General features: G+C 43.6%; 2 protein-coding genes and 1 long non-coding RNA gene across 6 annotated transcripts; 1 reads left to right on the top strand and 2 right to left on the bottom strand.

Moving 5' to 3' along the window:
* Nucleotides 1–46,061: 46,061 nt before the first annotated feature.
* Nucleotides 46,062–47,717, bottom strand: LOC130356358 (piggyBac transposable element-derived protein 4-like). Its single transcript, XM_056557797.1, has one exon. The coding sequence runs from the start codon at nucleotides 47,715–47,717 to the stop codon at nucleotides 46,062–46,064; it is 1,656 nt and encodes a 551-aa protein (XP_056413772.1).
* A 2,383-nt stretch (nucleotides 47,718–50,100) lies between these two features.
* On the bottom strand, nucleotides 50,101–125,630 carry LOC130362853 (cytochrome c oxidase assembly protein COX18, mitochondrial). 4 transcript variants are annotated; one of them, XR_008891601.1, is made up of 8 exons: nucleotides 125,433–125,630; nucleotides 118,945–119,434; nucleotides 113,606–113,706; nucleotides 106,719–106,885; nucleotides 105,008–105,129; nucleotides 101,999–102,106; nucleotides 83,434–83,562; nucleotides 50,101–50,425 (listed from the first exon to the last, which is right to left on the bottom strand). XR_008891601.1 is itself a non-coding variant. In XM_056567933.1 (7 exons), exons 2-7 carry the CDS (start codon nucleotides 119,422–119,424, stop codon nucleotides 101,393–101,395), a joined length of 1,152 nt encoding a protein of 383 aa, XP_056423908.1. In that variant the 5' UTR covers nucleotides 119,425–119,434; nucleotides 125,433–125,630; the 3' UTR covers nucleotides 101,145–101,392. The 4 variants fall into 4 exon arrangements, 3 of the variants coding, with proteins under 3 accessions (XP_056423930.1, XP_056423920.1, XP_056423908.1); XM_056567933.1 differs by lacking the exons at nucleotides 50,101–50,425; nucleotides 83,434–83,562 and adding an exon at nucleotides 101,145–101,566; XM_056567955.1 differs by lacking the exons at nucleotides 50,101–50,425; nucleotides 83,434–83,562; nucleotides 118,945–119,434 and adding an exon at nucleotides 101,142–101,566 and having other exon boundaries at nucleotides 113,606–113,710; nucleotides 125,433–125,629.
* Nucleotides 53,268–66,381, top strand: LOC130362866 (uncharacterized). The gene is made up of 4 exons (XR_008891603.1): nucleotides 53,268–53,570; nucleotides 57,557–57,649; nucleotides 64,561–64,689; nucleotides 65,186–66,381. It is a non-coding gene; the product is annotated as an uncharacterized LOC130362866 (long non-coding RNA).
* Nucleotides 125,631–144,179: the final 18,549 nt, after the last annotated feature.

The raw sequence follows: 144,179 nt of genomic DNA, 5'->3' as shown, positions 1-144,179 counted from the left end.
TTGCCTACAGTAGTGCATTTTTCTGCCGTCATAAGTGCATACCACATACCTACATCTAAGTAGTGTACTATTTTGTATCTGTCAAGAGCCTAGATACTGTGAAAGGACAGCCAATAGTACACACCTGCTGCTGTTCTAGACAAATACTGTTTTAAGTGTAGTGAATCGTATTGTACTCCCCTCATATGCGCAATAAGTATCTCAGGCAGAGTAGTGCCAGGACTTGAAGTGTGGTGGGTAACTGAGCGCTCCGGGCCCCATGCTGGCCTCGGAGCGCTCACAGCGTGTGTCCCCAGGCAGCGCTCCGGCGTCTCGGCGTGTGCGTCCCCGCTCTCTAGGGCGCGTGCGCGCCGGGACTCTTAGATTTAAAGAGCCAGTGCACCAGTGATTGGTGCCTGGCCCAAAGTGGTTATTAAGGGTTAAGGTTTGTGAGAGGCAGTGCTGTTTTGACTTAATTAGGCATTCACCTGTGCACTGCCTATAAATACCTTCTCCTCCCACAGCCTCCTGCCGGATCTTTGTGCCTTGTGCCTAGAGAAAGCGTACCCTTTTGTTCCAGTGTTACCCTGCCTGTTGCCGACCCGTTACCCGTGACTACCGCCTTAGAAGCTGTGCTGCCTGCCCTGACCATTGCTACGTCTGACTACGCTTCTGCCTATCCCTCCTGTACCGCGTCTATCTCAGCAACCAGAGGAGTTGAGTCGCTACAGGGTGGAACGACCTGGGGATTGCCGCCGCAGCAAGACCATCCCGCTTTGCGGCGGGCTCTACTAAAATAAAAAAATTTAAGCGTACAGTAGCGCATTTTTCTGCCCTCATAAGTGCATACCTACATCTAAGTAGTGTACTATTTTGTATCTGTCAAGAGCCTAGATACTGTGAAAGGACAGCCAATAGTACACACCTGCTGCTGTTCTAGACAAACACTGTTTTAAGTGTAGCGAATCGTATTGTACTCCCCTCATATGCGCAATAAGTATGTCAGGCAGAGTAGTGCCAGGACTTGCACAGTGGAGTGGCAGAGGCCTAAATTCATCAGTCGCAGGCAGAGGTCACAGCAGAGTAGGGGTGTGTGGCAGCTGGAGTCGCAGCGAGAGGTCTGAGCTCCCGGTGTCAGCTAGCAGTCGTATCTCGACTAGCAACCCAGCAGCTGTGATTGATCCGTGCACTCGGTCATCCCAAGTGACATCCGACACCCCCAGTCAACAGTCAGTGGGTTCCTCAGACTCAACCCTCAGTTGGCATGGCCCTCCTTTTGCTGCTGCCACCTCAAGGCTCTCTCATTGTGCTGCCATGTGACATGTGACTCCTTGTTAAATTTGGTCCTGTGTACCCACACGCCGGGGCCCGGGGCACTAAAACTTGGGAGTTAAATTTTCAATTTCAAAAATACTGAATTTAACCCCTTAAGAACTTAGCCCTTTTTCACCTTAAGGACTCAGACGTTTTTTGCAATTCTGACCACTGTCACTTTAAACATTAATAACTCTGGAATGCTTTTAGTTATCATTCTGATTCCGAGATAGTTTTTCGTGACATATTCTACTTTAACATAGTGGTAACATTTTGTGGTAACTTGCATCTTTTCTTGCTGAAAAATCCCAAAATGTTATGAACAATTTGAAAATTTAGCATTTTTCTAACTTTGAAGCTCTCTGCTTGTAAGGAAAATGGATATTCCAAATAATTTTTTTTCATTCACATATGCAATATGTCCACTTTATGTTTTCATCATAAAGTTGACAAGTTTTTACTTTTGGAAGACATCAGAGGGCTTCAAAGTTCAGAAGCAATTTTCCAATTTTTCACAAAATTTCCAAACTCACTATTTTTCAGGGACCAGTTCAGGTTTGAAGTGGATTTGAAGTACTTAGAAATACCCCATAAAAGACCCCATTATAGTAACTACACCCCCAAAGTATTCAAAATGACATTCATTCAGCGTTTTTACCCTTTAGGTGTTTCACAGGAATAGCAGCAAAGTGAAGGAGAAAATTCACAATCTTCATTTTTTACACTCGCATGTTCTTGTAGACCCAATTTTTGAATTTTTACAAGGGGTAAAAGGAGAAATTTATACTTATATTTGTAGCCCAAATTCTCTTGAGTAAGGACATACCTCATATGTCTATGTAAATTGTTCGGTAGAGGGCTCAGAAGCGAAGGAGCGACAAGGGGATTTTGGAGAGTACGTTTTTCTGAAATGGTTTTTGGGGGGCATGTTGCATTTAGGAAGCCCCTATGGTGCCATAACAGAAAAAAAAAACACATGGCATACCATTTGGGAAATTAGACCCCTTGAGGAACGTAACAAGGAATAAAGTGAGCCTTAATACCCCACAGGTGTTTCACGACTTTTGCATATGTAAAAAAATAAATAAAAACATTTCACAAAAATGTGTATTTCCCCCAATATTTCACATTTTTGCAAGGGTTAATAGCAGAAAATACCCCCCAAAATTTGTAACCCCATCTCTTCTGAGTATGGAGGTACCCCATAAATTGACCTGAAGTGCAGTACGGGCGAACTACAATGCTCAGAAGAGAAGGAGTCATATTTGGCTTTTTGAGACCAAATTTTGCTCGGGGGGCATGTCGCATTTAGGAAGCCCCTATGGTGCCAGGACAGCAAAAAAAAACAAAAACACATGTCATACTTTTTTGGAAACTAGACCCCTCGGTGAATGTAACAAGGGGTTAAGTGAACCTTTATACCCCACAGGTGTTTCACAACTTTTGCATATGTAAAAAAAAAAAATGTATTTTACCTAAAATGCTTGTTTTCCCAAAAATGATACATTTTTAAAAAGGGTAAAAGCAGAAAATACCCCCAAAATTTGTAACACAATTTCTCCCGAGTACAGCGATACCCCATTTGTGACCCTAAACTGTTGCCTTGAAATACTACAGGGCTCCAAAGTGAGCTTGCCATGCCCATTTGAGGCCTAAATTAGGGACTTGCATAGGGGTGGACATAGGGGTATTCTACGCCAGTGATTCCCAAACAGGGTGCCTCCAGCTGTTGTAAAACTCCCAGCATGCCTGGACAGTCAGTGGCTGTCTGGTAATACTGGGAGTAGTTGTTTTGCAACAGCTGGAGGCTCCGTTTTGGAAACAGTGGCGTACCAGACGTTTTTCATTTTTATTGGGGAGGGGAGGGGGGCTGTGTAGGGGTATGTGTATATATAGTGTTTACTTTTATTTTATTTTGTGTTAGTGTAGTGTAGTGTAGTGTTTTTAGGGTACAGTGGCACGGGCGGGGGTTCACAGTAGTTTCTTGCTAGCAGTTTGAGCTGCGGCAGAAAATTTGCCGCAGCTCAAACTTGCAGCCGGATACTTACTGTAAACCTCCCCCCATGTGAGTGTACCCTGTACGTTCACATTGGGGAGGGGGGGGGGGGAACATCCAGCTGTTGCAAAACTACAACTCCCAGCATCCGCTGACAGACTGTACATGCTGAGAGTTTTAGTTTTGCAACAGCTGTAGGCACACTGGTTATGTATCACTGAGTTTGTGACCTAACTCAGTGTTTCACAACCAGTGTGCCTCCACAGCTGTTGCAAAACTACAACTCTCAGCATATACGGTGCATGCTGGGAGTTGTAGTTTGCAACAGCTGGAGGCACACCGGTTGTGAAACACTGAGTTAGGTAAAAAAAAACTCTGAGTTTCACAACCAGTGTGCCTTCAACTGTTGCAAAACTACAACTCTCAGCAGTCACCGACAGCCAACTGGCATGCTGGGAGTTGTAGTTATGCAACCAGCAGATGCACCACTACAACTCCCAGCATGCACTTTAGCTGTTTGTGAAAGCTGGGGGTTGTAGTTATACAACAGCTGAAGGTACACTTTTCCATAGAAAAAATGTGCCTCCAGCTGTTGCAAATACTATAAGTCCCAGCATGCCCATAAGGGAATGCTGGGAGTTGTGGTGGTCTGCCTCCTGCTGTTGCATAACTACAGCTCCCAGCATGCCCTTTTTGCATGCTGGGAGCTGTTGCTAAGCAACAGCAGGAGGCTGTCACTCACTTCCTACTGCTGCTCCTGGACACAGGTCAGTCCCTCCCCGCCGTCGCTCTTGGGGCCCGATCCCAACAGGGACGCCGGGGATCGGGGTCCCCAGCTGCCGGGGTCCACGTCCCGCACCCGCTCATGTGCTCCGGAAGAGGGAGGCGGAGCGGGTTGCAGGAGTGACACCTGCAGCATTGGTCGGCTGGTAAACCAGACGACGAATCAGGGCGATCGTGAGGTGGCACCTAACCCCTGCTGGCTATGGCTGTTCGGGGCCGTCAGAGACGGCCCCGATCAGCCAGTAATTCCGGGTCACCAGGTCTCTGGAGACCCGATTGACCCGGAATCGCCAGAGATCGCTGGACTGAATTGTCCAGCGATCTGCGGCCATCGCCGACATGGGGGAGCATAATGACCCCCCTGGGCGATATGCCGCGATGCCTGCTGAACGATTTCAGCAGGCATCCGGCTCTGGTGCCCAACCGGCTAGCGGTGGGGACCGGAATTCTCACGGGCGTATGGATACGCCCTACGTCCTTAAGGACTCGGAATGCAGGGCGTATCCATACGCCCTCTGTCCTGAAGAGGTTAAATTTAAAAATCTTAAATTTAAAAATCTTAAATTTCAATGGTCTCCTCATGCTTCAGCCAACTCCAGGCTGTGTCATTTAGCCAATATATGGTTTACTGATGCTGCTGGACCAGGGCCTAAAAAATTTTATGGTAGCACTAGCTACCAAAAATCTTCAATTTAAATTTCAAAATGTATCTTTTAATCTTAGGGATTGTGAAGCCATAGTGTCTACTCATGCTTCTGCCAGCTCCAGGCTGTATCATTCAGCCACTATATGGTCTCCTCATGCTGCCAACACCTCCACGCTGTGTCATTCAGCCACTATATGGTCTCTTCATGCTGCCAACACCTCCACGCTATGTAATTCAGCCACTATATGGTCTCTTCAGGCTTCAGCCACATTCAAGCTTTGTCATTCAGCCACTATATGGTCTCCTCATGCTGCCAACACCTTCACACTGTGTCATTCAGCCACTATATGGTCTCCTCATGCTGCCAACACCTCCACGCTGTGTCATTTAGCCACTATATGGTCTCCTCACACTGATGCCACCTCCAGGCTCTGTCATTGTGCCACTCTGCGGCAGTGATTCTAAAAGCGATGCCTGTAATATGCATGTCATACTGAATATATGTGTTAGAACAAAGCAAAGTGTTCTACACCCATATTGAGGCTCTTTGTAGTCCAGAATTAGCTGTTTTAATATAGATTTGCCACAAATAAATTTGGATCAAACCAAATTTTTTCGAAAAATTCTACAAATCGGCCGAATCAAAATTTTCAAAGGTTCGCTCATCTCTAGTATAATTGTAGTCTGAGTCTGAGGATGCTGCTTAGCTTTGTTTATCATTTCTGCTGTTGTTTCTTTTATACTATCTAACAAATGTATATTGTCTTATTATTCTTTAATCGGAAGCTCCATTTGTGGAATATCCGGAATTCTTAAAGGCTAAACAAAATAATGCAACATGAGATACCTAAATGACAAAAACACTGTCTGAAGTTGCAAATGTTATAGCTTAAATTACACATGGTAAAATAATCTTCTGCTTGCAGAAGTTCTTTTCTAAGCACAACTAATGAGGCTAACTGGCGAATAAACCTACAAGTATCCACAAAGCCTACATATTGGCTAACAGATCTTATTTACTGGCAAATTAAACTGCTATGCCAAAATGTACAAGGCACACTAAAGCTTTGTATTTACTTAGCATCAACTGCTTTTCCTTTTCTAAGTTATTGTCCTAATGACAAAATATGTAGTACAAAGAGTGATACCCAATGGCAATATTAAAGGGGAACGCCTGTGGAAAACAAGTGGATTTTATTTTTTTTTTCAAAACAACTTGTGTCAAAAAGTTTGACAGATTTGTAAATTACTTCTATTTAAAAATCTTTAACCTTTCAGTATGTATCAGCTGCTGTATACTACAGAGGAAGTTGTGTAGTTCTTTCTAGTCTGACCTCAGCGCTCTCTGCTGACACCTCTGTCCATGTCAGGTACTTTCCGGTGCAGGAACTCAACTGGAGTTCCCCTTTTACTCAGCACTACATTTCTAGTCTTTTCTTCAAGTTATTGAAGTCATACCAATTCGGCAAGCATGGAGCAAAGTGCCAAAAAGTCACAATTTGTTTTAGCAAAATGAGAGGTTAGTGCACAAATTTGAAACTTTTTGACACCTGAAGCCAGGCGCAAAGTTTTTAAATTTTGTACCTCTAAGTGAACAAAATATACAAATTTACAATATGCTCTAAGGCTCTGTACAAATATTTTCTACTTGTCATTCTGGGTGGTTTAAATTATTATTTTTTTTAAATAATCAGAATCATGATTTTCAGTGTATTAACACGTAATTTCTATATTTTGCACAAGCCTGTTGGTGAAACGCATCAGAGGTATGGTGGGTAACTGAGCGCTCAGGGCCCCCTGCTGGCCTCGGAGCGCTCACAGCGCTCCGGCATCTCGGTGTGTGCGTCCCCGCTCTCTAGGGCGCGCGCGCCAGGACTCTTAGATTTAAAGGGCCAGTGCACCAGTGATTGGTACCTGGCCCAAAGTGGTTATTAAGGGTTAAGGTTTGTGAGAGACAGTGCTGTTTTGACTTAATTAAGCATTCACCTGTGCACTGCCTATAAATACCTTCTCCTCCCACAGCCTCCAGCCGGATCTTTGTGCCTTGTGCCTAGAGAAAGCATACCCTATTGTTCCAGTGTTACCCTGCCTAATGCCGACCCGTTGCCCGTGACTACCGCCTTAGAACCTGTGCTGCCTGCCCTGACCATTGCTACGTCTTACTACGCTTCTGCCTATCCCTCCTGTACCGCGTCTTTCTCAGCAACCAGAGGAGTTGAGTCGCTACAGGGTGGAACGACCTGGGGATTACCGTCGCAGCAAGACCATCCCGCTTTGCGGCGGGCTCTGGTGAAAACCAGTAATCCCATAGGCTCCGTTCCCCTGGTACGGCCCACGCCATCTCTCCTCTGGTCCAGTGGATCCACCTCATGCCATCTGACCGGACCGTGACAGTAAGATCCGGCCATGGATTCCGCTGAGGTACCTGATCCTAAGGATCTGCCTATGGTCATTGCAATGCAGGCCCGCCAGCTCCAGCAGATGTCCGCCATGTTGCAGTAGATCATCTCTACCCAGCAGCAGCCTACTCCACCGCCTGTTCTTGCTCCTCTGCCAGCAACTGTTTCCAGAGTACTCCTGTCCCTGCTTGAGAAGTATGCTGGAGATCCGAAACAGTGCCGTGGTTTCCTTACCCAGTGTTCTCTGCACCTCGAGATGTTGGCGACCTATTTCCTTCTGAGCGAGCTAAGGTGGCATTCATACTCTGTCTGCTCACCGGGAAAGCCCTGGCCTGGGCTACACCATTGTGGGACCGCTCTGATCCTGCCACAACCTCCGTCCAGCAATTCTATCAGGAGTTTCGGAGTGTATTCGAGGAACCCGCCCGGGTATTCTCTGCAGAGACAGCTTTGCTAAATTTGACCCAAGGAGGCGCTTCTGTGAGTGATTACGCCGTCCAATTCCGTACTCTCGCCTCAGAGTTGAATTGGAACAATGAAGCCCTATGTGCTACATTCAAGAAGGGACTAAGCAGTGAGATTAAGGACGTTTTAGCTGCACGTGAGATACCTGCTAACCTTGGTGACCTCATTCTCCTGGCCACAAGGATTGACAAGCGTTTCTCAGAGAGACAAGAGGAACTGCTCCAAGAAAGAGAGAAGGCTCGTACAGGACACTATACTCACTTGTCTCCGTTTTTTCAGCGTCCACTGCACCTCTTCTCTGGGCCTCCCGCTGTGGAAGCCATCCATGTGGACCGGACTCGCCTGACCTCACAAGAACGGAGTTGTCGCAGACACGGAAATTTGTTTCTGTACAGCGCTAGTACCGAGCATTTCCTCAGAGACTGTCCTTTCCGTCCTCCGCATTCTGGGAAATGCACGCACCAAGTAAACGCAGGAGAGACGTTGCTAGGTGTGGATTCTTCTTCTCCACGCCTGACGGTACCTGTGCAGCTTTCCGTGCCAGCCAAGTCTTCCTTTACTGCCACAGCCTTCTTGGATTCAGGATCTGCTGTAAATTTCATCCATGCCTCCTTGATAGACAAGCATCAAATTCCTGTGGTCCGTTTGTCCAAGCCTTTCTTCATCTCTACAGTCAATGAAGAGAGACTTACTACTACTGATCAGTACCGCACTCCACCTCTACAGATGGACATTGGCTTTCTGCATACTGAAAGTTTGGAGTTCTTTGTCCTACCCTTTTGCTCCTCTGAACTCCTCCTGGGTTTGCCCTGGCTTCAGCGCCATTGTCCCGTCCTGGATTGGACCACCGGAGAAATCCAGAGTTGGGGGGTTCTCTGGCTTCGGCCGCTGCCTCAAGACTCTACCCATCAAGCAAGACCCTGTTACTTCTCCGCCACCAGGCCTTCCAGAACCCTACCACAGTTTTGCCGATGTCTTTTGTAAGAAGCAAGCTGAAGTTCTTCCACCTCATAGACCCTATGATTGTCCGATCGATCTGATGCCAGGGACTACTCCTCCTCAGGGTCGTATCTATCCACTCTCTCCACAAGAGACTCTTGCCATGTCGGAATACATCCGAGAAAACCTGCAGAGGGGTTTCATAAGGAAGTCCTCTTCTCCAGCTGGAGCCATTTTTTTCTTTGTTACTAAAAAGGACGGCTCCCTCCGCCCTTGCATTGATTACAGAGGACTTAACAAGATCACAGTTAGGAACCGATACCCTCTCCCCTTGATCTCTGAGCTCTTTGACCGTCTGCGTGGGGCCAGAATCTTTACCAAGCTGTATCTCCATGGAGTTTACAACTTGATCTGAATTAGAGAGGGTGACGAGTGGAAGACCGCCTTTAACCCCTTAACGACGCAGGATGTATATTTACGTCCTGCGCCGGCTCCCGCGATATGAAGCGCAGCGCGACCCCGCATCACATCGCATTGGTCCCGGCGCTCATCAACCGCCGGGAACCGCGGCTAATACCACACATCGCCGATCGCGGCAATGTGCGGTATTAACCCGTTAGAAGCGGCGGTCAAAGCTGACCGCCACTTCTAAAGCGAAAGTGAGGGTATCCCGGCTAGTCAGTCGGGCTGTTCGGGACCGCCGTGATTTCACCGAACAGTAAACAGGACACCGGGAGGGCCCTTACCTGCCTCCTCAGTGTCTGATCGATGAATGACTGCTCCGTGTCTGAGATCCAGGCAGGAGCAGTCAAGCGCCGATAACACTGATCACTGGCGTGTTAATACACGCCAGTGATCAGCATAGGAGATCAGTGTGTGCAGTGTTATAGGTCCCTATGGGACTGTTACGCCGAGCGCTCCGGGTCCCCACTCCTCCCCGGAGCGCTCGCAGCATCCTCTCATTCGCAGCGCCCCGGTCAGACCTGCTGACCGGGTGCGCTGCAATATCACTCCCAGCCAGGATGCGATTCGCGACGCAGGAGGCGCCCGCTCGCGATGCGCATCCCGGCTCCCGTACCTGACCCGTTCCCCGTCTGTCTTGTCCCGGCGCGCGCGGCCCCGCTCCTTAGGGCGCGCGCGCGCCGGGTCTCTGCAATTTAAAGGGCCACTGCGCCACTGATTGGCACAGCAGGCCTAATCAGTATGTTCACCTGTGCACTCCCTACTTATACCTCACTTCCCCTGCACTCCCTCGCCGGATCTTGTTGCCATTGTGCCAGTGAAAGCGTTCCCTTGTGTGTTTCTAGCCTGTGTTCCAGACCTCCTGCCGTTGCCCCTGACTACGATCCTTGCTGCCTGCCCTGACCTTCTGCTACGTCCGACCTTGCTCTTGTCTACTCCCTTGTACCGCGCCTATCTTCAGCAGTCAGAGAGGTTGAGCCGTTGCTGGTGGATATTACCTGGTTGCTACCGCCGCTGCAAGACCATCCCGCTTTGCGGCGGGCTCTGGTGAATACCAGTAGCAACTTAGAACCGGTCCACCAACACGGTCCACGCCAATCCCTCTCTGGCACAGAGGATCCACCTCCAGCCAGCCAAATCGTGACAGGGACCTATAACACTGCAAAAAAAAGTATAAAAAAAAGTGTTAATAAAGGTCATTTAACCCCTTCCCTATTAAAAGTTTGAATCACCCCCCTTTTCCCATAAAAAAAAAATAAAACAGTGTAAATTAAAAAAAATAAACATGTGGTATTGCCGCGTGCGTAAATGTCCGGACTAAATATATCATTAATTAAACCGCATGGTCAATGGCGTACGTGCAAAAAAATTCCAAAGTCCAAAAAAGCGTATTTTGGTCACTTTTTATACCATTAAAAAATGAATAAAAAGTGATCAAAAAGTTCGATCAAAACAAAAATCATAGCTTTTAAAACTTCAGATCACGGCACAAAAAATGAGCCCTCATACCGCCCTTTACGTGGAAAAATAAAAAAGTTATAGGGGTCAGAAGATGACATTTTTAAACGTATACATTTTCCTGCATGTAGTTATGATTTTTTCCAGTAGTACTACAAAATCAAACCTATATAAGTAGGGTATCATTTTAACCGTATGGACCTACAGAATAATGATAAGGTGTAATTTTTACCAAAATATGCACTGCGAAGTAACGGAAGCCCCCAAAAGTTACAAAATGGCGTTTTTTCTTCGATTTTGTCGCACAATGATTTTTTTTTACGTTTCGCCGTGAATTTTTGACTAAAATGACTGTCACTGGAAAGTAGAATTGGTGATGCAAAAAATAAGCCATAAAATGGATTTTTAGGTGGAAAATTGAAAGGGTTATGATTTTTAGAAGGTAAGGAGGAAAAAATCGAAAGTGCAAAAACGGAAAAACCCTGAGTCCTTAAGGGGTTAACACACGGGATGGCCATTTTGAATACCTGGTGATGCCCTTCGGCTCTGCAACGCGCCTGCAGTGTTTCAAGAATTTGTCAATTACATTTTCAGAGATCTGCTTTACACCTGCGTGGTCGTATACCTTGACAACATTCTCATTTTCTCCTCAAGCCTTGAGCAACACCGGGAACATGTACGCCAAGTCCTTTAACACCTTCGAAGAAACCGCCTCTACGCAAAAATCGAGAAGTGCCTGTTCGAGCGGTCCAGTCTGCCCTTCCTGGGGTACATACTTTCCGCCCAAGGTTTACAGATGGACCCGGCTAAGCTCTCCGCAGTTCTGGACTGGCCATGCCCCTCTGGACTTCGTGCCATCCAAAGGTTTTTGGGTTTCGCCAACTATTATAGGCAATTCATCCCTCATTTCTCCACCCTGGTCTCTCCCATAGTGGCCTTGACCAAGAAAGGTGCTAATCCCAAATCGTGGCCTCCTCAAGCAGAAGAAGCCTTCCAGTCCTTGAAAGCCGCTTTTGCCACTGCACCTGTACTTTCCAGACCGGACCCCACTAAGCCTTTTTCTCTGGAAGTGGATGCCTCCTCCGTGGGTGCCGGAGCCGTGCTCACCCAGAAGTCACCTAGAGGAAGGACCCTAACTTGCGGCTTTTTCTCCAAGACCTTCACCCCAGCCAAGGGACACTACTCGATTGGTAACAGGGAGTTGCTGGCCATCAAATTGTCTCTTGAGGAGTGGAGACATCTTCTCGAGGGATCCATCCATCCGGTGTCCATTTACACAGACCACAAAAATCTTGCCTATCTTCAGTCCACACAGAGGCTCAATCTTCAGATGTGGCGGGTGAAGAGACTACTCCCCAGCATATTATTCCGCCCGAGCGCCTGATTGCCGTTGCTCCTGTGGACCTGCGCTCTCTTCCTCCTGGCAAGTCTTATGTGCCTCCTCATCAGCGCCTTCAAATCCTCAAGTAGGGTCACGCTTCCTTGTTTGCAGGTCACCCAGGAGTCCTGAAGACACTCCAGCTAATCACCCAAAGATATTGGTGGCCTTAGAGAGTGATGTCTCGGACTACGTCCAGGCTTGTATGGTCTGCGCACGGGACAAGTCGCCTCGCCAGAAGCCAGCTGGATTGCTCTTACCTCTTCCTGTTCCTGAGTCCCACATCGCCATGGATTTTGTGACCGACCTTCCTCCTTCCCATGGCATGACTGTCATTTGGGTGGTAGTGGACCGTGTTTCCAAGATGGCGCACTTTGTACCATTACCTGGGCTGCCCTCTGCTCCACTACTGGCTTAGCAATTCTTCAAGCACATTTTCCGTCTGCATGGTTTACCCACGCATATTGTTTCTGATCGAGGTGTGCAGTTTGTATCCAAATTCTGGAGGGCTCTTTGCGGTCAGCTCAAAGTGAAATTAGATTTCTCTTCTTCTCACCACCCCCAAACAAATGGTCAAGTGGAACGAGTGAATCAAGTCCTGGGAGATTATCTTCGACACTTTGTTACTTCTCGCCAAGACAACTGGGCAGATCTCCTCCTGTGGGCGGAGTTCTCTTACAATTACAAGAATTCCTCCACTTCCAATAAATTTCCATTCTTTGTGGTCTACGGACGTCATCCACTACCTCTTCTGCCCTTGTCTACCTCCTCAGCAGTTCCCGCAGTTGATGAGCTCATTCAGGACTTCTACACCATTTGGCGTGAGACTCGTACTGCCCTTCTACAAGCCTCTGCCCGCATGAAGTCCCAAGCGGATAAAAAAAAAAACGCAGAGCTCCTCTGTTTTTTTCCCCTGGAGACAGAGTGTGGCTCTCAGCCAATTAAGTTCGTTTTAGGGTCCCAAGCTACAAACTGGGTCCTCGCTACTTGGGACCCTACAAGATTAAGAAGAGGATAAATCCTGTGGCTTATCAGCTCCATCTCCCTTCCTCCCTTAGGATCCCTAATTCATTCCACGTCTCCCTCCTTAAGCCTGCCATCTTTAACCGCTTCTCCCCTAAAATCACCACTCCCACTCCTGTGGCTGGCACATCTAATGTCTTCTCCGTCAAGGAGATTTTGGCATCCAAAGTGGTTAGAGGAAGAAAATTCTTTCTGGTCAACTGGGAGGGCTAAGGTCCTGAAGAGAGATCTTGGGAGCCGGAGGAGAACATCCTGGACCGCAGCCTCATCCTCAAGTTCTTCGGTACCAAAAAGAGGGGGAGACCAAAGGGGGGGGGTACTGTTACGCTGAGCGCTCCGGGCCCCATGCTGGCCTCGGAGCGTTCGCAGCGTGTGTCCCCAGGCAGTGCTCCGGCGTCTCGGCATGTGCGTCCCCGCTCTCTAGGGCGTGCACGCGCCGGGACTCTTAGATTTAAAGGGCCAGTGCACCAGTGATTGGTGCCTGGCCCAAAGTGGTTATTAAGGGTTAAGGTTTGTGAGAGGCAGTGCTGTTTTGACCTAATTAGGCATTCACCTGTGCACTGCCTATAAATACCTTCTCCTCCCACAGCTTTCTGCCAGATCTTTGTGCCTTGTGCCTAGAGAAAGCGTACCCTATTGTTCCAGTGTTACCCTGCCTGTTGCCGACCCGTTGCCCGTGACTACCGCCGTAGAACCTGTGCTGCCTGCCCTGACCACTACTACGTCTGACTATGCTTCTGCCTATCCCTCCTGTACCACGTCTATCTCAGCAACCAGAGGAGTTGAGTCGCTACCGGGTGGAACGACCTGGGGATTACCGCCGCAGCAAGACCATCCCGCTTTGCAGCGGGCTCTGGTGAAAACCAGTAATCCCTTAGACTCCGTTCCCCTGGTACGGCCCACACCATCTCTCCTCTGGTCCAGTGGATCCACCTCCTGCCATCTGACCAGAGCGTGACATCCATATTTTGTGTGGCCATTTTCCAACACTGCTCCAAACCTCTTGGGCATGGAATTCTCCATAGCTTAACAGGTTGCCACTGGAGTCCTTTTCCACTCCTCCATGATGACATCACAGAGCAGGTGGTGATGTTGGAGACCTTGGGTTTTCCCACTTTCTGTTTGAGGATGCCCACATATGCTCACTAGATTTGAGGTCTGGAGGCAAGCTTGGCCAGTTGAAAGGTTGCAAAGTTGCACATTTTCTTTTCTTTTTTTATTTCCCTTTATAAATAATATTATTTTTTGACTGTGCTGTGAATTTTATGGTGAAATGAAAGGTGTCATTACAGGACAATTTGTCATGCATAAAAACCCTCATATGAGTCTGTGGATGAAAATATAAAAGAGTTATGGCTCTTAGAAGGTGGAAAAAATGAAAATGCAACCCCTTAAGGGGTTTAAAAATGTTTTTAACCCCTTAAGGACCGGGGGTTTTCCGTTTTTGCATTTTCGTTTTTTGCTCCTTGCCTTTAAAAAATCATAACTCTTTCAATTTTGCACCTAAAAATCCATATTATGGCTTATTTTTTGCGACACCAATTTTACTTTGTAATGATGTCAGTCATTGTGCCCAAAAATCTACGGTGAAATGGAAAAAAAATCATTGTGAGACCAAATTGGAAAAAAAACGCCATTTTGTAACTTTTGGGGGCTTCCGTTTCTACGTAGTAAATTTTTCGGTAAAAATTACACCTGGTATTTATTCTGTAGGTTCATACGGTTAAAATGATACCCTACTTGTATAGGTTTGATTTTGTCGTACTTCTGGAAAAAATCATAACTTCATGCAGGAAAATTAATACGTTTAAAATTGTAATTTCTGACCCCTATAACTTTTTTATTTTTCCGTGTATGGGGCATTATGATGGCTCATTTTTTGCACCGTGATCTGAAGTTTTTAACGGTACCATTTTTGCATTGATAGGATTTACTGATCGCTTTTTATTCATTTTTTCATGATATAAAAAGTGACCAAAAATGCACTATTTTGGACTTTGGAGTTTTTTTGCGCACACGCCATTGACCGTGCGATTTAATTAACGATATTTTTTTCTAATTCGGACATTTCCGCACGCGGCGATACCATATATGTTTATTTTTATTTACACTGTGTTTTTTTTTATGGAAAAGGGGGGTGATTCAAACTTTTAATAGGGAAAGTGTTAAATGATGTTTATTCACTTTTTTTTCACTTTTTTTTTGCAGTGTTATAGCTCCCATAGGGACCTATAACACTGCACACACTGATCTTTATCATTGTTCACTGGTTTCTCATAGGAAACCAGTGATCGATGATTCTGCCGCTTGACTGCTCATGCCTGGATCTCAGGCACTGAGCAGTCATTCGGCGATCGGACAGCGAGGAGGCAGGTAGGGGCCCTCCCGCTGTCCTGTAAGCTGTTCGGGATGCCGCGATTTCGCCGCGGCTATCCTGAACAGCCCACTGAGCTAACCGGCATGCTTTCAGTTTCACTTTAGACGCGGCGTTCAACTTTGAACGCCGCGTCTGAAGGGTTAATAGCGCACGGCACAGCGATCAATGCCGCGCGCTATTAGCCACGGGTCCCGTATAGAGAGCTGTATCAGGGTTTACTTCTTGCGGCATGACCAATAGTTTTTATTAGTAAAACATTTATGTATATGGGACTTTTTGTTCCCTTTTTATTTTATTTTTTCTCAATGTGATATGCCTTCCAAAGACTGTAACAGTCACATGGGTAAGCTGTGCTAGTGCAGGCTTACCTCAGAATTTTTCTTGGGGCCACTGGAGGAGGATGCATGTTTTTGTTTATTTCAATTTTTTATTTTATATTTACGGATTGTCGTGTTCATGTTATGCATTATGCACTAGAACTCCAAGACACCTGTTACAGTCATTGGATGTGTTTTGATGTTTAGCTTGGCAACACAGGTTTAATTTCATATCTATCCAAGTAATTTGCTTTATCAGAATGGCCTTACGAATGCTAATACAGTCTCTTTATGGATGCATAAAACCTGCAATTTCACCCTCCACATATTGTTAGAGCCATATCTCCTAGCAACAAAATAATAATGAGAATTAATGTCCTGGGCTAGGAAATCACTTTTTGCAGCTCACTTTGTAAAATCCTTAGTACGATCGTCTGCCAAGTGTATACATCTGTAAAGTGCATAAAAATGGCACGCAGCAAATAGTAAAACGTATGAGAACGTTAACAATCCAGTAGAAGAAAACTGTTCAATATGGGTAAGAATCTGCCAAACAGGACATACATTCCATACGTTCTCATGAAAAATATTCACCAACACATTATTATGCATTGAAATTATGGCCTGATTTGCCCAGATAGATCTTGCTCTTTACTGTTCCAGTCATTTCTGACAGATAGAAGTTGTGGTTTTTCAAGATTACTGTTTAAAAAAAAAAAAAAGTTGGGCTCTGTTTGACTCCTGAACAGAGGTAAGAATGTAAATGGAGCATGTAAATCCACAGAAGTGTGCAGGACAATTCATAGTAGTAAATTTTGCATCAAATCATGGGGATTTTGGTGTGGCCTTTGTGGCTGTGTCACATGTTTCCCTTACGTCCTAACCATCAGCACAAGTGGGATGTTCTGCCCCTGTGAAGCTGGCAGGACAGTGGAATTTTTAATTCCGCCCAAGTAATTAAACATTTAATTAGTCCCCCATATAAGGCCTCCTCCCCTAAGCCACATTGCTTTTTTTCTGTCCTGTGCGGACAGCAGGACGGTGCAGGCTCTGGATTCTTTTATCAGAGCCTGCATGGAGTTTTTTCCCCCATTTTTTCTATCTTTGGGGAATTTTTATCTTTAAAATTATGCCGCAGCGTTTTTGCTGCTTGCTGAAGTCCCTACCCTGGGCAGCGTGTCTGAGCTGCCGAGGGCTGGGGACTCTATCTCCGGCGTTTTGTTTATGAGATATGTGAGCGCACGTCGGCTGCTGCCACTGCTCTGCTTTTTTGGCTGGAGGACATAGTCAGTGGCGCTCTGCGCCGTTTGTTTCTTAGGAGAGGGTGCTTTTGCTCCCCTCTTTCATATGTTCACAGGCGAGATTAACCTTACCGTTCTCCGTGGTATCCTGTAGCTCCGGACCTCGCTTGCGTTGCGGGGCCGCGGACCGGAAGTGCGTCATCTGATGACTTCCGGTCCGGCCTCGGCATCTTTCAGCACTGATTGCACTGGGTTTGTTTAGTTTTTAAGTTAAATATTTCAGATATCTGCCCCTTCCAGGATAAGGAAGGGGCTCAGGTTAGAAGATTTAGCTTTTGATACAAATGATAGAATTCAAGTTTTTCACAGGTACTCTGAATTTCTGGGGGTGGGGCTTATTTCAAAATTGGCGCCCTCTCCCCTATTTAAGGCAGCACTGGCCTTCATTTGGCCTCTTGCTGCCTACCTGGTCAGAGTGTGATATACCTTCTTGTGTTTGGTTGTTAAGAGTGCTTCTATTTCCAATAGGTATTTGGCGCTTAGGTTGCATTGCAACTAACTGCGCTATATTCTTACTAACCTGTTATGTTTTTTTCAATTACCAGAATTATGTTTTCTGGAGGTCACAAGTCCGCCTCTAAGAAGCGCCATTTGACCTGTGCCGATTGCGATATCCCGCTACCGGAAGCCTATGAATACAATAGATGTCCCGGATGTCGTCCACCCACTAACCCTGCTGAGCCCACAGTCCACAAGATGTTTGTTTGGATGAAGAAGTTCATGGGAAACTCTATCTCTGAAATAAGGAATTCCCTGTATGCCAAGAAGCCCAGAACCTTGTCCAGTTCTCCTTCGGTTGTGGAAGACTCCGCCATGTCCGTGGGAGATCTCTCAGCCTCTTTTTCCTGTGGAAAAGACTCAGATTGCTTAGATCCATCCGGTCGGGGGACCAGAATGTTGATCAGGGGGAAGCCTCAACATCCACCGTTAGAGGACCTTGGGTTTTCAAGGTGGATGATACACTCAAGAAGTTGATGAAGGCTGAATGGAAACATCCGGACAAGCCTGCAGTCCTCACCCGGAGGTTCAAGCTGATGTACCCGCTGCCGGAGGCTGAATCAGAATCCTGGGTTCCACCGCCAAAGGTGGATATGGTGGTTAATAAGCTATCTAAAAGGGTCCTAGTCCCAGCTGACGATGGTAGCAACCTTCAAGATTGTCTTGACAGGAAGGTGGACTCCTTGTTGAGGCGTAATTACTTTACTCTACTGCTACGGTAGCTGTCGCATCTAGCGAGGTTACAGAATTTGTTAAGGAGAGGGTTCTTCGAATCCAGTCCAAGATTGAGAGTAATGTCGCCAGGGAGGATATCCTGGACAACTTTAAGACCCTGCTTCTAGGAGTGGACTTTCTCTGCGAGTCAGCCCAACTGCATCTCAAGCTTGTGGCTAAGTCTATGGGGCTTTCCTCTGCTAGTAGGCACCCCTTAGGGTTACGCCCCTGGGTGGCGGATAATACCTCCAAATTTAATTTGTGTGGTACGCCCTTTGAGCCCAATTAGCTTTTTGGGTCTGAATTAGATTGCATCATGGAAGTATTTTCTGACAAGAAAGGCAAATCTTTACCTGTTTTTTGAGGCAAGGGTAGAGCCGGGGGGGGGGGGGGGGAGTGAAATACCAGGGCCTTTCAGGATTCCAAAGACGTCAGTCCAACCAGAAGCGTGGGGGAGGTCGTGACCGTGGGAAGGATCACAAAGCCGAGCTATGACTCTCCTCTAGAATTCACCATCGTTTTCCCTCTCCCTTTCCTTCTAAGTTGTCAGGTGGAGAAGTCATCTACCGATCCCCCTCCCGTAGAAAGTCATTTAAGTTTATTTCTGCCAACTTTGATGAAAGAAATCCAAGATCCTTGGGTATTATACGTTATCCAGTCAGGATACAAGATAGAGTTCGGGTCCCCTCCTCCAAGAAAATTTGTGTTGACAAAATTACATCCTCATCTAAAGCAGGCTATTCTAGAGGACTATGTCCTCCAGTACATATGAAAGCACGCTTTAGAGGACGTTCCCCCAGATCAAAGGGGGACGTTCCCCCCGATCAAGGGTATATTCCCCGATCTTTTTGGTGCCGAAACCATCGGGCGACTGGCGTATGATCATAGATCTTCGCTATCTAAACCACTTCATAAGAAAAAGACGGTTCAGGATGGAAACCATCTGTCATCAGCATTCTGGACCCTCAAGATCTTATGGTCACTATCGACCTGGAGGATGCTTACCTTCATGTTCCTATATTTCCTGCCCACAGGAAATTCTTGATGGTTGCTGTCTCCATAAAAGGTATGGTAAGGCATCTCCAGTTTGCCGTTCTGCCCTTTCGGCATCACTTCCGCTCCCCACACCTTCACGAAGGTGGTGGCTCCGGTAGTTTCTGCCCTCAGACTAAGAGGTCTAGAGATCATTCCTTACCTAGACAACTGGCTTCTAAAAGCCACTACTCTAGACATGCTAAAGTCTCATCTTCATCTGGCTCTAGATTTTCTCCAGAGTTTGGGCTGGATTATAAATTGGGAAAAGTCCGAAATCGTCCCTTCCACCTCCAGAAAGTTTCTGGGCTTTGTTCTCAATTCTTCTCAGATGACTTTGTCCCTAACTACAGAAAGAATGGAACGAGTCATAAGAGCCACGCGTTTGTGATGGTCCCTCGCAAGATATCCAGAACTTGGGTCTAGGTCACATGTCAGCGTCTGCAGAGGCAGTTCCCTGGGCCCTATGGCATCTCCGACCACTTCAAGATCAGGTCTTGACTGTCTGGAACCGCAACCCCAAGGGGTTGGACAGAAAGTGCACCCTTTCTCCCGAAGTCCGGGCATCCCTCAAATGGTGGAGGGATCTGACAGATGGGAAGTCCTTGATTCAACCTCGTTGGATCACTTTAACCACAGATGCCTCCCTTCTGGGCTGGGGAGCCCATCTGGATGAGAATCCTGTACAGGGTACTTGGACCCCCTCAAGATAGACTTCTCTCCTCCAACATGAGAGAGCTGAGAGCAGTTCGTCTAGCTCTCCTCCACTTCGCACCCTTTTTCTAGGGAAAGCGATAAGAGTTCGGTCAGACATTACCACTGTGGTGGCTTACATCAACAGACAGGGTGGCACAAAGTCCCAAGTACTCCTCAAGGAGACCGGACTAATTCTCTCTTGGGCAGAGCTCAATCTAACCCACCTTTCTGCAGTCCACATCAAGGGGGATCTCAACATAGTGGCAGATCGTCTAAGTCGCAGCCTTCCAGTCCAGGGGGAATGGTCCCTGAACGAAGATAACACTTAGGTGAGGTATGCCAGAGATAGATCTCATGGCAACTCGTCTGAAAGCCAAGGTGAACAAGTTTTGCTGTCTTTACAAAGAGGACAATACAGTGGCGATAGACGCTCTGTCCTTTTCACGGAGGTTCAGGCTGGCCTACATATTCCCTCCACTTTCCATGATACCGAAGGTATTGATGAAAGTCAGGCAAGACCAGACCTCAGGGATTGCCATCATTCCATTCTGGCCCAAGAGGTCCTGGTTCTCCAAACTCATGAGGATGAGTCAGGGGTGTTATTGGAGGCTTCCCCCCGTGCAGAACCTTGTGTCTCACAACACAGGCTCCTGCCTAGATCTGAGGAGACTCAATCTGACAGCCTGGTGATTGACAGGACCCTACTAAGTAGTGGGCTTCCTGCGGAGGTTTTGAGAACCATTACACACTCTAGAGCAGAGTCTACAAACAAGGTCTATTCCAGAATATTTTCCTTCGATGGTGTGCTACGAAAGAGGTAGTAACTTCAGATCCTCCTCTTTCTACAATACTACATTTTCTTCAGGAGGGCATTGACAAGGGTCTTAGCCCATCCATTTTAAAAGTTCAAGTTTCGGCACTCTCTGCCTTCTTAGGCAGATCCTTGTCACAGGAACCCCTAATTAGAAGATTCCTCAGGGGAGCTGAAAGACTTAAACCTAGAGTTCTCAGACCTATTCCCAAATGGGATTTGTCTACTGTGCTTAAGGGGTTAGGCTCTCCCCCTTTTGAACCTCTGGAAGAAGTCGACTTGAGGTATTTATCCCTTAAAGTCACCTTCTTATTGGCCATAACCTCAGCCAAGAGGATTGGTGAGCTTCAGGCTTTTTCCGGCATTTGAGCCTTATACACTTTGTCTCCAGGAAAGAGTCCTGTTGAGATATTTGCCCACCTTTGTTCCTAAGGTCCCAACTTTCTCCAACATCGATCAAGTCATATCCCTTCCAGTTCTGTGTCCTAATCCATCCTCTCGCGAGGAAGTTGCAGATCGTTCTCTTTGGACATTTCAAGAATCCTTAGAATCTACATCTCAAGAACTGGAGAATTCAGAAGATCCGAACACCTTCTTGTTTCTTTTTCGGGGAGGAACAAAGGTCTGAAAGCCTCTAAACCCTCTCTGAGTAGATGGATTAAAGAGGCAATGCGGGAGGCTTTTTTAGCCCAGGAGTTGACTCCTCCTGCCTTTGTCACTGCCCATTCTACCCGGGCAGTGTCTACATCCTTTGCTGAGAGAAATTATATTCCCTTAGAGCAAATCTGTGCTGCTGCCTCCTGGGGCACCCATAATACTTTTGTTAGTCATTACATGCTTAATGCCAAATGTTCGGAGGAGTTAGCCTTTGGGTAAGCCATCCTAAGTGCTACTCTTCCGCAGTCCCTCCCTATTTGTGTTGTTACTTGCTAATTACCCACTTGTGCTGCTGGTTAGGACGTAAGGGAAGCGTTAATTTTTAACGTAAATTTGTTTTCCCTTAGTCCTAACAGAAGCACACAAATTCCCCCCTGTAATTTGTGTTTATTTTACTAGTTATTAAGCAATGTGGCCTAGGGGAGGAGGCCTTATATGGGGGACTAATTAAATGTTTAATTACTTGGGTGGAATTAAAAATTCCACCACCCTGACAGCTTCACAGGGGCAGAACACCCCACTTGTGCTGCTGTTAGGACTAAGGGTAAACAAATTTACGTTAAAAATTTACGCTTTTCCATGATTTTATCGATCCATAATTCCGAGTAGAATTTAGAGCTAAATGGTTAATTAAAGATCTTGACTTAAAGGGCTACTCTGGGGGGAAAAATGTAAATCAACCGCTTGGAGAAAATTAAACACATTTGTAAATTACTTCTATTTAAAAATCTTAAAGGAGAACTCCAGAATATAATAATTGTCCTCCATACTGCTGGCAGAAAAAAAATAAAGATGTACATACCTTCCTTTGCTCCCCGGGGGCCTCCGGTAACCGTCTCCGGTCTCCGCCGTGATCCTCTTCCTGGTTGCTGGTGGTCGGCGAGTCATACTGCATGGAGCCAATTACCGGCTGCAGTGAAGTCCCGACTCGGCCGGCGATAGGCTGAGGGACAGTGTGAGAATGCTTCAAGACACAAAATTCTTCACTACACCGGCACCTGCTGCCGGGGCCGAAAATGTCACACTGCTGCTCAGCCTATCGCCGGCCGAGTCAGGACTTCGCTGTGGCCGGTGATTGGCTGAGCATAGTAGGGCTCGCCGACCACCGGCAACCAGGAAGAGGAACGCGGCGGAGACCGGAGCCAGTTACCGGAGGCTCCGGGGGAGAGAAGGAAGGTATGTACATCTTTATTTTTTTACTGCCGGCAGAATGGGGGCCAATTTTTATATTCTGGAGTTCTCCTTTAAGCCTTCTAATACTGATCAACTGCTGTATACTACAGAGAAAGTTGTGTAGTTCTTTCTAGTCTGACCCCAGTGCTCTCTACTGACACCTCTGTCCATGGCAGGAACTGTCCACAGCAGGAAACATTCTCTATGGGGTTCTGTACAATTTTATGGCACCAGTTGATTTGAAAACATTTTTTTTTTCCTCAAGAAAGGAGTACTCCGGTGGAAACCTTTTTTTTTTTTTTTCTAAATCAACTGCTGCCAGAAAGTTAAACAGATTTGCAAATTAAACATACAAAATATATATAGTGTGTGCTGAGAGGGACTTATGGCTGTGAGTAGAGGTAATGTACTGACAGTATATCTATGTTAAGTGTACCTGTATTGCATCAGCATTCTTACACTGTAAGACTGGGATAGAAAAAGAACTATTAGCTTTTCTCTGTGCTGTCATGCAGTATGTAAGGATCAAATAGATGATGCTGCAAAAGGAGGAACAGTGGCAATAACTGGTTACTATACAAGTGTGAAAGTGCAATGAACTTGGTTATAGTGATATACAAATGTCAGCAGTGTACCTCTAAGTATAGACAGATGTAGCTGATAATGATGATGATTCTGACAGCATGTAGCGCAGTATCGCGGCTGAATGTCAGCCCGGTAAATTAACTGTAAGAGGGAATCAATCCTGTGTTATAGAGGGCCGTAGTACGTTTCACACCGCAGATAGCCTGTATTCAATGTTCAGAATATCCAAGATGGTACCTGTTTCTGTTAAGATTGTTACAGCTGGGAGATCCAGAGGTCCTGGAGTTAGTCTCGTAGCGTGTGTGCAGTGTGAGTTTCGCCCCGCCCGGTGGCGTCTCTACCACGCTGCTATCGGCTTCTGGGTTGCTCGATGTTCCTAGCAATAGTGACGTCACTATGGTGGCTGTAGAAGTCCAAAAATGCTCTCAACGCGTTTCGGAAAACTGACGGTTTCCTTCCTCTGGAGTAAGCATTATGGGTACACTGATCTTTTTTATAGCCTGCACACATCATGGGTTAGAGATAGAAAAGAATACATCTCTTGTATTTCTTATTCTTGCAGGAATCCAAACAGTTCAATGTCAACATTTAATCCGTGGGGGATAAGTGAATTGAAATAAAAGATCCATTTTGATTCATTTTTTGATAGTTGTACAGAGTAGTTACCTCCCCTCCAGTGGAGGGTAACTTTTTCTAGTCCAAAAAATGTGGATCCTTTGGTGGACATGTTATGTGTATTTTTATAGTGAGTTGACACGAGGGTGTCAATCATAGCCTCTCACTTGTAGGAAAAAAAACAATATAAAATTAGGGAACATATTTACTGTAAAATTAAAGGGGTCATCTACGCCATATGTTGTCCCTGCAGAAAAATGTATATTGGCCACACAAAACGACAACTGTGTGTGAGAATAAAAGAACACATCTACAACATCAGGAGAGGCTATGATGGACACCCTCTGTCAACTCGCTATAAAAATACACATAACATGTTCACCAAAGGATCCACATTTTTTGGACTAGAAAAAGGTACCCCCCACAGGAGGGGAGGTAACTACTCTGTACAACTATCAAAAATTTAATCAAAATGGATCTTTTATTTCAATTCACTCATCCCGCACGGATTAAATGTTGACTTTGAACTGTTTGGATTCGTGCAAGAATAAGAAATACAAGAGATGTATTCTTTTCTGTCTCTGGGAGGCAGGAAAAAATCTCTTTTTCATGCATCCATATATGAAAGAGTTAACCCGTGATGTGTGCAGGCTATAAAAAAGACCAGTGTACCCATAATGCTTACTCCCGAGGAATTAAACCGTCAGTTTTCCGAAATGCGTTGAGAGCATTTTTGGACTTCCACAGCCACCATAGTTATGTCACTATTGCTAGGAACATCGAGCAACCCGGAAGCCTATAGCAGCGTAGTAGAGACGCCTCCGGGCGGGGTGAAACTCCCACTGCACACACGCTAAGAGACTAACTCAAGGACCTCTGGATCGCCCAGCTGAAACAATCTTAACAGAAACAGGTACCATCTCGAATAATCTGAACATTGAATACAGGCTATCTGCGGTGTGAAACGTACTACTGCCCTCTATAACACAGGATCGATTCCCTCTTACAGTTAATTTACCGGGCTGACATTCAGCCGCGATACTGCGCTACACGCTGTCAGAATCATCATCATTATCAGCTACATCTGTCTATACTTAGAGGTACACTGCTGACATTTGTATATCACTATAACCAAGTTCATTGCACTTTCACACTTGTATAGTAACCAGTTATTGCCACTGTTCCTCCTTTTGCAGCATCATCTCTTTGATCCTTACATACTGCATGACAGCACAGAGAAAAGCTACCAGTTCTTTTTCTATCCCAGTCTTACAGTGTAAGAATGCTGATGCAATACAGGTACACTTAACATAGATATACTGTCAGTACATTACCTCTACTCACAGCCATAAGTCCCTCTCAGCGCACACTACATATATTTTGTATGTTTGATGGTATCTCCATTTTTAATTCACCCTTTGTCTTAGCACATTGTACTCTACTAAACAACCAGGTTATATGTGGGCATCTGAAGGGGGGAGGGGTGGAGTCAGGACATAGTCCAAAAAATTAACCCACTCCATTCCTCCAAAAGATTAACCCTAACAAAAAACACATAATATGAAAACCCAGTACATAATAGTAAGGCATCATAATTTACACAAGTACAAAAACTTAGTATTATGAAAAAGACATTTTTTTTTCCTATGTTAAAAACATGAAAAACGAAAAAAATAAAGCAAATATTTTAAAAGGAAAAAACCACAAGAGAAACCGCACCATGTGGACACTAGAATGATCATAGTGAGATGTCATTAATAGTGCAAAATTAGATCGTTTCTTAAATTCAAACCACCAGGATGAATGGTCTGAAGATTATGTATCCAAAAAACGTCCCTATTTCGTAGGGATCTGACCCGATCACCTCCTCTTACATGTTTACAAACACATTCGATTCCGCAAAAATCATATTAGAAACATCACCAAGGTGAACGTCCCGAAAATGTCTAGAGACAGTGGAGGCATTCACATGATGCGGATTAACTGCGGCTCGAATGTGCTCCTGAATGCGTTTTTTCGAAGGTCGTTTAGTACTACCAACATACATAAGCTGACAACTTGTACAACAAATTAAGTAAACTGTAAAGGTAGTTTGACAGTTAATAAAGGATTGGATAGGAAAAAATTGGTTAGTATTGTAGTTAAACTCCTTAGTAACATGTGCATGTTTACACACCACGCAGCGAGAGAGACCACACCGGCAAAAACCTTTTACCTGCAACCAGTTGGGGCGAGTCCCACTGCTGGTGGAAAACATGCTGGGAGACAAGATGTTTCCCAAAGTAGGGGCACGTCTGGAAGAAAACCTGCAACCGCCTCGTGTGAATTTAGCCAAAATCTGATCCTGCGATAAAATAGGTAAATATTTTTTCACAATTCTAGTTATCTCGTGATATTCTGGACTGAAAGTGGTGACAAAGGTAACCTTGTCTTCTCCATACCATTTATGTCCCGTGCTGTTTTTCTGATTTTTGTTTTTATTGGATGCGGTCAAAAGATCCTTTCTGTCTTTATCTTGAACCCTAAACCCGAGGAATAACCCCTATTTGAAAGTCGTTCCCTAACCACTACAGATTCATTGCAGAAAACTTCCTGAGAGGAACAATTGTGTTTTGCAAGGGTAAATTCACCCACAGGCACAGCAGAAATTGTGTGTCTTGGGTGACAAGATTCCGCTCTTAAAAGAGAATTGCCCGCACAGGCTTTGCAGTAGGTTGATGTACGTACATAGGGGTTTTCAGCAGTTAGTAACACATCTAGAAAGGGAATCTGAGTTTTATTCCAAGAAAAAGTAAACCATAAATTAAATGGGTTATTGTTAACATAATCTATGAACTGTTGTACTCTGCATTGATCTAAAGTCCAGATTATAACCACGTCATCCACAAACCTACCAAAGTAGGCTATGTCTTTTACAAATGGGTTGTCTTCACAAAAAATATATTGCAACTCCCACCAAAAAACAAAAATGTTTGCGATGGAAGGTGAGGCTTTAGCACCCATAGATGCACCCGTTTTTTGAATAAAAAAATCACCATCAAATGAAAAAAAATTGTGTGATAACAAATAACGTAAAGCCTCAGTGACAAACTCCTGTAACTCAAGACTATAGGTGGAGAATGTGGACATAATGTGATTAATGGCCAAAATAGATAAATGGTGAGGTAAAGAAGAGTATAAGGATTCAATATCCATAGTGAGCCAGGAAAAGGAGGAATCCCATTTTATCTGGTCCACTATGGATAATAAATATTGCGAATCCTTAACATAACTAGGACAGAGGGGAACCAAAGGTTTTAAAACTGAATACACCCACTGACTAAGGAGTTCATTCAAAGAACCGATCCCCGCCACTATAGGTCTCATAGGAGGGGGGAATCGGTTCTTATGTACCTTAGGCAGTGAGTGGAAGATGCGGGTAGTAGGATTAGGGACCAGTATGTAATCATATTGTTTCTGAGAAATAACACCTAACCCCAAACCAAAATTTAGGACTGTCCTCAGATCCTCCCTAAAATGGGATGTCAGATCAGAGGGCAATATGCCATAAGTATTCTGGTCCTCAAGGATTTTTCTGTTTAATAAACTGTACAAACCTGCGTCCAGACACACTACCATACCCCCCTTATCAGCTGCCCTCACAACCAACTGTTTGTTGTCTCTAATTTGTCTTATGGCCAGATTTTCCTGCTCTGACAAGTTTTCATGACCCTTGGGTGTACAAGAATTTTTAAGTTCCACTAGATCGTGCATAATTAGGTCCTGGAAGCTATCCATAGCAGGAGATCTGGAATGAATTGGATAAAAATCCGGGTTACTCATAAAAAAAATCACCAACAGAATCAGTCACATGGGATGCTTTCATAGATTCTATTTCCAAAGACCTAAGGTTACACAGAGACATTTGTTCCTGAAAAGATACACAATTAATTTCTGAAATGAAACTGCATGTTAGACAAGCGTTCTAAGGCATCATGGTTAGAAGAACCTGCAATATCACTAGAGGTTATAGTCACTGGTAAATCAGTCCCATCTTGTAAGGGTTCAGGAGGCATAAGAGCAAAATGTCTTTTAAGAGTCAAGGATCTAACGAAACGATTGACATCCAAAATGGTATCAAAAATGTCAAAGTGGTATGTAGGTGAAAAGCCCAGACCTTTAGACAAAACTCTGATCTGGGGTAGGGACAAAATGGTAGCAGACAGATTTAGCACCTCACCAGTTCCAGTTATTGATTCCTCGGCTTGCTTTCCCGAGGAGAGCGTCTGGTGCCGGTGTTTCCTGCCCGCTCTCCTACCCCGTTTTTTGGCTTTTTGCCACGGGGATTGCGATTAGAAGGTGGATTCCGAGTTAATGGAACAACACTGGATTCGGAAGCATCCGAAAAATCCGACATGGAATCCGATGTTTCAGATTCTGGTGAGGAAAACGTAACTCTCTGTGCAGATTTGGCGTTTTTCTTTTTTCGTAGGATGGACTTAGCGGGAATAATTTTGTCCCACTCTCCCCAGGCCGTTCACCTTGGTGATGTTTCTAATATGATTTTTTGCGGCATTGAATGTGTTCGTAAACATGTAAGAGGAGGTGATCGGGTCAGATCCCTACAAAATAGGGACGTTTTTTTGGATACATAATCTTCAGACCATTCATCCTGATGGTTTGAATTTAAGAAACAATCTAATTTTGCACTATTAATGACATCTCACTATGTTCATTCTAGTGTCCACATGGTGCGATTTCTCTTGTGGTTTTTTCCTTTTTAAATATTTGCTTTATTTTTTATTTTTTCATGTTTTTAACATAGGGGGAAAAAATTCAAAGTTTTTGTACTTGTGTAAATTATGATGCCTTACTATTATGTACTGGGTTTTCATGTTATGTGTTTTTTGTTAGGGTTAATCTTTTGGAGGAATGGAGTGGGTTAATTTTTTGGACTATGTCCTGACTCCACCCCTCCCCCCTTCAGATGTCCGCATATAACCTGGTTGTTTAGTAGAGTACAACGTGCTAAGACAAAGGGTGCATACCCAAAACGCGTCCATGCTTACTTATGGTTGTTGTTTGCTGGCTGAATCCCGCTTGCACGCGGTTTTATGGGATCCAAATTAATAGAATGTCATCGATACCACTGGCTACTTCCCTTTCTTGTCTTGCTGCTTATGCTGGAGCAATATAGCAGTGTTGGGAATCCTGAGAGCTGACCATTCCTGTCCTCCATTTTTAATACCTACTTACATGGAAAGGTATTTATAGTGGTGCAGCAGAGCGGGCATCCCATAGGTTCTGGTGCAGCGCAAGTGTTTATTATTTAGATTTGTAAATTACTTTTGTTAAAAAAAAATCCTTCCAGTATTTATTAGCTGCTGAATACTACAGAGGAAATTATTTTCTTTTTGGAACCCAGAGTTCTCTGCTGACATCACGAGCACAGTGCTCTCTGCTGACATCTCTGTCCATTTTAAGAACTGTCCAGAGTAGGAGAAAATCCCCATAGCAAACATATGCTGCTCTGGACAGTTCCTAAAATGGACAGAGATGTCAGCAGAGAGCACAGTGTTCCAAAAAGAAAAGAATTTCCTCTGTAGTATTCTTCAGCTAATAAGTACTGGAAGGATTAAGATTTTTTAATAGAAGTAATTTACAAATCTGATTAACTTTCCGGCACCAGTTAATTTACCACTTAGCTACCAAGGAAGGAATTCTGCTCCCCGCCACTCACCGGGCAGGGAGTGGACCGGGATGCCTGCGGAAATCATTCAGCAGGCCCCCCGTGCAAACCCCTGGGGGGGGGGGGTTCAGAGACCCTTCCCATGTCGGCAATCGCTGCGAATCTGTGGCGATTCCGGGTCATATGGGTCTCCAGTGACCCGGAAAATAAGGGGGATCGGGGTTGTCCAAGACACCCATGATCCCCCTGAAGGGATAGGAATGAGGTGGCAGGGCAACCAACCAACCAGCAAAATTTGCCGCAGCTCACACTGGTAGAAGGAAACCCACTGTAAACCCGCCCGTGTGAATGTACCCTGTACATTCACATGCTGGGGGGGGGAGAGGGGCAATCCTTCAGCTGTTGCAAAACTACAAATCCAAGAATGCACTGACAGACCAAACACGCTGGGAGTTGTAGTTTTGCAACAGCTGTAGGCACACTGGTGGGGAACCACTGAGTTAGGAAACAGACTCTAGCTCAGTGATGCCTCCAACTGTCCAACCTGCGTGCCTCCAGCTGTTGCAAAACTACAACTCCCAGCATGTACAGTCTGTCAGTGCATTCTGGGAGTTGTGGTTATGCAATAGCTGGAGGCACATGGGTTGGAATCACTGAGTTAGGAAACAGACTCTAGTTCAGTGTTTCCCAACCAGTGTGCCTACTGCTGTTGCCAAACTACAACTCTCAGCATGCACTGACAGCCGAAGGCATGCTAGGAGTTGTAATTATGCAACAACTGGGGAAGAACAGTTTGGAGACCGCTAAGTGGTCTCCAAACTGTGGTCCTCCAGATGTTGCAAAACTACAACTTTCAGCATGCACTGACTGCCTGGGCATGCTGGGAATTGTAGTTTTGCAACATCTGGAGGGCTACAGTTTGGAGACCACTGTATAGTCGACCACGGTTTTAGGTCCGGTTGGAAAAGCGCATAAGGGGCAAAAAATTAGCTGGCTCATTGAAATGAATAAAGCATACGGGTGCATACGGCCGGGATACAGGAGTGTGCGGTTTTAGCTCCCCCCAGCCGTATGCACTCCCGTATGGGTAAAAACGTGGTGGGAACCCACCCATAGCGAAGGGGTGGGATACTTTCCTATTGGTTGCTGGGTATGTTGCTAATCTCCGGCAACTGTATTTGCATCATTCTCATTGGCCCACAAGCTAAAAGAGAGGAGGGATCAATATTCGTGCATATTTGCATATGCGAATATTTGCGCGCCAGTCTCACACAGTAGTATTAGAGCCTTCTTTACACCACACAAGTTGGAAGTAGAGAGGGATGACCACTGTGATGTGTTCTTTTAAAATTAAATTAAAATTAAAGTAATTGCGAATATATAGTGCTATATTCGCAAATATTCGCGAATTCGCGAATAAAATTCGCATTGCAAATATTCGCCAGCAACACTACTTGCAGATACTTGGGATGCATGATGGGGGTTTTGAATCCCTCTTCTTCCTCGGTGTTGCTAGGCAGCCTCATCTGCCAGATACCATGTGGATCTGCCTCCCAGTCCTCCCCTGGAAAATAGGTGAAAGGAAGTTGGGTAGGGTTCCTGGGCCTCGTGACTGCTGTAGCCCATTCACCCCGCAGACTCTGAACAGGGGTATATTTGACAATCTCCCCTCGCTCCAGGGAGTGATACCTCTTAGGCAGATAGTCTCTTTGCACAGCCCTCTGTTCACTAGGATGGTTCCCCCATGCTTGCAATCCAGGAGGGCACCCAAACCTTTGGTCTTATCAAACTTCAGCACAGTGGCACGTCGGTGCTCTAGAGGTGTTTCACCCTCTCGGAGGTAGTCCAACTTCCTTATATATAGGGCCTCCAACTTTTTAGTTTCGCGTTACTGTTCTTCCCTCACTTCATAGGGGAGATACTATGGCCCATAATGCTCCCTGTGCTCCGCTCTCAACTTTTCCATAATTTTGTTAATTTCAGCCTCCCTGCGGGCCCTTTCTCTCTGAGCTGAGGGGACTGGTGGCTGGGACTTCCCTAGCAGGGGAAGAAAATGGTCCCACATGTACTCGATTAGCTCAGGCTCATCGCCAAATACCCACTTCGGGAGAGGGAGTGAGCGCGGGCGTGCACTCGTCAGGGTTACTCGGGACAAGGGGATCTCTGGCTTTGGGCTGGATGAAGAGGAAAACGCGGCTCCTCCCGGGGTACTCACATCTGATTCCTCCGTTGGGATCTCGGCCCAGGACCCCCATGTCCGATGGTGAGGGGACAGTCTCACTGGTGATGCAACTGGCGATGTCCCAGGTGATCCCCCTTTCGGGGTAGCCGGCCACTCGTCGTCCTCAGGCAGCGGTGGTAAGTCGCAGGTGCCTTCGGTGCTGATGGACAACTGCTGCAAGCGATCGGCCAAGTTCGTGCGGAACACAGCATGGCTTCGCTGCGGATTTTGCACATTTTGGTAGCAAAACAATCTTCGCCTACCCCCTTACTTTTTCGTTTGCCCCAGTTAAGCAATACCTCAACAGCAAAGTCCCGTACACTTTTGGGCTTCGTTTTAGTCGCTACATGCGACAATTCATGTAGCACATTTCTCGATAGGGGGAGAACTATTGCTTGCAATAATGGTGGCTGAATAGTTGTAGGTACACACCCGAATCCTGTTCGTAAGACGCCAAAAGAGCATGTGGTGACTAGGTGGCGCAGGTAATAGTGTAGGGTATTCTGGTATTAACCCTATGTTGTCGTGACGCCAGGATGAGGTTTCCTTAGAGTAATGGTCCTACCGCCAACCGTCCCAGAAACGGTAGGGAGAAATAATTGAATGTCCACAGCAGATATTTGATGAAAACCGGAATAAACTTTATTGCATATTTTATGCAACTGCAGGTAACAGAACAGTCTTTGTAAAGAAGACCATAGTTCAGGTTCCTCACAGGTTTGCTGGGACTTCTAAGAACAATGAGCTTTGATTTGCTAGCCACTGTGCTACTGATTTGAAGATAATTGAGTTGCAGTATTCACACAGGATTTTAGTAGTTTTGAGCTGAATAACTCACGGTTTAATGGATGCGGAAGATAAGGCTTCAGGCCTAGATTGAATTGATGAAGAGATATAGATTGATGTTCTTGCTTTGAAGTGCAGGGACCAAGAGAGAGAATTTAGTGGCAGCAGCCCCTTATATATTGACAAAGCTCATTGGTCAGCAGAAACTGTCAGTCCTGACCTCTGGAACTCTGGGTATATCAATTTGATGAAAAAATGTAAAATTTTGCATTTTTTTTTACTTTGAAGCACTCTGCTTATAAGGAAAATGAATATTCCAAATAAATTATATATAGATTCACATATACAACATGTCTACTTTATGATGCAATCATAAAGTTGAAATGTTTTTACTTTTGGAATACATCAGAGGGCTTCAAAGTATAGCAGCAATTTTCCAATTTTTCACAAAATTATAAAAATCAAAATTTTTCAGGGACCAGTTCAGTTTTGAAGTGGATTTGAAGGGCCTTCTTATTAGAAATACCCCATAAATTACCCCATTACAGAAACTGCACCCCTCAAAGTATTCAAAATGACATTCAAAAGGTTTGTTATCCTTTAGGGGTTTCACAGGAATAGCAGCAAATTGAAGGAGAAAATTCAAAATCTTAATTTTTTACACTGACATGTTCGTGTAGACCCAGTTTTTGAATTTTTACAAGGGGTAAAAGGAGAGAAATCTTCCTAAAATGTGTAACCCAATTTCTCTCCAGTAAGGAAATACCTCATATGTGTATGTCAAGTGTTCTGTGGTTGCACTAGAGCGCTCAGAAGGAAGGAGCGACAGTGGGATTTTGGAGAGTGAGTTTTTCTGAAATGGTTTTTGGGGGGCATGTCACATTTAGGAAGCCCCTATGGTACCAGAACAGCAAAAAAAAAAAATAAAAAAAAAAAAAAAAAACACATGGCATACTATTTTGGAAACTACACCCCTCAAGGAATGTAACAAGGGGTCCAGTGAGCCTTAACACCCCATTTCGTTAAATTTGGATGTGTAAATTATTTTTTTTTTCACTAAAATGCTAGTTTTCCCCCAAATTTTAAATTTTTACAAGGGGTAATAGGAGAAAATGCCCCCCAAAATTTGTAACCCCATCTCTTCCGAGTATGGAAATACCCATGTGTGGACGACAAGTGCTCTGCTGGTGCACCACAATGATCAGAACAGAAGGAGTCACATTTGGGTTTTGGAAAGCAAATTTTGCTGAAATGGTTTTGGGGGGGCATGTCGCATTTAGGAAGCCCCTATGGTGCCAGAACAGAAAAAAAAAACACATGGCATGCTATTTTGGAAAGTACACCCCTCAAGGAATGTAACCTCACAGGTGTTTGGCGACTTTTTGTTAAAGTTTGATGTGTAAATGAAAAAAAAAATTTCACTAAAATGCTGGTTTCCTCCAAATTTTTCATTTTTTACAAGGGGTAATAGGAGAAAATGGGCCCCAAAATGTGTAACCCCATTTCTTCTGAGTATGGAAATACCCCATGTGTTGACCTCTGCGGGCAAACTACAATGCTCAGTAGAGGAGGAGCGCCATTGAGCTTTTGGAAAGAGAATTTGTGCGTTTACAAAGCCCCCTGTGGTGCCAGAACACTGGACCCCGCCACATGTGATCCCATTTTGGAAACTACACCCCTCACAGAATTTTATAAGGGGTGCCGTGAGTATTTACACCCCACTGGCATTTCACAGATCTTTGGAACAGTGGGCTGTGCAAATGAAAACTTGCATTTTTCATTTTCACAGACCACTGTTCCAAAAATCTGTCAGACACCTGTGGGGTGTAAATGCTCACTTTACCTCTTATTACAGTATGTGAGGGGTGTAGTTTCCAAAATGGGGTCACATGTGAGGGGTCCATTGTTCTGGCACTATGGGTGCTTTGCAAACAGATGTGGCCTTCAATTCCGGACAAATTTTCTCTTCAAATGCCCAATGGCGCTCCTTCTCTTCTGAGCATTGTAGTTCGCCCGCAAAAATGGAGTTACAAATTTTTGGGGGCTATTTTCCCTCATGAACATCAAAAATTTAGGGTAACACCAGCATTTTAGTGAAAACATTTTTTTTTCATTTTCCCATCCAACTTTAACGAAAAATTGTTAAACACCTGTGGGGTGTTAAGGCTCACTATACACCTTGTTACGTTCCATGAGGGGTGTAGTTTCCAAAATGGGGTCACATGTGGGTATTTATTTTTTTGCTTTTATGTCAGAACCGCTATAAAAACAGCCACCTCTGTGCAAATCACCAATTTAGGCCTCAAATGTACATAGTGCACTCTCTTTCCTGAGCCTTGTTGTGCATCCGCAGAGCATTTTATGCCAACATATGGGGTATTTCCGTACTCAGGAGAAATTGCGGTTACAAATTTTGGGGGTCTTTTTTTCCTTTTACTGCTTGTGAAAATAAAAAGTATGAGGCAACACCAGCATGTTAGTGTATATTTTTTTTAATTTTTAACAGGCTGGTGTAGCCCCCAACTTTTCCTTTTCATAAGGGGTAAAAGGAAAAAAAGCCTCTCCAAATTTGTAGTGCAATTTCTCCTGAGTACAGAAATACCCCATATGTGGCCCTAAACTGTTTCCTTGAAATACGACAGGGTTCCGAAGTGAGAGAGCGCTGTCTGGAAATGCTGGGAGTTGTTGTTTTGCAACAGCTGAAGGCTCACCGTTTTGGAAACACTGCCGTACAATTTTCATTTTTTCATTTTTATTGGGGGGGGGGGGGGCAGTGTAAGGGAGTGTATATGTAGTGTTTTACCCTTTATTATGTGTTAGTGTAGTGTAGTATTTTTAGAGTACATTCGCACTGGTGGGTTTACGTTGAGTTTCCCGCTAGGAGTTTGCGCTGTGGCAAAAAATTAGCCGCAGCTCAAACTTCAAGCAGGAAACTTACTGTAAACCCGCCCGTGTAAATGTACCCTGTACATTCACATGGGGGGGCGGGGGGGCAAACCTCCAGCTGTTTCAAAACTACAACTCCCAGCATGTACTGACTGTATGCTGGGAGTTGTACTTTTGCAACAGCTGGAGGCACACTAGTTGGAAGACTTTCAGTTAGGTTCTGTTACCTAACTCAGTATTTTCCAACCAGTGTGCCTCCAGCTGTTGAAAAACTACAACTCCCAGCATGTACTGATCGCCGAAGGGCATGTTGGGAGATGTAGTTATGCAACAGTTGGAGGTATGCCACTACAACTCCCAGAATGCCGAGACAGCTGTTTGGGCATGCTGGGATTTGCAGTTTTGCAACATCTGGAGAGCTACAGTTTAGAGACCACTGCACAGTGATCTCCAAACTGTGGCCCTCCAAATGTTGCAAAACTACAAATTCCAGCATGCACAGACAGCAAACTACTGTTTGGGCATGCTAGGAGTTGTAGTTTTGCAATATCTAGAGGGCCACAGTTTGGAGACCACTGCACAGTGATCTCCAAACTGCAGCCCTCCAGCTGTTGCAAAATTGCAAATCCCAGCATGCCCACACAGCAAACAGCTGTCTGGGCATGCTGGGTGTTGTAGTTTTGCAACATCAGGAGGGCTACAGTTTAGAGACCACTGTATAGTGGTGTCAAACTGTAGCCCTCCAGATGTTGCTAGGCAACTCACCGGCTTCCGCAGGATCCAGGAAGCCAGCCACACGTCATCACTGCCTGCCGATCACCGCTGACGCTTCGGTTTCCCTGTTCTGCCCCACCTATTGTGGGAGGGCGGAACGGGGAAAACGAAAGTTATCCCCCCCCCCCCGCCCCCGATCTGCTAGATGACCAATAGCAGGGATAGGAGGGATGGCACCCCTGCCACCTCACTCCTGTCCCTTCAGGGGGATCGTGGGTGTCTTAGACAACCCCGATCCCCCTTATTTTCCAGATCACTGTAGACCCGTATGACCCGGAATAGCCGCAAATCACCGACACGACCCCCCTGGGCATTTGCTGATTGATATCAGCAGTCACCCCGGTCCGCTCCCCGCCCGGCAGGGACCGAAATTCCCACAGGCATACAGGTACATCCTGGGTCCTTAACCTGTTAAGGATCCAGGGCGTAAACTTACGCCCTGAGTCCCGGTCCTGCGATATAACGCGGAGTCACACGGTGACCCCGCATCATATCGCGGCGGGCCCGGCATCATAGTGAAGCCGGGACCCACCGCTAATAGCGCGCGGGACTGATCGAGGTGCCGCACGTTATTAACCCTTTAGCCGCATGTTCAAAGCTGAGACGCGTGGCTAAAAACGAAAGTAAAAGTGCCCGGCTAGCTAAGGGAGCTGTTCAGGATCGCCGCAGTATAATCGCGGCATCCCGAACAGCTGTAGCCCAGGAGGAAGGTCTCTTACCTTCCTTCCTGCAGTCCGATCGCCGAATGAATGCTTCAAGCCTGAGATCCAGGCTTGAGCATTCAATCGCGGAAAACACTGATTGATCCATTCCTATGGGGATGCATCAATCAGTGTTAAAGATCAGTTAATGCAATGTTATAGCCCCCTATAGGAGCTATAATATTGCATAAGAAAAGTGTTTAAAAAAATCATTAACCCTTTCAATTATCCCTCCCCCTAATAAAAGTTTGAATCACCCGGAATTTCCTAGAATAAAAAAAACAGTGTAAATAAAAATAAACATATGTGGTATCGCCGCGTGCGGAAATGTCCGAATTATAAAAATATACCGCTTTTTAAACTGCACGTTCAATGGCAAAAAAATTCCAAAGTCCAAAATAGTGCATTTTTTATCACTTTTTATACCACAAAAAAGTGAATAAAAAGTGATCAAAGTCTGATCAGAACAAAAATGGTACCGCTAAAAACTTCAGATCACGGCGCAAAAAATGAGCCCTCATAGCGCCCTGAACACAGAAAAATAAAAAAGTTATAGGGCTCAGAAAATGACAATTTTAAACGTTTAAATTTTCCTGCATGTATTCATGATTTTTTTCTGAAGTGATACAAAATCAAACCTATACAAGTAGGGTATCATTTTTACCGTATGGACCTACAGAATAAAGATAAGGTGTCATTTTTGCCGAAAAATGTACTGCATAAAAATGGAAGCCCCCAAAACCTATAAAATAGTGTTTTTTCATAAATTTTTTCGCACATTGCTTTTTTCCCGTTTCACCGTAGATTTTTGGGTAAAATGACTAATGTCATTACAAAGTAGAATTAGTGACGCAAAAAATAAGCCATCATATAGAATTTTAGGTGAAAATTTTAAAGAGTTATGATTTTTTAAAGTTAAGGAGGAAAAATTGAAAATGAAAAAACGGAAAAAGCCCGGTCCTTTAAGGGTTAAGTACCAGGGTGTCAGGGTGTACCCATACACCCTGGGTCCTTAACAGGTTAAAGGCCTCAAGAGGTCCAGCAAAGTCTGGACCGGACTGCTGAATCGGCCTTCTTGACAACCCTGGAAGTTTACTAGTTGAAACAGCAACCTACTTGGCACATATCTACCTTCCACCACTACCTGCTGGCCGCTTAAACAGATTTGTAAATTACTTCTATTAAAAAAAATCTTAATCCTTCCAGAACCTATTAGCTGCTGAATACTACAGAGAAAATTATTTTCTTTTTGGAACACAGTGCTCTCTGCTGACATCACAAGCACAGTGCTCTCTGCTGACATCTCTGTCCATTTTAGGAACTGTCCAGAGCAGCATATCGCCCAGAAAATAAGAGTGATCAGAGCTGTCAGAGACAGCTCCGACCTTTCTAAAGGATAGGAGCGAGGTGGCATGGGTGCCACCTCCTCCTATCCCCTGCCATTGGTGGCATGGAAGTGGTGGCGGCAGCATGGGAGCGGTGGCGGCAGCAGGAGGAGGCATGCCGGTAGGTGCGGCGGTGGAGGAGGCTGCAGTGTAGATCGCTGGTAAGTGATCTTCACTGTGGCCTTCTAAAAGTTGCAAAACTACAACTCCCAGCATGCCCAGAAAGCCAAAGGCTGTCTGCACATGCTGGGAGTTGTAGTTTTGCAACATCTGGAGGGCCACAGTTTGGAGACCACTGTGTAGTGGTCTCCAAACTGTGGTCCTCCAGATGTTGCAAAACTACAACTTTCAGCATGCACTGACTGTCTCGGCATGCTGGGAGTTATAGTTTTGCAACATCTTAAGTGGCACAGTTTGGAGACCACTATATGGTGGTCTCCAAATTGTAGCCCTCCAGATGTTGCAAAACTACAATTTCCAGCATACCCAGACAGTCAGTGCATGCTCAAAGTTGTAGTTTTGCAACATTTGGAAGGGCACTATTTGGAGACCTCTATGCATGTGTCCAGGTGTCCAAACTGTAGCGCTCCAGATGTCAATTCAAAGCATGCCGAGACTGTCCAGGCATGCTGGGAGTTGTAGTTTGGCAACATCCGGCCCTTCGAATGTTGCCGAACTACAACTCCCAGCATGTCAGGGCATGCTTGGAGTTGAAGTTTTGCAACATCTGGAGGACCACAGTTTGTAGACCACTACTTAGCGTTCTCCAAACTGTTCTTCACCATTTGTTGCATAAGCACAACTCCTAGCATGCCTTTGGGATACACACACTTGTTGGGATACACTGAGCATGAGTCAGTTTCCTAACTCGGTGATTCCAACCCGTGTGCCTCCAGCTGTTGAAAAACTACAACTCCCAGAATGCACTGACAGACCCTACATGCTGGGAGTCATAGTTTTACAACAGCTGGAGGTACATGGGTTGGAATTACTGAGCTAGAGTCTGTTTCCTAACTCAGTGGTTCCCCACCAATGTGCCTACAGCTGTTGCAAAACTACAACTCCCAGCATGTGCGGTCTGTCAGTGCGTGCTTGGAGTTGTAGTTTTGCAACAGCTGAAGGTTTGGGGCGCCCTCCCCCCATGTGAATGTACAGGGTACATTCACACGGGCAGGGGTTTACAGTGGGTTTCCTTCTACAAGTTTGAGCTGCGGCAAATGTTCCGCCACAGCTCAAACTCCCAGCTTCAGTATTCAGGAGAAATTGTGTTACAAATTTTGGGGGGCTTTTCTTCTTTTACCCTTTATGAAAAGAAAAAGTTAGGGGCTACACCAGCATGTTAGTGTAAAAAAATTAAAAAAAATTACACTAACATGCTGGTGTTGCCTCATACTTTTCATTTTCACAAGAGGTAAAAGGAGAAAAAGACCCCCAAAATTTGTAACACATTTTCTCCTGAGTATGGAAATAGCCCATATGTGGATGTAAAATGCTCTGTCGACGCACAACATGGCTCATGAGTGAGAGAGCGCCATGTACATTTGAGGTCTAAATTGGTGATTTGCACAGGGGTGGCTGATAGTTACAGCAGTTCTGACATGAACGCAAAAAAAAAAAATCACCCACATGTGACTCCATTTTGGAAACTATACCTCTCAAGGAACGTAACAAGGGGTATAGTGAGCCTTAACACCCCCAGGTCTTTGACAAATTTTCATTAAAGTTGGACGTGAAAATAAATAAAAAAAATTTCCCTGAAATGCTGGTACTACCCCAAATTTTTCATCTTCACAAGAGGTAATAGGAAAAAAGGCTCCCAAAATTTGTAACCCCATTTCTATGGGAAATACCCCATATGTGGATGTATAGTGCTCTGCGGGCAAACTACAGGACTCAGAAAAGAAGGAGCGACATTGGGCTTTTGGAGAGAGAATTTGGCTGGAATTGAAGGCCATGTGCATTTACAAAGCCCCCATAGTGCCAGAACAGTGGACCCCCCACATGTGACCCCATTTTGGAAACTACACCCCTCACAGAATGTAACAAGGGGTGCAGTGAGCATTTACACCCCACAGGTGTCTGACAGATTTTTTGAACAGTCGTCCGTAAAAATGCAAAATGTAATTTTTCATTTGCACAGCCCACTGGTTTCAAAGATCTGTCACACGCCAGTGGGGTGTAAATGCTCACTGCACCCCTTATTACATTCTGTGAGGGGTGTAGTTTCAAAAATGGGGTCATTCCATGGGGGGCTTTGTAGACACACATGGCCCCTGACTTCCATTCCAACCAAATTCTCTCTCCAAAAGCCCAATGGTGCTCCTTCTCTTCTGAGCATTGTAGTTCACTCGCAGAGCAGTTTACATCCACATATGAGGTATTTCCATACTCAGAAGAAATGGGGTTACAAATTATTTTGGGTGTTTTCTCCTAATACCCCATGTAAAAATGAAAAATTTGGAATAACAGCAGCATTTAATTGAAAAAAAATGTTTTAATTATTTTTACGTCCCACTTTAACGAAAGTTCGTCAATCACCTGTGGGGTGTTAAGGCTCACTTTACCCCTTGTTATGTTCCTTGAGGGGTGTAGTTTCCAAAATAATGTGCCATGTGGTTTTTTCTTTACTGTTCTGGCATCATGGAGGCTTCCTAAATCCGACACGCCCCTCAAATACCATTTCAGCAAAATTCGCTCTTCAAAAGCCCAATGTCGCTCCTTCCCTTCTGAGCCCTCTAGTGCACCCACAAAGCTTTTTACATCCACATATGAAGTATTTCCTTACTTGAGAGAAATGGGGTTACAAATTTTGGGGGCATTTTCTCCTTTTTACTCCTTGTGAAAATGAAAAGTTTCGGGTAACACCAGCATTTTAGTGTTAATAATCAAGTTTTTCATTTTAACAAACGTTCGTCAATCACCTGTGGGGTATAAAGACTCAATTTACCCCTTGTTACGTGCCTTCAGGGGTTTAGTTTCCAAAATAGTATGCCATGTGTTTTTTTTTTTGTTTGTTTGTTTTCTTTTTACTGTTCTGGCATCATGGGGGCTTCCTAAATGCGGCATGCCCCCCAAAAACCATTTCAGCAAAATTCGCTCTCCAAAATGCCATTGTTGCTCGCTCCATTCTGAGCCCTCTAGTGCACCCACAGAGCACTTTACATCCACATATGAGGTATTTCCTTACATGAGAGAACATTTATGACAAGTTTTGGGGGGACTTTTTACCTTTTACCCCTTGTAAAAATGAAAAAAAATGGGGCTACAATAACATGTTAATGTAAAAAACAGAGATTTTGAATTTTCTCCTCCATTTTGCTGTTATTCCTGTGAAACGCCTAAAGTGTTAACAAACTTTTTGAATGTCATTTTGAATACTTTGAGGAGTGCAGTTTTCATCATGGGGTCCATTATAGGGGATTTCCAACATAGAGACCCTTTTATTCACTTCAAAACTTAACTTGTCCCTGAAAAAGTCTGATTTTGAAATTTTTGAGAAAAATTGCTGCTATACTTTGAAGCCCTCTGATGTCTTCAAAAAGTAAAAATATGTCAACTTTATGATGCCAACATAAAGTTAACATATTGTATATGTGAATCAATATGTAATTTATTTGCCATGTCCCTTTTCCTTACAAGCAGAGTGCTTCAAAGTTAGAAAAATGCTAAATTATCTCATTTTTCCTGAAATTTTGGAATTTTTCACCAAGAATTATGCAAATATCGCAGAAAATTTACAACTAACATAAAGTAGAATATGTCACGTAAAAAAAATCTTGGAATCAAATTTATAAGTAAAAGCATCTCAGAGTTATTAATGCATAAAGTTATAGAGGTCAGATTTGAAAAAAAATGCTCCCGTCCTTAGGGTCATAATGGGCTCCGTCCCCAAGGGGTTAAGGATATCCAGCGTACATATATGCCTTAGTCCCGCTCCAGCTGAGCACGCTTCTTACCCAAATGCTGGTAGCTAAGCGCTGATAACACTGATTAACCCCTTAAGGACACAGCTCATTTTCACCTTAAAGGGGTATTCCAGGCAAAAAATTTGAGCATGGGACTTCTCCTTTAAAGGGGTACTCCACCCCTAGACATCTTATCCCCAATCCAAAGGATAGGGGATGAGATGTCTGATCGCGAGGGTCCCGCCGTTAGGGACCCCCGCAATATAGCATGCAGCATCCACCTGTATCTGCTTCCGGCAGCGCTGGAGGTTCTGGCTCCCGACCACGGGAAGATCGGAAGATCGTGACATCACGACTCCGCTCCCCGTGTGAGGTCACGCCCCGCCCCCTCAATGCAAGTCTATGGGAGGGGGCGTGGCGGCGGGACCCCCGCGATCAGACATCTTGTCCCCTATCCTTTGGATAGGTGATAAGATGTCTAGGGTTGAAGTACCCCTTTAAGGGTGATGAACAGAGAGATTCCTTAGATTCTGCAACCCAGTCTAGCCAGCACCTAACATACATCATAGTGTGACTTTTTCATTATTAAGATGTAAAATATGCATAAGTATACAGAGCATTTATGTGGGGCTGGACAAGTTCTTTGATGGTTGCATCCCAGATCCAAATAATATGGAGGGACACTTTTTCTCAGTGGAGAGTAATTTGCAAAAGTGCAAATGGGTACATGAGCATGACTGTCTACTTCAATACCAATAATTGTACAATACAGTGCAAATCTCTGGGTGGTCAGTGCTTCAAAACATTTAGATAACCCACTGAAGGTTGTCCACACCAGTAATTTCGCTAGCAGAAAATCTGCAAGCGTATTATGTTGCTACCCATGTTTGGAGTTTGGTGTGACATTATGTCCAATTAGCTTTTTTACTTCACTTTTTTGGTTTAGTTCCTATACACACAAACGGAATAAACATGTGTATAGCAAAACATGTGTTACTGCAATCCTTTTCTGTGACAAATACTTCATTTTCTTGAAAAAGTTCAGGATTTATACATAAATCACACAAATTCAACAATGGGTAGCAACATAATCCGCTTGCAGATTTTTCAGCAAGTTGAATTTGTGCTGCGGCAAACCTACAGCAGAATATGTACATGTGAATGTACCCCAAAGGGAATTCCTTTATAAAACTATTGTAGTGTCAAATTCTGCAGCATAATAGTGGAAATTCACTGTGTTGTATTTGATCATCCACTCAAAGAACAAAACTATATCAGGTACTACTAATTGCTTGCAAATATTGTAAGTGGTTTATTGGTGGCAAGAGAATCAAAGATGTTATGGGTCTGACATTTCAGTCTTAAAGGGGTTATCCAGGAAAAAACGTTTTTTATATATATATCAACTGGCTCCAGAAAGTTAAACAGATTTGTAAATTACTTCTATTAAAAAATCTTAATCCTTCCAATAGTTATTAGCTTCTGAAGTTTTCTGTCTAACTGCTCTATGATGATGTCACGTCCCGGGAGGTGTGCATGATGGGAAAATATAATGGGGTCATTTATGGGGTATTTCTAATATGAAGACCCTTCAAATCCACTTCAAAACTGAACTAGTCCCTGAAAAATATCGAGTTTGAAAATTTTGTGAAAAATTGGAAAATTGCTGCTGAACTTTGAAGCCCTCTGGTGTCTTCCAAAAGTAAAAATTTGTCAATTTTATGATGCAAACATAAAGTAGACATATTGTATATGTGAATAAAAATAAATGTATTCATAATATACATTTTCCTTACAAGCAGAAAGCTTCAAAGTTAGAAAAATGCAAAATTTTCAAATTTTTCATCAAATTTACGGATTTTTCACCAAGAAAGGATGCAAGCTACCACAAAAATGTACTACTATGTTAAAGTAGAATATGTCACAAAAAAAATATCTCAGAATCATAATGATAACTAAAAGCATTCCAGAGTTATTAATGTTTAAAGTGACAGTGGTCAGATGTGCAAAAAACGCTCAAAATGGACTTGGTCCTGAAGGGGTTAAGGACGCAGGCCTTTTTTGCAAATCTAACCACTGTCACTTTGAACATTAATAACTTTTACTTATCATTCTGATTCCAAGATTTTTTTTTCGTGACATATTCTACTTTAACATAGTGGTAAAATGTTGTGGTAGCTTGCATTTTTCTAACTTTGAAGCTCTCTGCCTGTAAGGAAAATGGATATTTCAAATAATTTTTTTTTCGTTCACATATACAATATGTCTACTTTATGTTTGCATCATAAAATTTATGAATTTTTACTTTTGGAAGACACCAGCAATTTTCCAATTTTTCACAAAATTTTCAAACTCGATATTTTTCAGGGACCAGTTCAGTTTTGAAGTGGATTTGAAGGGTCTTTATATTAGAAATACCCCATAAATGACCCCATTATAAAAACTAAACCCCCCAAAGTATTCAAAATGACATTCAGTCAGCGTTTTAACCCTTTAGGTGTTTCACAGGAATAGCAGCAAAGTGAAGGAGAAAATTCAAAATCTTCATTTTTTACACTCGCATGTTCTTGTAGACCCAGTTTTTGAATTTTTGCAAGTGGTAAAGGAGAAAATTTTTACTTTTTTTTGTAGCCCAATTTCTCTCGAGTAAGCACATACCTCATATGTCTATGTAAAGTGTTCGGCGGGCGCAGTAGAGGGCTCAGAAGGGAAGGAGCGACAAGGGGATTTTGGAGAGAGCATTTTTCTGAAATGGTTTTTGGGGGGCATGTCACCTTTAGGAAGCCCCTAGGGTGTCAAAACAGCAAAAGAAAAAACATGGCATAGCATTTTGAAAACTATACCCCTTGGGGAATGTAACAAGGGGTAAAGTGAACCTTAATACCCCACAGGGGTTTCACGACTTTTGCATATGTTAAAAAAAAAATTTACATTTTTACAAAGGGTAAAAACAGAAAACACTCCCTAAAATTGGAAGCCCAATTTCTCCCGATTTAGAAAACACCCCATATGGGGGTGAAAAGTGCTCTACTGGCGCACTACAGGTCTCAGAAGAGAAGGAGTCACATTTAGCTTTTTGGAAGCAAATTTTGCTCTGGGGGCATGCCACATTTAGGAAGCCCCTATGGTGCCAGGACAGCAAAAAAAAAAAACACACGGCATCACATCTTGGAAACTAGACCCCTTGGGGAACGTAACAAGGGGTAAAGTGAACCTTAATACCCCACAGGGGTTTCACGACTTTTGCATATGTAAAAAAATAATAAAAATTTTTACCTAAAATGCTTGGTTTCCCAAAAATTTTTACATTTTTAAAAAGGGTAATAGCAGAAAATACCCCCCCAAAATTTGAAGCCCAATTTCTCCCGATTCAGAAAACACCCCATAGGTGGATGCTCTGCTGGTGCACTACAGGTCTCAGAAGAGAAGGAGCAAAATTTGGCTTTTTGAAATTGTTTTGGGGGGCATGTTGCATTTAGCATGTCCCCAGGGTGCCAGAACAGCAAAAAAAAAAAACACATGGCATAATATTTTGGAAACTAGACCCCTCAAGGAACGTAACAAGAGGTATAGTGAGACTTAACTCCTCACAGGTGTTTGACGACTTTGTGTTGAAGTTGGAAATGAAAATGGAAAATTTTATTTTTAACACTAAAATTATGGTGTTACCCCCAATTTTACTTTTATACAAGAGGTAATAGGTGGAAATGGACCCCAAAATTTTAAGCCCAATTGCTCCTGATTAAGAAAACACCCCATAGGTGGACATTTAGTGCTCTGCTGGCGCACTTCAGGTCTCCGAACAGAAGGATATATAGAAAATAATTTGTGGCACACTACCAAATAAATGGTTCTGCGGTACAATGAAAAAAATTGCGGCACATTGTACCACATATTTTGCTGGAATGGTTTTGGGGTAAAAAGAAAAATAATATGTGGCACACTAGGCCACAGATTCTAATAAAATGGGGTGGGGGGGTAAAATTAACTAAGAAAAAACTGTGGCATGTGATGTGATACATGGGGGCTAAGATGGATCAAATTAAAATTGCAGGGATGTGTGATAAATTTTAAAACGTGGGATACACAGTCTCAGCTGAGTGGGGCAGGTCTCGTACTAGTACGTAGTGTCCCGGCGGATCCCTCCTTTATAGCAGACCCTGCACTTCTTTTGGGTCCTCCCCTTCTTCCCAGTGTGGGGGATTTCACTGGGGAAATGCTGCCCTGGCACAATCCGTGAGGACTCGAAAGTGCTGGGGCCTGCACCTTCCTGGTCCCCAAATATCAGGTTCCTTATGACCACCTCCTGAAACTCCAAGAACATCCCACTCTGGCTGGCATGTCGGTACAGGACAAAGGCGTTATATAAGGCCATCTGTACCATATGCACAGCCAGTTTCTTATACCACGCCCTTGTCTTTCTCATGACGCTGTATGGCTTTAGCACCTGGTCAGACAAGTCCACCCCTCCCATGAACTTATTGTATGCCAGGATGCAGTCTGGCTTATGGATTTCTGTAGGGGCCCTATGTACAGAAACCGGGGTGGTGGCGTGGCCATGTATTGTGGTGAGTACAAGGACCTCTCTCTTGTCCTTGTATCTGACACACAATATGCCATCACTGCACATTGCCCTGCTCTCATGCTTCTGCATGGGGTGTGCCAGCAGAGGTTTAAGGAGGCCTCTCTGTTTTTTACGGACAGTGCCGCATGTTACTGTCCCACGTGCAGTGAGGCACTTGAACAGGGGGATGCTGGTGTAGAAATTGTCCAGGTAGAGGTAGTATCCCTGGTCTAGTATGGGGTGCACCAAATCCCATACTATCTTGCCTGTAATTCCCGGGACAGGGGGGCACTCTGGGGGTTCAATTGACGAGTCTTTCTCCTCATATACACAAAACCAGTACGTGTATCCTGAAGCACATTCACAGAGCTTGTACATCTTTACCCCATACCGTGCCCTTTTGTTGGGCAGGTACTGGCGGAATTGTAGCCTGCCCTTGAAGTGCACCAGGGACTCGTCAATTGATATTTCCCTTTCTGGGACATATGCCGCCTGGAACATGGCATTTAGGTGGTCTATAAGCGGCCGAATTTTATATAGCCGGTCAAAGCTAGGGTGGTCTCTAGGTGAACAAGTGGCATCATCATTATAATGCAGAAACCTCATTATCTGCTCAAAACGTGTCCTGCTCATCGCCATGCAGTACATGGGGGTGTTATACAGCAGGTCGTGGCTCCAGTATGAGCGGATACTGGGTTTCTTCAGAAGCCCCATGCTGAGCATTATACCCCAACATTTTGCCATCTCTGATGGGGTCACAGGGGTCCACCTATTCGGATGAGCGTAACTAGAGGTGGGGTGTGCAGTAATATATTGGTTGGCGTAGATGTTTGTTTGCGCAACCAAATGCTCTAGCAGCTCATTGGTGAAAAAGAACTTAAAGTCTTTTTCTGCCAACCCAGCAAATGGAAATTGCATCCCTGCATTCCCTGTAAACCCAAGAATTTGGGGTGTAAAATGGTCTGGGTCTACCCATGTGGAGTCAGAGGGCTCCGAGGGCTCAGAAAGCCTAGATGGGCCTGGTAACGCAGCAGCTGCTGCAGTGGCCTGCCTGCGTCGCCTCCTTGGGGGTGGCACGTCCGAGTCGGATGAAGATGAGGATGAGATTAGGAATGTAGGGTCCCCATCATCATTCACAGACTCTGTCTCTGAGGCCAAAAATTCATAGGCCTGCTCTAGCGAATACATCCGCTGTGATATGCCTGACATGTTGTGCACTTAGGTGTACACAACACAAACAGGGGGTGACTACAAAGGGGTGACAGGAAAGGGTTTACTTTTTTTTTTTTTTTTTTTACTTTTTATAACAAGGGGATGACAACAGGATCAGTGACAAGTGGCGACGATCACAGGTGACATAGGGGCGACAATCACAGGTGACACAGGGGCGACAATCACAGGTGACACAGGGGCGACGGTCTCAGATGACAGCAGACAGAAAACTCAGGTGACACAGGGGCGACAATCACAGCTGACACAGGGGCGACGGTCTCAGATGACAGCAGACAGAAAACTCAGGTGACACAGGGGCGACGGACGGTGATAGTGGACGGCTGATTTATATTGAAAAATACTAATCAGCACGCCACAGCTACCACCGGGGACAGGGAGGCGACGGTCTCAGGGGGTGATCACTGGAGGGTGATCAAAGGACAGGTGAATGGGTGGTTTCAAGCTCTTTTTTTGACTTTTTCATTTTTTTAACTTTTTGGAACAGTGACAAGGGGCGACAATCACAGGTGACACAGGGGCGACGGTCTCAGATAACAGCAAACTCAGGTGACACAGGGGTGACGGACGGTGATAGCGGACGGCTGATTTATATTGAAAAATACTAATCAGCACGCCACAGCTACCACAGTGGGCGACGGTCTCTGGTGATACAGGGGCGACAGTCACAGGTGACAGGGGGCGACGATCACAGGTGACAGGGGGCGACGATCACACTGGTGCACGTCGTAGCTATCATAGAAGGACAAGGGGCGAAGATCTCAGGGGGTGATGAGGGGCAAAGATCTCAGGGGGTGATGAGGGGATGATGAGGTAGGTGATCAAAGGTGGGGGGTACTATATGGTGATGGCAGGGGAGGTGGGGTGCTGAGGGGGATAATGAGTGTGTGTGTTTTACTGGTTTTTTTTTTTATGTGGCTGATCTGCCGTGAAAACGGCAGATCAGACCGCAGCACGTCCTGACTCCTCGCTCTTCTCTGACAGACTGACTGTCAGAAGCGCGATCACGGAGCCAGAAACAGTCCGTTCACGTGATCTGCGCTCTGATTGGCCAGTTTGTCAGAGAACAGCCAATCAGAGCGATCACACAGCCGGACTGTTCTAATTGGTCCCTGTATATGTCATAGTGATCTCCGCTGCTGATAGCAGCGGAGATCACCGGAGGCTTGACTATGCAGAGCCGCACAGTGAAGCCAGGCTCTGATCGCAGAGCCTGTCAGGGAAAAAGCCAGTCAGAGCGATCGCACAGCGGGATCACTCTGACTGGTCCCTGAACATGTCACAGCGATCCCCTGCTGCCGATAGCAGCAGAGATCACCGCGGCTTCACTGTGCAGACCGCACAGTGAAGCTATTAATACAGGACGTATGCATACGTCCAATTGCACGAACCTGTCAGCAGCTGGGACGTATGCATACGTCTTGTAGCAGGAAGGGGTTAATGCTGTTCTATGGAACAGTATTGTTCAGTGTATGCATTATTGGTCACTTCATATACCAGAAAAAAAAATAATAAAAAGTGACCTAAAACTCCTATCAAAACAAAAATAAGGCAAGGTTAAAAACTAGAGATCACGGTGCAAAAATTAGCGCTCATATAGCTGTGTATACAAAAAAATAAGAGAACTATAGCATAGGGCAGTATTTCTACACCAGGGTGCCTCCAGCTGTTGCAAAACTACAACTCACAGCATGCCCGGACATGCTGGGAGTTGTAGTTTTGCAACAGATGGAGGCATCCTGCTTTGGAAATACTAGCATAGGGGTTAGAAGAGAACAATTTTAGGCAAACCAATTACCGTACAAAAAGTTATAGGAGGAGATTTATCAAAACCTGTCCAGAGGAAAAGTTGCCGAGTTACCCATAGCAACCAATCAGATCACTTCTTTTATTTTTTGAAAAGGCCTTTGAAAAATTAAAGAAGCAATCTGATTGGTTTCTATGGGCAACTGGGTAACTTTTCAAACCTATACTGTATAAGTTGGGAATTGTTGTAATCGTATGGACCTACAGAATGAAGATAATATTTGTTTCACTGTCAATTTTTTGTTAAAATGTAGTGGGAGTATTCTTTTCTGAGTTGATACTACGTGTGTGTGTGTGTGTGTGTGTGTGTGTGTATGTATGTGTGTATATATATATATATATATATATATATATATATATATATATATTGGTTTTATTCTTCAACCATCATCCTCCCACATTACGTGTCCACTAAAATAGCACGGTTACACGTCATAGATTGTGTATATATGTATATCTGTCCAGTACTATTTTATCCGAATGACTTTATATAGCAAAAGTGAATAGTAAAAAGTTAAATAGTAAAAGACTTCACACTACATAGTTCATTTCTGTTTCTTATGCAATTTTAGTATTTTCTTTCTTCAAAATAGATGAACAAAGTCCATAAATATCAACAAGATGTATCAAAAAGATTAAACACTTATCGTTCACCCAGGGTGCACCAACTAAATACGCTTGGCACTCCTCGTTTGCCGGATCATTTTCACCCACATTCGGGCATCATGCAGCGGAGGTTCTTTCCTCTCACAAAAGAGAACAGCGGAGACCGTGTCGAACACTGACAATGTTTCGGAGGTCACGCCTCCTTTCTGAAGTATCCCGAACGTGCTCCCGCCACCACATTCCATAGAACATCAAACTCTCGCGAAACATCATTTCTGCAACGAGAAATTCCCATTAAAATCATACAGACTTAGATCTGCTTTATATAAGGTAAGTTTCCAGCTCTATACAATACAAGGAGTAATAAAACGATGTTATCTCACAGAAAAACACTGAAGTTACAAACTTCATTCAGCCCATCCGGACTTAACGAATTCAAAGTTTCAATGCAATAGACTTCTCTCTGAAGAAGCCTTCTCTTAACCCCTTCCTCCATTGTACCTCTGTCCTCCTCAATGATCATCCACCGCAATTCACTGGCCTGGTGGCCGCATTCCGCAAAGTGTCTGGCCACTCCTGTTTCACCATACTTATTAGTCCCCTCTATCTTTTCTTTGTCATTACAAGATTTAGTGAGTAGATTCCGGATAGCACCCCGATGCTTATTAATCCAGAACTCCACACTTCTCATCCTCTGTCCTATGTATATCCTGCCACATGGACACTTAAGTACACTACTTGTTTAATATCACAATTATACCATCCTTTAATCGGAAATCTAGTTGCCCGCAATGGGTGCACTACATGATCTGTGGTGCCAGGAGAGTAACGGTGACTTGGGTGTTGCAGTGATAGTGTAGGGTCTGGTGATATTAACCCTTGAATATCGTGATGCCAGGGTGAGGTTTCCTCAATAGTAATGTTCCTACCGCCAACCATCCCACAAACGGCAAGGAAAAATAACTGAATGTCCACAGCAGATTATATGAGTAAACTGAAGAAACTTTACTTGCGGAATTTATGCAACCGTCTTTAACATAACAGTCTCTTAAGAGTGAACCAGGATACAGGTTCCTCACAGGTTTGCTGGGACTTGGTGAGCTTTTATGCAGGCCACTGTGCTACTAATTATAATATTTGAGCATGTACAGTTTGGACACCTTCTCATTCAAAGAGTTTTCTTTATTTTCATGACTATGAAAATTGTAGATTCACACTGAAGGCATCAAAACTATGAATTAACACATGTGAAATTATAGACATAACAAAAAAGTGTGAAACAACTGAAAATATGTCTTATTCTAGGTAGCCACCTTTTGCTTTGATTACTGCTTTGCACATTTTTGGAATTCTCTTGATGAGCTTCAAGAGGTAGTCACCTGAAATGGTCTTAAAACAGTCCTGAAGGAGTTCCCAGAGATGCTTCGCACTTTTGCTTTCATTGGGTTCAGGTCTGGTGACTGTGGAGGCCAGGTCATCTGGCGCAGCACCCCATCACTCTCCTTCTTGGTTAAATAGCCCTTACACAGCCTGGAGGTGTGTTTGGGGTCATTGTCCTGTTGAAAAATAAATGATGGTCCATCTAAACGCAAAGCGGATGGAATAGCATGCCGCTCCAGGATGCTGTGGTAGCCATGCTGGTTCAGTATGCCTTCAATTTTGAATAAATCCCCAACAGTGTCACCAGCAAAGCACCACCACACAATCACACCTCCTCCATGCTTCACGGTGGGAACCAGGCATGTATTATGAGTGTATGAGGCATGTATGAGTCCATCCATTCACCTTTTCTGCGTCGCACAAAGACACGGTGGTTGGAACCAAAGATCTCAAATTTGGACTCATCAGACCAAAGCACAGATTTCCACTGGTCTAATGTCCATTCCTTGTGTTCTTTAGCCCAAACAAGTCTCTTCTGCTTGTTGCCTGTCCTTAGCAGTGGTTTCCTAGCAGATATTCTACCATGAAGGCCTGATTCACACAGTCTCCTCTTAACAGTTGTTCTAGAGATGTGTCTGCTGCTAGAACTCTGTGTGGCATTGACCTGGTTTCTAATCTGAGCTGCTGTTAACCTGGGATTTCTGAGGCTGGTGACTCGGATGAATTTATCCTCCGCAGCAGAGGTGACTCTTGGTCTTCCTAACCTGGGGCAATCTGCATGTGAGCCAGTTTCTTTGTAGCTCTTGATGGTTTTTGTGACTGCACTTGGGGACACTTTCCACCTAGTATGACATATTTTCAGTTGTTTCACACTTTTTTGTTATGTCTATAATTCAACATGTGTTAATTCATAGTTTTGATGCCCTCAGTGTGAATCTACAATTTTCATAGTCATGAAAATAAAGAAAACTCTTTGAGAAGGTGTGTCCAAACTTTTGGTCTGTACTGTAGTAGTCACAGGATTTGATAGATGGAGCTTTGAGTAACTCATGTTTAGTGGCTGCCCGTTCTTAGGCTTTGGGCCTAGTTGAATTGAATCTTGTGCTGATTGATAGTCCGGCAGGAAGAGTGGTGAGCAAGAGAGCGAATTGATTGACTACAGCCCTTTATATAATAAGGGGCTGGACTAAGCTCATTGGTCAGCAAACCTGTCAGTTATGAACCCAGTGAACTCTGGGTACATCACATGACCTAAGGTCCTGGTACATTTTATACATCACAACCGTACATCATGTGACCACTAAGGTCCTGTACATATATTTTCTATACATTAAATAAATATAAACAATCTTTTTACATGGGGTGACCAAGGGTAAGCCCTGCAGGAGAGCCCTATATGACTGGAGGGACTCTAGCTGAGGGGACTTTAGACAAGGGACAGGACAAAGTCCTGTACCAGGACACCACAGATCACTTTTAATAATACTATTGCAGTTGTGGCAGAATAGACAAGGGAATGTTCCTTTCTTTTTGGAACCAATGAACTGCTGTTTAGACAGCCCCTTTTTCTTGATGTCTGCTCTCACTAAGCAATTTCCCAGCAATTTCCCCTTCCTGTAGATGAATCTAGCTTTCCCCTTCCTGTAGATAAAACATTTTACCATATTTGGGATCTGCCCTAAGTAAACCCTAATATTTTGTCACCGTCTTATCATCCTGGGTGAACAGTGATGTCACAATACCTGACGGAGAGGGTCCCACCCCTTTGAAACGCGTAGCCCACATTTCTTGAAATAAAAAAAAAACACTTATTTAATATTTTATCTGTCTGTATAGGTTCATTCCACTCTATCTCCCAGGTGAGCGCCAAGAGGATCCTTTTTCCTTCCCTGGACGTGCAGGATATTGCAAGCCGTTCCAGACCATCTAGAGGATATCCCGAAGACAGGCCAGATCCAGGCAGCACCCTGGCCATATACCCACTGTGTTTGGGCACCTAAAGCTCTCCAAGGTGTTGTACTCTTAGCATAACACCGCCAGGTTAGCAGAACCTTATTACTGTTACGACTCACCATCCGTAACCCAGAGTGACGGCACATGTTTGAGCTTTTTTATTTTCTTTTTTTCTATATATGGGGTGTGGAAATTTGATAAAAGACTACTTGTCCATGGGACTAAAACGGAGCAAAATCTACTTGTCCCTCATGACGATCCACTTGTCCGGGCCAATTTTTGTTTTTACATTCTCATTTTTTCCTCCTCGCCCTATAATAGCCAGAAATAACTACTATAATGATACCTTTTCATTTTTTAATAACATATTCTCCGAAACGAAAAAAAAAAAAAAAAAAAAAAAAAATTAGATATATATATATATATATATATATATATATATATATATATATCTATATGGCGAAGTGAAATAGTAAAAGATAATTTAGCAAATTTGGTGGTTTTCTTTTCTGCGCCATTTACCTTGTGGTTGAGCTAACATGTTAATTTGATACTTTAGGCCAGCCTGATTACAGCAATACCAGATTTGTATAGTTTCCGTCATGTTTTACTAATTTGAAAAAAAAAAATTTTTTTGACCCCTGTAGCTTTTTTTTTTTTTTTTTAAATAAAGAAAAAAAGATTTTCACATACCAGGCTGTATGAGGGCTAATGTTTTGTGCCATAATCAGGTTTTTGTATCAGTACCATTTTGGTATAGATCTAACTTTTTAATCTCTTTAACTTTTTTTTTTTCTGGGATATTGTAAAAATTGCAATTCTGTGGTTTGGAATTTTTTTTTACATTTACATAATTTACCGTATGGGATATATAATATTATATTTTAATAGTTCGTACAGCGATACTACATATGTTTATTTTTATTATGTTTACATGTTTTTATATATAGGAAAAAGGGGGTGATTTGAACTTTTAACATGGAAGGGGTTAATGTGTGTCTTTTAAACTTGTATTAAAACTTTTTTTTTTACAATTTATTAGACTTTTACGAGGAATCATTAGATTCCTCATACAGCTCAAGAGAGTTCTATTGAACTCCATTGATTTGTGTGCTCTGCAATTCATTGATAGAGCCTAGTCCAGCCCGGCTCTATCAATGACAGAGCCACGGACCCCAGGGAAGCAGAGGTAAGTCCTCCGGCTACCTCTATAGTGGATCTCCCCCTTGTGATCACGCTTCGGGGGGCGATTCACCCCATTAGCCCACAAGGGAGCATCCACATGTCCCTTAAGACGCCGCTGTCAGCTTTGACAGCGACGATCTAAAGGGCTAATAGCCAGCCACGGTGATCGCCGCATGCCGGCTATTAGCAGCGGCCCCCAGCTACTGAAATCAGCCGGGGCTGCAGAGTATGACTGCTGGGCGCCACCGTGCTTGTCAGGCTGGAAAAATTCACCTGCCCGGCGCACGGAACTACATGTCCCGGGCGTCAGGCGATAGGAATTCCACATCTCTGTATATATATCAAAGTTCTGTATGTGATGTCATGATGTACAGTGATGTCACAGTACAGGGATTATACACACAGTGATGTCACAGTACAGGGATTATACACACAGTGATGTCACAGTACAGGGATAACACACAAAGATGTCACAATACAGTGATTATATACAGTAATGTAACAGTTCAGGGATAATGCAGGATTGAAGGAAAGATGGATGGTAATATATACTGGGTAATGCATGAGGAAACCCTCATTCAGGCTCTGGAGTAGTTTAACCGGTTTCCATCTAAGGACTAGCCTGCTCTTCCTGAGACGGCAAACGGTGTATGGTGTGGGCTTCGACTCGAGCCCGCATCATACCGGCCGCCCCCCCCAGCTGATTCCTGTAGCAGCCGGCTATTAACCCTTTAGATCGCCGCTGTCAAAGTTGGCTTTATTAATCGAGCGCAGAGCACACAGATTAATGTGGTTCTATTGAACCACATTGATCTGTATGAAGAATCTAATGATTCCTCCTAAAAGTCCCCTAAGGGGACAAAGTGTAAAAAAAAAAAAAGAAGTTGAATATAAAGTTTTTTTTAAAACACACATTAACCCCTTTCATATTAAAAGTTTGAATCACACCCCTTTTCCCCATATTCCATATAAAAAATATGTAAACATAATACAAATAAACATATGCGGTATCACCGGATGTATAAATGTTCGAACTATAAAAATAAAATGTTAATTAAACCTCACGGTCAATGGTGTTAACGTAAAAAAATTCCAAAGTCCAAAATTGCATATTTTTGGTCACTTTGTATACCCTAAAAAATGGATATCCTCTTAAGGACGCAGGGCGTACCTGTACGCCCTGTGTCCTGTACCGGTATATAATGCTAATGAAAGCCGGGACCCTGGGCTAATAGCGTACAGCACCAACCGTTGTGCCATGCGCTATTAACCCTTTAGATGTGGCATACAAAGTTGATTGCCGTGTCTAAAGTAACAAAAATACACTCCCGGCAGCTCATTCGGGCTGATCAGGACCATCGTGGTGAAATCACGATGTCCCGATCAGCTAGAGTGTGAGCGGAGGGTGCCTTACCTGCCATCGTCGCGTCCGATCGGCGATTGATTGCTCCAAACCTGCGTCCTTAAAGGGGTATTCTGGGCAAAAACAAAAGGATAGGGGATAAGATGTCTGATTGCGGGGGGCCCGCCGCTGGGACCCGCCGCGGTCTCCCTGCAGAAGCCCACATTCTATGCGTAGCTGCGTCTAAAGTTTCTGAAACCGCCGGGCTTCCAAGACGGGGACGTGATGTCACGCCACGCCCCCTCCACTCATGTCTATGGGAGGGGGGGGGTTTCGGAAGCCCGGCGGTTTCTGAGACTTCAGACGCAGCTACGCATAGAATGCGGGCTGCTGCAGGGAGATCGCGGTGAGTCCCAGCAGCGGGCCCCCCGCGATCAGACATCTTATCCCCTATCCTTTCGATAGGGGATAAGATGTTTTTGCCCGGAATACCCCTTCAAGAGGTTAAGGGGAAATATGCAATTATCTTGGATTGACCTAGCAAAACCCAGACCTTGATACAATTAGGAATGTGACATGACTTTTAGGCTAGGTTCAGACTACGGAATTTCCGACAGAAATTACGTTTTAAAATTTCCGTCCGAAATTACGCTTGCTAAAAAGTACATGCGAGTCAATGGGATTACCGTGCACCTGTTCATACTTCAGATTTTTTAACTCGGAATTTGCGTGTCTAATTTCCGCTAGAAAATTTCCGCATGAAGAAAGGAGGTGCTCTTTCTTCAGACGGATTTCCGCAGCAGAATCCCATTGACTTCAATGGGACTCTCATTTCCCGGCGGATTTTTGTTCAAACGCGGAATGTAGGCAGATTGAAAGCGGATTACATGCGGAAAATCCGTACGGATTTGAGTCAGAAATTTAAATATGATCAGCCCACTGGTTCTTGGACTAGCCCACATTGAAAAAATTGACTGACCTGGTTTGGGTCATGTGATCACATGGTCCAAAAGGGGCTGAACTTGGCTCTTAGCACTCCCACTGTTTTGCTTGTAATTAAAGCGGAAATTCAAGGCGGATTTGGTGGCATCATTTCCATGCGGAATAGCGGCGGATTACTCGCGGAAATGACAAAAGTACGCATGAAACTGAAAAACGCCTTTGGAGGCGGAAAATTTTGCAGGCAGACAGTTGGAAATTCCATAGTCTGAACCTAGCCTAAGACTGCTGGACATCAATACATCTAACTTGAAGAAGTTGGAGCACTTTTGCCTATAAGAATAGGGAAAAATCTGAGTCTAGATTTCCTCGACTAATATAGAAATTTCCTAAGAGACTTTTTTCGGCGGATTTGTTCTTTTTTCTTTTTTAGTTTGTTTTTGTCCCTGTAAAAAATAAATAAATTATACTTTCAAAAAACACACCAAGGCACTGTACCGCTAAAATATTACTCTTGTGTTTCCAAGCTCCTGTCTCTTCATATATCTTACCATTACTTTTGTTCAGATGGTCTATTTATTTCTTATCCATTTCTGTTTGTCTTCAGACAGGTTTTTCTAATCTTAATACTCAAAACAGTTACTGGAAGTCTCTTACCCATGCAGAGATTGAACTGCAAGTAAACCTATGAAAATGTCAGGTAATTGCTTCCAAATCCACAGGGCTGTTTTAAATAACTCCTGTGATGTAAAGGATCGGAGCAGAGAATAAAACACTGTAAAACTCTGGATTTATAGCGCTAATACCCAATTAACCTATTCTTTACAGGATCTTGGCTTCTGGTACTCTCTTTACATGAAAAAATATGCAGCAGCAATATGGGTGATGTCACGTACAATCCTCTGGCTTGAGCATACACGGCCTAAAACGATCAAAAGATATCTCTAATATCCTGTCCCTACACTGCCACTTTGGCACGTTCACACTTGGCTCCCTTGAGCACGCTCTGCTACCTTGAGCCAGTGACACACCTCAAAACACTGCTACTACTTTTGGTCATAAACCACGGTTTGTAGGTCTCTGTGTCTTCCATGCACATATGACCTCAGGCTGTCATGGTAAAGGGGTACTCTGCTTCCACCCTCACCTTTACACACACCTATTGCAATAGGCCCTAAAATGAGTTACATATACCCCAGAACCAGTCCACACACCAAATGCTGCCACCACCTGTCACTCATGGTGAAGAGGATGCCAACTATACCACTATATCACACCCTGAGCTCAGTTACACTAAGCACAAGCAGTAAAATGTATGAGCCTTACTTACACGCTATAAGAGTTAGGTTCTTTGGAGTCAAGGCAACGCATTAAACCTTTTAACTTTATTGTACTAAAGGTACAGTACTTAGTTACAGAAAGAGATACAGAAATACACAGACATAGAGTTATGCAAAACAGTTAATAATAAAAGGAGACAAGTGGAACAGTTAACAACCAGCAGTCTCTGCTGAGCACAATCATGTGGTGTTGAGGGTAGGCCACTCGATGCAGTTGTCAGTGTGCAGAACAATCCGTGCTGTCCAGAATTTGACTACTTCTAGCCAGGCCTGGGTGGCAAAATTTTAATCAAATAAAAAATTTTTAAACCTCTCCTCTACAGTTTTCAGGAGTCCCCGCTGTGCACAATCATGTGGTGTTGAGGGTGAGCCACTCCACGCAGTTGTGGGTGTGCAGAACAATTCGTGCTCTGCAGAATTTGACTACTTCCAGCCAGGCCTTGAAACCCCATGCAAACATGGGAAGAACATAACATCAATTCAGATGTTTCCAGTCCCTCTAGCCCGGCCCCACCCTTGCTGATGCTGCTGCTACTGCTATTTCCAGCCAGGCTTGGGCTTGTCAAATTTAACAAAAAAACAAATGTTTCTACTTCCTGCAGTCCACTGCCTACTACCAGTCACTCTAGTCCCCCATCAACCTTGTTGCTGCTGCTACCTCCAGCCGGACCTGGGCTGCCTGGCAAAATGAAAACATTTTTTTTTTTGAACTCCCGCTGTATGCTGGCAACTACACTCTTACCAGTCAACCTCCACCTGCTGTACTCTGGATATTACCAGGCCTGTAGTCCGACTGCCATCACTCTTGCTGTAGCAGCCAGGCCTGGGCCGCCTGTCTGGCAAAATAAAATAAAAAAATGTTTTGTACCATCTGCTGTACGTTGGTTACTACAAGTCCTACTCCTGCTGTATGTTTGCTGCCGCTACCACCTCTAGCCAGGCCTGGGCCACCTGGCTAAATAAAAAAAAATTCTACTTCCTGCAGTCGACTGTGTACTACAAGGTGTTCAACCAGGCCTAGGCATAAACAACCCATGATCCCCAAAAAAAGGGATCATTCTATTGCCTATTTTTGACGGGGAAAAAAAAACACTGTTGCTTCTCCCAAAAAGGGGAATTTTTGGAACCCTTGACAAAATCCTTGACATCATCTTCGCATGGCAGACTAGAAAACTGTTGCTACTCCCAAAAAGGGATAAAGTTTTTAGATTGTTTCAAATTTTCTACATTAAAAACACTGACCTAATCATGGCCATATAGAGTGTCTTCAATTTCAAGCATGTCAACATCACCATGAGATGTATAATTTTAGTCAGTGTTAGAAATGTGTTTATTTAATTGCTGATTTGTGTTGAACCAAGCCAAATCGAACCGACAATTTTGAAAAAGCTCAGCGAAAACCTGCGAGTCATACTTTTCAAAAGTTTGCTCATCTCTAGATTAGGGTGTAGCAATCCTTAGAGCCTCATCCATTCCCATGATGGGGGCCCCTCTGCCTGATGCCCTTAAAGAGGTACTCCTGTGGAAAACAATTCTTAAAAAATTAATTGGTGATGGAAAGTTAAAGATTTGTAAATTGCTTCTATTTAAAAATCTTTATCCTTCCAGTAATTATCAGCTGCTGTATGCTACAGAGGAAGTTCTATTTTTTTAATTTCTTTTCTGTCTGACCACAGTGCTCTCTGCTGACACCTCTGTCTGTGTCAGGAACTGTCCAGAGAAGGATAGGTTTGCTATGGAGATTTGCTTGTACTCTGGACAGTTCCTAAAATGGACAGAGGTGTCAGCAGAGAGCACTGTGGTCAGACAGAAAAGAAATTCAAAAAGAAAAGAACTTCCTTTGGAACATACAACAGCTGATAAGTACTGGAAGTATTAAGATTTTCAAATAGAAGTAAATTACAAATCTATATAACTTTCTGGCACCAATTGATTAAAAAAAAAAAGTTCCACCAGAGTACCCCTTTAAACCCTTAAGGATGGATGGCATACCCATACGCCCCTGTGTTTCTCTGGTCCCAGCCGCTCGTTGGGAGGGGACCGGACCGAGATGCCTGCTAAGATTGTTCAGCAGGCATCCCGGCATATTGCACAGGGGGTCCTGAGGTGCCATCATATCGGCGATCGCCACAAATTTGCAGCAATTCCGGGTTGATCGGGTCTCTGTAAAATAGGGATAATAAGAGATGTCAGAGACATCCCCGATCATTCTGAAGGATAGCAGCAAGGTGGCTGGGGTGCCACCTCCTCCTATCCCCTGCCATTGGTCGGTTAGGACTAACTGACCAATGGCATTTGGGGAAGGGGGTTAAAATTGAAATGGAGAGCACCCCAAAACATGTTCAGTGCTTGTTTCCCACAGATGAATAATATGCAAAGCCGCACAGTGCTGGAAGGACGTGTCATGATTTGAAATCTAATGACCGTGGGAATCCAGTGCCGGAAACCAGTGTACCGCTATACGCAGCAACTGGCAGATCATATGTCACAGCAATCCCACAGAGCCAGACCCCGCATGTGCAGACTACACATGGCTACTGGAACCTCATTTGCTACTACCACTCTCCACGTGGAGAAGGACATTGCTCGCTCTGTGGCTCTGGGACACGGGGCCACATGTGAGTAGCTCCACTCCTGGAGTGGAGATAATTGACTATGCTATGAGGTAACAACGTAATATTACCAGTTACAGTACTATCAGACCTAACTAAGGAACCTCCGGGCCTTGTGCATTATCAGCCCCATAGGTGTGTACATTATTAGCCTCACACGGAGGATCTAACAGTACCGCAGTTGCTGTTTGTGACATCACCAGCCCTGCTACAGACTTTGAAATAGCAGGTTGGAGTGATTTTACTAAATGCTTTTTATGTCTTTTGTGCTTATTTACTAATTCTAAGTATTGGCACATATTATTCTGTATTGGGATCCCTTGCATTTTTCAATTGAGGGCACTCATACCTTGTTTGTCTATTCAATAAATTCATGTATGGTACTAATTTGGGTACAATATTGGCTATTACTGCTGTGGAGATTGGTCTTTTAGGGAACAGCACTCAAACTAGTTATCCCACCCATACATTATATGTAGGGTGGGCCATTTATATGGATACACCTTAATAAAATGGGAATGGTTGGACATATTAACTTCCTGTTTGTGGCACATTGGTATATGTGAGGGAGGAAACTTTTCAAGATGCGTGGTAACCATGGCGGCCATTTTGAAGTCGGACATTTTGAATCCAACTTTTGTTTTTTCAATAGGAAGAAGGTCATGTGACACATCACACTTATTGGGAATTTCACAAGAAAAACAATGATGTGCTTGGTTTTAACGTAACTTTATTCTTTCATGAGTTATTTACAAGTTTCTGACCACTTATAAAATGTGTTCAATGTGCTGCCCATTGTGTTGGATTGTCAATGCAACTCTCTTCTCCCACTCTTCACACACTGATAACAACACCGCAGGAGAAATTCTAGCACAGGCTTCCAGTATGCGTAGTTTCAGGTGCTGACCAACTCGTATCTTCACAGCATAGACAATTGCCTTCAGATGACCCCAAAGATAAAAGTCTAAGGGGGCAGATCGGGAGACCTTGGGGGCCATTCAACTGGATATGCAAAATTGCTACATGATGATGTGTTTCCCTCTTTATGTACTGAAGCTGGCACGTTCCCTGAGTTTTTCCAGCAAGATGGTGCACCACCACATTATGGGTGTCAGGACCGAGCATTCCTAGATGAACAGTTTACTGGAAAGTGGATTGGTCGTCGTGGGCCAGTTGAATGGTCTCCTGATCTGACCCCCTTAGACTTTTATCTTTGGGGTCATCTGAAGGCAATTGTCTATGCTGTGAAGATACGAGATGTGCAGTACCTGAAACTACGGATACTGGAAGCCTGTGCTAGCATTTCTCCTGCGGTGTTGCTATCAGTGTGTGAAGAGTGGGAGAAGAGGGTTGCATTGACAATCCAACACAATGGGCAGCACATTGAACACATTTTATAAGTGGTCAGAAACTTGTAAATAACTCATGAAAGAATAAAGTTACATTAAAACCAAGCACATGATTGTTTTTCTTGTGAAATTCCCTATAAGTTTGATGTGTCACATGACCCTCTTCCTATTGAAAAAACAAAAGTTGGATTCAAAATGGCCAACTTCAAAATGGCTGCCATGGCCACCACCCATCTTGAAGTTTCCCCCCTCACATATATTAATGTGCCACAAACAGGAAGTTAATATCACCAACCATTCCCATTTTATTAAGGTGTATCCATATAAATGGCCCACCCTGTACAATTCTCATTCCCTATCATTTATTTTTATACTAAACATCATTATTTATGTACCAGCAATCCTCTTGTTTAGCATTTTTTCACTAGTCACTAAATGAGACCCAGAGGTTGTGAGTTTTGAGGAGTTGCCCTGATTGTTATTATTTTTACTTTAGTGAGTACTCTTTCAGGTAGTACCAGGACAGCCACTCAGCGTTTTTGTGGGTGAGCCGCATTTTTCTCCGTTTGTTACAATATTAAATAGTGGTTGTTAATCTGAAATATGAACTTTTTCACTTACAAATTTGGCAGGAATGCTGCGATTTTGAAAAACTGAGCCTAAAAACCCCACAAAAATATTAAATAAAGGTAAAAAAAAAAAATGTGGGTATGACATTTATTGTTTCCCTTTTGACTCCCAGTTAACATCTGGCTGGCTGTTTTTGTTTGGGTGTTTTTTCACAAAAGAAAAATCCCTGTGTGTTTTCAGCTTGAAGGTAAGTGTGAGAATTTTTGTCTGGAAATCAAAACAGCTCAGGTTTCCTGCAAATTTATAAATCTTGAAATGTTTTATAGAGAAGAAAGCAGAACAATTATGGTGTCCACATGTGTAGAACTAAGTAAAAACCTATGCACAAAGAGTCAAGGCTGAAACAACTGCCAATAGTGCTTCTACTGAATACTGATTTAAAAGGGGTAAATAGTTAGCTTGTGTTCACACGTTGTTGCTTTTAATTGCACTTATTGAATACTAAGAAATGGTATTTCTTGGTCATTCAGTCAGAGGATGAGGCAGGACTTGGCCTTGTGACATCACATCACCAAACCTAGTAGTAAATTACCAGAGTACCCCTTTAGCTTTCTTGAATTTGCATTAATAAGGGAGTACACACCATTACTCTATACATATTAGAAAGTGATATAGTGCTATAGTTATACTCCTCATAGACAAAGAAGCTCCTTATATTTAAAGGGGAGAATAAATAAATAAATAAATAAAGTACGATTTTGTAGTCTCGGGTATCCTGATTTCAACACTGTTTTTGCAAAAACAAACAAAAGAAAGATAACATTTTTTTTAATACTGACCACAGGTCCTCCTTCCACCTTCTTATGACAGACAGCAATACAGCTAAGACTTCACAATGCATTTGTCAGTAAACCTGCTGATAAAATAGTGGGCCCAGGTAAAATTGATCAAGCCAGAGGTGTAATAATCAGGGTCACAACAGATGCAACCACAACTTGGCCTGCGGAGGAAGGGAGGGCCTGTCCAGGGACCTTGGGCACATGTTTCAATTCTCTACGCAAGTACAGATTTAAAGTGTAGGATACACACAGTTGGAAGTCCCGTCACTGCGGAGGAGGTAGCTGGGAGCTTCTGGTGCCGGAAGCATCACTGTAAGATGAGGGAGTTTTTATGTTCAATTTTATGGTGCCTAACTACTGTATGGGGGTTTAACTACTATATGGGGGTACAGAAAAGGCCTAACTACTATACAGGAGCCCAGTGTGGGGGCCAAACTAATAAATGGGAGCACAGAGGGGAGCAACTATTATATTGGGACACATAGTGGGCCTAACTACTATATGGGGACACAGAGCAGGTCTAAGCACTGTATGACCGCATAGAGGGAGACTTACTATTAGGAAGGGGCATATAGGTGGCCTTCCTACTATGTGGGAGCACAGAGGAGGCCTCACTAATATATGGAGGCAATGTTGGGGCCTACCATGTGGGGGCACAGAGGGAGTCTAACTATTATTTAGAGGCACAGTGCAGGGGCCTGCTAAGTGTATAGGCACTGGAGGATAATGGAAGGGCCTCATTGGATGGGTCGCCCCGTCGCCCCGTCCCCCCACCCCCCACCCCCACCCCTTTGCTCTATTAGGTAGAAATTATTGAGGTAGTTGCAATATGAATTAAACAGTTAATATACAGTATTTAAAGAGTTAAAATTATTTACTTGTGGCTGAGCTTCTCTCATAGGTCTTCGGGTGTTGCTGGGCAGAATTGAAGAGGATTCCGATTGGCCAGCCCAAGCCACGGCGGGAACCCTGAAGGATATTTAAGATCCAGCTGGACAGAGCGGGCTGCTAGTCAGAAGTTCTACCTGAAGTAAAGACAGCGGCCCTTCCCTCCCTCCCTGTCACGGTCTGTTTTTTGAGGGTGTCACAAATGGCGGACAGTATATATATATATATATATATATTATGGTTAAAAGGGGGTGTCACCCAGATTTTCTGGGTGGACAGCTATGGTGAATGAGTTCACTGGTGTTTACATGTTGGAAGATGGTTTATCTGGTTATTTATTTATAAATTAAGTTATTGGTTATTTATTGGTTATATATTAATAAAATTATTACCCTAATTACCCTCAATAAACGGCCGTGGTACGTGTAGTTATTTCTTTGAGGTAAATTTTGGGGGGGGGGGGCGGTCCCTATCCCATGGGGGCAATGGGGACCTAACCAATATGGAGGCACAGAGGGGGCATTACTTTTGTGAGAGGGCCCAAAGTGGGCATTATTGCTTTATGGGGCAATACAAATGAGTTTGTATAGAAGTGAGGAGGGCTTCGGACTGATGAGCCTACAATGTTTGTCCAACAGATTCTGCAGAGACAGATTGTAACCAGGAGAAATCTTCATGATGGCCTGAGCTGGATGGAGAAGATAAGATACAGTCAACAGCCCTTCAGAGAAGATCTCACCAGTGATTCACTAAGGCAAGGTTCACATATGTCCAGCCTGAACCCAGCCTATTACTCAACTCAGCTGATGCTACAACTGATGACAACATGCAAGCAAGATACATTCCCCTAGTGGTGAAGGTCCAGCATGTCCAACCACTCACCATCCAAACTGAGATGCCGGATGATTTTGAACTGTTTCATTCCTATGAATGGGATCAGTTCTAGCATCATTTTCCTTTTTAGCAAGCAATGGTGGGAATAGATGACTGACGCCGGACATATGTGAACAAGCTCTAAGAGAAGGTGTCATCTGAGTCACTGGATACATCAATACTGTAATAACATATCTAGACTTGTATGTATCCCTATATGGTCACTGTATGTGGGAATGTTGGTATTTTTTTTAGTAACAGTATAGTAGTATTGTTAAGTTGTTATTTGGAGGGAATATGTGGTCATTGTATGGGGGTATTAATCAGCAACAGTATATTATGAAGTCACTGTTTGGTAGTAATATGTAATCATGGTGTGGCAGTACTATATGTCCCTTGTATAGTGGCATTATGAATAATGTTGTTTTCCCTGTACTGGGATTTGTTGAATAATGGTGTGTGATATTAGTTAATTGCGTATTTGGTAACTGTATTGGCTTTATTTGGAAACTGTATGACTATCATATAGAGGTATTAAAATTGATACCTATGTTAACACCAATTCTTCAAACATTATCTCTTAGACAAAGTAATTCAGAAGGTCACTCGTCACTGATAAAGTTCTGATCTGGGACAGTTTATATTTAAAAATGTGACGGGAGAAGGGCATATTTCCATTCTGTCAGTAATGAAACCAACTATCTAATCTTACGAGTAAAACATCAGGGAAACCTAATAGTCCTATGAACCCATTTTTCTTATTTGTAATGCATATTATTTTTAAAAGAGTATTAAGTTCAGTAAATAAAAAACTTTACAGTAGATGTTTAATGCATGTATTTTATCAATAACGTAAGGAATATAAGTGTTATGGTTGCACAGGGCCCTGGAAAAAGGACCAGAACAGGCAGCAGCCAAGCGTTTCCTCACACTAGAGCTCACAGAGCAGGAATAGGCTTTACCTGCATGTTCCAGTAGATCAGAAGACCCATTTGACAGACTCATCAATATTTTATTGTAATAAATGAAAATATAACCACAATTACATGACCTTTGCTTGCCATGAAGGAATGACATGTGTTTGCCTCACTTGCTTTGATGCTTATAGACAATATTGGAGTCTTAGTGATGTAGTACGTGAATCAGTATAAATTTGTTATGTTTCTTTTCATAGCATCTTTGCTAGCTGGAAAAGATCTGGTATCCAGCTAGCTTATATAATATCATCAAACAATGTAAAACAAAATCTCACTGCTAGGCTAGGAGTCAAAATACTCAAGAGACAAGAAAAAAATCGTGTGTACAAAGAAAATGAAAAGTGTAAAAGTTTTCTGTCATGCCAAATATCAAGGAACGATATTCAACGATCCCTGTGTAAATGTTCTTTGACCTTCAACTGAACCAGCAGATCTTAAAAAACATGGCTAGCCAAAACAAATTCCTGTAGCAAATAAAATCTTATGAATTTGATTTCACTTTAACAGCCCAACACAATTCTGACTCTCAAACAGTTTAACGTTTCCTCGATGGGTCCAGGAAGGGTTTAAGCATGACAATGTAACTTATGGCATTGCTTTTGGAAAGAAAGATTTGAGGTACTGCTCATAAGTTACAGACCCCCTGACAGCATTTAACAGCAGTATCAAGTCATTGCTGGAGGTGTCAAAAAGAGATTCGAGGATTACCATGCAGGATGAGAAGTATTTACATGGAGATAGTGGCTGTCCTGATTTCACCTTGACAGTCCCACACTTAGATTATTTCTTTAAAGGAGTACTCCGGGATATGAAAACCTTTCCCTTATCCCAAGGATAGGGGATAAGTTTCAGATCGCGGAGGGTCCGACGGCTGGGCCCTCCACGAACTTCCAAACGGGGACCCAGCAGTCAGCGGGAAGGGGGCGTGTCCAACCACCGAATGATGCGCTGGATTCGGCAGTCTCCGGCCCTGCCATAGAGATGTATTGAGGGGGCGTGTCGGCCATCACATCATGCAGTGGTTGAAAAGCGCTTTTTCGGCAAAGAGCCTGGGCCCCTGTATGGGAGATCACTGGGGGCCAAAGCATTTGGACCCTCCGCGATCTGAAAGCTATCCCCTAACCTTAGGGTGTATTCACACGTACAGTATTCTGCGCAGATTTGATGCACAGGATTTGGTGCGCAGGATTTTTTGCTGCAGATTTCAATGTAAACTAAATGACTGAATACACCTTCATATCCTGTGCATCAAATCTGCACATGATACTGTATGTGTGAATACACCCTTGGAGTCTATTCACCCGTACAGTATTCTGTGCAGATTGGATGCGCAGGATTTCAAGCTGTGTTCAGTTTACATTGAAATCTGCAGCAGAAAATCCTGCGCATCAAATCTGCACAGAATACTGTACCTGTGAATAGACCATTAAGGAATATGGAAACTCTCCTCAATGAATGCAAAGGAAGGCAGAAGGAACAAGGAGCTACATTGCGCTGAGTGCAGCAGGACAGGATTGGGGCACTGTCCCAGTTTAGTGAACCAGATGTGATTTCAATGTCTGGTTTAGCCAAACTTGGGAATACCAGATGGATTTCGCCCTTGGGCAGGCACCACCCTTGCTTTCTCTCACTAGCTATTACAGCATCAAAGTGGTTTAATAGGTGGGATCAGAGTTATCCATGATCACAGCAGTTGTAGCAGGAGCCAAGGGCCTGACTGGCCTACCAGGATACTGGGAAAATTCTGAGTAGGCCGGTGCCCTGTGGGCTGGCAGTGGACAGTCTGTCGTCAGAGTTCCAACAAGTCACTGTATGAGTCTGTCAGGAGTCTAAAGACCTGTCTGCACCGCAGCTGCAGCATCACACACACAAGTCCTGAGACTGACAGGATGACACATTGAGCAGAGGTCTGGGGGCTACAGAGTCTGTACTAAGAGCTGTACAGACACTACACTTACCTCTACTGTCTGCCTCCCAGCTCCTCCTCCTGCCAGCACAGTCACAGGAGCTGCTCGGGGGAAGATGTGCTGCACTGGGTGAGAGGAACGGAAAACCTAATGCTAATACTGTGTGAGGGAGGAGGCTGTGAGTCCTGTTGTGTGAGGGGCTGGAGAGTAAGTAGGGTCCTGTTATATCATGGGGGGACTGGGGAGTAATTAGTGTCCTGTTATGTGAGGGAAGGGGGTGGGGCTGGGGAGTAAGTAGGGTCTTGTTATGTGAGGGAAGGGGGTGGGGCTTGGGAGTAAGTTGGGTCCTGTTCTGTGAGCGTGGGGGGCCGGGGAGTAAGTAGGGTCCTGTTATGTGAGGAGGGGGGGGGGGGCTGGGGAGTATCTAGGGTCCTGTTATGTGAGGGAAGGGGGTGGGGCTGGGGAGTGAGTAGGGTCCTGTTATGTAAGAGAGGCTGGGGAGTATGTAGGGTCCTGTTATGTAAGAGAGGCTGGGGAGTATGTAGGGTCCTGTTGTGGTGTCCAAGCACAAGTGGCTGTCCTGTGGTTGAGGACTGACTCAGGCAGCCTGGCAGCAAAGAGTGTTGGGCCCACTGACGTTCTTTCATATATCAATTATGTGAGTATTGTAAAATAAGAATAATATATTTTTCTTTTAATTAATTTTGTTATGATTCCATTTATGTACGTTTGATATGTTACTGTGCCTTTAACCTCTTAAGGACCAGGCCATTTTACACCTTAGGACCAGAGCGTTTTTTTCACATCTGACCACTTTCACTTTAAGCATTAATAACTCTGGGATGCTTTTACCTTTCATTCTGATTCCGAGACAGTTTTTTTGTGACATATTCTACTTTATGTTAGTGGTAAAATTTTGTCGATACTTGCATCATTTCTTGGTGAAAAATTCCAAAATTTGATGAAAAAATTGAAAATTTAGCATTTTTCTAACTTTGAAGCTCTCTGCTTGTAAGGAAAATAAACATTCCAAATAAATTATATATTGATTCACAAATACAATATGTCTACTTTATGTTTGCATCATAAAGTTGCCATGTTTTTACTTTTGGAAGACATCAGAGGGCTTCAAAGTTCAGCACCAATTTTCCAATTTTTCACAACATTTTCAAAATCAGAATTTTTCATGGACCAGGTTTGAAGTGGATTTGAAGGGTCTTCTTATTAGAAATACCCCACAAATGACCCCTTTATAAAAACTGCACCCCTCAAAGTATTCAAAATGACATTCAGTAAGTGTGTTAACCCTTTAGGTGTTTCACAGGAATAGCAGCAAACTGAAGGAGAAAATTCAAAATCTTCATTTTTTACACTCGCATGTTCTTGTAGACCCAGTTTTTGAATTTTTACAAGGGGTAAAAGGAGAAAAATCCTCTCAAAATTTGTAACCCAATTTCTCTAGAGTAAGGAAATACCTCATATGTTTATGTCAAGTGTTTGGCAGGTGCAGTAGAGGGCTCAGAAGGGAAGGAGCGACAGTGGAATTTTGGAGAGTGAGTTTTTCTGAAATGGTTTTTGGGGGGCATGTCACATTTAGGAAGCCCCTATGGTGCCAGAACAGCAGAAAAACTCCCACATGGCATACCATTTTGGAAACTACACCCCTCAAGGCACGTAACAAGGGAGCCAGTGAGCCTTAATACCCCACAGGTGTTTGACGACTTTTCGTTAAAGTCGGATGTGTAAATGAAAAAAAAAATGTTTCACTAAAGGGCAGTTTTTTTCTTCCAAAGTTACCATTTTTATAAAGGGTAATGGGAGAAAATGCTCCCCAAAATTTGTAACCTTATCTCTTCTGAGTATGGAAATACCCCATGTTAGGACGTAAAATGCTCTGCGGGCGAACTACAATGCTCAGAAGAGAAGGAGTCACATTTGGCTTTTGGAAAGCAAATTTTGCTGAAATGTTTTTTTGGGGGCATGTCGCATTTAGGAAGACCCTATGGTGCCAGAACAGTAAAAATACCCACATGGCATACTATTTTGGAAACTACACCCCTCAAGGAACGTAACAAGGGGTACAGTGAGAATTAACACCTCACAGGTATTTCACGACTTTTTGTTAAAGTTGGATGTGTAAATGAAAAAAAAATTTTCACTAAAATGCTGGTTTTTCCCCAAATTTTTACAAGGGGTAATAGGAGAAAATTACCCCTAAAATTTGTAACCCCATTTCTTCTGAGTATGGAAATACCCCATGTGTGGACGTCAAGTGTCCTGCGCTCGAACTACAATGCTCAGAAGAGGAGTAGCGCCATTGAGCATTTGAAGAGTGAATTTGATTGGAATGGTAGTCAGGGGCCATGTGCGTTTACAAAGCCCCCCTTGGTGCCAGAATAGTGGACCCCCCCCCACATGTGACCCCATTTTGGAAACTACACCCCTCACAGAATTTAATAAGGGGTGCAGTGAGTATTTACACCCCTCTGGCATTTGACAGATCTTTGGAACAGTGGGCTGAGCAAATGAAAAATGTAATTTTTCATTTTCACGGACCACTGTTCCAAAAATCTGTCAGACACCTGTGGGGTGTAAATGCTCACTGTACCCCTTATGACATTACGTGAGGGGTGTAGTTTCCAAAATGGGGTCACTTGTTGGGGGTCCATTGTTCTTGCACTATGGGGGCTTTGTAAACACACGTGGCCTTCAATTCCGGACACATTTTCTCTTCAAAATCCCAATGGCGCTCCTTCTCTTCTGAGCATTGTAGTTCGCCCGCCGAGCACTTTACATCCACATTTGGGGTATTTTCTTACTCAGAAGAAATGGGGTTACAAATTTTGGGGGCTTTTTTCCTATTTTCCCTTGTGAAAATGAAAGATTTAGGGTAACACCAGCATTTTAGTGAAAAAAAATATTTTTTTTCATTTTCCCATCCAACTTTAACGAAAATTTGTCAAAAACCTGTGAGGTGTTAAGGCTCACTATACCCCTTGTTACATTCCGTGAGGGGTGTAGTTTCCAAAATGGGGCCACATGTCAGTATTTATTTTTTTGCGTTTATGTCAGAACCGCTGTAAAATTAGCCACCCTTGTGCAAATCGCCAATTTAGGCTTCAAATGTACGTGGTGCTCTCTCACTCCTGAGCCTTGTTATGCGCCCGCAGATCATTTTACGCCAACATATGGGGTATTTCCGTACTCATGAGAAATTGCGTTACAAATTTTGGGGGTCTTTTTTTCCTTTTACCTCTTGTGAAAATAAAAAGTAAAGGGCAACACCAGCATGTTAGTGTAAAAAAATTATTTTTTACACTAACAGGCTGGTGTAGACCCTAACTTTTCCCTTTCATAAGGAGTAAAAGGAGAAAAAGCCCCCCAAAATTTGTAGTGTAATTTCTCCCGAATACGGAGATACCCCATATGTGGCCCTAAACTGTTTCCTTGAAATACGACAGGGCTCCGAAGTGAGAGAGCGCCATGCGCATTTGAGGACTAAATTAGGGATTGCATAGGGGTGGACATAGGGGTATTCTACGCCAGTGATTCCCAAACATGGTGCCTACAGCTGTTGCTAAACTCCCAGCATGCCTGGACAGTCAGTGGCTGTCCAGAAATGCTGGGAGTTGTTGTTTTGCAACAGCTGGAGGCTCCATTTTGGAAACACTGCTGTACAACACGTTTTTAATTTTTATTGGGGGGGGGGACAGTGTAAGGGGGTGTATATGTAGTGTTTTACCCTTTATTATGTGTTCGTGTAGTGTAGTGTTTTTAGGGTACATTCGCACTGGCAGAGGTTTACAGTGAGCTCCCTGCTAGGAGTTTGCACTGCGGCGAAAAATTTGCCGCAGCTCATACTTGAAGCAGAAAACTTACTGTAAGCCTGCCCGTGTGAATGTACCCTATACGTTCACATGGGGGGGGGGGGGAACCTCCAGCTGTTTCAAAACTACAACTCCCAGCATGTACTGACAGACCATGCAGGCTGGGAGTTGTACTTTTGCAACAGCTGGAGGCACAGTGGTTGGAAAACCTTCAGTTAGGTTCTGTTATCTAACTCAATATTTTCCAACCAGTGTGCCTCCAGCTGTTGCAAAAGTACAACTCCCAGCATGTACTGATCACCGAAGGGCATGCTGGGAGATGTAGTTATGCAACAGATGGAGGGATCGCAACTACAACTCCCAGCATGCTGGGATTTGCAGTTTTGCAACATCTGGAGAGTTACAGTATAGAGACCACTGTAAACCGGCGCCGGTCCTCTGTCGTTTCCCCGTTCTGCCCCGCCTATTGTGGGTGGGCAGGACGGGGAAAACGAAAGTTAACCCCCCCACCCCCGATCTGCTATTGGTGGTCGCGTCTAGACCACCAATAGCAGGAATAGGAGGGGTGGCACCCCTGCCACCTCACTCCTATCTATACAGGGGGATTGTGGGTGTCTTAGACACCCGCGATCCCCCTTATATTCCGGGTCACCATAGACCCGGAATCGCGCAAATCGCAAGTGTGAATTCACTTGCGATTTGCGCCGATCGCCGACATGGGGGGGTCTGATGACCCTCCTGGGCATTTGCACGGGGTGCCTGCTAGGAGTTGTAGTTTTGAAAGATCTGGAGGGCTATAGTTCAGAGACTACCATATAGTGGTCTCAAACTGTAGCCCTCCAGCTGTTGCAAAACTACAACTCCCAGCGTGCCCAAACAGCTGTCTGGGCATGCTGGGAGTTGTAGTTTTGCAACATCTGGAGTGCTACAGTATACTCTAATGGCTAGTTCATGCTAGTTCACCGCAGTGTGGGCTCCTGAGCAACATCTAAGCTCAGGTGTGCTGTGTGTTGTGTATCCTAAGCAGAGGCCTACTTCAGTTTTAAGTTTACCACTGGTTATCCTACAAGTGTTACTCGCTGGGAAGATTCATGCCCCTGCAGAATAGTATACAGTACCTTGGAAGGACCCTAGTCTACCAGGATCACAAATTCTACAATTCTGTCCGGTAAAAAGCACCACAAGTCTCAGAATGGCAACAAGGCTCACAAGGGGTACGCTGCATTCTCACACTAAGGCCAGCTGTTTTGGGGGGGGGGGGGGTCTGGGGAGCAAGTGGAATATTGCTATGTGAGGGGGGGGGGGGGCTCCTGGGGAGAAAGTAGAGTACTGTTATGTGAGGGGGGGCTGGTTGCTTTGGATCCTTATTGGGACTATGGACCCAGTCCCTCACAAACTGTCTGCACCCTCTTTTGCTTGGTAGCGTGGTTTTCTTGCTGCTATTGTTTATTGTTGATTTTTTTTATATATACATATTCATTATTTAGTGATTCACCACAAGCAGTGCAAAGAGTGGGACTGGACAACTACTGCTAAGGTTACAACTCTGCCCTGTCCCCTTCTGTCACTGTCATGAGTATAAAGACTTGTCCCCCTCCCCCAGTGTATATAGAGAGACTTGGGTCAGCTTCAGAGCTAGTTAGTTAAAAACTAACTACAACTCCCAGCTTGCCTTGAAACAGCCCAATGCTCTGCAGCTGACCACAAACTAGTAGTTTTGGGTCAGCTGCAAAGCATTTTTTTAAGTAATCTGCCCAGTACAGTGACCCCCCCCCCCCCGACATACGATAATTACAACATGCGATGGCCTCTCAGAGGCCATCGCATGTTGAAGGCAGCATCAACATACGATGCTTTTGTATGTCGGGGCCATCGCATAAACAGCTATCTGGCGGCACAGACTGCTTCAGCTGCCACCGGATAGCCGTTTATGGTGCCCCTGTGAGCTCCGGTGATGGTGATACCTGTCCTCGGGGCTCCAGTGCGTCCTCTTCACGATCCCCTCCATTGCAAGCGATCCCCTTCGTCGTCATCACGTCGCGCGCACGCCGTCCCGTCATCCAATAGGAGCGGCGTGCGTAGTGACGTGATGACAGTGATGGAGAGCGGAGAGCCAGGATCCCGGGGAAGCAGAGATGTCCGGAGCGGTGGGGACATCACGGGGATGCGCCGACAGCGATGGAGGGCAACATCCAGGGCAGCGGTGATGAGCTGTGACGGGTCCGGAGCGGCGGGGACAGGTGAGTACAACTTCCTATACTTTACATTGCACGGATCCCTCAACATACGATGGTTTCAACAAACGATGGTTCATTTGGAACGGATTACTATCGTATGTTGAGGGACCACTGTATGTGTAATAAAATCCTCTACAAAAACTATTTTTAAAAAACAGTGGGCGGAGTAATGTATTTTCGACCAAGAACTGCCTAAATTTTCCATTCTGTTCCAAAATTTTTCTTACGGTGCACCACTATTTATTAACCCCTTCAGGACCAAGCCCATTTTGGCCTTAAGGACCAGAGCGTTTTTTGCACATCTGACCACTGTCACTTTAAACATTAATAACTCTGGAATGCTTTTAGTTATCATTCTGATTCCGAGATTGTTTTTTCGTGACATATTCTACTTTAACATGGTGGTAAATTTATGTGGTAACTTGCATCCTTTCCTTGTGAAAAATCCTAAAATTTGATGAAAAATTTGAAAATTTTGCATTTTTCTAACTTTGAAGCTCTCTGCTTGTAAGGAAAATGTATATTACAAATAAAAAAAAATTTTATTCACATATACAATATGTCTACTTTATGTCTGCATCATAAAAGTGACGAGTTTTTACTTTTGGAAGACACCAGAGGGCTTCAAAGTTCAGCAGCAATTTTCCAATTTTTCACAAAATTTTCAAACTCACTATTTTTCAGGGACCAGTTCAGGTTTGAAGTGTATTTGAAGGGTCTTCTTATTAGAAATACCCCACAAAACACCCCATTATAAAAACTGCACCCCCCAAAGTATTCAAAATGACATTCAGTCATCATTTTAACCCTTTAGGGGTTTCACAGGAATAGAAGCAAAGTGAAGGAGAAAATTCACAATCTTCATTTTTTACACTCGCATGTTCTTGTAGACCCAATTTTTAAATTTTTACAAGGGGTAAAAGGAGAAAATGTATACTTATATTTGTAGCCTGATTTCTCTCGAGTAAGCACATACCTCATATGTCTATGTAAAGTGTTCGGCGGGCGCAGTAGAGGGCTCAGAAGGGAAAGAGCGATAAGGGGATTTTGGAGAGTACGTTTTTCTGAAATGGTTTTTGGGGGGCATGTTGCATTTAGGAAGCCCTTATGGTGCCAGAACAGCAAAAAACCCTCACATGGCATACTATTTTGGAAACTAGACCCCTTGAGGAACATAACAAGTAATAAAGTGAGCCTTAATACCCCACAGGTGTTTCACGACTTTTGCATATGTAAAAAAAAATTTTTTTTTTCCACTAAAATGTGTGTTTCCCCCCAAATTTCACATTTTTCCAAGGGTTAATAGCAGGAAATACCCCCCAATATTTGTAACCCCTTCTCTTCTGAGTATGGAGGTACCCCATAAGTTGACCTGAAGTGCACTATGGGCGAACTACAATGCTGCGAAGAGAAGGAGTCATATTTTGCTTTTTGAGAACAAATTTTGCTCGGGGGGCATGTCACATTTAGGAAGCCCCTATGGTGCCAGAACAGCAAAAAAAAAACACATGGCATACCATTTTGGAAACTAGACCCCTTGAGGAATGTAATAAGGAATAAAGTGAGCCTTATTACCCCACAGGTGTTTCACGACTTTTGCATATGTAAAAAAAAAAAAAAAATTTCCACTAAAATGTGTGTTTCCCCCCTAATTTCACCTTTTTGCAAGGGTTAATAGCAGAAAATACCCCCCAAAATTTGTAACCCCATCTCTTCTGAGTATGGAGGTACCCCATAAGTTGACCTGAAGTGCACTATGGGCGAACTACAATGCTCAGAAGAGAAGGAGTCATATTTGGCTTTTTGAGAGCAAATTTTGCTCGGGGAGCATGTCGCATTTAGGAAGCCCCTAAGGTGCCAGAACAGCAAAAGAAAACACACATGGCATACCATTTTGGAAACTAGACCCCTTGAGGAACGTAACAAGGGGTACAGTGAGCATTTGCCCCCCCACTGGTGTCTGACAGATCTTTGGAACAGTGGGCTGTACAAGTTTTCATTTTCATGGACCACTGTTCCAAAGATCCGTCAGACACATGTGGGGGGTAAATTCTCACTGCACCCCTCATTACATTCCGTGAGGGGTGTCGTTTCCGAAATGGGGTCACATGTGGGGTTTTGTTTTTTTTGCGTTTGTCAAAACCGCTGTAACAATCAGCCACCCCTGTGCAAATCACCTCAAATGTACATGGTGGGCTCTCCCTTCTGGGCCTTGTTGTGCGCCCCAAGAGCACTTTGCGCTCACATATGGGGTATCTCTGTAGTCGGGAGAAATTGCGTTACAAATTTTGGGGGGCTTATTTTTCCCTTTTACCTCTTGTGAAAATGTAAAGTATAGGGCAACATCAGCATGTTAGTGTAAAAAATAACAAATTTTTACACTAACATTCTGGTGTATACCCCAACATTTCCTTTTCATGAAGGGTTAAAGAAGAAAAAGCCCCCCAAACCTTGTAACGCAATTTCTCCCGAGTACAGCGATACCCCATATGTCGCCCTAAACTGTTGCCCTGAAATACGACAGGGCTCCAAAGTGAGAGCGCCATGTGCATTTGAGGCCTAAATTAGGGATTTGCATAGGGGTGGACATAGGGGTATTCTACGCCAGTGATTCCCAAACAGGGTGCCTCCAGCTGTTGCAAAACTCCCAGCATGCCTGGACAGTCAACGGCTGTCCGACAATACTGGGAGTTGTTGTTTTTCAACAGCTGGAGGCTCTGCTTTGGAAACAGTGGTGTACCGGACGTTCTTATTGGGGGAGGGGGGCTGTGTAAGGGTATGTGTATATGTAGTGTTTTTAACTTTTTATTTTATTTTGTGTTAGTGTAGTGTAGTGTTTTTAGGGTACAGTCACATGGGCGGGGGATTACAGCGAGTTTCCCAGCGCAAAATTTGCTGCATCTCAAGATGCGAGAAACCCACTGTAAAAGCCTCGCCCATGTGAATGTACCCTGTACATTCACGGGGGTGGCGGGGTGGGGGGGGTCTTGCATCAGCTGTTGCAAAACCACAACTCCCAGCATGCATGGTCTGTTAGTGCATGCTGGGAGTCATAGTTTTGCAACAGCTGGAGGCACACAGGTTAGGAAACACTGAGTTAGAAACAGACAATGTTTCCCAACCAGTGTGTCTCCAGTTGTTGCAAAACTACAACTCCCAGCATGCCCAGACAGCTGAAGGGCATGCTGGGAGTTGTAGTTCGGCAACATCTGAAGGGCCAGATGTTGCTGAACTAAAACTCCCAGCATGCCTGGACAGTCAGTGCATACTGGGAGTTGTAGTTTTGCAACAGCTGGAAGAGCACAGATTGGAGACCATTATACAATGGTCTCCAAACTGGGGCCCTCCAGTTGTTGCAAAACTACAACTCCCAGGATGCATGGTCTTTTAGTGCATGCTGGGAGTTATAGTTTTGCAACAGCTGGAGGCACACAGGTTAGGAAACACTGAGTTAGAAACAATGTTTCCCAACCAGTGTGTCTCCAGCTGTTGCAAAACTACAACTCCCAGCATGCCCAGACAGCTGAAGGGCATGCTGGGAGTTGTAGTTCGGCAACATCTGAAGGGCCAGATGTTGCTTAACTAAAACTCCCAGCATGCCTGGACAGTCAGTGCATGCTGGGAGTTGTAGTTTTGCAACAGCTGGAAGAGCACAGATTGGAGACCATTATACAATGGTCTCCAAACTGGGGCCCTCCAGATGTTGCAAAACTACAACTCCCAGCATGCCCAGACAGCCAAAGGCTGTCTAGGCATGCTGGGAGTTGTAGTTTTCAGACTCCTAGAAGCAGCAGTGAAGATCTTCACTGCTGCCTCTGAGGACTACATACTTACCTGCTGGTCCCGTCGCTGCTCGTCCACGTGGCCGGTCCTGCCGCTGCTCCTCGGTCCTGCCGCTGCTCCAGGTAAGTCCGCCGGTCCCCACGTGTTCCCCCCGTGTGCCGCAAGTCCCCGCGAGCCCCTGCAGCCTTCGTCCCCCGTTCTGCCCGACTTCCAGGGGCGGGCAGTGCGGGGGATCTGAACTTTCACCCCAGATCAATGTGATTGGTCCACAGGGACCAATCACAGTGATCGCTGACCAGGACCATCAATTGATGGTCCTGGGGGTGAAGCAGAAGTTGTCCCCTGCTTGAAACAGCGGGACTTCTGCCAGTTAACCCGTGCGATGCTGCGCATCGCCGGGTTAACTGCATGTCATTTATAAACGCCGGGATGCGCGAACGCACTGCACAACCCGGCGTTTATATATGACATTCTGCGGGAAGGGGTTAATATTAATTATGTTGTGTTGCACACTTGTTGCTGTGCCCTTTGACTATGAAACAATTTTTTTCAAATCAACTGGTGCCAGCAAGTTAAAGAGATGTGTAAATTACTTCTATTTAAAAATCTTAATCCTTCCAGTACCTATCAGCTGCTGTATGCTCCATAGGATCTTTTCTTTTTGATTTCTTTTCTGTATGACCACAGTGCTCTCTACTGAAACCTCTGTCCATGTCAGGAACTGTTCAGAGCAGGAGAGGTTTGCTATAGGGCTTTGCTCCTGCTCTGGAAAGTTTCTGACATGGACAGATATGACACTATGGTCAGACAGAAAAATAACTATACAACTTCCTCTATAGTATACAGCAGCTGATAAGTACTGGAAGGATTAAGATTTTTAAATAGAAGTAATTTACAAAATCTATTTATGTTTCTGGCACCAGTTGATTTAAAAAAAAATCCATTGGATACCCCTTTGATTCTTTTTATTAAGGGGTTATAAGGCCATTCTTACACGGAGTATTTTATGTGGGTTCCACATTAAAATTCACATGAAATCAACATCATATTGACTTCAATGGGAAATCTAAAATCTGCAGTAAAAAATTACATAAGTTGTTGATGAGGTCTTCCCTATTGAAATCAATGTGATGAAATTGAAAATCTGTTTTAAAAATACAAAAAAAATGTGTCAAAATGATACATTTTTCAAACTCTGTATACATGGATTTTCTTGCCATGACCATTTGAAAGGTTAAACACTTACTCTAATGGTTTCAGCAAATGAAAGTAATCTATAGAAGTCTTACAATTTCCATATTGATTTCTAGTAGTTTTCTAAACCTCTGCTTGCAGGCACTCATTGTTTACCAAATAAAAGATAAAAATCTGTTCTGGTAATGAGACAGAAAACAATGGCCCAGATTTATCAATCTGCCTTTAACCAAAACTGTCTGGTTGTGCCCATAACAACTAATCACAACTCAACTTGCATATATTAATGAACTTCGGTAAAATGAAAGCTGGGCTGTGATTGGTTGTTTTAGGCAAAACCAGAAAGTTTTGGTTTCAGGCAGAGGCGGAGCTGCATTTGGAGAGGAGACTTGCAAAGCTGACTGTGACGTCACGGGAACGGAAGATCGTGACATCACGACTCCGCCCCTGGGTGATGTCACGCCCCGTCCCCTCAATGCAAGTCTATGGGAGGGGGCGTCACGCCCCCTCCCATAGACTTGCATTGAGGGGGCGGGGCGTGACATCACATAGGGGCGGAGTCGTGACGTCACGATCTTCTGTTCCCGGGGTCGGGACCCAGACCCTCCAGCGCTTCCGGAGCAGTAACAGATGGGTGCCGCATGCTATATTGCAGGAGTCTAAGGGGATAGGGGATAAGATGTCTAGGGGTGGAGTACCCCTTTAACATGGGGATAAATAGTCTAGCGTCAATGAAAGTTAATCTGCGTTCTCAGTTGTAGCTAGTTTAGTGGCTTTATGAAAACAAGTTTTTTTTCCACAGCTTCTTGATAAAACAAAACTTATCATTCAGAATAAAACATAGCTGATACCAAAAAGTGTATTTTTAAGGGTATGAACTTGCCTCTTGTTTCCAAAATTTGCCTTCTGCATCAGCTCCATGCTGTCTGTGAAGAGATCATCTTAGGTTGAAGAGAATGCATGTTTTCTCTCCTGACACGTTACTCCTGCCAAATATTTTATCTGGCTAACAGGAGTGCGGAGTGACCTTAAGGCACAATTAAAGGTACACAAGGTTCTGTTTCCACAGCTGCATCAGGAATAGCTGCACAAGTTACACAACTTCCTTCTCTGCTGTAAGTAACTTGACAAGCTAAAGTAATTGTATGGTAAAAAAAAATAATAATAATAATTTTTGAAATGTTTAGAAAAAAACAGTATTGTTGTGGCTAGTGTTGCTTGCGAATATTCGCAATGCGAATTTTATTCGCGAATATCGCATATTTGCTAATTCGCGAATATAGCACTATATATCCGTAATTACGAATATTGTTTTTTTTTTCTATCACAGTACACATCACAGTGATCATCCCTCTCTGCTTCCAGCTTGTGTGGTGTAAAGAAGGCTCTAATACTACTGTGTGAGACTGGCGTGCGAATTTTCGCATATGCTAATTTTCGCATATGCGAATGTTCGCTTATGCTAATTTTTATATATACTAATTTTCGCATATGTTAATATTCGCATATGCAAAAAAAAATGAGAATATTACGAATATGCTAATTTAGCGAATATATGACGAATATTCGTCCATATATTTGCAAATTCGAATTTGGCCTATGCCGCTCAACACTAGTTGTGGCACTTTTTCTACCTTTGCAATACCTCTAAATGGTTGGAAATGATGGTAAATATTATTTTTAATAAAAGTCTTTAAATCCTGCATTAGAGGAAAAACCAGTAGACTGGTGCATTTACTTGAAGAAGTAAAGTGGATCTTAGACTTTTCTTCAGGGTGCTCCCCTGCTCCAGACAGTCTTTTATATTACAAATACTGGACCTCATTTACTAAGCTGAAACCGACCAGTTTTTGTCTGGTTATTTTGGCGCAGTGTGTCTGAGACATGTCTGCGCCAGTGTGCGCCTGGAAAATCAGACAAACCCGACATTGCACTGTGAAAAGCCAAAAAGGGGGCGTGGCCTGTCGCAAATGGGGTGTGGCAGGCTGAAAATGGGCGTGGTTTAACAACCCGACCGATTTACTATGGAATTCACAGAAAATCCTGTGGATAAATGGCTGGAAATATCCACCTAGAAAAAGCTGGTCAGAAAATGTTCCCGACTTGTGGTGCCGGACTCCGAACAGTCCCTAGCTAGGTCTGTCCCGATAATGTCCCTTAGGATGCTGCTAGATAGTCCTGTCCTGGGTGGTAGAGCTTATCTCCAACTTCATAAGCTGGCTATAAAGGTGTGGCGGGCTGTTAAGGGGATATATGGATATACTGACATCGCTGAGGATACCCCTCTATGGCATAATCCTCAACTTCCTCAAGTGAGCGATGCTCTGGACCCAGTCTTCTGGCAGAACGCGGGGGTGCTCACCTTGGGGCATGTTTATCGTGACAATGTGCTCTGTTCATTTGATCAGTTGCAATCCAGTCATGCTCTTCCCAGAAACAGTTTTTTTAAATACCTCCAGCTCCGACACGCCCTGAATGCCCAGTTCCCCATTGGGAGCCCATTGATATCGGCGTTTCCCCTCATCGGGGTTCTGAAGTCACAGGGTCCCAGGGGGCTGGTGTCCATCCTGTACACGCACCTTATTCAGGCCAAGAACTCCCGCACTCCAGTACCGGCGGTCCGGCATTGGGAATCCCATATCCCTAATTTGACTAAGGATGTATGGGAGGACATTTTTTCCTCCCACATGTTAGTGTCCCCGGCGGCGAATAATAAATTGATCCAATTGAACATTATACACTATAGTTATATCACTCCTTTAAGGCTCAATAGAATGGGTCGTTCAGACTCCGATGCTTGTCATCGTTGTAGCGCTGCCAGGGCAGACTTTTGGCATTTGATTTGGGCCTGCCCATATATCGCAGCTTTCTGGCATGCAGTGCTCACTTTTTTAGCTACTCTAGCCCAACCTTCCCTATCTCTTGATCCTTTGATCTGCCTTTTTGGTATCTTAGATGAAGAGATATGGACACATCACGTACGTACGTTTTTGCGGGAAACTCTGTTCTTGGCCAGGAAGGCTATTGCTCTTAAATGGATGGACCCCGGCTCTCCTACCCTGACTCAATGGAAGGCTATGGTAAATGCTACATTGCCTTTCTCACACATAGTGTACAAAAATAGGAAGTGCCCGGGTAAATTTTATTCAGTGTGGGGTGGTTGGTGTTCCTCTCCCTTGACTCAATGCTCGTATTCTGTGACTCCCTCTGGGACAGTGTAAGATACATTGATGCTATGCTTGCTCTCTGTGGTATCTACTAACCTTCGGTTCTCTTTCTGTGTACGTTTGTCGATTCTCTTTCTACCTCTTTGGATGCGTGGGTGCCTTTCGGGATTATTTATCATGGGTTATTTGATGGTACCGCTAACTAGTGATAGCATTGGTGCTCCTCGCGGGATGGTATACGATTGCTAATTTTGGCGAATGTTCGCCTTCTTGTTCTATATTGTTTTCAGTCTCCCTACCTCAGTTGGGTAGTGTTTTATGACTTCGACGTTTACCATGTGATGTAACCTGGAGTATCCTGTCGCTTACATTCTGTAAATTGATGTATGGTCTCATGACCCTTTTCTATGTACTGTGGATATGCTTCATGTTCACTTTAATGGGCCTGTGGTCTACAGTTATTTACTTTTCAATAAAACGAATTTAAAAAAAAAAATGTTCCCGACTTTTCCCAATAGTAAATAGAGAGGAATCCTGCATGTCTGAAACAACTTTTCCCACTAGTAAAAACCCGACACTCTTAGTAAATGAGGCCCTCTGTGTCTCTATTACTTGTCAAATTTTCTAAGCTAAGAACTGTATTTCTTTCCACCTTTCGCTCATCATCTGTTCACTTAACATTACGCGCACCCCACAATTCATACCACCAGACAGTACAGTGGTTGTGCCCTGGAGGACTTAGTGTCTGTCATCCATTCCGGCATGCCAGCCCACATAATGTGGGATAACCTAATGGAAGCCCCCGTACAAATGTGAGCGCGACCATGACCAGCTATGGTGAACCACCCAGCTATACCTCTGTCGCCTGCTACACTCCTGCTGGGTTGCCTTTCTCCTATAATACAATTACTATAAACATACCGTAACATGAGGATTTAAACTGTTTCCAAAATGTTTGTGTTCTTTGCACTAGACCAGTCTTTGCCAGACATGAGAGTGACTTCCAAATTCTGCAGGTGTTCTCGCTTTCCATCCTGTTATCTATCTCCTCTGTAAAATAGATTGGAAAGATGCCATAAATCTAGAAAATGCAGGTGAGGTTGGGGCAAAGACACAAAACATATAAGTTTGCTGTCCTCTGCATTTGTATTCAGATGAACAGAGATTTCCTAATAAAAGGCAGATTTTACAACCAGTACAGTAGACTAAGCATAGAAAACAAAAATGCAACAGTCAGAAACAGTAAAACTATAAATGTAATGCTCAAGTGGTATAAGGGGAAACCTGCTTTCTTATTTAGCTTGGGAATAATTTAATCTATATACTTTTTTAAAGGTATACCTTCTGGTCCCTTCTGTCAGGGGCACAGCTTTATACTGCCTTGTGCTATGTGTGCATGTAGAAGAGATGTAGAGGTAACAGTCGCACCCATGATCAAGGCCTCACAGAAGATACCGTATTTTTCCGCTGTATAAGACACACTTTTTCTTCCCCAAAACTGGGGGGAAAAAGTTAGTGCGTCTTATAAGGTGAATACACACCTATCGCGGCGGTCCCTGCGGCTATCAACGCCCAGGACCCGTGGTTAATACAGGACATCACCGATTGCGGTGATACCCTGTATTAACCCTTCAGACACGGCGATCAAAACTGACCGCAGCGTCTGAAGCGAAAATAACACTAACCAACCCGGCTGTTCAGTCGGGCTGTCCGGAACCACCGCGGTGAAATCGTGGCGTCCCGAACAGCTTACAGGACACCGGGAGGGGGGAGGGACCTTACCTGCCTCCTCGGTGTCTGCTCCATGCCGGGATCCACTGCATGGCCGGCGCTCTCCTTCGTCGTCATCACGTCGTCATGTCATCCAATAGGAGCGACGTGCGTAGCGACGTCATTGCAGCGAATGAGAGCAAGGATACCAGGCAGCAGAGACGTTCCGGAGCAACGGGGACACCCCGGGGACGCGGCGACAGCGATGGAGGGCGACATCGAGGGCAGCGGTGACAAGTCCAGGGTGGCGGGGACACATGAGTACTACCTCCTATACCAGTGGTCTTCAACCTGCGGACCTCCAGATGTTGCAAAACTACAACTCCCAGCATGCCCGTACAGCCAACGGCTGTCCGGGCATGCTGGGAGTTGTAGTTTTGCAACATCTGAAGGTCCACAGGTTGAAGATCACTGTCCTATACTTTACATTGTACAGTAATTGGTTCTATACTTTACATTGTATTTGGTTCAGAATGCATGCGACTAGTTTCTCCATACAGGAGGCATCCTGAAGCGGTCATTACCAACATATGGGGACATTTATCATTGTTGCTTTGGTAAGCAAGTTCTGTAGGCATTCTTTTTTTTTTTTGCTTTAATTTTGCTTATGTGTGACACATTTGTCATGCTATCACAGTGACAATAAACCAATAAAACAATAAATCACTAGCGCTAACCCCCAATTACCAAATTTTTAGCACACATAAGCAAAAACCAATAAATGACTTCAGAACACTTTTCAGCTTTGAAAAAAATGGGGAAACAGTGTGCGATATATGTGCATGTGTGTTTATTACATTTTTTTACCACTTTTTTCCCCCCTAAATGTACTTCTCATTTCAGATCCGTGTATCCTATGGACTACTTTAGACTCGGAGGTGTAGTGACCAGCGTTTTAGTTTTTTTTTTGTTTAATGTTAATAAAATGGTTAACGAGGGCTTGTTTGGAATAAAATGTTTTTTTGGAAGAAATTTTTTTAAACGTGTTGTGTTTATTTACTTGTCAGGCTAAGTAGTGGAAGCTGTCTTATAGACTGAGTCCATTACTAAGTTGGGGCTTAGCGTTAGGCACAAAAACAGCTAGCGCTAACCCCCAATTATTACCCCGGTACCCACCGCCACAGGCATGCCAAGAGCCGGTACCAACAGGCCCGGGGAGTCATAAAGGTGGTAACAAGCTGGCGTTATTTAGGCTAGGGAGGGCCATAATTGGGGGTTAGCGCTAGCTGTTTTTGTGGCTAATGCTAAGCCTAACTTAGTAATGGACTCCGTCTATTAGACAGCTTCAACTACTAAGCCTGTCAAGTAAATAAAAAATAAATAAACAAATAAATAAATACAACACGTTTAAAAAAAATGATTCCAAAAAACACACCCCTAAAAAGCCCTCGTTAACCATTTTATTAACATTAAACAAAGAAAAAACGCTGGTCATCAACGTAGTCCACGAATCCAAAAAAGTCCACAGGATACAAAGATCTGAAATGAGAAGAAAAAAAAAACACGAAAAATAGGTTAATGCATTTATTGTCACCCGCTTGCACATCTCCCGCACTGCACGACTACAACTCCCAGCATGCCCTTACAGTAATGACATGCTGGGAGTTGTAGTCGTGCGGTGCGGGAGATGTGCGGGCGAGTAACAAGCTTGTCACCTGCCCCCGCTGCAGGACTACAACTCTTAGCATGCCCTTACAGTATGGGCATGCTGGGAGCTGTAGTTGTGCGGTGCAGGGGGCAGGTGACAAGCTTGTTACTTGCCCACACCGCTCAACTATAACTCCCAGTATGCCCTTACATTAAGGACATGCTGGGAGTTGTAGTTGTGTGGTGCGGGTGAATAACAAACCTGTCACCTGTCACAGCTGCAGAACTACAACTCCTAGCATGCCCTTACAGTAAGGGCATGCTGGGAGTTGTAGTCATGCAGTGCGGTGGGTGACAAGCAAGCCAGGGAAGCCATTAGTAATGCGCTCCGCTCCCTGGCTGGGGGTGATAAGAACCCAGCGGGAAATGGCCAGGGGTGACACGGGACCCAGCGGTGAAATTTGAAATTACAGTGAACTCCGCGGCGCCGTAGCAAAGGGAGCCCGGGCTGACATAACATTGCAGCCGCCCAGGACTCCCGCAGCCGGATGGGGAGATGTGCAGGAGCCATCCCTCAGTGGGTACCGCAGAACCAAAGGATGGCAGGGACGGCTCCGGGAGTCCTGGGCGGCTGCAATGTTATGTCAGCCCGGGCTCCCTTTGCTACGGTGCCGTTATGCCAGCCTGGGCTCCTTACCATGGTGCTGCAGTTAACCCCCATCCCCCCCCCCCCCCCCCACCTCTTCTCCGAGGCTTTACTCCACGGCTTTTTTGTATTTAATGTTATTTCACTTCACCTGGTCGCGCTCAGGCCAAGTGACGATCCCTGCCGGCTCCTCTTCTGCGTGGCGTAAGGGACGTCACCAGCGCTACGGCCACTTTCACTCACTGCAGCTGCAGGGAATGACGTCCCTTACGCCGCGCAGAAGAGGAGTCGGCAGGGATCGTCACTCAGCATGCTTTCTATGCTTTACAGGCACCGAAGTTCCGGAAGACCTGCAGCCTGAACCTGCCGAAGCGCAGCCAGGTGAGGTAAAATGAAATGTTGAAAAAAGCCAGGGAGAAAGGGGGAGAGCTATGATAGGTGTCATCCCACACCGCTGCATAGTTTTTTAATCCCCTACTGTAATATCAAAGTTTCCGCCGGGTCCCGTGATTGGCTGCTCGGTCCCGGCCAAACACGGGACCCAGCAGGAAATGTGAAATTACAGTAGGGGATAGAAAAACTCTGCAGCGCTGTGGTATGTTAAAAGGAGCCCGGGCTGGCATCACTTTGCACCCGCCCGGGCTCAGTCATATTTTCTCCCCGCTACCCTCGCTTCTGTCTGCTACAAGACTAGAACTTCAGCATGCCCTTACTGTATGGGCAAACTGGGAGTTGTAGTCTTGCAACAGGTAGCAGACAGATGGGAGATGTGCAGCGTGGGTGGGAGACAAGGGGGATGTAAAGCAGTGTCCCCGTCTTTGTAAGGGTAGCCTCTTTGTAAGGGGAGTGGGGAGAAAATATGACTAAGCCCAGGTGGTTGCAGAGTGATGCCAGCCCGGGCTCCGTTATAGGATTGTAATATCATATTTCCCGCTGGAGCTGTGATCACGGCTGCCAGCGGGAAATATAAAATCTGCTCTCCAAAGCCGTTTTGTAAGCCAGGTCCGGGCTGGCTTACATTAAGGCTAAGTTTCCACTTGGTTTTTTTTCTGGCAAGTTTTTGGAAAACTGCCACTGCAGTTTTTGAGCCAAAGTCAGAAGTGGATCCATAAGGGAGTGTAAGTCCTTGCTTTATATGTCCTATTCCTTTTGAATACACTTCTGGCTTTGGCTCAAAAACGGCAGTGGCAGCTATCCAAAAACTGCCAGAAAAAAACCAAGTGGAAACTTAGCCTTATGCTGTTTTGGAGGGGTTGCAACTTTTTGTGCGACTTTTGTAAGCAAAAAAAAAAAGAGCTCTAAATCCCTTGATAAATGTCCCCCATAGACTTTTCTACAAAGTATTAAATAAATATCAGTAAGTGCGTTCGATGCTTTTTTTCCCTGTGTCATTTCACATTATTACACATAACCTAATTTCGGAGCTTATTTGTTTTGGTTTCTTTCTATGTATGGATGACTTGGGTTGTTACCAGCATCTGGTGAAAATGTAGTGACAATAACGCCTTTGGAAATATATTTAGTGAGAAAAATTATGATGTGTTCAATAATTATTTCACGCCCCTGTTCCGTAAGTCGGTCGCTGCAATTGTAAGTTCAGGTAGAGTCTATCAGCATATTTTGTGCCTAATTTGTGATTGGTTCTATACATATGGTTAGAATGTTTGGGATGCAGTCACCCCTTAACGAAGGTCGTTTAGACCGAAACAGGTGTTGGGGTTGCGGCATGCTGGAACTCATGCTGTTACCTTTATGAACTAGGTTGACAGTAATTTGTTAGGAATGTGCTCCTTTTTACTGGCTTTATAGGTTTATGTATGTTTCTTTTATAGAACATACTTAACACCTTAACGACCCATGACATATATATGTCATGGTGCTGTTAAAATTGTATGGTGCAGGCTCCTGACTTGAGCACATGCTATACCAGACGCCTCTCAGCTGATTCCAGTAGCCGAGAGCCCCTTCTCATAGCCGATGATCCCCTTGATGATTAGGCGTCTGGATGGATTCATACATTGTGTATTTGTTGCCGAACAGTCTGCACCAAAATTCTGCAACAAGGCAAAGTTCAATGTAACAGAGTTGGATTTGAACAAGCCCCATAGGCAAGCAGTCAATATTCAGATCTGCAGCATGCCCTATCTGTTGAGGAAATGCAAATTTAATTCATTATTATGCAAAATTGAAATCCACTGCTATTTCTGCACTAATATCCTAATGAAATTTTTTGCCTGTTTCCACAGCACAGTTTTATGTTCTGTGGTATCCTAGCCTTACACCATACTTGGGTAGTTAAAAGCCATGGCATCTAACCTCTCCTTTCGTTATCAGTTACTGGACAAGTATTTTTCATCTAGCATTATTGCTTATAGACTTGTAAAGGTCCATCCCAACCACACACATCAACATTTTTGTTTTTAAATCTTGTGCTTTGTATTTTAAGTAAAGGAAGAGAACGGCTGAAATGCTGTGGATCTGATACCTGTACTGGATTCCCTTTTAACACTTGTCAAAGTTTCATATGATGTCCTGCCTTTGAAAGGCACAACTCAACAGAGATTCTAATCTTTTAAAGATCAGCAATTTGAATACTCTTATTCACATCAAAGACGTCAAACAACAATGTGGAAATGTAACACTCATTGAAAAGAAGCAATGATTAGGGTTTAAGGTAGATGAAAGTCTTGGGATAGAAAATAGGGATTTTCATTTTACTGAAACTTGACCCTATTGCTGGCAGAAACAACAAAGAGATTGAACTGTATCTCCTATATTTAGCTGAAAGAGACTCACTTTCTGTAACCCACTGCAAGGTCTGATGCTCTTAATTAGCTGTTGCAAGTTATGGAGACATAGCAGAAAGTATTACATTTTTCTAAGACCTTTTCTAAGTATTCTACAAGGAAGACATGAAAATAATACCTCAGTGGTGTAGAATTCTGAAATAAAAAGTGAACAGCTCGAAATTAACAGAACATAAATAGAACATAACAGAAATAATTTATCATTTACTTAGTTAAAGTAAAGAAGTTCGGTACTGAATAATAACATTTGGAATGAAAAATGTGGTTAGGCTCATATAGTAAGGGAATAGCTAAACAGGCTGTGCAGGAAGAGGCAGAAGAGCACAAGCAATCCTGTTGTACTATGGGAGACACTGACACCTAAACAGTGGTAAGTAAAAAAAATTAAAAATAAAGTATATTAAAATTCTAGTTGCTATGCTAAGGGTTAAAGGAAGAATATTTAAGAACCTCATATTTTCCTTGTTATGCTTTTCATATTATATTGCAAAAATAAAAGACCTTGCCATATAAATGGGCATGTATGGAAAAGACATTTGTAAAAGAGGAGGAGTTAAGGTGACCACGCCCCCTTCAATGATCATGAGAATGGTGATGAATCAGCCTAAAACTACACAATAGAATCTTGTCAATAATCTCATAGCCTCTGGGATGATTGTTACCAAGAAAACAATTGCTAACTACATTGAAAAGGTCTGAAATTCTGCAGCCCTGCAAGGTCCCTCTGCTCAAAAAACACATGTACAGACCCATCTGAAGTTTGTGAATGAACATCTGAATGGCTCAGAGAAAAACTGGGGGAAAGTATAGTGGTCAGATGAGACTAAACTGAGCAGTCAGATGTGATCTAATTTTACTTAAACATATACTGACAAGTAAAAAAAAAAAAAAAAAAAAAAGAAGGAATTGTGGAGAGTGGAGGATTGGATGAAAGTGGTATTCACTGAGGTAACATTTATCAACCAAGGAGATGATGCTGGAGCTCTTGCCCAGTGTTGTTAGAATGAAACATTAGATGACAACCAAGGAAAACCATGACATCTCAATCTGTATATTGAGTAAAAGCCCAGGGGAGATGACAATCCCCAACAGTCATTGCACGGGTGTTTATAGAGACTTTAATTCCATCGATAGAAAAAAGGATTGGTGGTGATGAAGTCATTTTGCAGGACAATAGTATATCTAGTCACAGAGTTAAAGGGGTACCCTGTGGAAAACATATATATATATTTTTTTTTTTTACATGATCTGGTGCCAGAAAGTTAAACAGATTTGTAAATTACTTCTATTAAAAAATATTTACCCTTCCTGTACTTTTTAGCAGCTGTATGCTACAAAGGAAATTCTGTTCTTTTTGAATTTCTTTTTTGTCTTGTCCAATGCTCTCTGCTGACTCCTGATGCCCGTATCAGGAACTGTCCAGAGCAGGAGAAAATCCCCATAGCAAACCTATGCTGTTCTGGACAGTTCCAGATACGGGCATCAGGTGTCAGCAGAGAGCACTGTGGAGAAGACAAAAAATAAAATTAAAAAAGAACAGAATTTCCACTGTAGCATACAGCTGCTAAAAAGTACAGGAAGGGTAAAGATTTTTTAATAGAAGTAATTTACAAATCTGTTTAACTTTCTGGCACCAGTTGACTTACAAAGACCTAAAAAAAAAAAAAAAAAAAAAAAAAAAAAAAAAAAAAAAGTTTTCCAACGGAATACCCCTTTAACCCCTCAAGGACTGAGCCCTTTTTCACCTTAAGGACTCGGCCATTTTTTGCAATTCTGACCACTGTCACTTTAAACATTAATAACTCTGGAATGCTTTTAGTTATCATTCTGATTCCGAGATTGTTTTTTCGTGACATATTCTACTTTAACATAGTGGTAAAATTTTGTGGTAACTTGCATCCTTTCTTGGTGAAAAATCCCAAAATTTGATGAAAAATTTGAAAATGTTGCATGTTTATAACTTTGAAGCTCTCTGCTTGTAAGGAAAATGGATATTCCCCAAAAAAAAATTTTTATTCACATTTCCAATATGTCTACTTTATGTTTGCATAATAAAATTGACGTGTTTTTACTTTTGGAAGACATCAGAGGGCTTCAAAGTTCCGCAGCAATTTTCCAATTTTTCACAAAATTTTGAAACTTGCTTTTTTTCAGGGACCAGTTCAGGTTTGAAGTGGATTTGAAGGGTCTTCATATTAGAAATACCCCACAAATTACCCCATTATAAAAACTGCACCCCCCAAAGTATTCAAAATGACATTCAGTCAGCGTTTTAACCCTTTAGGTGTTTCACAGGAATAGCAGCAAAGTGAAGGAGAAAATTCACAATCTTCTTTTTTTACACTCGCATGTTCTTGTAGACCCAATTTTTGAATTTTTGCAAGGAGTAAAAAGGAGAAAATTTTTACTTGTATTTGAAACCCAATTTTTCTTGGGTAAGTACATACGTCATATGTCTATGTTAATTGTTCGGCGGGCACAGTAGAGGGCTCAGAAGGGAAGTAGCGACAAATGGTTTTTGGGGGGCATGTCACCTTTAGGAAGCCCCTATGGTGCCAGAACAGCAAAAAAAAAACACATGGCATACCATTTTGGAAACTAGACCCCTCAGGGAACGTAACAAGGGGTAAAGTGAACCTTAATACCCCACAGGTGATTCACGACTTTTGCATATGTATAAAAAAAATTTTTTTCCTAAAATGCTTGGTTTCCCAAAAGTTTTACATTTTTAAAAAGGTTAATAGCAGAAAATACCCCCCAAATTTTAAGCCCAATTTCTTCCGATTCAGAAAACACCCCATATGGGGGTGAAAAGTGCTCTGCTGGCGCACTACAGGTCTCAGAAGGGAAGGAGTCACAATTGGCTTTTTGAAAGCAAATTTTGCTCTGGGGGCATGCCGCATTTAGGAAGCCCCTATGGTGCCAGAACAGCAAAAAATAAAAATAAAAAATAAAAACACACGGCATACTATTTTATTAAAGTGAACCTTTTGCATATGTAAAAAAAAAATTTTTTTTTTCCTAAAATGCTTGTTTTCCCCAAAAATATTTTTTTTAAAAAAGGGTAATAGCAGAAAATACCCCCCAAAATTTGAAGCCCAATTTCTCTTGATTCAAAAAACACCCCATATGGGGGCGAAAAGTGCTCTGCTGGTGCACTACAGGACTCGAAGACTCAAATATGTAAAAAAGAACAGAAAAAAAGCGCAACAATGTGCAGTTATTCGGGTGGGGGTATATAGAGTTAGCTGTGAGTATAGGTATGCTCACCTTCTTGTGTTGCGCTCGGGGCACAACACCACACTTGGCTTGGATCCTTTGTATACCAGGATCATATGGTTCAGGAAGGGCTGCTCGCACTCTGCCGCCTCAAGGAGAAGGATCCTGGGCGTCTGGTTTGCTAAGAAGAAATAGGTAGGATCTCCAATCTGAAAAAAGTTGTTGCCTTGGAGCGCTCCTTTCCAGCAGGATGAGTGGGGACTTAGTAGCCACACAATCGGAAGGTAGGTAGAAAATGAAGATTTATTCCGGTATAGTACAAACATAGGATAACGCATTTCGAGGGGTGGGACCCCCTCTTCGTCAGATCCTGGCATTAGATAGGCTGAGCCTCCTTTTATACACAGCAAAAGCCCACGGAAATTCCCGTGGACGAATCAAAATATAATACATATAAAAACAAAAAATATTCATAATCTGTTACAGCAATTACATTATAAATCAAAAAGCAACAATAATAGCATAAATTCTGTCCTGAAACTGTTAAAAATTAGTTCACCAGGGACATATACTGCCGAGGTCTATACTGGATCTTCAGTGTTAGATTGGAATATCGATGTTACCGTTCCATGTGGCACTTATATTGGAAAGGAGGTTCCAGGAGTGAATGCAGATGCCTACTAGAACCTCCTTTCCAATATAAGTGCCACATGGAACGGTAACATCGATATTCCAATCTAACACTGAAGATCCAGTATAGACCTCGGTGTGTATATGTAGTGTTTTTTACTTTTTATTTTATTTTGTGTTAGTGTAGTATTTTTAGGGTACAGTCGCACGGGCGAGGGTTCACAGTAGTTTCTCGCTGGCAGTTTGAGCTGCGGCAGAAAATTTGCCGCAGCCCAAACTTGCAGCCGGATACTTACTGTAAACCTCCGCCCATGTGAGTGTACCCTGTACGTTCACATTGGGGGGGGGGGGGGGAGAAACATCCAGCTGTTGCAAAACTACAACTCCCAGCATGTACGGTCTATCAGTGCCTGCTGGGAGTTGTAGTTTTGCAACAGCTGGAGGCACACTGGTTGTGAAACACTGAGTTTGGTAACAAACTCAGTGTTTTGCAACCAGTGTGCCTTCAGCTGTTGCAAAAGCTACAACCCCCAGCATGTACGGACAGCGGAAGGGCATGCTGGGTCTTGTAGTTATGCAACAGCTGGAGGCATACAACTTTGGCTGGGGATTGTAGTTATGCAACAGCTGGAGACACACTGGTTTGCTACTTAACTCAGTGTTTCACAACCAGTGTGCCTTCAGCTGTTGCAAAACTACAAATCTCAGCAGTCACCGACAGCCAACGGGCATGCTGGGAGTTGTAGTTATGCAACCAGCAGATGCACCACTACAACTCCCAGCATGCACTTTAGCTGTTTGTGCAATCTGGGAGTTGTAGTTATACAACAGCTGAAAGTACACTTTTCCATAGAAAAAATGTGCCTCCAGCTGTTGCAAAACTATAAGTCCCAGCATGCCCATAAGGGAATGCTGGGAGTAGTGGTGGTCTGCCTCCTTCTGTTGCATAACTACAGCTTCCAGCATGCCCTTTTTGCATGCTGGGAGCTGTTGCTAAGCAACAGCAGGAGGCTGTCACTCACCTCCTGCTGCTGCTCCGGGACACAGGTCAGTCCCTCACCGCGGCGCTCCTGGGGCCCCGATCCCGCAACCCGCTCCAGAAGAGGGGCGGAGCGGGTTGCGGGGGTGACACCCGCAGCAGGCGCCCTGATTGCTCGGCCGGTAAACCGGCCGACGAATCAGGGAGATCGTGAGGTGGCACCCCTGCTAGCTATGGCTGTTTGGGGCCGTCAGAGACGGCCCCGAACAGCCTGTAATTCCGGGTCACTGGAGACACGATTGACCCGGAATCTGCCGCAGATCGCTGGGCTGAATTGTCCAGCGATCTGCGGCCATCGCCAACATGGGGGGTCATCATGACCCCCCTGGGCGATATGCCGTGATGCCTGCTGAACGATTTCAGCAGGCATCGGGCACTGGCTCCCCTCCGGCTAGCCGTGTCCTTTTTGCTGAAAAATGTACTGCGTAAAAACGGAAGCCCCCAAAACTTACAAAATAGTGTTTTTCATCAATTTTGTCGCACATTGATTTTTTTTTTTCCCATTTCACCGTAGATTTTTGGGTAAAATGACTGATGTCATTACAAAGTAGAATTAGTAACGCAAAAAATAAGCCATAATATAGAATTTTAGGTGAAAATTTTAAAGAGTTATGATTTTTTAAAGTTAAGGAGGAAAAATTGAAAATAAAAAAACGGAAAAAGCCCGGGTCCTTTAATAGTTAAAGCTTTTCTTCAGGAAAGGAATATCAATTAAATGGCATGACCAGCAAACAGTTTGGATCCGATTTATGTTAATAGGGGTGGAATGTATCTACTAGAGAAGACTGTAGACTGATGTGTGGTGTCTTAAAAGCCCCACCAGGTCATGTTTTCAGGGTACTTTAGGACCGCGCTTATAAGCCATGCAATGGGAGAAGAATATGGAAAGTAGCTCATTTTCAAAAGGGAAGGACTTGCTCTGCAGTGCCACCTCCTGGAGGCAGCTTCTTTTACAATCAGTTCGGTCACTTTTGAAGGAAATTCTGGCTTGGCATACAATCCAAGTTATTTCTTTCTGGAAATTAAATTCTTTTCATCTAAGGAAAAAAAAATGTTGATGACAAGACTCCATCTTGCCAAGCGGCTTCTTGAGAAAGCTTGAATTTAGAAAATATGCTATCATAACAGCCAAATAAGGAGCCATCATTTTTTCAGCACTGAGATGATTTTATACTTATTTTCTTTACTTCCTCTGGAAAAACATATATTCCAGTAACATAATTTACCTTTATTTGATAAATGTATTGTGACATAACGATCTGGGTAACTGCTGTAAAGTAACAAAGTTGGGTGTTGGAATTTCACATGGGGTTGTAATCTTTAGAAATATATTTTAGGATATGCCTGTTTAAAGCATTATTTCTTCACAAAATAATTTACATACCCAAATATACTCTAAGACCTAAGGCTGGGTTCACACCATGTTTGCATTAAAATTTTATGTATATACTAATGTATACACAACGCAGTGTAAACCTAGTCTAAATCATTGCTTGTACTTGTTATAGTGCTTGCTTCAACACACAAACCTAATGCAAGGAAATCTGTGTATATACCCTTTTAAAGAGAACATGTTTTTAACCCCCCAAAAAATTTATACCATTAGTTTATGGTGCCCAGATCTCACACCTTTTTACTAGGGATCGACAGATATCGTTTTTTTTAGGGCCGATACTGATAATCGGTGGAGGTTAGGGCCGATAACATATACCGGAATATCGGTATAAGTTATCGGCTATTTATCCCCCTGCGACACCGCTGCAGATCATTGATTTAAAGCGGGCGCTTTAAATCAATGCACTGCCTTTTGCGGTGCCATAGGCCGCCGCCGCCACCACCACCCGCTTCTCTCCCCCTACCTGTCAGGGTGGTCCGGGCCATCCATCCTTCCTGTAGTGTCCGGCGGCATTCCGGGTGGAGGGTGAACCGGTCCGGGCTGTCCTTCTCCGGGGGTCATCTTCTCCACTCCAGACAGGCTCCGGCCTAGTAACGCAGCATAGACGCCGCTGCACAGTGACGCCCGTGCACAGCGACGCACCTGACGTCGCGGCGTCTTTGCAGCCTACTAGGCCGGAGCCTGACCTGAGTGGAGAAGAGGACCCCGGAGAAGGACAGCGCGGACTGGTTCACCCTCCACCCGGAATGCCGCCGGACACTACAGGAAGGATGGATGGCCCGGACCACCCCCATTACGGGTAAGTTTAATTTTTTTATTGACTCGGAGGGTGGGGGAGGGGCCAGACCGGTATAGCGGTATGGGCAAAAATCCATACCGGTATACCGCCCAGCACTACGGTGGGGGGTGCGACGCGGTGCGGTAGGGGCGGTGCGGGGGGGCAGGGCATTATCGGCTTATCGGCAAGGTAATTGCCTATACCGATAATGTCCAAAATTGTGATTATCGGCCGATAATATCGGCCATACCGATAATCGGTCGATCCCTACTTTTTACAGTTTCTTGATATGCTCTTCTGTTCCAGAGATATGTGGGTTATAGTTCTACAATTCAGGGAATCGCTCAGATGGGTGTGAATGTTGTACATTGAAAGGTGTGTACACCTTATACACATCTCCTGACTATATATCTGCAGGATATATATATATAAATACAAAAAAGTATTTAGTCAGCCACCAATTGAACAAGTTCTCCCACTTAAAAAGATGAGAGAGGCCTGTAATTTTCATCATAGGTATACCTCAACTATGAGACATAATGAGAAAAAAAATCCATAAAAATCACATTGTCTGATTTTTAAAGATTTTTTTTACAAATTATGGTATAAGTACACAGTCATGGCCGTAAATGTTGGCACCCCTGAAATTTTTCTAGAAAATGAAGTATTTCTCATAGAAAAGGATTGCAGTAACACATGTAAATTGAAAAAATGCTAATTGGACATTATGTCACACCGAACTCCAAAAATAGGTCGGACACAATTATTGGCACCCTTTCAAAATTGTGGAAAAATAAGATTGTTTCAAGCATGTGATGCTCCTTTAAACTCACCTGGGGCAAGTTACAGGTGTGGGCAATATAAAAATCACACCTGAAAGCAGATCAAAGGAGAGAAGTTCACTTAGCCTTTGCTAAGCACAGACAACAGAAAGAGGAGAAGATAACTGAGGACTTGAGAACCAAAATTTTGGAAAATATCAACAAACTCAAGGTTACAAGTCCATCTCCAGAGATCTAGATTTGTCTTTGTACACAGTGCGCAACATTATCAAGAAGTTTGCAACCCATGGCACTGTAGCTAATCTCCCTGCGCATTGATGGAAGAGAAAAATTGATGAAAGATGTCAACACAGGGTAGTCCAGATGGTGGATAAGCAGCCCCAAACAAGATCCAAGTCCCAAACAAGTTACAAGATATTCAAGCTGTCCTGCAGGCTCAGGGAGCATCAGTGTCAGCGAGAACTATCCATCAACATTTAAATTAAATGAATCGCTATGGCAGGAGACCCAGGAGGACCCCACTCCTGACACAGAGACATAAAAAAGCAAGACTACATTTTGCCAAAATGAACTTGAATAAGCCAAAATCCTTCCGGGAAAACGTCTTGTGGACAGAGGAGACCAAGATAAAGTTTTTTTTGGTAAAGCACATCATTCTACTGTTTACCGAAAACTGAATGAGGCCTACAGAAGAAAAGAACACAGTACCTACAGTGAAATATGGTGAAGGTTCAATGATGTTTTGGGGTTCTTTTGCTGCCTCTGGCACTGGGTGCCTTGAATGTGTGCACAGCATCATGGAATCTGAGGATTACCAACAGATTTTGGGTCGCACTGTACAGCTCAGTTTAACTTTCCAGAAGTATACCAAGCTGCATCCAGCAGCAATGGATGCAGCTTGGTATACTTCTGGATCAGTGGCATTATTGAATTGTGTGGTCCCTTGAGTGACCAATTTGTGTGACCCTTGTATTGTGGCCTTTTGTGTGGTTGAACACGATTTATATATTTTATCTAGCACATTTATTAAAAGTTAAGTTTTATACAGCACCCCTGTTCTCTTTGGAAGAACATTATTCTAATCCTATTACTTAAACCATGCAGTGCCAGACGTGTCCCCCTGCTTAAAGGGGTACTCCGCTGTTCTGCGTTTGAAACAAACTGTTCCAAACGCTGGAGCTGGCCACGGGAGCTTGTGACGTGACATCATGAGGGGGCGGGGCTATGACGTCATGAGCTCCCGGTGCCCACTCCAGTTTGTTCCAAATGCTGAGCAGCGGAGTACCCCTTTAAGCCAGTACATGTCCTGGCCCATCTGAAGTTTGCTAGAGAGCATTTGGATAATCCAGAAGTGTATTGGGAGAATGTCATATGGTCAGATGAAACCAAAGTAGAACTTTTTGGTAAAAACTCAACTCATCGTGTTTGGAGGAGAAAGAATACCGAGTTGCATCTGAAGAACACCATACCTACTGTGAAGCATGGGGGGGGGAAACATCATGCTTTGTGGCTGTTTTTCTGCTAAGGGCCAGGACGACTGATCCATTTAAAGGAAAGAATGAATGTGGCCACATATCATAAGATTTTGGGTGAAAACCTCCTTCCATCAGCAAGGGCATAGAAGATGAAATGTGGCTGGGTCTTTCAGCATGACAATGATCCCAAACACACCACCCGGGCAATGAAGGAGTGGCTTTGTAAGAAGCATTTCAAGGTCCTGGAGTGGCCTAGCCAATCTCCGGACCTCAACCCCATAGAAAACCTGAGAGTTGAAAGTCTGTGTTGCCCAGCGACAACCCCAAAAAAATCACTGCTTTAGAGGAGGGATGGGCCAAAATACCAGCAACAGTGTGTGAAAACCTTGTGAAGACTTACAGAAAACATTTGACCTCTGTCATTGCCAACAAAGGGTATATAACAAAGTATTGAGATTAACTTTTGTTATTGACCAAATACTTATTTTCCACCAAAATTTGCTAATAAATGCTTTAAAAATAAGACAATGTGATTTTATGGATTTTTTTTCTCATTCTGTCTCTCATAGTTGAGGTATACCTATGATGAAAATTACAGGCCTCTCATCTTTTTAAGTGGGAGAACTTGCACAATTGTTGGCTGACTAAATACTTTTTTGCCCCACTGTAATTCCACCCATCACCTAATATTCCCTTCCACTATTAAAGTTCACAACCATATGATGATTCCTTGAATTACCACACAAATTTATATGTCCTCATATCTCGGAAACAGGAAAGCATATGAGGAAATAGTGAAAAGGTGTATAATCAGTGACCCCAAACTTTGGCATCTGTGGCAAATCCCAAAGAATGAGATTTACTATGCTTTGAGATCTATGCACAAAAAGGTCAGATCTGCCAGCCGACCGGGAAGTGGAGCGCAATGCCACCCACTTCCCCGGCTTATATCTCATGATTGCAGTAGGTCTCAGGAGTGAGATCATGTGCGATTAAAAACATTTCAAATGTCTGAACAACATTTCAAAAGCTGTTTTTAATAGCAGTAACACAAAGTAAATCTGTAAGCTCCTTTGTATTACAATCTTTATGGCAATACAGACACCCTCGGAGAACCGACAGGGACGTTTAATCAAAAATACCTGTGTCGTGGCCCAAGTAATTTAAAGGAGTTCTCGAAGCTAAAACTTTTAACCCCCGTTGTGCCCGGGCTGTAAAACTATACATAATAAACTTTCACTTACCTGCCTACGATCCCCCGTTGTTCCCATATCGCCGTCCCGTTCTCCGGTCCCGGTCTCTTCCACTTCCTGCGGGTCGGTGACTTCACTCTGCGCTCAGCCTATCAGCGGCCGCAGCAATGTCCCGTCGCGGCCACTGATAGGCTGAGCGCAGAGTGAAGTCACCGACCCGCAGGAAGAGGAAGCTGACAGGGACCGGAGCACGGGCGGCGATATCGGAACAACGGGGGGATCGTAGGCAGGTAAGTGAAAGTTTATTATGTAGTTTTACAGCCCGGGCACAGCAGGGGATAAAAGATTTCAGTTGGAGAACTCCTTTAAGAAAAGTTATGACTCTAATTATGACTCTTATGTGCTAATCTTACAAACAGCAGCACATGCGGTGTGATGCCTTAAGGCCTTTGCCCAGGGCACGGATTGTCACTGTGTGCATGCGTGCTGCTGTTGGCAAGTTAGGCAAATGCACAGCATTAGAAAACAGGATTTGGTGCTGTACACTTAGCCTTGTACATCCATCAAGCAGCGCAGGAAGCAGTTTGGCACTGCTTCCTGAACAGAGAGTAGATATAAAATCATGATTTTTTTTAATTATTATTAGGTACCCGACACCCACGACACAGGTATGTGTAATTGTCCTGTTAGCTGTCTGAGGTGGTCTGCAGTTCCTATTATAAAATTAAGCTGACAGATAACCCTTATAGAGGTAGTCCAGCATTTTACTTCTTATCCTTGAGGTATGCCCAATCTCCTGCATTGCGCCCCGACTCTTCTCACACATGGAGCGTGTGTTGACACTGCCCTCTATTCAATGTATCCCTAAGGGAGAGCTGAAGATACACGAGCGCTGCGTAAGAAGTAAAATGCTGGACTACCCCTTTAAATGTGTGATGCAGTGTGTTTCCGTTCAATCATTATTCTTTCTTTAATCGATCATTCATTATAGGACAGTATATAAAATACTAAAATAAAAGGTTATAGGTGCAAATTGAATTTGACATAGTGAGATTCTCCATGAGATACAGAAAATACAAAGAGTAAATAATAAGATTTACAAGCTTTTAAAAGGTTAACTTTTTTTTAAATCAACTGGTGCCAGAAAGTTAAACAGATTAGTAAATTACTTCTGTTTAAAAATTGTAATCCATCCAGTACTTATTTGCTGCTGTATGCTCCACAGGAAGTTCTTTTCTTTTTTTTATTTATTTTCTGTCTGACCACAGTGCTCTCTGCTGACACCCCTGTCCATGTCAGGAAATGTCCAGAGCAGGAGCAAATCCACATAGCAAACCTATTCTGCTCTGGACAGATCCTAAAATGGACAGAGGTAACAGCAGAGAGCACTGTGGTCAGACAGAAAGGAAATTCAAAAAGAAAAGAACTTCCTGTGAAGCATACAGTAGCTCATAAGTACTGGAAGGATTAAGATTTAAAAAAAGAAAAAAATTTCCATTGGAGTACCACTTTAATGGGCATATTTTGTGGACTGAAATAAATAACATCACACAAAGCATTATTTCTTTTGGATGTATTTTGCTACAAATGCAGCTAGTAGGTCTTTATAAGGAGTATCAGAATCAGTCTTGGTGTGTGGAATCCGGAACAGACGACGAACAGTTGGAGAACGCAACAAGAGATTATGAACTAGACCCACAACACTGGACGAAACCCAGTAGAGTGCCATACTCTGCAAAAAATAAAAGTAAATAAAAATCTACATTTCAGTTCACATCCTCGATAAGTGTATGTACAAACTGAATAATTAGCTATACACAAATACATTTAGCCACAGGTATAGAAAAGAAAACCCTATATTTAGTTTAACATTTAGGTGTTTAGATAACTCTACATCTAGAGTTCTGATCCTCCCTTATACAGTATTATAGATACGGTAATATCTGCTCATTTTCATGCACATCAGCAATAGTAAATACTGCCCTGTTGGGGCAATGAAAGAGAGGGTCCCTTTAAAAGAAATAATTCACAAAAAACTTAAATGATGTGAATGATATGATCTCAAGTCAGATCTCGCTTGACATATGCAATGTCCAAAAAGATAGTAGAATTTATATAATAATAATAATAATAATAAAAAAATGGGCGCATGTGAGTTACTTACTGAGGGGACACTGGCAGCAAGAGGAATCATTAGAAGAGTAATTCCTCTAACAACATTGGTTAAGTATTTCTGAAATCTAGACAGCTCCATCGTCCGCAAGGCAAACATCTGTTTGGAGGTGAAAAAAGTGGAATGCTTAGAAATGTCAAAAGGGATTCATTTTTGAAGCTATTATTACGCATTATTAATTGGCATCATCTCTATATTCTTAAGTGTTTATGAGCCTGCGGCTAATGAAATGGCTGAATACTTTAGTTAAACAATACAGAATGACATGAATTAAATACAAAAATATTCTTTAACCCCTTAAGGACGAAGCCCATTTTTCGTTTTTGTACTTTCATTTTTTCCTCTTCCCCTTTTAAAAAGGCTTTCAATTTTGCACCTATAGACCCATATAAGGTCTTGTTTTTTGCCTCACCAATTGTACTTTGTAATGACATCAATCATTTAATAATAATCTACGGTAAAAAAAAATATATATATATATATAATTTTTTTTTTGTCCTAGCAAATAGGACATACCATCTACAGTACGGTACATAGCACCTATCACCCTTTTTTCCACTACAGGACTCTACTATACCACCAACGGATGCACAGCATCTAATTGTAACATCACCCTGCTTTCCAAGGATCAGAAAACAATATTTTTTGCTTATCTTTCAGGAACTAGACCTATCATACCTGTGCAAATATCCTTTTAGATAAGCTTTAAACCAGGACTCATTTTATACTTAAGTGGCAGTACAATATTCCGTTTTTTATGGTTTTTATGTTTTTTAAGTTTATTATTTTTATGGTTTTTTTATGAAGTATTTTTATCTACGGTTTAATACAGTGAGCTTCTGCAAGGGCCCTGCAGACAGCTCGAGTATACTAAATAAATGTATATTTCAATGTTATATTTTTCTACTGATTGGATATAACATCAATATTGTACGTATATAAGTAATATATCTGATTCATTGAACACATCAAGCTCCCAAACACTACATATACAAGGATGGTTACCTTTTCTCTTCACATTTACTCTGAGGTTGTATAGGGTACACAACCTAATTACCAGTTCTCGTTCGATCCCCTCCTTCTATTGTAGCGCTACCTTATTTCTTTTTACTATATATGCAACAAAATTAGTATGTTTAAAATTGTCACCTTCTTAGCCCTATAACTTTTTAATTTTTCTGCATATGGGGCTATATGGGGGCTCATTTTTGGTGCCGTGATCTGTAGTTTTTATTGGTACCATTTTTATTTTGATGGGGCTTTTTATTAGTTTTTTATGGTATATGCACTGATCAAAAATGTAAATTTTTTTACATTGGTAATGCGGTTTAGCTAATCCTATATTTTAATAGTTCGGACATTTACTTTATTTATTTTTTTAGTCCCCATAGGGGGCTATACCATGCAATCTGAAGATCGCATACACTCTTCAGTGTTATCGGTGCTCTGCTGCTCCTGCCTGCATGGCTGGTTGGGAGGAGCAGAAGACCAATCAGATGAGGAGGAGGCAGGTAAGGACCAAATAACTCGTAATAAAAAAATATTTGTTCCCAAACCAGACAAGTTCCCACTATTTTTAACTCCATTCTAGCCAGAAGGAAGAAGTCTGAAAAGCATTATTGTCTGAAAAGCGTTAGAACAGACAAACCATACCATATGATGAGCAGGGATCAGGACTGTTGGCGTGGCAGCTGTAGATGATCAGAATAGACTAGTTTCACTTCTTTTAAAATTTTTACACCACCCCCATCCAAAAATAACCCCTTTAACTGTAATGCTACAAATCTGTGACATATTAAAGGGGTACTCCCGTGGAAAACTTTTTCTTTAAATCAACTGGTGCCAGAAAGTTAAACAGATTTGTAAATTACTTCTATTAAAAAAAACTTAATCCTTCCAGTACTTTTTAGGGGCTATATACTACAGAGGAAATGCTTTACTTTTTAGATTTCTCTGATGTCATGACCACAGTGCTCTCTGCTGACCTCTGCTGTCCATTTTAGGAACTGTCCAGAGCAGCATATGTTTGCTATGGGGATTTTCTCCTGCTCTGGACAGTTCCTAAAATGGACAGCAGAGGTCAGCAGAGAGCACTGCGGTCATGACATCAGAGAAATCTAAAAAGTAAAGCATTTCCTCTGTAGTATATAGCCCCTAAAAAACTTTTAATAGAAGTAATTCACAAATCTGTTTAATTTTCTGGTACCAGTTGATTTAAAAAAAAAAAAATTCCACGGGAGTACCCCTTTAATAAAAAATACAACATGTTCACACATACATTATTCGTAAACTTTGAATTAAATATTATTCCAAGTTACTGAATAAGACTTTATAGCTGAACACATTTGGAGTGTGTGCAGGTAAACCTGCCAGAGTGTATGCTGAATGTAGCCACAGGTCCAAACTGGAGCCAATGGTGTCATTTTTGCCTCTGTTAAATTAGTATGCACTGGCTTACCATATGTTAGAGGTACACGTCAGGAAATACCCCCGATATAAAGAAAAAACACTTCATGATCACCAGTGTTTGAAAATGTATCCCCTATACACAGAATAGGAGATAAATGTATGATCACTGGGGGGTCTGACCTATCTCCAAAACTGTGCCTGTTTTATTTTATTTTTTTATAGAAGCAGTATCACTGCGCTGAGGCCACTTCCGGGTGTACACAGGAAGCGGCACATGCGCAGTGGAGTCCTTTACAGAGAGGGAGAGGCGGAGGGAGGGCATGAATATTCATAAGCCGGCCGGTGCTGCGGACGAGTGGTGCTGACGTTACAGTGCCAGATGGAGCCTTGTAACCCCGCCCGTGCCAGTTAGAAGATCATCTGAATATCAAGAATAATAAAGGATAACGGGCGAACGGCGGGACGGATCCGGGCATGGTAGACAGCATATTGATTAGCGTCCCCGGCACTACCAGCCAGTACCTCTGGTTAATTGGGGGGGGGGGAGGAGGAGTTTAGTGACAGTTTTCCTTTAAGGTTTGTCATCCTTACCTCTACTAGCAGCAAGTTGATAGAGCCCAAAAGTACTGGGAGAATCCATGTGGAATCTGGCATTGTGAGGTCTGAGAACCACAGTGTTCCCCCATTTTGTAGCTGCTTGTAAACCATGTCATCTAAAAAGAACAAGTAATAACTGTTTTAATTGTAAGAAATGCTAACCATAACAAAACGGTAAATTTTACACACACCTATAACACCTTATCACTGGTGGTGCAGTAGACATCATAGGAATATGGGGCCCTTGGCTGCAATGACAACCACTAAGCATTCTGCAACTGCATGCAAACAGGGGCCCCCCTCCTTTTGTCTAAGCCCTAAGATGTCTTGGTTCCTGCTGAGAGCAGCATTTGACAGGTTAAACTGCTAGAACTGACAGCATTGAGAAAGGGCACAGCTCCTGATTTCGCAAGGGGTTAAAATACAAACTGTGGACCTGATGCTATGGATGAATGTACAGAATTCAAAGTAGTTTCATGAAGGGGCTCTCAAAATGAATAATTAAAGGGGTATTCCTGCATACAAAACTTGACTCCTTTTGAAAGTATGCAGTATAAAGTAAAAAGCCTCAGTATATAGAAGTTACATCTTTTCATTAGTTTCGCACATAATCGCTGATCACTGGCCCAAAATATGATGTTTATAGCTTGTTGTCTAGGTCATGACCTTTAGTTCATCTTCAGATAGCTGGTCGAGCATGCTCAGTATTAGCCCTAGAAGGAAAGGGAGGTTGATCTGTTTGGCTTTAAAGTAACAGAGGAAGAGAACTAAGAACTAATGTGAGAGGCTCGCCAGTCATAAAGCACAATATGTTGTGCACAAGAGGCTTCAGACTCACCTATCAGCAGCTAAAGGAAGAGAACCTAAAGTAAATATGGGAATGACCTGCTGCTAAAGCCAATGTATATAAGGAGCAACAACATGATAAAAAGGTAAATAGATGATTAGATTGTAGGCTTAGTCTTATACTATTTTGTGTCTAATATTTTTTTAGCTGCATTTTAAGTGTTTCCCCTCTATTGATCCAGAATAAGGTTATTTTCTTTTAAAAATTATCTAGGCCCTTTAAGCTTCATTTTTTTTCTTCCAGATGAAGGGTGTGCCCCCTTGTCTTAACAGGGTGCTTTACATGGAACAGCTTTTGCCATATTTTTTTTATGGGCCAAAAAAAAAAAAATGTATCATTCTGTGTGCATTGTTCAAGCATAATCAAATGCTCTATCCAATTGTACTGTCATTAGGCCCATTGTTTACCAGTATAAAAGCATAAATGCATAATTTATTTCATTATGTAAATCCAATTTTGTTCATTTGCCACATTATAGCCATATTGTACATCGGATAAAAGGACAAGTATCAGCCTTGAAATGCACTGGGGGAGATTTATCAAAACCTGTGCAGAGGAAAACTGTACCAGTTGCCCATAGCAACCAATCAAATCACTTCTTTCATTTCTGAAAAGGCCTCTGAAAAATAAAAGAAGTGATCTGATTGGTTGCAATGGGCAACTGGTCAACATTTCCTCTGCACAGGTTTTGATAAAACTCCCCGATTATGTCTAATGGCAAATATAAAACAGTACGTGTGTAACACTTTTCAGTCATATTTCGCTACACGATGGTGGATTGCGCCGGACAGCTGGAACTTGTTCTATTACAACATATCACATCACACTATATGCAAATAAGAGACCGACCGAAATTACCTGCATTTGAACCACTTGTATTAAAGCTGAAATTCCTCAAAGCCAGAGAAACAAAGAGCCACATGGGTATTTGGATCCACATGATCAGGCTGGCCTTAAATGGATGACAATTATCTCGTACATAGAGTTCTGTTATTAACCTTTTCATGTTTTTACGAAAATGAAACCTGTTTATAAAAGAACACCAACCATAAAAATTAGTAGACTGTAAGGCTATATTTAATAACCCAATGACTTACTCTTCAAACACACAATTCAATGAAAAATGTTAACATGAGCTAAGTAGAAATATAAAAGATTGTAACAGTTGTAGCCCACAAATCCCAGCAGTCCCCTGTGGGCTCAGGATTGCCAGCTATGTATTAGAGCTAACAATCAGCAATGCTGCAGTCAAGAGCTACCACCTCATCCATTGAAGAATAATAGGTTTCATTATGGTAGCAGTTGAACAAGCATTTCACTCAGTGGTGGGTTTATCACTCAAAGTTTAAACATTTTCAGCCGTCTATCAAAGTCCGTACTCCATGTGATGAAGTCAAGAAAAGATTAAGCTTGGTCCTCATGATGCACAGACATGTCTAAAGGGAAGAGTCTTTAGGGCACTATTTGGCTTTAAGCTCCAATTGGGCCAATTTTGCCCCCAATACATTGATCCTTTTCAAACTTCAAACTGCCTCCTAAATGCAAAAGCCTTTCATAACTATTTTGTGTGCCTCCGCCAAGAATAAAGTGGAATCGAAGCAAAGGGAAGGATCAAAGAAGTTATGTGGTGCTTGACAACAGCTCCAAAGAATAGGGGATAAGTGTATGACCGCGGTGAAGGGGGGGTTTGTTTGTCACACCCCCTCCATGTATCTCTATGGGAGAGGAGGAGATACAGTGTTCCTGTATCTCCACCTTTCCAATAGAGATACATGGAGGGGGCGTTTTGTCCACAACTTTGGATATAAAGGATACCTAGCAGGGCCAGCAAGTTTACTTTTTATTAAGTACCTGATAATTCGGATAGATATGGGTCCCACACCTATCTCAAAATGCAGGGCCCTTCAGCCTGCTTGGTCAAGAAACCAAAAATGGGTTGTTTTTAGGGCTACAACAAACAACTATTTTTCTAATCGATTAGTTGGCTGACTATTGCTTCGACTAATCAAATAAAAATAACCATAGTGGAGAAGATAGTTAGATTAGAGAGGGAATTAATGAGGGGAGGGAGGGAAGGGATGCATTGTGTTTTAAGATAGAGTTTATTGGGTCGGCTAGATGCTTAGCTTTGCGCAGGCTGAGAGGAGAAGCTTTTTATTATATTTAAATATGTATAATAAATCTTAAAAATATATATTTTTTAAAATTCTTCTTGTAAGGGATATATTCCCCTCCCTGTTTCTTACCTGTGGCCAGATATTTAGGGGCCGCACATTCCCTTGTTGTCCATCATATGTGCCCCAGCAGTCCATTTAGTGAAGAGGGGGCAAGCACACATAATCTTTCACTTTCTACATCTTCTCTCGGTAACCATTGTGAATCTGGCCTTAGACGAGCCTGATAACCGGGGATTCATTATACCTGCAGAAAGTAGCTGCAGGAAGCAGAAGATCGTGTGTGCTGGGCTCCATCTTCACTAAACAGGCTGCCGAGGACACCAGTTACATATATACATAGAAATTATCGCTATATGTATCCGAACTTTAGAAATTGGCTGACCAACTAATCGACCAATCGATTATGAAAATAGTTGCCGATTAATCGATTGTTTCAGTCCTAGTTATTTTATGAAGTTTGTGCAAATCCCAATAACCACTATGGCATTGGTCCTGTAGACAGTGTAGCACCAATACCAAATACTAAACTAAATAAAACGTTTGCCTTGGCTGTTTTTGGCTTCTCAATCACCTTCAGCAGCATCAAGCAGTTTGGAGGTGGCTGAGGGGCCAGATACGGACGAGGGGAATTCAGTTCTGGGCACACAACGAATGGGTCATCCAACTGCTAGATTTTTTTGTTAAACCACAATTATTTTATGTTTGATTCCCGGTACTACCACCAACTCAAGGGAACTGGCATGGGTGGCTCCCTTGTATGCAAATTTAACCCTGGGTTGGTGGGAGAGTACCATCGCTTTTAGGGAAGAGGATTGCCGTTGGAATCCCCATATTATTTACTGGGGGTAGATATATCGATGACGTGTTTGTTGTGTGGTCCAGAACTGAAGACCTGTTTACGGAATTTGTGGGCGACATAAATCAAAATGCATTGGGTCTAAGATTCACAAAGATGAGTTACCATTCTTAGATGAAAAGAATAGGAGGGGGAGCACAGGGATCCTAAAGACCACCACCTATAGAAAGTCTACAGCGACAAGTCTGTTGCCATGGGAAAGTTATCATCCCCAGCCCCTTAAAATGGGTATACCAACTGGGTAATATTTATGAATCTGCCAGAATTGTTCGTCGCTGGAGACTTTCAAACAACAGGCAAAAGACCTACGTGAGAGGTTCATTGAAAGGGCAAACCCTAACAGCCTAATATAAAAGGGCCATTGGTTCAGAAAGAAGGGACTTACTGATTCCTAAGGAGAGACCTAATCAGGGTGACCTGGTCAGGATGATTGGTACATTTGATAATCAGGTAGATAGGGTAAGAAGTGTCCTGAGGAGACACTGGCCCATCCTGTTGAATGATCAGGACTTGAGAGATTTGATTCCCACTTATCCTGCTACAACCTTCAGGAAAGGAAGGTCGATCAAAGATAGATTGGTAGACACTCATTTTCAGGGGATAAGAGGTGAGGGCACTTGGTTGGATAGAAAACCCCTTGGCCTGTTTTGCTGCAGCGGATGTAGGGCATGTGGTAATATCCATTAAACAAAAACCTTTACTAGTGCGGTAACTGGCAGGGAATACAAAATTTGCGATTTTGTGAACTGCGATATGGAGGGTGTGATCTCTTTATGTACTTGCAGCTGCCCTTACAGTATGTGAGAAAAACTAAGAGCCTTTAAAAAGAGGGTTCGGGAGCATGTGTGTGAACAGAAGAGATACCCCTGTATCACAGCATGTTTGGGAAAAACACTGAGCGGATAGTAGGTGTATTTCCTTTTTTGTGATGGAGGTAGTTTGACGATCACCTAGGGTTGGAGCATGGGACAGATGGATTCTACAGGAGGCAGAACGGATTTATAGAATAAGATCTGTGATACTGTTCGGTCTGAATGAATGATTGACATTTAGCTGCTTTGTATAAATGGAAGTACGTCTACAGCCTCAGATTCCCCATATGAATTGGTATTGCTTGTTATGGAAAGGATAGGGGATAAGATGTCAGATCGCCGCGGTCCCGCTACGAGTTCGCTCTGTGCGTAATGATGGGCGATACAGGGGACGGAGCAGCGTGATGTCATGGCTCCGCCCCTCGTGAAATCACGGCCCGTCCCCTTAATGCAAGTCTATGGCAGGGGGCGTGACGACTGCCATGCCCCCTCCCATAGACTTGTATTGAAAGGGGCGGGCCGTGACATCACGAGGGGCGGAGCCGTGACGTAACGATGCTCCGGCCCCTGTATTGCCCGTCATTACGTGCAGAGCGAACTCGCTCTGTGCTGTAATGATAGCGCAGTGCCGCAGCGGGGATCCCGGGGCTCCCCAGCAGCGGGACCGCGGCGATCTGGCATCTTATCCCCTATGCTTTGGATAGGGGATAAGATGTCTAAGGGCGGAGTACTCCTTTAAACTTATGTAGACTATTGCGGTCTGGGTGATATTGTATATAGGCTATCATGGCAACTGCACACGTGACTTGTTCCACTCCGTAGAACGGAAGCGATGTGAAGTATCAGACAGGACAGGGAGCGAAACCTGGAGCGCACAGCGCAGGTGTCACGTCTAGACAGGGAAGGAGTGCACACTCCCCTATCCCTGCCTACTTATGTACCCGCCCTAGGTGACGGGTCTGTAACCACGGTGACAGTCCCTCCCTAGACAAGCGAGGGAAGTCAAAATCGCTAACACCAGAGAAGAGTCAGAGAGCGGAGCCAAAAGGGTAAAAATGCCAGATATTACAAATACAGTAGAAAGCTAGTTAGGAGTACAAACTGAGCTCTTTAGCAAGCAAAGACTGAGAGTTGACTGCCAGCTTATATGGAGCCAGAACAAGTGCTTTAATCAAGACCCGCTGACCAGTCCAGACAGTCGAGCATAACCCAGCAACAAAAAAACAACAAAGAACCCGTCAGAATACTTTTACCCTATAGGTTCTGACAGTATCCCCTCTTTTAGGAGGGGCCACCGGACCCTTCACAACCTGAGAGTAAAGAGGTCTTGACTTAAACCATCAATGTCCTCATCTGTATCCTCATCCTCCAACTCACACCACTCATTGGTGTCCTCACAGTCATCCTCCAGAATCTCACTACTTCCTTCTTACTGCAAGTCAACAGGAGTACACTCCCCACTCCTATTGACCATGGTATCACATGATGCCGGTCCAGCTAGAGACTTATGCAAAACAGGCTTTACAATACTCTTAGATGTTAAGTCAGTTTGTACAGAAGATGGAACAATGCCTTCCAGAAGAACTCTGCCAGGCGTAGCTCTCTGAGAGGCATGACATACCTGTGCGCCCAAGTGGCCACCAGGATTGCCACTTGGACGCCGACGCTTGACACAGGAGGTGATGAAGTGTGTATTCTCCCCACAGTAAAAACACAGGCCATTGACAAAATCTTCTGCCCTCCTCTGGGGTACGACTTGACTATTTGCATGGGCTCCACCTCAGGCATAGGTTGGTTATCATAGAAAGGTGAAGAGTCAAGCATAAGAGAAGAATTGGAGGAAGATGAACACTCTCGTTTGTGCTCACGTAGACGTCTATCTAAACGGACATCATGGCTTGTTCAAGGGTGTCAGGGAAGGGGTAAGTCACCAGCATGTCTTTTAAGGTATCAGATAATTCCAATTTAAACTGACATATCAAGGCTGGAGTATTTCAGTTGGAGGCAACACACCACTTTCTAAAATCTACACAGTACTCCTCTACTGGTCTGTGACCTTGCTTTAATGTACACAGTTGACTCTCAGCATGGTCCGGTTCAGCGTACAAGAGACCCAATCCCGCAAATAAGGCATCCACTGAGTACAACTCCGAAGCATTGGGACCAAGGGAAAATACCCATTCCTGGGGACCCCCTTGCAAAAGAGACACAATGATACCCACTCTTTGGGCCTCAGTACCAGATGTGTAAGGCCTTAACCTGAAGTACAATTTGCAGCTCTCACAAAAGTTTTGAACATCTTGCGGTTACCAAAAAATCGGTCAGGGAGAATAACTTGTGGCTCCACAGGAGCTGAAGCAGGAACAGATGACACCTGAGTTCGGGTAGACTCCAGCTCCTGAATTCAGGCTAGCAAGCTCTGAACTAACTTCTCCTGATCTTGCAACCTCTGAGTCAATGTCTGGACTAATGCTGACTGAGACTGAGATGACTCCTATTGCTGAAGTCTTTCAGCTAAATCATGGACAAGCTAAGTCAAACTCTGATTTTGCTCCACCAAAGCAGACATAGCTTCCATAATGCAGGAACAAGGCAAATGTCATGTCTGGGCAGGAGAGGAGTGCACACTATTCTTCCCCACTCCCCTATACCTGCTACTTACGTACCTGCCCTAGATGACAGGTAAAAACTACATACCTGCTCAGATAATACCGTGAGGTAAAAGGGAAGTGGGTGGTCATAACATTTTTTCTCTGTCTATATAACTTGCTTTCTGTGCAATGCATCTTATTTTTTTATTTTTTTTTTTGTTTGTGGCATGTCTGTCTCCTGTTCTTTTCTAGGAATGATGACACCAACATGAAGGCATATTCAGAGGCATATTTATGTGGTCAACCAGGATTCTTCCGCATCATTGTACTGTATTGTATTGTTTTGTCTTGCATTGTGTCGCCTTTATGTTTGCTTTGCATCTTTGTGTTTCTTGAAATAATCTTATGTGTATGCACATCTAAATTCTCCACACACACATACATCACTAAAACAATCCCCTGATGAACCGTATCGTAACATGTATTAGTCATACGGGGAAACGCGTCGGAAAAAAGTGGGATTAACCATTAAGGGGGATGTCTGAATTGGAGTTCTCTGAGTGAGAAACCAGACTTTCTCTGAGTGCTAACAGATTTATATGGTGATTTACATGTATATGTGATTATCTTTGTACTATTTGTAAAAGGGTTTTAATTGAAACTTTGTAATAAAGATAAGTACATTTTAGCTATTTTTTGGTGTTATTATAGCCAGGACCAGATGGGACAGGATATTGGACATTTATGAAATATCCTATGTTAAGAAGGGAATGTTTTTTTAGAAGTGCACCTGAAAATTTTGACATGTCCTTGTGACATGTAAAAAGATTAGATCGGCGGGGTCTGAGTGTTCAGACCTCCTGGGATCAGGAGAATGAGACAGGAGAAGTCCATGCTGCTGTGCCCTCCTCTCCCTGCTTTGCGTCACGTGATGAAGACATGCCCTATTGACTTACATTGCGAGTGTGTCACTATCATGTGACATGGAGCCAGGAAATAACATGCTGAGGGCAAAACTTCTCCCGGCTCGTTCTCATGAATGGTGGATGTTTAAACACTCAGACCCCCGCCAATTAAAGCTTTTGACATGTCACTAGGACATGTCAAAGGTTTTTGGGAAATCACAGTGCCCATTTAAGCTTCTTTTATTTTAGTGCAAGCAGATGATGAGATTCTGACACTTTTTTCAGGTTTTAACAGCTTAGTTTGAAATGCATCACAATTCTAACATGGCTCCCTAATACTAAGGGGGAGATATACATATAATATAGTAATATAAACATTAGAAAGCAAACCTTGAGAAACTTACTTTGCAACTTTGTCACTCCAGCCATGCTGCTTCCCATAAACAGCCACCTCATAGTGCAGCTCCTTTGCTAACTTTTGCAATTCTGGTTGCAATTTTTCCACCTAGCTGAAGATAAAGCAAAGGTTTAAACACAACTCATTTGCTGGTGCATTGGGTGTCCGTACAGGACAGAATTATGATATCTTTGGGAGACTGCAATTATTCACGAAATTAAAGGGGTTATCCAGCAATAGAAAAACAGCTAATTTCTTCCAAAAACAGCACCACACTTGTCCTCAGGTTGTGTGTGGTATTACAACATGGCTCCATTCACTTGAATAGATGTGAGCTGCAATAAGACACACAGCCGGAGAACAGGTGTGGTACAGTTTTGGAAAGAAATCAGCTGTTATTCTAATCCTGGGCAATTTCTTTAGTAATTCTACCTACACAATTTATTTTTAGCACACATCTTAATTAAAGTTTTGGATATGTTTACACTGACTTAATCCACTTTGGATTTCAGCCATTTATTTATATAATTTAAAGCAACCTTAGGATGACAGAGAAAAAGAGTATGCAGGGACAGGGAAGTTAGGACATGAAGGCATAGTGGGATTTTTGTCGAGTTTACGGCTGTATTCCCAAAAGTACATGTAGACAGGTTAACCCGGCACTGCATGCATGTAAAGGTGTGTTATGCAGCCTCGGATAACAGCTTATATTAGAGAACGATGTGGTGCTCAGACTATACGAAGTGCAAATATGTAATTCTTCTCGTAGAAAAGATAGAGTCGGCACTCACCAAGTTCTTCAATCTTCTTTTCTTTATTTAGAAATACTCGCGTATTCATTAACAGGACGGGAGACGGTGCATAGAAGGGGGGGGGGGGGTACCACCAGGCTACAGCACTGTTTCGCTCTTTACATAGCTTCAATGGGCCTGTGACAGGCCCATGGAAGCTCTGTAAAGAGTGAAACAGTGCTGTAGCCTGGTGGTACCCCACCCCCCCTTCTATGCACCGTATCCCTTCCTGTTAATGAATACGTGAGTATTTCTAAATAAAGAAAAGAAGATTGAAGAACTTGGTGAGTGCTGACTATCTTTTCTACAAGAAGAATTACGTCTGTATTCCCCCTTCAAGCTTCTATGTGTTCTTAAGGGGAACCCACCATACCTTTCATGCTGCTTGAACCATAGACAGCATTAAACAAAGACAGGATCCCGTAATACAATTGTTTATAATTTGTTTTGAAGCTGCTCAGGGAAAGTTTAGTTGAAAAGCCTATCAAGAATAGGGAAGAGTTACATGGGCATTCCCCAACCAAGACTGATTGATAGATTTTTACCATACACATATAGGGAGAGATCAATTCAGCCTAGTGTAGCAAGGAAAAGTCAGGTGAGATTGTCCGGGGGACTGTTTCTGGACGGGTAGTAAGCTATGATTTCTCTAAAACGCTGCAGCATTTTAGAGTGAATAACAGATGGTTGAAATAAGGGACACTGTCCCTGGTTCATTCTTGCTGAGGTCGAGGCAACATTAAACTAATGATAGGCTTCCTAGTTATTTTAAGCAGGTCGAAACTAAAAGAAAAAATAGCATAGACTAAAGTAAAAATAAGCATTTTAGTCCTAAAGTTTCAAATACATGTAACATAATTGTCACAATATAGGTATAATGCGTGCAAAAAGTTTTATTTAAAGAATACCTGTCATAATCTTGATAAATTTTATAATTCTCCCGGTTTACTACCTTCATCATGATAAACCATCACCTGCCTTTATATTAAAAAAAAAAAATAGTTTTCTACCTTGACATTGTTCTGTATCTTCTGCTCAGTCTTGGTCTGCTCCACAGACTGGGAAGGGGCATTCCCTAGCAGGCGTGACATCATCTGAAGCCATACAGGGGAGAACTTCCTTCCTCGCTATGCTACACACAGCCAAGAGCAGTTCAGTTTGAGAGGGGCCGTGATTGGCTGAGGCCAAGGGTGGAGGAGTGTTTAAACTAGGGCCTGGGGGGGAGGGAACCTACAACATAGAGGCGGAGGATAGTGTAGATAGAGGGGGGGGACTTATTAATGTACCTAGGGTGGAGCGGAGGGAGGGGTTAGAATAGTTAATAGGGATAGGCATCATAGGAAGAAAAAACATACACCATGGAAGTGCATGTTGACTAATGCCAGAAGTCTGGCCAATAAAATTGACGAACTGGAGTGGAAAATTTCTGAGGAGGATTATTACATAGTGGGTATAATAGAGACTTGGTTGGACGATAGCTGTGACTGGGCGGTCAACATACAGGGTTATAGTCTATTCAGGAAGGATCGGACAAAATGGAAAGGGGGAGGAGTCTGTCTTTATGTAAAGTCCAATTTGAAGGCCGCACTGCTGGAGGATATTTGGGAGGGAAACGATAATGTGGAGTCATTATGGGTATAAATATATGGTGATAAAAACAAAAAAAATTCTGATAGGGGTTTTCTATAAGCCACCAAACATAATGGAAGAGCCAGAAGATCAATTATTGAGGCAAATAAACAAGGCAGCAAATCAGAATGAGGTGATAATAATGGGGGACTTTAACTATCCTGATATAAACTGGGAGACCGAGACCTGTGAATCTCATAAAGGAAACAGGTTTCTTACTATAACTAAAGACAATTATCTGTCCCAAATGGTGCAGGGCCCGATATTAACCAACGTACCTGACAGTGTAATTAATGTGCAAGTAGATGGACACCTAGGAAATAGTGATCATAATACATTATAACTTGTTCATCAATAAGGGAATCTCTCGAGGGGCCACAAAAACAATGAACTTTAGGAAGACAAAGTTCGATCAACTCAGAGAAGCCCTTAACAATATAAAATGGGATAATGTCCTCAAAAAGAACAATACTGACACTAAATGGGAGACTTTTAAAAAGGTCTTAAATTTTCACTGTAAGATGTATATACCTTATGGGAATAAAAGGGTCAGAAATAAAAGAAAACCAATATGGATGAATAAAAATGTTAAGGGGGCAATAAATGACAAAAATGTCAAAAATGAAAGTGTTGGCCCTTTAAAAAATGATGAGGAAGAAATTATAAACGGGGATCAGGAAAAAGCAAATATATTAAACAAATTCTTCTCCACTGTGTTCACTGAGGAAAATGAAATGCCAGGTGAAATACAGCGAGATACGGTAAACTCCCCCGTACAGGTCACCTGTATAACCCAGGAAGAAGTACAGTGCCTCCTACAAAAAATCAAAATAGACAAATCACCAGATCCAGATGGCATTCACCCCCGTGTTCTAAAGGAATTAAGTAATTTAATAGACAGACCGTAATTTTTAATATTCAGGGACTCTATAGTGACAGGGACTGTTCCCCAGGACTGGCGCATGGCAAATGAGGTGCCAATATTTAAGAAGGGGTCAAAAGGTGACCCTGGGAATTATAGGCCTGTTAGTTTAACCTCCGTTGTATGTAAATTGTTTGAGGGTTTCATAAGAGATGCTATTTTGGAATATCTTGATAAAAATAAATGTATGACCCCGTATCAGCATGGATTTATGAGGGATCGATCCTGTCAAACAAACCTGATCAGCTTTTATGAGGAGGTGAGCTCCAGACTGGACCAGGGGCAATCGCTGGATGTTGTATATCTGGATTTTTCCAAAGCATTTGATACGGTTCCACATAAAAGGTTGGTGCATAAAATGAGAAGGTTTGGGCTGGTGGAGAATGTGTGCAAGTGGGTAAGTAACTGGCTCAATGATAGGAAACAGAGGGTGGTTATTAATGGTACTTATTCTGATTGGGTGACTGTTACTAGTGGTGTACCACAGGGGTCCTGTCCTATTTAATATATTCATTAATGACCTTGCAGAGGGGTTGAATTGTAAAGTAGCAATCTTTGCAGATGACACTAAACTCTGTAAAGCGGTAAACACTATAGAGGACACTGCACTGTTACAAATGGATCTGGATAGGTTGGAGGTTTGGGCTGAGAAGTGGCAGAGGAGGTTCAACACTGATAAATGTAAGGTAATGCACATGGGGAAGAAAGATCCGGGCGGGGATTATGTGTTAAATGGGAGAACACTTGGGACGACTGACATGGAAAAGGACTTGGGAGTCTTAGTTAACAGTAAATTTAGCTGTAGTGACCAGTGTCTGGCAGCTGCTGCCAAAGGCTAATAAAATCATGGGGTGCATCAATAGGGGCATAGATGCCCACGACAAGGAAATAATTCTACCGCTGTACAAATCACTAGTCAGACCACACATAGAATACTGTGTACAGTACTGGGCACCAGTGTACAAGAAAGATATAGTGGAGCTGGAGAGGGTTCAAAGACAGGCAACCAGAATAATACTGGGAATGGGAGGACTACAGTACCCAGAAAGATTATCAGAAATGATGTATTATCAAAAAATTATGTATTACTATTAGAGAAATGATTTCACTGGCTACAGGTGATTTTTATTTAGTTTAGAAAAAAGGAGGCTTAGGGGAGACCTAATAACTATGTATAAATATATCAGGGGGCAGTACAGAGATCTTTCCCATGATCTATTTATACCCAGGACTGTATCAATAACAAGGGGGCATCCTCTACGTCTAGAGGAAATAAGGTTCCTACACCAGCACAGATGGGGTTTTTTTACTGTAAGAGCAGCGAGACTGTGGAATTCTCTCCCGGAGGAGGTGGTCATGGTTCAAAAAGGGTCTGGATGCATTTTTGGAGAGTAATAACATTACTGGTTATGTATACTAGATTTATAGGGACAGAAGGTTGATCCAGGGATTTATTCTGACTGCCATATTTGGAGTCGGGAAGGAATTTTTACCTCTAGTATGAGGGTTTTTTGCCCTCCTCTGGATCAACTCAACTCAATAGGGACTTATTAGGGTTATAGGTTGAACTTGATGGACTCTGGTCTTTTTTGCAACCTTATGAACTATGTTACTATGCTAGCTAAGTTCAACAGTTCCTTTAGTGTTTCTGTGCACAACAATGCTCTTGGGAACCACTCTAAAACAAAGCCCCCTTTAATTCTACAGCTTTCTTTTCCAGATTATTTCATTTATTGATCAATCTATACTAAAGAAGCTAGCTAAGAACAGCTAGCTAAGGCTTGTGACTCTTTTATAGTGCAAGAAACTGCAATACAGCCCCATGTACTTCTGCCCTTTCATTCTCCAGATCAGCTGCATCCCATAGGCAGGACCCCAGAAATCAGAATGTTACAGCATATCCACTTAACTCTATATGGATGTACATACAGCCTCAAATAGTGAGACTTACCTAATCCAGCAAAATACAAAAAAAAAAAACAATAAAAATAGTAGAATACGCACCCTGCCCAGAATGTGCATCTGATATACTGACAGAGGGAGGGTGACAGCTGTCCTCAGTGCTACTGTAGTGCAGATTATATTCACCCACCATGGTAGCCCTGTGACTTCTTGAATAGACACTAGCACATTCTCAGCCAGATGAACAGGAGCGGAGTCGGACATTTTTGCAAAGATGCCATAGTCATTGTTCACTTGTCCTGCAGATGCGGCAGCAAGAGCGGCTGCTGAGGTAACAGTCCTGTGTTGGTGTGATGCAGGCACATACGATGCAAACAAAGGAGTGGCACTAATAGCATTAAAACATCTATGACAATGCTGTGAGAATTGCGATGGATGTTTTAGTCCTTGTTTGTATTTTTTGATATTGGTAGTTCCAAAGGACCTTGCATGTTGACACCGTTTTGGTAAAAATACTTTGAAAGAAAGAAGGTCAGTGGTTCTGGTCCAAATTGTCAGGGTCTTTATGTATTTACAAGACATTGCTCAGAGTCTAAAGAAAAAAAAAAAAAACATTTTATCTAATGGAATTTATTCACAAATATATAAGTACCGTAATTACAAGGTCATACAATGTTTTCTTACTTTTGACACGTCACAAGTTTTGAGCGGTCAGTCTTAGTGCTCAGACTCAGAGTCAAGCTTTATAGGATTACAGTATAATGGAGTCCAACTCCTGCAATGAGAAGGATCAAATGCTAATTGACCTTCTCAGGCTGAATTTAGTGATTGGGACGGTCTTAGCACTGAGACCCCAACCAAACAAAATTTTCGACATGTCTGCATGACAGTAAAGCCTTATATAAAAATTCTATTTTAAAGGCTACAAACATTTCTGACACGAAAAAATTATTTTCATGTATATTAGTAGTTATTTTGACTTAAATCTGAATAAAATCTAAAGTTGCACTTATCTTATCTATTCCATATTTTATTTTGGACCCCCTGATACTTAGTTTGCAGCCTGTATAATATATATATATATATATATATATAATATATATATATATATATATATATATATATATATATATATATATATATATATGTGCCTCTCAGTAATACATGTTGTATGTGAAGTAGAGGAATCCAGGAGGCTGCTGCCCTCACTAGGTCTTATGTATTAGCACAACTTCATTTCCGTAAGCACATGGGTCATTTCTTGTCACATTGTTCGGAAAAGTATTGTCCAGATTTATCAATGTATCAAACTGGTGTGACTTGCCAGAATAACCAATCACAGCTCAGCTCAGCTCAGCGGTATTATAGGTTTCTACATTGGTGCGATTATCTCTTCCCTGAACTTCCTTGTTCTGTAGCTTGGAAGGCGCTGTTTTCTTTTGTTTTATTCTTTTGTTTGTTCCCACAATTGTTTATTAAGAAAGCCTTAAAAAACATAGAATACAAACCAGTCAAAGCTCAGCTTTCATTTTACGAGAGCTCGTTAGAGGGGTACTCTGCCCCAAGACATCTTATCCCCTTTTGAAGGGATAGGGGATAAGATGTCAGATCATGGGGGTCCCACCGCTGGGGACCCTCGGGATCTCGGCTGCAGCACCCACCTGTTGTCGCTTTCAGCAGCGCTGGAGGCTCTCATCCTAACGCCTCCCGACCACGGTGACTGAAGATCGTGACGTCACGACCCGCCCCCTGAATGCAAGTCTATGTGAGGGGGCGTGGCGGCTGTCACGCCCCCTCACATAGACTTGCATTGAGGGGCGGGGCGTGACGTCACACGGGGGTGGAGTCGTGACGTCACAATCTCCCATCACCGTGGTCGGGAGCCAAAGCCTCCAGCGTTTCCGGAAGCCGCAACAGGTGGGTGCTGCAGCCGAGATCCCGGGGGTCCCCAGCGGCGGGACCCCGCGATCTGACATCTTATGCCCTATCCTTTGGATAGGGGATAGGATGTCTAGGGGTGGAGTACCCCTTTATGTTCGGAAAGCTGAGCAGTGATTGGTTGCTATGGGCAAATCACTTCAGTTTCTCTCTCCTAGAGATTGATAAATCTGGTCCTGCGCTTGCTGTGGAAGTTCAGCTTTCTCTCTGCCCTTATATTTCTCTGCCATGTGAATTTCTGCTTGAAAAATGCCCTGTGTGTGCTTTGATCCACATCTACTGCCTGTGGGACCTACCCTACAGCAGGTATAATCTCCACAATCCAAACTAGGGTCTATCTTTATAATCGATTAGTTGGCCAATAATTTTGTTTTAGTAATCGTGATCTGTAGTTTTTATTGGTACCAATTTTTTTTTGTTTATATTTTCTTTTTATTTGTAAAATAGAAAAAGGGTTACATTTGAATTTTTATTATGTAAGGAGCTAATTTATATTTTTTAAAAATTTTTTTTTTTTTAGTTCCCCAAGAAGACTTATATGAGCAATAATTAATAGCTCATACAGATCAGTGCAGTACATATGTACTGCACTGTTCAATGAGATCTGCACTCTGTCGATAGTAAAGGCATCGGGCTGCCATGACAACGGTTCTCTTTCCTGCAATTGCACCTCAGCCAGCAGATTCAGACCGCTGAACCACCATCTAAATGGTTAATAGCCAACAACAGGTGGGTGCCACCACCGGGTATGGAGCGGGCTCAGATCCCAAGCCTTCTCCATACCCCCTTTTGCCACAGATCATTAAGTGGTCTGACTACAATTACAGTGCGGGTGGACAGACCAAGAAGAAAAACTACCACAAGAGGACATTGTTTTAAATTAGAGGGGAAAAGGTTTCTGCAGTAATATCAGGAAGTATTACTTTACTGAGAGAGTAGTGGATGCATGGAATAGCCTTCCTGCAGAAGTGGTCGCTGCAAATACAGTGAAGGAGTTTAAGCATGCATGGGATAGGCATAAGGCTATCCTTCATATAAGATAGCGCCAGGGACTATTGATAGGATTCAGATTATTGGGCAGACTAGATGGGCCAAATGGTTCTTATCTGCCGACACATTCTAGGTTTCTATATTTAAACCAACCAGCTAAATGATAATAAGGATGGTTCACAGCTATTTCATTATCAATTTTATCAATTAGATGTTTCAGCACTAATCTAAACTGCTAAATTTACAGCCAGTCATCCTCTTGTTTTGCTAGTCCATTGCTCTGTGATTGGCCCCCTTTACCTAGCAGCGTGGAACTATTTTGGCAGAACACATCAGGGATCAATGGACTGAAGGTCTTCATGGCCATATGGCTGCATTTAGTCCAGTGCTGTAAATTGTGCAGAAAACTTTGAGACAAACTTCCTCTTGTACAGGACACAGATGCGAAGTAAAGCTCACAATAGGCTGACTAGTAACAGACACACATACGATAGCAATTTATTGGACGAGCAAAATGACAGATGCTTGTGTAAGCAGCCTGGTCCAGCAGCGACTTTATGTAGCTGCCCCCAGTAAGGCTCTGTTTTGGAGGTTCTGTTACGAGCCTACATTGCAGATTCCAATGAAAATATCAGACCAAATGGCGTAGCATGAAGCGCTATTTTGTCAGGTAAAATGACAAGGATGAGAACACGATTTAACCCATCAATGCAGTTCTCCATGATCTCAAAGATGTCCACTATTCATTGAGCAGATCACCTCACACTAAAGGTAAACAAATATTTTGGGTAAATACTGTGCCTAGTGCAGTCCTTGTGAAGTGGTGGGACAAGTGACAGGTCACAGGTACGGAAGCACACAGGTCACAGGTACGGAAGCACACAGGGTGACAGGTCACAGGTACGGAAGCACACAGGGTGACAGGTCACAGGTACGGAAGCACACAGGGTGACAGGTCACAGGTACGGAAGCACACAGGGTGACAGGTCACAGGTACGGAAGCACACAGGGTGACAGGTCACAGGTACGGAAGCACACAGGGTGACAGGTCACAGGTACGGAAGCACACAGGGTGACAGGTCACAGGTACGGAAGCATACAGGTGACAGGTCACAGGTACGGAAGCATACAGGTGACAGGTCACAGGTACGGAAGCATACATGTGACAAGCCAAAGGTATGGAATAATACAAAATACAGATGGCAGGTACGGAAGCATACAGGTGACAGGTCACAGGTATAGCAGCATATAAGTGACAGGTCACAGGTATAGCAGCATATAAGTGACAGGTCACAGGTATAGCAGCATATAAGTGACAGGTCACAGGTATAGAAGCATATAAGTGACAGGTCACAGCTATAGCAGGGTGACAGGTCACAGGTACGGAAGCACACAGGGTGACAGGTCACAGGTACGGAAGCACACAGGGTGACAGGTCACAGGTACGGAAGCACACAGGGTGACAGGTCACAGGTACGGAAGCACACAGGGTGACAGGTCACAGGTACGGAAGCACACAGGGTGACAGGTCACAGGTACGGAAGCACACAGGGTGACAGGTCACAGGTACGGAAGCACACAGGGTGACAGGTCACAGGTACGGAAGCACACAGGGTGACAGGTCACAGGTACGGAAGCACACAGGGTGACAGGTCACAGGTACGGAAGCACACAGGGTGACAGGTCACAGGTACGGAAGCACACAGGTAACAGGTCACAGGTACGGAAGCACACAGGTGACAGGTCACAGGTACGGAAGCACACAGGGTGACAGGTCACAGGTACGGAAGCACACAGGTGACAGGTCACAGGTACGGAAGCACACAGGTCACAGGTACAGAAGCATACAGAAGCACACAGGGTGACAGGTCACAGGTACGGAAGCACACAGGGTGACAGGTCACAGGTACGGAAGCACACAGGGTGACAGGTCACAGGTACGGAAGCACACATGGTGACAGGTCACAGGTACGGAAGCACACAGGTGACAGGTCACAGGTACGGAAGCACACAGGTGACAGGTCACAGGTACGGAAGCACACAGGTGACAGGTCACAGGTACGGAAGCACACAGGTGACAGGTCACAGGTACGGAAGCACACAGGGTGACAGGTCACAGGTACGGAAGAACACAGGTGACAGGTACGGAAGCACACAGGACACAGGTACAGAAGCATACAGAAGCACACAGGGTGACAGGTCACAGGTACGGAAGCACACAGGGTGACAGGTCACAGGTACGGAAGCACACAGGGTGACAGGTCACAGGTACGGAAGCACACAGGGTGACAGGTCACAGGTACGGAAGCACACAGGGTGACAGGTCACAGGTACGGAAGCACACAGGGTGACAGGTCACAGGTACGGAAGCACACAGGTGACAGGTCACAGGTACGGAAGCACACAGGTGACAGGTCACAGGTACGGAAGCACACAGGTGACAGGTCACAGGTACGGAAGCATACAAAATACAGATGACAGGTACGGAAGCATACAGGTGACAGATCACAGGTACAGAAGCATATAAGTGACAGGTCACAGGTACAGCAGCATATAAGTGACAGGTCACAGGTATAGAAGCATATAAGTGACAGGTCACAGCTATAGCAGCATATAAGTGACAGGTCACAGCTATAGCAGCATATAAGTGACAGGTCACAGGTATAGCAGCATATAAGTGACAGGTCACAGGTATAGCAGCATATAAGTGACAGGTCACAGGTATAGCAGCATATAAGTGACAGGTCACAGGTATAGCAGCATATAAGTGACAGGTCACAGGTATAGCAGCATATAAGTGACAGGTCACAGGTATAGCAGCATATAAGTGACAGGTCACAGGTATAGCAGCATATAAGTGACAGGTCACAGGTATAGCAGCATATAAGTGACAGGTCACAGGTATAGCAGCATATAAGTGACAGGTCACAGGTATAGCAGCATATAAGTGACAGGTCACAGGTATAGCAGCATATAAGTGACAGGTCACAGGTATAGCAGCATATAAGTGACAGGTCACAGGTATAGCAGCATATAAGTGACAGGTCACAGGTATAGCAGCATATAAGTGACAGGTCACAGCTATAGCAGCATATAAGTGACAGGTCACAGGTATAGCAGCATATAAGTGACAGGTCACAGGTATAGCAGCATATAAGTGACAGGTCACAGGTATAGCAGCATATAAGTGACAGGTCACAGGTATAGCAGCATATAAGTGACAGGTCACAGGTATAGCAGCATATAAGTGACAGGTCACAGGTATAGCAGCATATAAGTGACAAGTCACAGGTATAGCAGTATATAAGTGACAGGTCACAGGTATAGCAGTATATAAGTGACAGGTCACAGGTATAGCAGTATATAAGTGACAGGTCACATGTATAGCAGTATATAAGTGACAGGTCACAGGTATAGCAGTATATAAGTGACAGGTCACAGGTATAGCAGCATATAAGTGACAGGTCACAGGTATAGCAGCATATAAGTGACAAGTCACATGTATAGCAGTATATAAGTGACAGGTCACATGTATAGCAGTATATAAGTGACGGGCGATCTCTACACCTTGAAGCCACTGTGTTTCATCACTGACCCCTTACAGATAGCTGGACTCCCACACAATACTCCTATTTTACAGCAGAGTCTGACGGGTAACTTACTGCAAACGCGTCCATTCAATCAAGGTTCTACTTCTACAGTTCCAATATGCAACCAGCAGATGGCGCCGGAGTTATGAGTAAAGAAATACCGCGTTGACCTTGCTGGCGCATAATACGAGCTTAGTTTTTTCAACTCTATGATCACGGGAGATTCCCAGTTCCTGCAGAGGTCATGGGTGACTTCCGGACTGCGCGAGCGCTTTCTAGTGACGACAGCACACAACTTCCCGTGATGGCGGTGTTCTTAAAATCTGACTATGTGTATGGTCGCGTCAACGTAATATGATAGTCGTCTTTCGTGATCGTTGGGACTGCTGAGCCTTGTTGTGCTCCGACACTATCGGGCTTGGTATTACCCTTTAGTATTGGATACCATAATAGTTTTGATCACGAAAACACTCAATGTACATAAAAGATTGCGGGTCCTGATCTTGCACCCCCATCATGGCTGTACTAGGCTATATTCACACATAGCGGATTTGCTGTGGAAAGTTTCTGTAATACATTCTTACAAGTCTATAGGGAAATCTCCACCAAATTGTGCATGTGTCCTTAAAGGGGTACTCCACCCCTAGACATCTTATCCCCTATCCAAAGGATAGGGGATAAGATGTCTGATTGTGGGGTTCCCGCCGTTGGGGACCCCGCAATTTAGCATACAGCACCCACCTGTTTCTTGTCCGGAAGCGTTAGAGGGTCATGGTCCCGTCCACGGGAATGGAAGTCCGTGACGTCACGCCCCGTCCCCTCAATGCAAGTCTATGGGAGGGGGCGTGTCACGCCCCCTCCCATAGACTTGCATTGAGGGGACGGGGCGTGACGTCACATGGGGGCGGAGTCGTGAAGTCACGGACTTCTGTTCCCGTGGTCGGGACCCAGACCCTCCAACTCTTCCGGAGCAGAAACAGGTGGGTGCCGCAAGCTACATTGCGGGGGTCCCCAGCGGCGGGACCCCCGTGATCAGACATCTTATCCCCTATCCTTTGGATAGGGGATAAGGTGTCTAGGGGTGGAGTACCCCTTTAAAACTAACTTTTATGCATAAAGCTGTCTGGGCATGCTGAGTGTTGTAGTTTTGCAGCTCTGGTTGCTATGGGCAACTGCATCATTCTTCCTCTACATAGGTTAGTCTCAAAATAAGTTCCACCAATTAGGCTTAGATGAAGTTATAAAACTTAGTTTTTACTTATAGAATATTAAAATGACAAACACTTTGTCCCGCAAAATACTGAATACAAAATATTAACTTAAACACATAACATAATGCCTCAACAATATACAACACAAGCGGATGTCTCGATTGATACCTAGAGACCAAGATATATTAATCAAAGAAACCAGTAGGGGAGGGGATGATCATATAGGTGATCACCCTGCTAAATAGCTTACCTTACCTAGTCTACCCCTTGCCCTAACTCAAAATAAGTGTGGACAGGGAGTGGGATAAGTTATAAGAATCCACAATCATTAATCAAAACCTTAGTGGAATCCACATATATACAACATCTCATGCTCCTTACTCCAACGCATTTCTCCCATGAATAGAAGTGGGTTCATCAGGGACAGAGGAGAGATTCACACATGTAAAATAAGGTACAAACAAGGTCCATTAAAATTGCTTGAGGCAAAACAAAATATAGACACAGAACAATAATGATATAAAACCAGATGGGTAATATTAGTCACATACTATTAGTCCCATAAGGTTAGTATTTGACAACACAGTTAGTTGGTATAATATATAGTATATATTCTTTGTCCTCATAGATAGCAGGATGAAGAAATAGTCCGTGAGACATATTCATTTATCAAAGATGACTTGATGAGCTTATGAAGAAACCCACCATAGCCTTGTTGACAGGGATAGAATAGCAGAGTGACCCCCACAAGTTGCCACTATATGATGTAAAGAATATATAGTCACTTTAGCTGCCCAAAATTATTAAATAAATGCAGCGTAGACAGTCAATAGGAATAGTCTTACCCGCCCATAAGACACTAATTGTGCAGCAAAGAGGTACATTCAAAGGGGCAATAGTTCCCAGAGCCAAAGATGAACGATATATGTCAGAGTATACTGAAATAGAATATAATGTTATAAACTAAACAGTTCTCATGAATCATAGGACTATATGCCAAAGAACCCTACACAATAGGAAAAGGAATATCTTACCCCCTGATTAAGGCAAAGCAGGATACTATGCAGGATATAGTGTCCACGGTATTATGAATAAGATGCCAGAAAACGCTATAACACAAGCAGATACCAAAGTTGCCACTAGGTGTGCCTGGAAGCATAATGCAAGTAGGCAATAATGAAAAGATAGGCTTACCAGAGCTGTCATCTCGAGAGATATACACACGGCCGGCGGTAGTGCTGGACACTGCGCGTCTGACTTACCGTAAATACCGCCGAACTGGAAGTAACGGGGACGTCACTGATGCCTCATGCTCCCTATTAGATGCTGGTATGTGGACCTTATATATGCGAGTCATGAAGCCAACAGGCCGGAAGTGATAGAGATGTAAGCAAGTCAAATGCACATGGGCCCTTATTTACTAAGAGTGTTGTGTAGGTTTCTTTGTTGGTTTTAATTCCCTACAATTTATTTTCCACGGTATTTACTAAGGTTTCCCTACATTTTCTACTTTCCCTACACTTTGTTTTCTTTACACATGCTCTGTCTGGTTTTCCTCAGCTGAAATCCACCACATTTTCTGTGGAAACCTTAGTAAATATGTTGTTTTTTTTGTGAAAATGTTGGGAACACACCCCTTTTTGGAGACCACATACCCTTTCCCTGGCAGCCACGCCCCCTTCTCGGGTTTTCTTAGCAAAATGGGGAGTTGGTCGTTTTATTTTTCAATTCTGGCGCAAATTCTGGTGCAGACAGAATTTCTGGCGCAATGCGACAGAATCTGGTGCACAACCCGACAAAACATGTCAGGTTTGCAATAGTAAATGAGGGCCATGCTCTATAGTTATATTAGAATGTGGTGTGTGGACCACAGATGCGTATCACGGAGTGGAAATGACATATCCCCTGAGTGGGTCAGCCAGGGGAAGGAGAACTATGAGGTTGATGTAGGGCTGGGCGGTATACCAGTTCATACCCAATACCGATTTTTTTCCCCCTCACGATATGAATTTTGCCCATACCGCAATAGCGGTTGGGCCCCTCCCCCCCTCGATTGAGTGAATTATCCGCCACAGCGCGCTGTCCCCACATACTAATCATATTTGACCCGCGAGCGCTATTCTGCTTACCCCCCCCCCCCTGAATTATCAGCGCAGATAATCTGTTCCCACATCATGTCACCCGCATGCGCTCCTCTGCTCATCCTCATACGATTTGCGGGCCACTGGCGCTAGAAATCTGTACCACAAATAACGCTGCAAAAATAAACAAAACAAACTTTAACTTCCCTTCCGACGTGGTCCCTCTGCTGCCTTCCTGAGGATGGGAACATCACAGAGCCGTTAACCTATCATCGGCCGCAGCGATGTCCCGCCCCAGCTGATGATAGGCTGGCTCTGTGACTTTCCCATCCCAAGGCAAGAGGACCACAGCTCAGGACAGTGAAGATGGTAGCAGAGCAACGGGGGAACGTAGGCAGGCTAGTTAAAGTTTATTTTGTTTATTTTTGCAGGCCGGGAAACGTTATTTGTAGTACAGATTTCTAGCACTGGCGGCCCGCAACTCATAGGAGGATGAGCAGAGGAGCGCACGCGGGTGACATGATGCGGGTGACATGATGTGGGGACAGCGCAGCTGATAATTAATTATGAGGGGGGGGGGTGTTGGTAGAAAGCTGCGTTAAATACCATGAAACCGCCATCACTTAAAAAAATACCGTGATACACGTTTTTGCTCATACCGCCCAGCCCTAGGTTGATGAAAGGTTCCTATAACAATACAAATGCATGGTAATGCCAAGTGAAAATTCCACCCATAGCCAGAAAAGTTATAAATATAAATTAATAATAACTAGATCTACATATATATATATAGGTCTAGGTATTCAGTAATCCAAAGAAGTCATATACAGAGGGACACTAAAGTAAAAACTCAAATGAAGGAGCAAAAAGATAGTCTCATTGAGGCGAGTCGGTGTCATGGTTTGTAAGCGATATATTCAGCTGGTCTCATTTTGTAATAATTTTTTGTCCAAATCACCCCCACGAATATCATGTTTAATCACTGAAAGGTAAAATCACCTAAAAGGTAATATTTAGGGGGTTATCCGAGTGAAAATTGTGCATGTGAGTGGAGATAGGTTTATCTCTCTTATGTTTAATATCCCCCACATGTCCTAACACATGATGTCTAAACTCCCTCGTCGTTTTCCCCACATACCCTTTAGGGCAGGGGCAGGCCAGGTAAATCACCATATTTGTTTCACAGTTTACATAATCATAGCACTTGAGAAGGTATCACCAACATTGTAGATTTTCAACTTTGTAGTCTCTTAAGGCCAGATGCTGTCCTCAGGTACCTCCAGATATCTTAAGGTCCTACCCAAACCTGGAAAACCTGCCGAGGATCCTGCATCCTATAGACCTATATCTTTGATCAAACATGATTACAAGTTCATGAAAAAATTTTAGCAGACCGCTTGGCTACGATCCTACCTTGCCTTATCGGTCCACCTCAGGTTGGCTTTGTTAAAAGGCAGGGCAGCTGTTACTAATATCCAAACTTTGCTAGCAGCCCAGTATATAGCTGGTGGGTTGGGGCCCAGTCACCTCCCACACTCCTAGCCATTAATGCAGAAAAAGCATTCAATTAGCTGGACAGGTTCAGACTTTCCGGTACTTTTTGTTATTTCATCTCTACTTTATATGAGGCCAACACGGGCTATGTATATGTACCCGGCCTTATGTCACCAGTTATTGATCTCAAGAAGGGGACTCACCTTGAGTGTCCATTGTTGCCCCTATTATTGGATTCAGAGCTGGAGCTCCTGGCAATTCACCTTTTGCAGTCCTCTGCGTTCCAGGGAATCTCTGTAGGTAACAGGGAGAGCAGATTTGACCTGTTTTGTGGACAATATGGGGGAGATTTATTAAAACCTGTCCAGAGGGAAAGTTGCTGAGTTGCCCGTAGCAACCAATCAGATCGCTTCTTTAATTTTGCAGAGGCCTTTTCAAAAATGAAAGAAGCAATCTGATTGGTTGCTATGGGCAACACAGCAAATTTTCTTCTGGACAGGTTTTGATACATCTCCCCCTATGTATTTTTCAAGACTGCTTCTCTTCATGCTCAACCAGTGTTGGACATACTTAGGCATTTTGGCTCCTGCAAATTGTCCCTAAAAATAAATTGCTGTTCCTGGGGTTGGGCTATCTCCCCCCCCCCCCTTTCTCTCCCAAGTGAATTGACATGACTTGCTGCTTCATTACATATTTGGGCATGAAAATTGGAGGAATGCTAGCAGATTCTATTAAAGAGTACCTCTCATGATCTTGTTAAATTTTATAATCCTCCCAGTTCACAGCCCCCACCCTGATAAACCACCCCCTGCCTTTATTTTTATTTGTTAGTTTTCTACCTTGATATTGCTGTGTATTTTCTGCTCAGTCTCAGATTCACAGACTGGGAAGGGGTGTTACCCAGCAGACGTGACATCATCTGAAGCCATACAGGGGAGAACTTCCTCCCTCACTCTGCTACACACAGCCCAGAGCAGTTCAGTGTGGGAGATGAGCTCTGATTGGATAAGGCTGCCTTCATAGTTATAATTTGGCTGCACTTTTTTCACATATTTGTAATTGGGTGTTTAACACTATCTGTTTCTCCAATGTAGAATTAGACCAACAGTTAGCCTCTCCTTGGGACCTCATAGCATTGTTATACAAGTTACACATCAAATATTCCTAACTACCTCTTATTGTCCGACATAGCCAACTATTGAGGGATACTAATGTGGCTTGGACAGCTGAGATTTCTCTCGTCTTGATGTTATGACACTCCTCAGCTTTTAGGGCAGCTCAGAGTAACAAATTGTTTAGGCAATGGGCTGATAGGGGCTACGGACAGTTGGACACCTGTTCTCTGCCCCGCTAGGCACTTATGACTTGGTCGTGGTGCAACGGATATTAAATATTCCCTCCTCAAAAATTTTATTGTATTTGCAGGTTGCTGCCTTTTGTATGTCACAGGCTCTGGATTTTGACAGACTAACGGAGAAGTCGATCTTGATAAGACTGTGGGTTTGGGCTCAAGAATTGACTATCGGATATATCTATAAGGCACTGCAATGCCGTGGCCACACTACAGGGGCTGCCTCTCTATTTCAACACTGGGATCAGCAATTATGAATAAATTACTCCTAGGCCTTAGGACAGCTGTGGTTAATGAAGATTGGTGGGAGACTCATCTTAGGATTTTCCATAAGGCTACATATGCTTTCAACATATGATTTAGGGATGCAACAGCACAGTAACTGAGAGATTACCAAGTGTCAATTGCATAAAGCTGACTTACTACACTGTCTATGACATTGCCAACCGATTACACACTTTTGGAAGGAAGTTCAAGACTTTATTCTATATACATAAAATGTGGAACTCAACCCACTTAGTTGTATATTCCATCAGATTCCTTATGACAGGATGGATTTGTTTTCCCCCACTGTTGCCTCTAAGAGGGTGCCTGGCCCTGTTGGCCTCAGTTGAGTGTATTCTGAAGGAATGGCTGGAGCTGATCTCACCAGGGTTTACAGGCTTTAAAATTGTATTTGCATTTTGACTAAAAACTCTTAAAAACCCAGATAAGAAAGCTTAAAGGACAACTGCAGCAGCATTACACTTATCCCCTATCCACAGGATAGGGGATAAGTGTTTGATCGCGGGGGGTCCGACTGCTGAGACCCCCCCGATCTCCCTAACGGGGCGCTGCCATAAGCGCTCATGGTGAACGCTAAGGCGCGTAGCATCGACCTCGACGGTGACGCCCCGTCTCCTCCCCGTCCCCATACAGTTCTATGGGGGATACGGGGAGGCACGAATGCTGCCTCCCCGCCTCTCCCATAGAGATGTATGGAGGAGGCGTGCTGCCCACAACGTCATGCTGCGGCTGGCACGCCCCCTGCACTGTAGAGCCGCGGCCCTGTACAGGAGATCGCCGGGGGCCCCAGCGTTCGGACCCCCCGCGATCAAATACTTTGTGTTTGTAACGCTGCAGATGTCCTTTAAATGGGCAGTCATCACCTTTTTTTTTTTTTTTTTTTTTTTTATGTCGTAGTACTTATGTACTACAACATATCTCTAATATACTTATATTATTTAAAAAAATTTATTTTGCTCTTGAAATCCAGCCACTAGGGGTCTCCCTCCTAGTGGCCGGCTGCAGCCTGGTTTGACATCACAGCTGAACTTGGACCGATCCCAGCGAGCATTCAGTCCCAATTCAGTCAGCCTTCACTTGCTCCCTGCCTGTCAATCAGACAGGCAGAAGTGAGCGCTGTGAATGCCTGGGCTGCACGCATTGGCTCACTGGCCTTGCGCGCCAGTGTAGTGAAGAATTGTGTGTCTTGAAGTGTCCTGAACAGCTGATGAAAGTGCTGAGTGACTGTGCTGAGTCCTGAGAAACTGAGAGACTCGCTCTTCTCACTGTTTTGCAGCCTTACTGCCTGGGCACAGATTTCTTCAAACCCTACACTCTCATGTACTCTGCTTTTCCAGATTTCTGCAAACCCTACACTCTCATGTACTCAGCTTTTCCAGATTTCTGCAAAACCTACATTCTCATGTACTCAGCTTTAACCGATTTCTGCAAACCCTACACTCACGTACTCAGCTTTTCCCAATTTGTGCACTCTCATGTACTCAGCTTTTCCAGATTTCTGCAAACCCTAAACTCTCATGTACTCAGCTTTTCCGATCTCTGTTCTCGCTCTGGCAGCTGTCTGGGGAACATTTCTTTTCAGCATCTTCTTGCACCAAAATGTACAGTGGAAAATCCACATGATTTAGCATTTCTGCCATGTGTGGCAATACCCTAAGGGTAGTGGTTTCTAAATTGTTGACCTTCAGCTGTTGCAAAACTACAACTCCCAGCATATCCAGACAGCCGTTTGCTATCTGGGCATGCTGGGAGTTGTAGTTTTGAAACATCTGGAGATCCACAGTTTTCAGATCACTGCAGTGGCCATCCACATCTTGCAAAACTACAACTCCCAGCATGCCCAGACAGCCGTTTGCTGTCTGGACATGCTGGGAGTTGTAGTTTTGCAATAGCTGGAGGTTTGTGCGTGGTTGAACGTGAACATTTTCATTTTTAACTCTAAAATGCTGGTGTTACCCCAGATTTTCACATAGGTTAATAGGAGAAACAGACACCAAATATTTGTAAACCAATTTCTTGATGGTAAAGAAATACTAATATGTGGACATAAAGCACTGTGTGGGTGCAAAAAGGGCTTAGGAGCGATACAGCATCAATGAGATTTGAGGCCTAAAGTGGTGATTTGCACTGCAATGGTAGAAGTTCTGACATAAAATCTAAGAGAACTCTGGCAAGTGACCACAATTTTTAAACTGCACCCCTCAAGGAATATAACAATGGGGGGGGGGGGGGGTACATTGAGTATTTAAACCTCACAGGCTTTTTTTTTTTTTTTTAACAGTGGGCCATGAAAAAAAAAAAAATTGTTGGGGTTACCCAATTGTAATGTCCCAGTATGGGATGTGGCCCTGTACTGTACTTCTGCCCTGTCAGGCAGAGTCCCTGCATGTCCCCGGGGTTCTCCTGCAACAAACCCCATTGTATTGTGTAGTTATGTGTTATCGGTGTAATTTACCCTTAAGAGTTTGTATCACATGATTGTTACCCAGAGAACCCCTCCAGTGACCAGGTGACCCCCCAAGTGGCCTATGGGCTCCTTGCACAGCCCCCCCCCCCCCCTATATAACAAGGGGAGGAACTGTATTCTATGTCTTAGTTCCTGCTGAGGTCCAGTGAAGTCAAGTGTTCCAGTGTCTGTGTCAAGAGCATTGGAGCCTCAAGCCTAAATTAATGCAGCCACAAGTTGGTCCTGAGTAAGTCAAGTCATCTCAATTGTCTGTCACCATCTCTAGTCAAGTCAAGCCACCTATAGTCAACGTGGCCTGCATTATAGTCTGTCAAGTCACTGTAAGTCCCAGCAAGCTTGCGAGACCCCCCTGTGTCACTGGCCACCTCTCTGGGATATTGGCCAAACTGCATAGACTGTACCATCTGTCTACCTCAGTAAAGCTATTGTTATTCTTAACCTGGCCTTGGACTATTGCCCCTGCCTAGCCTAGGATCAGCGGTACAGCCTTTTAGGTGGTTTAGGCTAATCCCCACCCTGGCGTCACGACAGAAGGGGTTAATTCCACCTGCCCCTTGGTCTATAACATCTTCCCTGCATCTACCTTAAACACCTCAAACCCCGACACCACACAATGTTATCATTTGCACAAGGGGTAATGGGAGAAATTGGGTTACAAATTTTTTAGGGGTTTTTCGCAAGACTATGGAAATACATCCACATATGGGGTAATGTGCTGTGAGGGCGCACAACAAGGCTCAGAAGTCATAGAGGATTTGTTTGCATTTCTGGTCTATGGAAAAATAGTATAAATAATATCTGAGGGAAAAATGCTTAAATAATATTTACTTTTATTTATTTTTTGTAGCAGTTAAAATGAGGAATGTCATTACAATGTATAATTGGTGGCTCAGGAAATAAGCCTTCATATGGGTCTGAATATACGTAGTGTCCTGGCAACTCATCCTCAACCAAGCTTTATGATCCAATACACAATCACCCACCATTGGCCACCCCAACCTTCTACAGCAGCCACCTATCGGGTCATGTGCACAGATGAGGTTCATGATGCACAACCCCTTATTGCTTTTAACCTCTTAAGGACGCAGGGCGTATCTATACGCCCGTGGGAATTCCGGTCCCCACCGCTAGCCGGTTGGGGACCGGAGCCGGATGCCTGCTGAAATCGTTCAGCAGGCATCCCGACATATCGCCCAGGAGGGTCATTATGCCCCCCCCCCATGTCGGCGATCGCCGCAGATCGCTGGACAATTCAGTCCAGCGATCTGCGGCGATTCCGGGTCAATCGGGTCTCCAGTGACCCGGAATTACTGGCTGTTCGGGGCCGTCTCTGACGGCCCCGAACAGCCAGAGCCTGCAGGGGTGAGGTGGCACTGGTGCCACCTCACGATCGCCCTGATTCGTCGGCCGGATTACCGGCCGACCAATCGGCGCCTGCTGCGGGTGTCACTCCCGCACCCGCTCCGCCCCTCTTCCGGAGGGCGGGTGCGGGAAGATGACCCCCGGGTGCTGGGGACCCCGATCCCCTGCGTCCATGTTGGGATCGGGGCCCCAGGAGCGGCAGAGAGGGACTTTCCTGCGATGAAGCAGCAGCAGGAGGTGAGTTACAGCCTCCTGCTGTTGCTTAGCAACAGCTCCCAGCATGCAAAAAGGGCATGCTGGGAGCTGTAGTTATGCAACAGCAGGAGGCAGACCACCACAACTCCCAGCATTCCCTTATGGGCATGCTGGGACTTATGGTTTTGCAACAGCTGGAGGCACATTTTTTCTATGGAAAAGTGTACTTTCAGCTGTTGTATAACTACAACTCCCAGCTTGCACAAACAGCTAAAGTGCATGCTGGGAGTTGTAGTGGTGCATCTGCTGGTTGCATAACTACAACTCCCAGCATGCCCGTTGGCTGTCGGTGACTGCTGAGAGTTGTAGTTTTGCAACAGCTGAAGGCCCACTGGTTGTGAAACTTAAGAGTTTTTTTTTTTTTTACCTAACTCAGTGTTTCACGACCGGTGTGCCTCCAGCTGTTGCAAACTACAACTCCCAGCAGTCACCTTACACCATGCACCGTACATGCTGGGAGTTGTAGTTTTGCAACAGCTGGAGGCACGCTGGTTTTGAAACACTGAGTAAGGTCACAAACTCCGTGATACATAACCAGTGTGCCTACAGCTGTTGCAAAACTAAAACTCTCAGCATGTACAGTCTGTCAGCGCATGCTGGGAGTTGTAGTTTTGCAACAGCTGGATGTCCCCCCCAATGTGAATGTACAGGGTACACTCACATGGGCGGAGGTTTACAGCAAGTATCGGGCTGCAAGTTTGAGCTGCAGCAAATTTTCTGCAACAGCTCAAATTGCCAGCGAGAAACTACTGTGAACCCCCGCCCGTGCGACTGTACCCTAAAAACACTACACTACACTAACACACAATAAAATAAAAAGTAAAAAACACTACATATACACATACCCCTACACAGCCCCCCTCCCCAATAAAAATGAAAAACGTCTGGTACGCCACGGTTTCCAAAACGGAGCCTCCAGCTGTTGCAAAACAACAACTCCCAGTATTGTCGGACAGCCGTTGACTGTCCAGGCATGCTGGGAGTTTTGCAACAGCTGGAGGCATCCTGTTTGGGAATCACTGGCGTAGAATACCCCTATGTCCACCCCTATGCAATCCCTAATTTAGGCCTCAAATGCGCATGGCGCTCTCACTTTGGAGCCCTGTCGTATTTCAAGGCAATAGTTAAGGGTCACATATGGGGTATCGCCGTACTCGGGAGAAATTGGGCTTCAAATTTTGGGGGGTATTTTATTTTTTTTTACATATGCAATAGTCGTGAAACGCCTGTGGGATATTAAGGTTCACTTAACCCCTTGTTACATTCCCCGAGGGCTCTAGTTTCCAAAATGGTATGCCATGTGTTTTTTTTTTGCGGTCCTGGCACCATAGGGGCTTCCTAAATGCGGCATGCCCCCAGAGCAAAATTTGCTTTCAAAAAGCCAAATGTGACTCCTTCTCTTCTGAGACCTGTAGTGCGCCAACAGAGCACTTTTCACCCCCATATGGGGTGTTTTCTGAATCGGGAAAAATTGGGCTTCAAATTTTTTGTATAAATGTAAATTTTTTTGGGAAACCAAGCATTTTAGGTAAATTTTTTTATTTTTTTTTACATATGCAAAAGTCGTGAAACACCTGTAGGGTATTAAGGTTCACTTTACCCCTTGTTACGTTCCCCGAGGGGTCTAGTTTCCAAAATGGTATGCCATGTGGTTTTTTTTTTTGCTGTCCTGGCACCATAGGGGCTTCCTAAATGCGGCATGCCCCCAGTGCAAAATTTCCTTCAAAAAAGCCAAATGTGACTCCTTCTCTTCTGAGACCTGTAGTGCGCCAGCAGAGCACTTTTCACCCCCATCTGGGGTGTTTTATGAATCGGGAGAAATTGGGCTTCAAATTTTGGGGGGTATTTTCTGCTATTACCCTTTTTAAAAATGTAAAACTTTAGGGAAACCAAGCATTTTAGGTAAAAACATTTTTTTTTTTTTTTGTTTACATATGCAAAAGTCGTGAATCACCTGTGGGGTATTAAGGTTCACATTACCCCTTGTTACGTTCCCCGAGGGGTCTAGTTTCCAAAATGGTATGCCATGTGGGGTTTTTTGCTGTTCTGGCACCATAGGGGCTTCCTAAAGGTGACATGCCCCCCAAAAACCATTTGACGCTCCTTCCCTTCTGAGCCCTCTACTGTGCCCGCCGAACACTTTACATAGACATATGAGGTATGTGCTTACTCGAGAGAAATTGGGTTTCAAATACAAGTAAAAATTTTCTCCTTTTTACCCCTTGCAAAAATTGGGTCTACAAGAATATGCGAGTGTAAAAAATGAAGATTGTGAATTTTCTCCTTCACTTTGCTGCTATTCCTGTGAAACTCGTAAAGGGTTAAAACGCTTACTGAATGTCATTTTGAATACTTTCGGGGGTGCAGTATTTATAATGGGGTCATTTATGGGGTATTTCTAATATGAAGACCCTTCAAATCCACTTCAAACCTGAACTGGTCCCTGAACAAAAGCGAGTTTCAAAATTTTGTGAAAAATTGGAAAATTGCTGCGGAACTTTGAAGCCCTCTGGTGTCTTCCAAAAGTAAAAACTCATCAATTTTATGATGCAAATATAAAGTAGACATATTGTATATGTGAATAAAAAAAAAATTATTTGGAATATCCATTTTCCTTACAAGCAGAGAGCTTCAAAGTTAGAAAAATGCAAAATTTTCAAATTTTTCATCAAATTTGGGGATTTTTCACCAAGAAAGGATGCAAGTTACCAAAAAATTTTACCACTAAGTTAAAGTAAAATATGTAACGAAAAAACAATCTTGGAATCAGAATGATAACTAAAAGCATTCCAGAGTTATTAATGTTTAAAGTGACAGTGGTCAGATTTGCAAAAAATGGCCGAGTCCTTAAGGTGAAAAAGGGCTCAGTCCTTAAGGGGTTAATGATTGCCAAGTGGCAACTCCAGTCACAGATTTCCCAGCTCAGCTCCCCAGGGTAATTTACAATATCTATCTATCTATGGTCTACAGCAACAGCACAAGGATATAGGTGAAACATGAATATGCAGTTAAAACATGAAGAGCTATACAGCTATGGTGGAATAGATGCAAATGTGAAACTATTAAATAGTGAGGCACTTAGCTCGCAAATATGTCTCTGCTGGCGTTTAAATAGCTTGGACCGTCCCACCGCGATAAGGTGGCCTCATTGGGACCGCCCCTACACTGTGAATATGCCTCTGTGTGAACAGTTCAGTAAGCATGGCAGGGTCTGGAACATCCAAGACACCTTATATACACACCTGATAGAGGTGGGTGGGGTGCAAGGCCAACATGGAGGTAGCCACTCCCCCGTATGTGCAATACAGACAAAGAATAAGTCAGCCAGCACTTTAGTTGATACCAAACTATTATATGGACCTGGCCTGCAGGTGCACGCTACTAGGCTAGATATACAGCAACAGAAGAATGCAGCAGCACACTGCCAGCACAAGGATATAGGTGAAACATGAATATGTAGTTGAATATGTGCGCAAAATTGCCGGTAATAGCCTCTGAACGCTCCGCATCATCAGTCACCGGGACCCACCAGTTGCTCTACATAGGATGATCAAGTCAAGAATTTTGCGGTGAGTGCGCATATCTTTTTTCGCTTCTATTAGACCATTTATGTGACGTATCTATGCTTCACTTTATCCTAGCACCACGGACGACTGACTGCTAATTTATAAGGTCTCCATTTTCGCTATCTTTGTCAATACCTGGGCATTCCTAATATTGATATACTGTATTGGCCCTTCTGTTATCTGCCAGGACAGTAGTGCCACCTAGTTCATTTCTTTCCACAATATACCTTAATAAAATGGAAATGGTGGGTGATATTAACTTCCTGTTTTTGGCACATTAGTATATGTGAGGGGGGGAAACTTATCAAGATGGGTGGTGACCATGGCGGCCATTTTGAATCCAACTTTTGTTTTTTCAATAGGTAGAGGGTCATGTGACACATCAAACTTATTGGAAATTTCACAAGAAAAACAATGATGTGCTTGGTTTTAACGTAACTTTATTCTTTCATGAGTTATTTACAAGATTCTCTCTGTTGACAGCCATTGACATGTCATCGAGGTTAACACGGGAGGAGCGGATAGAAAGTGTGATGTCTGAACGCAGTAACCTGGTCATTGCAGCAGATTTCAATGCAAGACACCCTACGAGACCACCCATCTCCCATCCTACAATTAGCAAACTGCTTGCTAAGTTTCGTGAAACTGGTTCAGTGTTGGATTTGCCAAAATGTGGACGCATGAAATCTGTCACTAATGAAGAAACATCAGTGGCTGTCCTAGCTTCATTCAGCAAGAGCCCACAACGTAGCACTCGCCGCATGTCACTGGAGAGTGCCATTAGTCAAACATCCCTTCGGAAATTAGCTACTCACAAATGGCACCCTTACAAACTCCATCTACTGCAGCATCTCAACGTGGATGACACAGATCGGCGCACTGAATTTGCAGAATTGGCAAAACAAAAATTGGAACAGGACCCTCAGTTTACACAGAAGATTTTGTTCAGTGATGAGGCAAACTTTTATGTGAATGGTGAAGTTAACAAACAAAACCACCACTATTGGTCTGATACTAACCCACATTGGATAGATCCCTCCAAGGCTGTTGGAACACAAAAATTGATGATATGGTGTGGTATATGGGGTACAAAGATAGTGGGGCCATTCTTCATCAATGGAAACCTCAAGGCCACTGGATATGCGAAATTGCTACATGATTATGTATTTCTCGCTTTATGCACTGAAGCTGGCATGTTCCCTGAGTTTTTCCAGCAAGATGGTGCACCACCACATTATGGGTGTCAGGTCCGAGCATTCCTAGATGAACAGTTTCCTGGAAAGTGGATTGGTCGTCATGGGCCAGTTGAATGGCCCCCAAGGTCTCCCGATCTGCCCCCCTTAAACTTTTATCTTTGAGGGTCATCTGAAGGCAATTGTCTATGCTGTGAAGATACGAGATGTGCAGCACCTGAAACTATGGATACTGGAAGCATGTGCTAGCATTTCTCCTGCGGTGTTGCTATCAGTGTGTGAAGAGTGGGAGAAGAGGGTTGCATTGACAATCCACCACAATGGGCAGCACATTGAACACATTTTATAAGTGGTCAGAAACTTGTAAATAACTCATGAAAGAATAAAGTTACATTAAAACCAAGCACATCATTGTTTTTCTTGTGAAATTCCCAATAAGTTTGATGTGTCACATGACCCTCTTCCTATAGAAAAAACAAAAGTTGTATTCAAAATGGCTGCCATGGTCACCAACCTTCTTGAAAAGATTCCCCCCTCACATATACTAATGTGCCACAAACAAGAGGTTAATATCACCAACCATTCCCATTTTATTAAGGTGTATCCATATAAATGGCCCACCGTGTGTGTGTGTGTGTGTGTGTGTGTGTGTGTGTGTGTGTGTATGGGCCATTTATATATATATATATATATTTATTTATATATATATATAAATAAATAAAACTCAATGTGTGTGTGTGTGTGTGTGTGTATGTATGTATGTGTGTATGTTCCACAAAAACTTCCAAACGGCTAAAGATATTAACTTGAAACTTGGCACACATGTTACTTATATGTCAACAACAAACATAGGATAGGTGATTTAACCTTTACTCACCCCCATTTGCCAGGGGTGGAGTTTATATTTAAAGTCCTATACAAGTCTATGGGAAATATATATATGTAAACTAACAACCTGTTAGTTTTTGATATTATGCTGAGTAGCAATCAGATCATTATACAAGATTGTAGATGTGCACTATGTCTGTTTTCTACCTGAATTCACACTGTGTTTTCTATCCCCTCCTTTTTTTTGTTTGAACATGTGCTGCACTCTTCCCCACCCCCTCAGCCCAACCCCATATAAGTAGTAGTTAGCTACACAAGGGCCATTTCTTTGACTGGGAGTCTGACTGAGAGAGCATGGTAAGTGTGCTGCAAAACCTTGTTCACACTGGTGTGGCGCCGTGTCTGCGGGGAGGTGAGACACAGACTGGTTTAAGTGGCATTGGGGCCGCTCTGCCAGTGGGTAGTTTTCACGCCCCCCCCCCGTGGGCACTGGTGTCGCGGTGGTGGTCGCCGCCCAGTGCTACGCCATTTTATGTTAGGGACCCACTCTAAATAGGTGGCCTTGACGTGGTGAGTGGGCTTGTACTTTTTGATCAAAAATGTATAACAACAACCTGTTAGTTTTTGATATTATGCTGAGAAGCAATCAGATCATTATACAAGATTGTAGATGTGCACCATGTCTGTTTTCTACCCGAATTCACACTGTGTTTTCTATCCCCTCTTTTTTTTTTGTTTGAACATGTGATGCACTCTTCCCCACCCCCTCAGCCCAACCCTATATAAGTAGTAGTTAGCTACACAAGGGCCATTTCTTTCCTAGCAGCCTCCCAGTCTGACTGGGAGAGCATGGTAAGTGTGCTGCAAAACCTTGTTCACACTGGTGTGGTGCTGTGCGGCGTCCGTTGCTGCCGTGGCGCCGTGTCTGCGGGGAGGTGCGACCCATAGACTGGTTTGAGTGGCATTGGGGCCGCTCTGACAGTGGGTTGTTTCCCCCCCCCGTGGGCACTGGTGTCGCGGCGGTGGTGGTCGCCGCCCAGTGCTACGCCATTTTATGCTAGGGACGTTAGGGACCCACTCTAAATAGGTGGCCTTGACGTGGTGAGTGGGCTTGTACTTTTTGATCAAAAATGTATACTAACAACCTGTTAGTTTTTGATATTATGCTGAGAAGCAATCAGATCATTATACAAGATTGTAGATGTGCACCATGTCTGTTTTCTACCTGAATTCACTATGGGAAATATATTTTACTGCATAACTTCCAAACGGCTGGAGATATTTCGATAATACTTGGTCACATGTTACTTATATGTCCACTTAAAATATAAGATAGTTAATTTAACCCTTAACTACCCCCATTTGTGAGGGTTGGGGTTTTGTTTAAAGTCCTATGCAAATCAATGGGAAATGTATGTTCCCACATCATTTCCGTATGGCTGGAGATATTTCAATACCTGGTACACATATTATAGAATGATAGTCAGAATATGAGGACAGGATGGGAGGTCAAGATAGGAGGACGGGATGGGAGGTCGAGATAGGAGGACGGGATGGTCGGGATAGGAGGTTGAGTTAGGACGTCGGGATATGAGGACCGGATATGAGGTGGAGATAGGAGGACGGGATAAGAGGTCGAGATAGGAGGACGGGATAAGAGGTCGAGATAGGAGGACGGGATAAGAGGTCGGGATAGGAGGACAGGATAGGAGGTCGGTATAAGAGGTGGAGATAGGAGGCCGGGATAGGGGCTTGAGATAGGAGGACAGGATAGGAGGTCAAGATAGGAGGACGGGATAGGAGGACGGGATAGGAGGTTGGGATAAGAGTTTGGGATAGGAGGTCGGGATATGAGGACGAGATGTGAGGATGGGATAGGAGGTCAGGATATGAGGACAGGATATGACAACAATATATGAGGACGGGATATGAAGTCAAAAGCTTCCTCCTTTGTTTATTTTCCTCCCCAACAAGGATTAGGAAGGAAAAACCGGGCAACGCCGAGTACTCAGTATATGAATAAAAAAAGAGGCCCTGACTCATCAACACCCAGCCTAAACCCTTGGACCTAGAAAGCTGAATTTTTTCACAGGTGTTTGTTTTGCCTTGTGTGTATGATTGAGTTTTAGCTTATGCATTTTCTACAGATCATACTACCAATTGTCATGTGTTCCATTAAACACCATTATGTGTTTTCTTTAATAAAAATGATTTAAAAAAAAAAAAAAGTTTTGATTCTTATAGTGCCCACTTAAATAGGAGTGACTTTTGATGTTCCAGATGGATGGGCCATGGCTGGATTAACCCCTTAGGGATCCATACGCCAACGTTTTAAAGTCCTCAAGGACTGAGGGCATATGGGTACGCCCGTGGGAATTCCGGTCCCCACCGCTCGCCAGGCGGGGACCAGGGTGACTACTAATATCTATCAGCAGGCACCCCGTGAAAACCCCCCCATATGAATTCAGACCGGCAATTTGCCGCTAGGAGATGTCCAGCAGGGTCATGATTGGTCGGTTGTTCCGTTATCTGACAGGCCTATTCACCCTTTTTTTACCGGGTCACCAGAGACCTGATTGACCCGGTAAAAAAAGGGTGAATAGGGCTGTCAGAGAACGGAACAACCGACCAATCATGACCCTACTGGACGTCTCCTACCTTGACCTGGTCTGGCGGGGGTCCCCTCAGGATTGGTGGTGGCGACAGGAGCAGCAGGATCATTGGTG

The sequence above is a fragment of the Hyla sarda genome, chromosome 1, assembly GCF_029499605.1.
Source record: "Hyla sarda isolate aHylSar1 chromosome 1, aHylSar1.hap1, whole genome shotgun sequence".
NCBI lineage: Eukaryota > Metazoa > Chordata > Amphibia > Anura > Hylidae > Hyla > Hyla sarda.
This window is presented reverse-complemented; position numbering and strand designations above follow the sequence as displayed.

What these genes read in the sequence shown, in the direction of transcription:
- LOC130356358 (XM_056557797.1), bottom strand. Translation starts at nt 47,717, where the DNA reads ATGTCAGGCATATCACAGCGGATGTATTCGCTAGAGCAGGCCTATGAA.
- LOC130362853 (XM_056567933.1), bottom strand. Translation starts at nt 119,424, where the DNA reads ATGTCTTGTAAATACATAAAGACCCTGACAATTTGGACCAGAACCACT. An exon ending in TGGAGTGACAAAGTTGCAAA is followed by an intron (nt 106,886 to 113,605) that starts GTAAGTTTCTCA and finishes TTTTATAAACAG; the next exon opens with GTTTCATTTTCGTAAAAACA. An exon ending in TACAAGTGGTTCAAATGCAG is followed by an intron (nt 105,130 to 106,718) that starts GTAATTTCGGTC and finishes TGTTCTTTTTAG; the next exon opens with ATGACATGGTTTACAAGCAG.